The 144,179-nt window shown below is 35.6% G+C and overlaps 4 protein-coding genes and 2 long non-coding RNA genes across 6 annotated transcripts; 1 reads left to right on the top strand and 5 right to left on the bottom strand.

Annotated features, from left to right (window-relative positions):
- Nucleotides 1–46,315: 46,315 nt before the first annotated feature.
- Nucleotides 46,316–52,338, bottom strand: LOC117321947 (BTB/POZ domain-containing protein 6-like). The gene is made up of 3 exons (XM_033876581.1): nucleotides 52,284–52,338; nucleotides 50,201–50,462; nucleotides 46,316–48,479 (listed from the first exon to the last, which is right to left on the bottom strand). Exons 2-3 carry the CDS (start codon nucleotides 50,455–50,457, stop codon nucleotides 47,303–47,305), a joined length of 1,434 nt encoding a protein of 477 aa, XP_033732472.1. The 5' UTR covers nucleotides 50,458–50,462; nucleotides 52,284–52,338; the 3' UTR covers nucleotides 46,316–47,302.
- A 7,311-nt stretch (nucleotides 52,339–59,649) lies between these two features.
- LOC117321946 (vesicle-trafficking protein SEC22b-like) lies at nucleotides 59,650–67,127 on the bottom strand. Its single transcript, XM_033876579.1, has 5 exons — nucleotides 66,941–67,127; nucleotides 65,987–66,102; nucleotides 61,873–62,033; nucleotides 60,707–60,853; nucleotides 59,650–59,952 (listed from the first exon to the last, which is right to left on the bottom strand). The coding sequence occupies exons 1-5, from the start codon at nucleotides 67,013–67,015 to the stop codon at nucleotides 59,798–59,800; spliced, it is 654 nt and encodes a 217-aa protein (XP_033732470.1). The 5' UTR covers nucleotides 67,016–67,127; the 3' UTR covers nucleotides 59,650–59,797.
- LOC117321945 lies at nucleotides 67,126–111,131 on the top strand. Its single transcript, XM_033876578.1, is given in 29 exon segments — nucleotides 67,126–67,531; nucleotides 68,417–70,547; nucleotides 70,549–71,245; nucleotides 71,875–72,000; nucleotides 72,880–73,033; nucleotides 74,224–74,265; nucleotides 80,066–80,170; nucleotides 81,500–81,630; nucleotides 81,908–82,115; nucleotides 83,196–83,334; nucleotides 83,753–83,998; nucleotides 85,043–85,225; nucleotides 87,060–87,177; nucleotides 89,274–89,385; nucleotides 89,770–89,875; nucleotides 90,284–90,337; nucleotides 90,629–90,715; nucleotides 91,091–91,195; nucleotides 91,410–91,809; nucleotides 92,250–92,390; nucleotides 93,404–93,612; nucleotides 97,408–97,548; nucleotides 97,921–98,007; nucleotides 98,286–98,397; nucleotides 98,874–98,951; nucleotides 100,895–101,020; nucleotides 101,759–101,856; nucleotides 104,000–104,059; nucleotides 106,287–111,131. Coding segments are annotated over 28 exon segments (6,342 nt in total). The 5' UTR covers nucleotides 67,126–67,531; nucleotide 68,417; the 3' UTR covers nucleotides 106,434–111,131.
- A 4,962-nt stretch (nucleotides 111,132–116,093) lies between these two features.
- LOC117341432 (FMRFamide receptor-like) lies at nucleotides 116,094–118,117 on the bottom strand. Its single transcript, XM_033903285.1, has one exon. The coding sequence runs from the start codon at nucleotides 118,101–118,103 to the stop codon at nucleotides 117,066–117,068; it is 1,038 nt and encodes a 345-aa protein (XP_033759176.1). The 5' UTR covers nucleotides 118,104–118,117; the 3' UTR covers nucleotides 116,094–117,065.
- Nucleotides 118,118–122,083: 3,966 nt separating this feature from the next.
- On the bottom strand, nucleotides 122,084–123,411 carry LOC117321944. The gene is made up of 2 exons (XR_004531436.1): nucleotides 123,204–123,411; nucleotides 122,084–122,857 (listed from the first exon to the last, which is right to left on the bottom strand). It is a non-coding gene; the product is annotated as an uncharacterized LOC117321944 (long non-coding RNA).
- Nucleotides 123,412–129,215: 5,804 nt separating this feature from the next.
- Nucleotides 129,216–130,333, bottom strand: LOC117321943. The gene is made up of 2 exons (XR_004531435.1): nucleotides 130,251–130,333; nucleotides 129,216–130,030 (listed from the first exon to the last, which is right to left on the bottom strand). It is a non-coding gene; the product is annotated as an uncharacterized LOC117321943 (long non-coding RNA).
- Between the last annotated feature and the right edge of the window lie 13,846 nt (nucleotides 130,334–144,179).

The following is a 144,179-nucleotide window of genomic DNA, read 5'->3' as shown; positions in this document are numbered from 1 at the left end:
CGATAAATATATCGGAAGTCGAGATTATTTGGTCGTGTTAGACTAACCCATTGTGTGAAATTATACAATCGGGGAACAAGAGGCGGACACCACAAGAACAATGGCCGCGGTCGGTGGTGTAGGCCGAAGCCCGTGTGAATGTCTTGAGCTCGTTTTGTTGCGCAGTTATGGTGATGAGCAGGGTTTGTCTATATCCATGGGAATATAAAACAAGAGAAGTCAGCACTCCTGTGTGTTTTGTGACCAAAGTTATCTTTTGTCGCCCTGTACCCGGTTGCCATTGTTTAAAGGAGTATCTGGTGGTAATCTGACCATCTAAGTTGCCGCTACCTCGATATCCATGGCTACAGTTGAATGGACATTTAGCGTTAAACCCTGTTGGAACGTAAAGAGAAAAAAGAGAGAGATAATCTTCTATTTCGAAATCAATAATTTCTTACATTCTTACGACTATGTTATGTGTAGGCGTTTTTCGGGATAAAATCTCGAATTGTTTGCGTCTTTGTTTTATAATTGATAACGTTTCAATAGATTGACAATCTATTCATATTAAGTAAATATATTTATGTAAAAGCATTGATTATGTTTTTCATACTAACATACTTTGAAATTCGCTTATTATAATATTTTAGGTATAATAAGATATTTGTCATTTATGCGACAGAGCACGCAATTAATTTAATTTAAATCACTGTCTCCGCTAGGGATCGAACCCGAGACCTCTGGCTTACTAGTCCTACGCTGAACATCTCTCTAGCCGAGCGGTATAGTGCGGCTAGTATTTTCCAGGGTTTCAATTATTTTATAACAAATGTTAATTGTGTTTTGCATTGTTCTTGTACGTTTTGTTGTATTTTTTAATTTGAAGTTCAAATTTCAAATGTTTATTGCAATATTCTAATTGAATAAGTAATTTGATGGCGATACATATTCAAACATACGTAACGTTTCAACAATATAAGTAAAGAATTATATTATATAGGACACAAGTTCATTTTCCTCATTTCGAATGACTGTTATAAGATTAGACAAGCTGTTCGTATATTCTGAAATTTATATATTTCGGTTGCATAAATCTTTTCTTTTAATTTTCTTATTATTTAAATATACAATAAATCTTGATATTTTGTCGAAATGTATTTTTTCTGTGACGAAAACAAATGTTTTCCTTACTAATTTCAATTTCCGCATTGGCAGAAATGCTCTATTCAAACCAGTGACGAAACAGGTCTATTTAGCGCCTGGGAATGTCTGATGCTATCAATCACTATATATAACCGACTACTGGGGGTCAATGCGTTTCCACGTCCCGCCTTTTGTTCCGTGTTAAATGCCCGTAAACTTCCGTGCTGCAACTTCAGCTCAAACCGTGAAAAATTCCGTCAATTTGTCGAATTATTCAAGATTTTATTGCACACAAATGGGATTTTATTTCAGTTAAACAGTTATCAGCGTTGTCGATCTCGGCCTTAACATGAACTATTCAAGATAGTAAACTATTCGTATGAGAAAAAAATCACGGTGAGAAAATAATTTGAGGAGGTTTTTAATCCAATGTCTGTCAACATGTGTAACATGCAGGTCAACATTTTCCCATACTTAAATTATGAACATGTGAACTGTAATTTAAGATATTTTTTTACATCTTGATTAGGATTTGATTCCAAAATCGATTGTTCCAATGAGAAATATTGTGTACGCCTGTAGAATGTCTTTGATATTTGACCATTACAGCTAAGTCTGTGATAATCGGCAAAACATGATACTCTGAAATTTCAAACGATAAAATATTATTATATGAGATGTAAAACCTTCACATACTGGCAACTTGACTTATTTTATATACATATATCTGTTTTCCCTCAGGAAAGTACGCTCTGATATACAAGCCCGTGCTAAAACACAAATAGAGCGTATATTTGTATATTATGTTTCGTTCAATTTTATATAGCGCAGAACCTGTAATAGAATATTTATAGATGTCGCTGTACAGCGTAAGATAAATTGATCTAATATATCCAAATCAAAAATAAATAAATGAAATAAATAAACAAATAAATAAATAATATTTTCTTACATTAAAATTGCCTTATAATAATCATATTGCTGAATTATTGTAAAATAAATAAAATACATGAATGTACTTCTCTTACTTTTTCTTATATCTAAAATTGGCTGACAAATTGCTGAATTACTTTAAATTTGACAGGATATGAACTAGCCGTCGTTAGGAAAGGGGTGTGAATGGCGGTCAGTGGTCAGAGGAAGGACTTGATGGGGGTCCCTGAAGGCCTGGTGTAGGGTGTGACTGAATCAGTAACCGCCCTATAACCCACCACGCCAAGTGTCAGATCACGCCTGGCTGTCAGCACCTTGGTCATTCTGTGTTCGCAGGTTTCTTTGACGTGTGAACTGACCAATGGTCTGACATGGCCGGTGCCCGCGTTATCTATGACAGACTGACCATTTATTTGACCATTAAAGCGGCCACTATGAAATGCCACCGACCATATCAGTTTTTTTTAAACCTTAGTTTACTGTTATACCTTATAACTACTTATGGTAGTACAATTGGTTGATCTAAAATCTTCTAGTACATATATGTTAAAGGTTTTTACAAAATATCGTAAATAAATAAATAACTAAATCAATAAATATTTAAAAGTGGGAAAAAAAACGAAATATCGAATGAAAAACATCTGGTGAAGGGAACAACACAGATTACATGTAGGTTAAAGCTGACAGTACTTGTCAGAGCCTAGTCATTATAAACTCATAGCAAGCTGTACGTAGGCAATGTGGTCAATTCGAAATTAGTGGATAATGAGGGAAAAATGAGAAAACTGACAGGAGAAGTGACGCTGTAATTTTGAGTGGCGGTTGTTTAGTCCTACTTATGTATATTAACATTAGACATCTTTACAACACACCCTAAATAGTACCGTAGACTTATTTACTACACACCCTACATAGTAACGTAGACTTATTTACTACACACCCTACAATGTAATGTAGACTTATTTACTACACACCCTACAATGTAATGTAGACTTATTTACTACACACCCTACAATGTAATGTAGACTTATTTACTACACACCCTACAATGTAATGTAGACTTATTTACTACACACCTTACATAGTAACGTAGACTTATTTACTACACACCCTACAATGTAATGTAGACTTATTTACTACACACCCTAAATAGTAACGTAGACTTATTTACTACACACCCTAAATAGTAACGTAGACTTATTTACTACACACCCTAAATAGTAACGTAGACTTATTTACTACACACCCTAAATAGTAACGTAGACTTATTTACTACACATCCTTCAATGTAATGTAGACTTATTTACTACACACCTTACATAGTAACGTAGACTTATTTACTACACACCCTACAATGTAACGTAGACTTATTTACTACACACCTTACATAGTAACGTAGACTTATTTACTACACACCCTACAATGTAACGTAGACTTATTTACTACACACCCTACAATGCAACGTAGACATCTTTACTACACACACTACAATGTAATGTAGAATTATTTACTACACACACTACAAAGTAACGTAGACTTATTTACTACACACCCTACAATGTAATGTAGACTTATTTACTGCACACCCTACAATGTAACGTAGACTTATTTACTACACACCCTAAATAGTAACGTAGACTTATTTACTACACACCCTACAATGTAATGTAGACTTATTTACTACACACCCTACAATGTAACATAGACTTATTTATTACACACCCTACAATGCAATGTAGACTTATTTACTACACACCCTAAATAGTAACGTAGACTTATTTACTACACATCCTTCAATGTAACGTAGACTTATTTACTACACACCCTGCAATGTAATGTAGACTTATTTACTACACACCCTACAATGTAATGTAGACTTATTTACTACACACCCTACAATGTAATGTAGACTTATTTACTACACACCTTACATAGTAACGTAGACTTATTTACTACACCCTACAATGTAATGTAGACTTATTTACTACACACACTACAATGTAATGTAGACTTATTTACTACACACCCTACAATGTAACGTAGACTTATTTACTACACACCTTACATAGTAACGTAGACTTATTTACTACACCCTACAATGTCATGTAGACTTATTTACTACACACCCTACAATGTAACGTAGACTTATTTACTACACACCCTACAATGTAATGTAGACTTATTTACTACACACCCTACAATGTAACGTAGACTTATTTACTACACACACTACAATGTAACGTAGACTTATTTACTACACACCCTACAATGTAATGTAGACTTATTTACTACACACCCTAAAATGTAATGTAGACTTATTTACTACACACCTTACATAGTAACGTAGACTTATTTACTACAGCCTACAATGTAATGTAGACTTATTTACTACACACACTACAATGTAATGTAGACTTATTTACTACACACCCTACAATGTAACGTAGACTTATTTGCTACACACCCTACAATATAATGTAGACTTATTTACTACACACCCTATATAGTAACGTAGACTTATTTACTACACACCCTACAATGTAATGTAGACTTATTTACTACACACCCTACAATGTAATGTAGACTTATTTACTACACACACTACAATGTAACGTAGACTTATTTACTTCACATCCAACAAAATAACAAACTTATTTTCTATAACTCTACGAAGCATCGTAGACTTATTTACTATACTTCCTATAAAGTAACGTAGACTTATTTGCTATAAAACCTACAATGTAATGTAGACTTATTTACTATACACCATTTTCAGTAACACAGACGTATTTGCTATACACTCTGCAAAAAGGAAATATACTTTATCACTTTATCTCTTACAGAATAACGAAGATTTATTTACTTAGCCTTCACAAAGTAACGAAAACTTATTTACTCATACATAACGAAATATGATGGGATGCGAACAATTAATATATTTGATTCTTTACGTATGCGAATCTTCCACTTATCACCTGAGTATCAACATTTGAGATGATAGCTATGTATGAGATCTACAGCTATTCCCTATACAGGTGAGAAATTGCATTCGTTTATGTGTCTGCACCCGTGGCTCCCTGGCCCAGACAATGGAGATATGGATAAGTATGGGATATATGTAGGTAATTTCTACACCGGTTGCCTCAGATGAAAGTGAAATCAATGGATTTTGTGCTTTCAATAGGAGCGAATTAGTCGAATATGCCGTGATAATAATCACTGTCTGTACCGGCAAAAGCATTATCAGCTCGCGTAACGCTTCACAAAAAATAAAACGATCGCGGAATTGTACATAACATACTCGTTATTACTAATAAAGTTAAGAGAATATCACATACATTTTAATATAAGTTAAATAAGCAGTAATACTTATTTTCAAAAAATCACATTTCGGTTGGATAATTGCAATGAAAACAAAAAGTAAAATCTATAACGGACATGAAAGCTACCAGGTTGGCATTGCCTGGAATCAGGCACCAACTCCCGCTGCTTACTGCTCACTATATATTATCATTTTTGGTCTCGTTTTGTAATTTTATGACCTGATTTATCATCATGGGATTTTTTGTAGTGTATAGACACCAGATTATGTGAATGGGTTTTAGTATCGTATCAGGTAGGGTTTCTTTCATAACAAATCGGAATGCATCGTAAAAATTCGGATCAGGATCCCGCGCCACAATCGGCGTCCGACTTGTGACGTCATCAGGCGGCCATACTGAATTGATTCCCCAGACTATCAACGATTCCGGCTGCAGAAGATTTTATATAATTAAATAAAAAGAAAAAAACAAATCCTACATTAGTTGCCGATTGCCTTAAAAGTTAGACTATAACCTTTATTGGATGTTTAATCATTAAAACACTTTTGCGTTGAATTTGACGTATACATTTAGGAGGAGTTGATATAAGCCTTCAGCTTAATTGCTAATCGCAATGAAAATATTTGTAATTATGAAGTGGGGACTATTGAATAAAATACTGTTGAAACTAAATTGTTAAGTTGTGAACATATGCTGTATGTTGGATATAACATAAGTACTGCGTTTATATGCATTTACGAAATGTGTTGGTGTTCTTTTCGTCACGAACAATATCTACCTTACTTTAAACAAATTGTATTGCAAAAAATATTTGAAAGAGGGATTGGGAATAATTTATTACAATTTATCGGAGCCTTCTCCCATCATACATTTCCAATTACTTAACAATGAAATATGTATTAATATTGAGTATATATACATGTATATAAAGACAGGTACAAATAGACAACATCCAAATACTCTCAAAATCTATTTCTGGATTTCATGAAACTATACACACATCTGAACACAATGGTGTTGCGGTCTATAGAAAAGTCTTAATAATAAAACAAATGTAGTTCTGACACAATTCCTAACGGATTCAAATTTTGGAGCATAACGCGCCTCTCAACGTCGAAACCATTATGACACTCAAAGCAGAAGTCTACAGCTACATGTATGTACTGAGTCGAGAGGCATGAACGACATATGACGACGTACATTGAGAGTGCCTTGAACGACATGACTACGACCGTGGTGAGAGCCGTGAACGACATATGACGACGTACATTGAGAGTGCCTTGAACGACATGACTATGACCGTTATGAGAGCCGTGAACGACATATGACGACGTGCATTGGGAGTGCCATGAACGACATGACTACGACCGTTGTGAGAGCCATTAACGTCATATGACGACGTACATTGAGAGTGCCTTGAACGACATGACCACGGCCGTTATGAGAGCCGTGAACGACATGACCACGACCGTTGTGAGAGCCATTAACGTCATATGACGACATACATTGAGAGTGTCATGAACGACGTAACCACGACCGTTGTGAGAGCCATTAACGTCGAAACCATTATGACACTCAAAGCAGAAGTCTACAGTTACATGTATGTACTGAGTCGAGAGGCATGAACGACATATGACGACGTACATTGAGAATGCCTTGAACGACATGACTACGACCGTGGTGAGAGCCGTGAACGACATATGACGACGTACATTGAGAGTGCCTTGAACGACATGACCACGGCCGTTGTGAGGGCCGTGAACGACATATGACGACGTGCATTGGGAGTGCCATGAACGACATGACTACGACCGTTGTGAGAGCCGTGAACGACATATGACGACGTACATTGGGAGTGCCATGAACGACATGACCACGGCCGTTGTGAGGGCGGTGAACGACATATGACGACGTACATTGGGAGTGCCATGAACGACATGACCACGGCCGTTATGAGAGCCGTGAACGACATATGGCGACGTACATTGAGAGTGCCATGAACGACATGACCACGACCGTTGTGAGAGCCATTAACGTCAAATGACGACGTACATTGAGAGTGCCTTGAACGACATGACCACGGCCGTTATGAGAGCCATTAACGTCATATGACGACGTACATTGAGAGTGCCTTTGAACGACATTACCACGGCCGTTGTGAAGGCCGTGAACGACACCTGCCTGTTTGACTGCGTGTGGTGTATGTAAGCGAGTGTGTCTCTTACCAACTTCGTTCAAACAGTTTAAATTCTACACACAGAAAACTAAATTCGAAGTGAGTGGCTAATATGCTAGCTACGGTAGTTGTTGTCGCTAGGATGACCATGCATATTTAAAAAAAAAACAAAAAAAAACAGCGCCATTTTTTTTTATTTAATGATTAAAACTTTATAGTTTACCATTCCTATGAATAGTTATGATTGCAACTTGTGTTTATTTCCCCTACGGGTGCTATATTGCGCACTTAGACATTTTCTAGCAGTGACGTGTTTGGCAACGAGAGACAATGGATTTTCATGTACCATTGTGATTTGTGGTTCTCGGACGGTATAGATGTTAAGTAGTAACTACGTACATATGTCATCGTAAATGTAATACTGGAATCTTCCTTAAGCGGAAAGAAACAAATACGGTTACCAAAGGTACCACCATATTTGAACAATTGTATAATTCCACCTAGCATCACGTTATTTTTATTACTGTGACATAAACTCCATTGTGTGTCTTTTTTGTTGATATGATGAACATCTCGTGTCTATGGTTCCACGAATGACATCCACCTGTATGTGACAATTATATAATATTATGTTATGATCAACACGTGTCTGTGAAATATATTCCTGTTCGATATTTTAACTTTAAGAGAATTGGCGATGCATTAGTTGATTCAAAAGGGTAGGAACATAATTTTTAGCGTCTTTGATTTCCCGCCTTTTCCGGCTTTCGAATTCTCTCCGATGTCCCCTCCCTACTCCTATTCACATGATGATATCTACATCGTAAATCTGACCTAAAATGTGCATTTGAGAAGCAAACTGAACGTGCCACTTAAAGGCAATAATTGCTGACGTAAATAAATTAAAACATACATTAATTTATGCACATAATTACTCATTAATATGATCCAGTTACACGTAAGACTGAATACAAATTCATTGTAAACTTGAAATAATAATATGCGTTCCCAATTGGAATAGCATGTTTAAAAAGTGTAGAATTACACCGTTGTTAATTTCCAAACCCTAATCACCATATGTTTTACACACCACACAATGTAGTAGTTTCATCAATTATTCCAATATGTAAATTTATTTGTTTCCCACCCTGGGAACAAGGCCTGGAGATGGGCGATAGAGGTGTCACACGGAAGGAATCCGGACTATAGTCACACCCCGTTTATCATATGTTGTTCTACGGTCGCAGTCTGCCGTTGTTTCCCTAGATTGTGCTCGATAACAACGCACAATAAATTAATAAATAATGACCCCCCTACAAACAAATACTAGCCTTATAAACTAGGAGATATTCGTTATGGATAATTGAGCCATGAAATGTGTCAGATGTCAGGTGAACGGTGTCAGTCATGCACCACTGATCACACATGCACCGTGTTTCAGACCTTCACTTTCTACCACGGTTTAAATGAACCGTGTTCTACACCAAAAATGCCAATTAACAATTCTACATGAATCTAGTAGTTGATATCAAATCTTTCAGAAGGTTTTTTTTTCATTACATTTCTAGAATTATTTTTAATAACCAAAATAATGATAATTCTAATAATGGATTATTGGGAAAACTGGAAACATAATTAAACATAAATAGTTTGTATAGATGTGAATGATATAACTGCAATATATATATATTTTACATTTATTGCATTACGATTTTATTCAATGAATAATACTACGGATATAAAACAGCTAATTTAAATATAATTCATATTAATTTTTTTTACTGAGTTCGACAACCCCTGTGCTCAGACCAACACAGTATACAAATTCCGTTTGGAGGCCTCGGGGGTTTCCCTTATATTTCACAGGCACCTGAGAGTTCGCTACAGTCGATGTTTACTTGTGCCTATCTTAGTGTGTATAGCAGATTTATAGACGTTCTGTGGGGCCAGATTTAAATTCAGTAAAAACGACACCCTACATTGTTCATTATACAGATAAAGTCTGAAAATGTGCTAGACATGCACTTGGGTTGGTCCAGATACACACAGACTGTACCATCTATGTTAAGTCACTCTTTTACATCTTTTCGGCTTTGAGAGCTGATGGGCGCCTAAAAATATACCAAGAGATCAAATACTTTGTGAGAAACGTGGAGTTGTTGAAAATGAAGAACACTTTTTCCTTAACTGTCCTCTGTATAAAATACTTGCTGGGTAGTCGCACAGCAAACTTTAACTTGTTAACGTCAATAGTGTCTTAGGCTTATTAACATGCTTAGGTTTTTGGGTTTTTTTTTATATAAGATATCTAAAACAAAACAAAAAAGTGCCGAAAGGTAAGTACACATCTTTTTCGAATTTTCAACACTGTGATGAAATATTGACTAAAAGTCTGTTTTTAAGCATAATTAGAGACGCATATATCACCTTTACGTCTCTCTCATAATCAAGTATATCTTTTGATATTTTGATAAAATAATATGGCATCACCATCAGCTTACAATTGCTGTTCCCAGTTCAAATTGAATGACGGCATAAGAACAGCAGAGTTATCTCCCTTATATTGCAATTTATAAATGGATAGCTCTATGAATAGTTAAATACTTGTAATATCAGTTAAAACACCAGATTCTGATTTATCCATTGATTCGACTCCGTTTTAAGTGCAGTATCATCTCTCTCTCTCTCTCTCTCTCTCTCTCTCTCTCTCTCTCTCTCTCTCTCTCTCTCTCTCTCTCTCTCTCTCTCTCTCTCTCTCTCTCTCTCTCTCTCTCTCTCTCTCTCTCTCTCTCTCTCTATATATATATATATGGTAATAGTACAACAGAGATCTCGTATCAAATAACAATGACAATTGTTTCTTCTCGTAAACAGTGCAGAAAATATTAATACAAATAAATAGATAACAATAATGGATGGTAAAACATGGTAGACATCAGTATTGTGAACTTACTATCTCATTTATATCAATAATAAATTTAGCCAATGAAATAAGTTCATTTCTGTTTACATAATTGAATAATACACTGCTCTAATGGTGAATGTTTCCTTAATACAAAGTCAGATTACTGTTCATAGGCATGTCTTTCGATATTATCCTGCTAAATAGTAAGTTAGTAACTAAATCAGACGCGTTCTACGGATATTTGTCATGAAATAATTTGATTGAGTTAATGTGTTTTTAACCGTATATATCTCAAAAGTAATCATAATAATCATTATCGCAGCCAAAAACTCGCAATATTCAGAAAGGCTTGCGATAACAGGAAAAAAACCCAACAAAAACCAAAAAGCTGAACGATAACGTCGTCGAGTTCATAGACAGATTAACTGTGAATTTCTTTTATTATAGTCATGGCAAAATGGTAACCAGCATCTCCAGGGACTGTCAGTGGTAACCAACATCTCCCAGGGACTGTCAGTGGTAACCAGCATCTCCCAGGGACTTTCAGTGGTAACCAGCATCTCCCAGGGACTGTCAGTAGTAACCAACATCTCCAGGGACTGTCAGTAGTAACCAACATCTCCCAGGGACTGTCAGTGGTAACCAGCATCTCCCAGGGAGTGTCAGTGGTAACCAGCATCTCTCAGGGACTGTCAGTAGTAACCAGCATCTCTCAGGGACTGTCAGTAGTAACCAGCATCTCCAGGGATTGTCAGTAGTAACCAGCATCTCCAGGGAGTGTCAGTGGTAACCAGCATCTCAGGGACTGTCAGTAGTAACCAGCATCTCTCAGGGACTGTCAGTAGTAACCACCATCTCAGGGAATGTCAGTGGTAACCAGCATCTCCAGGGACTGTCAGTAGTAACCAACATCTCCAGGGACTGTCAGTGGTAACCAGCATCTCTCAGGGACTGTCAGTAGTAACCAACATCTCTAGGGACTGTCAGTGGTAACCAGCATCTCTCAGGGACTGTCAGTGGTAACCAACATCTCCAGGGACTGTCAGTGGTAACCAGCATCTCCAAGGGACTGTCAGTGGTAACCAACATCTCCCAGGGAGTTTCAGTGGTAACCAGCATCTCCAGGGACTGTCAGTAGTAACCAGCATATCAGGGATTGTCAGTGGTAACCAACATCTCCCAGGGACTGTCAGTAGTAACCAGCATCTCCCAGGGACTGTCAGTAGTAACCAACATCTCCCAGGGACTGTCAGTAGTAACCAGCATCTCCAGGGACTGTCAGTAGTAACCAGCATATCCAGGGACTGTCAGTGGTAACCAGCATCTCCAGGGACTGTCAGTGGTAACCAGCATCTCCAGGGACTGTCAGTAGTAACCAGCATCTCCCAGGTTGTGTCAGTGATAATCATCTTCTCCCATCTTTCACTGATTTGTCTCCCGTTTTGAGTGTACAAGATTTCTCTGTCTTTTTTAGCGCGTGCAATCTGTCATACCCTAGGGTGTGACAGATTGCACGCGCTCACTTTCTTCACCGGAAGTACTACCGGAACTACTTTTTTTGTTTACATTACGTCGTCTGCTACGTCAACAAACAAATTGTGTACACATTAATACAAAAATCCCCAGTCTCTAAACAACTACAGACAACTGAACAGTTTCCAAAAACAAAAAATGTCTGCCATTCTTTCAAATACAAATGAATCCCCCAACTGTAGGCCTACAACTGAAACTGAGAGCACAAGTGCACCTACCTGCACCGATCGCGACAAAATTGTTCAACTGTCACAAGTAAAAAGATCGCACAACAGCATTTCCTTGTGCCCAACTCCGTCCGATGTCACAAGATCGGTGTTTTATGGATCCACAATCAGTGGGGGAACATTTAACATCCATTTCCACAGCCATAATGACAACACAAAGTCGATTTCAAAGCGACCTCGTGTGATTTACTCCGGGTCGGACAGTGATGAGTGTGCATATTTCCCGCGGTTTTTTTGACATGTGTACTTGTTTACAAACAGACGGAGATCGCCGATGGGAAAACACATAAAGAAAAGAGGTGGGAGAAAAATAATCATTCCCTACCTTGAGGGTGTAACAAAGAAATCTCAACCTTCGGGGGAGATTCTTGAATGTCCAAACCCTCGGCAAGCCTCGGGTTGGACATTCAAGAATCTCCCCCTCAGGTTGAGATTTCTCTGTCACACCCTCAAGGTAGGGAAAGATTATATTAGTCTCTCAGGGACTGTCAGTGGTAACCAGCATCTCCCAGGGAGTGTCAGTGGTAACCAACATCTCCCAGGGAGTGTCAGTGGTAACCAGCATCTCAAGGGACTGTCAGTAGTAACCAGCATCTCCAGGGACTGTCAGTGGTAACCAGCATCTCCAGGGAGTGTCAGTGGTAACCAGCATCTCCCAGGGAGTGTCAGTAGTAACCAGCATCTCCAGGGACTGTCAGTGGTAACCAGCATCTCCAGGGACTGTCAGTGGTAACCAGCATCTCCAGGGAGTGTCAGTGGTAACCAGCATCTCTCAGGGACTGTCAGTAGTAACCAGCATCTCCAGGGACTGTCAGTGGTAACCAACATCTCCCACGGACTGTCAGTAGTAACCAGCATCTCCTAATGACTGTCAGTGGTAAACAGCATCTACATGGGAATGTCAGTGGTAACCAGCATCTCCAGGGAGTGTCAGTGGTAACCAGCATCTCTCAGGGACTGTCAGTAGTAACCAGCATCTCCTAATGACTGTCAGTGGTAAACAGCATCTACATGGGAATGTCAGTGGTAACCAGCATCTCCAGGGAGTGTCAGTGGTAACCAACATCTATCAGGGACTGTCAGTAGTAACCAGCATCTCCAGGGACTGTCAGTGGTAACCAACATCTCCCAGGGACTGTCAGTGGTAACCAGCATCTACATGGGAATGTCAGTAGTAACCAGTATCTCCCAGGGACTGTCAGTAGTAACCAGCATCTCCAGGGACTGTCAGTAGTAACCAGCATCCCCAGGGACTGTCAGTAGTAACCAGCATCTCCCAGGGACTGTCAGTAGTAACCAGCATCTCCAGGGACTGTCAGTAGTAACCAGCATCTCAGGGACTGTCAGTAGTAACCAGCATCTCCAGGGACTGTCAATAGTAACCAGCATCTCCAGGGACTGTCAGTGGTAACCAACATCTCCCAGGGACTGTCAGTAGTAACCAGCATCTCCTAATGACTGTCAGTGGTAACCAGCATCTACATGGGAATGTCAGTGGTAACCAGTATCTCCAGGGAGTGTCAGTGGTAACCAGCATCTCCAGGGACTGTCAGTGGTAACCAGCATCTCCAGGGACTGTCAGTGATAACCAACATCTCCCAGGGACTGTCAGTAGTAACCAGCATCTCCAGGGACTGTCAGTGGTAACCAACATCTCTCAGGGACTGTCAGTGGTAACCAGCATCTCTCAGGGACTGTCAGTAGTAACCAGCATCTCCAGGGACTGTCAGTGGTAACCAACATCTCCCAGGGACTGTCAGTGGTAACCAGCATCTCTCAGGGACTGTCTGTGGTAACCAACATTTCTCAAGGAGTGTTAGGTAGCAGTGTACAGTAAAAATGCCCAATTCTGAAAAATATGGCACATGTTTTAGATATGTAAACATTGCCAGTTAACCATACATATTACCTCTAATAACGTATATATATTTGTAATCTGTACAACATTTGCAATTTTAATACAGCTCTGAAGGATAAGTAAACTTATATTTTCTGTGATTTTTAGAGCCGTGAATACCATGGTAACAGCTTAAAAAATGCTCAAAAATTGCAAAATATTATGATATTTGACCCAAAATGACACAATTATCTACACAATTTTTTTTCTGAAACCTATTTGAAATCAAATATCTCTATCCCAAAGACAGAATTAATCTTGTTTTGACATATGTTGTAAATTAAGTTTTCCTGCTATCTTCCCTTTTCGGTGGGCTTCCATTTTTCGCTGTAGGCAAAACTTAATTTCCTGTGTAAACACACTTTCGGAAAATCCGGAAATTTTAAATCCGGAACCAATTTATAAATTTTTGCATTAATAAATGTGAAGCCTGTATGTACTACTTCATACTGAATATACCAATTATAGTGTACATTTATTTGTTCATTTTTTATGCATATCATAATACATGAGTTATTTGCTTAACGAAAAAATCGCCCTTGGCCAGCCTGTCCTACTGTAGTGTGCTACCTTAGTAGTAACAGACATCTCCCATGTAGTGTCAGTAGTAACCAGCATCTCCAGGGACTGTCAGTAGTAACCAGCATCCCCAGGGACTGTCAGTAGTAACCAGCATCTCCAGGGACTGTCAGTAGTAACCAGCATCTCAGGGACTGTCAGTAGTAACCACCATATCCAGGGACTGTCAGTGGTAACCAGCATATCAGGGACTGTCAGTGGAAACCAGCATTTCCAGGGACTGTCAGTGGTAACCACCATATCCAGGGACTGTCAGTGGTAACCAGCATATCAGGGACTGTCAGTGGTAACCAGCATCTCCAGGGACTGTCAGTGGTAACCAGCATCTCCAGGGAGTGTCAGTAGTAACCAGCATCTCCAGGCAGTGTCAGTAGTAACCAGCATCTCCAGGGACTGTCAGTGGTAACCAGCATCTCCCAGGGAGTGTCAGTAGTAACCAGCATCTCCAGGGAGTGTCAGTAGTAACCAGCATCCCCAGGGACTGTCAGTAGTAACCAGCATCTCCTATGGACTGTCAGTGGTAACCAGCATCCCCAGGGACTGTCAGTAGTAACCAGCATCTCCTATGGACTGTCAGTGGTAACCAGCATCCCCAGGGAGTGTCAGTAGTAACCAGCATCTCCAGGGAGTGTCAGTAGTAACCAGCATCTCCAGGGACTGTCAGTAGTAACCAGCATCTCCAGGGAGTGTCAGTAGTAACCAGCATCTCCAGGGACTGTCATTGGTAACCAGCATATCAGGGACTGTCAGTGGTAACCAGTATCTCCAGGGACTGTCAGTAGTAACCAGCATCCCCAGGGACTGTCAGTGGTAACCAGCATCTCCAGGGACTGTCAGTAGTAACCAGCATATCAGGGACTGTCAGTAGTAACCAGCATCTCAGGGACTGTCAGTGGAAACCAGCATCCCCAGGGACTGTCAGTGGTAACCAGCATCTCCAGGGACTGTCAGTAGTAACCAGCATCTCCAAGGGACTGTCAGTGGTAACCAGCATCTCCAGGGACTGTCAGTGGTAACCAACATCTCCTAAGGACTGTCAGTAGTAACCAGCATCTCCAGGGACTGTCAGTAGTAACCAGCAACTCCATGGACTGTCAGTAGTAACCAGCATCTCCAGGGACTGTCAGTGGTAACCACCATCTCCCAGGGACTGTCAATAGTAACCAGCATCTCCAGGGAGTGTCAGTAGTAACCAGCATCTCCAGGGACTGTCAGCGGTAACTAGCATCTCCAGGGAGTGTCAGTAGTACCAGCATCTCCAGGGACTGTCAGTAGTAACCAGCATATCAGGGACTGTCAGTGGAAACCAGCATCCCCAGGGACTGTCAGTGGTAACCAGCATCTCCAGGGACCGTCAGTAGTAACCAGCATCTCCTATGGACTGTCAGTAGTTACCAGCATCTCCTATGGACTGTCAGTAGTTACCAGCATCTCCAGGGACTGTCAGTAGTAACTAGCATCTCCAGGGACTGTCAGTAGTAACCAGCATCTCCAGGGACTGTCGGTAGTTACCACCATCTCCTATGGACTGTCAGTAATTACCAGCATCTCTCAGGGACTGGCAGTAGTAACCAGCATCTCCTAAGGACTGTCAGTAGTAAGCAGCATCTCCAGGGACTGTCAGTGGTAACCAGCATCTCCAGGGATTGTCAGTAGTAACCAGCATCTCAGGGACTGTCAGTAGTAACCAGCATCTCCAGGGACTGTCAGTGGTAACCAGCATCTTCTAAGGACTGGCAGTAGTAACCAGCATCTTCAGGGACTGTCAGTGGTAACCAGCATCTTCTAAGGACTGGCAGTAGTAACCAGCATCTTCAGGGACTGGCAGTAGTAACCAGCATCTCCAGGGACTGTCAGTGGTAACCAGCATCTCCTAAGGACTGTCAGTAGTAACCAGCATCTCCTATGGACTGTCAGTAGTAACCAGCATCTCAGGGACTGTCAGTAGTAACTAGCATCTCCAGGGACTGTCAGTAGTAACCAGTATCTCAGGGACTGTCAGTAGTAACTAGCATCTCCAGGGACTGTCAGTAGTAACCAGCATCTCCCATGGACTGTCAGTAGTAACCAGCATGTCAGGGACTGTCAGTAGTAACTAGCATCTCCATGGACTGTCAGTAGTAACCAGCATCTCAGGGACTGTCAATAGTAACCTGCATCTCCCAGGGACTGTCAGTAGTAACCAGCATCTCCAGGGAGTGTCAGTAGTAACCTGCATCTCAGGGACTGTCAGTAGTAACTAGCATCTCCAGGGACTGTCAGTAGTAACCAGTATCTCCAGGGACTGTCAGTGGTAACCAGTATCTCCAGGGACTGTCAGTAGTAACCAGCATCTTCTAAGGACTGGCAGTAGTAACCACAATCTCAGGGACTGTCAGTAGTAACCAGCATCTCAGGGAGTGTCAGTAGTAACCACCATCTCCTATGGACTGTCAGTAGTAACCAGCATCTCCAGGGACTGTCAGTAGTAACCAGCATCTCCAGGGACTGTCAGTGGTAACCACCATCTCCCAGGGACTGTCAGTAGTAACCAGCATCTCAGGGACTGTCAGTAGTAACCAGCATCTCCAGGGACTGTCAGTAGTTACCAGCATCTCCTATGGACTGTCAGTAGTTACCAGCATCTCCAGGGACTGTCAGTAGTAACTAGCATCTCCAGGGACTGTCAGTAGTAACCAGCATCTCCAGGGACTGTCAGTAGTAACCAGCATCTCAGGAGGTGTCAGTAGTAACCACCATCTCCTATGGACTGTCAGTAGTAACCAGCATCTCCAGGGACTGTCAGTAGTAACCAGCATCTCCAAGGACTGTCAGTGGTAACCACCATCTCCCAGGGACTGTCAGTAGTAACCAGCATCTCAGGGACTGTCAGTAGTAACCAGCATATCAGGGACTGTCAGTGGAAACCAGCATCCCCAGGGACTGTCAGTGGTAACCAGCATCTCCAGGGACCGTCAGTAGTAACCAGCATCTCCTATGGACTGTCAGTAGTTACCAGCATCTCCTATGGACTGTCAGTAGTTACCAGCATCTCCAGGGACTGTCAGTAGTAACTAGCATCTCCAGGGACTGTCAGTAGTAACCAGCATCTCCAGGGACTGTCGGTAGTTACCACCATCTCCTATGGACTGTCAGTAATTACCAGCATCTCTCAGGGACTGGCAGTAGTAACCAGCATCTCCTAAGGACTGTCAGTAGTAAGCAGCATCTCCAGGGACTGTCAGTGGTAACCAGCATCTCCAGGGATTGTCAGTAGTAACCAGCATCTCAGGGACTGTCAGTAGTAACCAGCATCTCCAGGGACTGTCAGTGGTAACCAGCATCTTCTAAGGACTGGCAGTAGTAACAAGCATCTTCAGGGACTGTCAGTGGTAACCAGCATCTTCTAAGGACTGGCAGTAGTAACCAGCATCTTCAGGGACTGGCAGTAGTAACCAGCATCTCCAGGGACTGTCAGTGGTAACCAACATCTCCTAAGGACTGTCAGTAGTAACCAGCATCTCCTATGGACTGTCAGTAGTAACCAGTATCTCAGGGACTGTCAGTAGTAACTAGCATCTCCAGGGACTGTCAGTAGTAACCAGTATCTCAGGGACTGTCAGTAGTAACTAGCATCTCCAGGGACTGTCAGTAGTAACCAGCATCTCCCATGGACTGTCAGTAGTAACCAGCATGTCAGGGACTGTCAGTAGTAACTAGCATCTCCATGGACTGTCAGTAGTAACCAGCATCTCAGGGACTGTCAATAGTAACCTGCATCTCCCAGGGACTGTCAGTAGTAACCAGCATCTCCAGGGAGTGTCAGTAGTAACCTGCATCTCAGGGACTGTCAGTAGTAACTAGCATCTCCAGGGACTGTCAGTAGTAACCAGTATCTCCAGGGACTGTCAGTGGTAACCAGTATCTCCAGGGACTGTCAGTAGTAACCAGCATCTTCTAAGGACTGGCAGTAGTAACCACAATCTCAGGGACTGTCAGTAGTAACCAGCATCTCAGGGAGTGTCAGTAGTAACCACCATCTCCTATGGACTGTCAGTAGTAACCAGCATCTCCAGGGACTGTCAGTAGTAACCAGCATCTCCAGGGACTGTCAGTGGTAACCACCATCTCCCAGGGACTGTCAGTAGTAACCAGCATCTCAGGGACTGTCAGTAGTAACCAGCATCTCCAGGGACTGTCAGTAGTTACCAGCATCTCCTATGGACTGTCAGTAGTTACCAGCATCTCCAGGGACTGTCAGTAGTAACTAGCATCTCCAGGGACTGTCAGTAGTAACCAGCATCTCCAGGGACTGTCAGTAGTAACCAGCATCTCAGGAGGTGTCAGTAGTAACCACCATCTCCTATGGACTGTCAGTAGTAACCAGCATCTCCAGGGACTGTCAGTAGTAACCAGCATCTCCAAGGACTGTCAGTGGTAACCACCATCTCCCAGGGACTGTCAGTAGTAACCAGCATCTCAGGGACTGTCAGTAGTAACCAGCATCTCCAGGGACTGTCAGTGGTAGCCAGCATCTTCTAAGGACTGGCAGTAGTAACCAGCATCTTCAGGGACTGTCAGTGGTAACCAGCATCTTCTAAGGACTGGCAGTAGTAACCAGCATCTTCAGGGACTGGCAGTAGTAACCAGCATCTCCTATGGACTGTCAGTAGTAACCAGTATCTCAGGGACTGTCAGTAGTAACTAGCATCTCCAGGGACTGTCAGTAGTAACCAGCATCTCAGGGACTGTCAGTAGTAACTAGCATCTCCAGCGACTGTCAGTAGTAACCAGCATCTCCCATGGACTGTCAGTAGTAACCAGCATCTCAGGGACTGTCAGTAGTAACTAGCATCTCCAGGGACTGTCAGTAGTAACCAGCATCTCAGGGACTGTCAGTAGTAACCTGCATCTCCCAGGGACTGTCAGTAGTAACCAGCATCTCCAGGGACTGTCAGTAGTAACCAGCATCTCCAGGGACTGTCAGTAGTAACCAGCATCTTCTAAGGACTGGCAGTAGTAACCACAATCTCAGGGACTGTCAGTAGTAACCAGCATCTCAGGAAGTGTCAGTAGTAACCACCATCTCCTATGGACTGTCAGTAGTAACCAGCATCTCCAGGAACTGTCAGTAGTAACCAGCATCTCCAGGGACTGTCAGTAGTAACCAGCATCTCCAGGGACTGTCAGTGGTAACCACCATCACCCAGGGACTGTCAGTAGTAACCAGCATCTCAGGGACTGTCAGTAGTAACCTGCATCTCCCAGGGACTGTCAGTAGTAACCAGCATCTCCAGGGAGTGTCAGTAGTAACCAGCATCTCCAGGGACTGTCAGTGGTAACCAGCATCTCCAGGTAGTGTCAGTAGTAACCAGCATCTCCAGGGACTGTCAGTAGTAACCAGCATATCAGGGACTGTCAGTGGAAACCAGCATCCCCAGGGACTGTCAGTGGTAAACAGCATCTCCAGGGACTGTCAGTAGTAACCAGCATACCAGGGACTGTCAGTAGTAACCAACATCTCCCAGGGACTGTCAGTAGTAACCAGCATCTCCAGGGACTGTCAGTAGTAACCAGCATCCCCAGGGACTATTAATAGTAACCAACATCTCAGGGACTGTCAGTGGTAACCAGCATCTCCAGGGACTGTCAGTGGTAAACAGCATCCCCAGGGACTGTCAGTAGTAACCAGCATCTCTCAGGGACTCCCAGTGGTAACCAGTATCTCCAGGGACTGTCAGTAGTTACCAGCATCCCCAGGGACTGTCAGAGGTAACCAGCATCTCCAGGGACTGTCAGTAGTAACCAGCATATCAGGGACTGTCAGTAGTAACCAGCATCTCAGGGACTGTCAGTGGAAACCAGCATCCCCAGGGACTGTCAGTGGTAACCAGCATCTCCAGGGACTGTCAGTAGTAACCAGCATCTCCAGGGACTGTCAGTGGTAACCAGCATCTCCAGGGACTGTCAGTGGTAACCAACATCTCCTAAGGACTGTCAGTAGTAACCAGCATCTCCAGGGACTGTCAGTAGTAACCAGCATCTCCAGGGACTGTCAGTAGTAACCACCATCTCAGGGACTGTCAGTAGTGACCAGCATCTCTCAGGGACTGTCAGTAGTAACCACCATCTCTCAGGGACTGGCAGTAGTAACCAGCATCTCCTAAGGACTGTCAGTAGTAACCAGCATCTCCAGGGACTGTCAGTGATAACCAGCATCTCCAGGGACTGTCAGTAGTAACCAGCATCTCCTATGGACTGTCAGTGGTAACCAGCATCCCCAGGGACTGTCAGTAGTAACCAACATCTCCAAGGGACTGTCAGTAGTAACCAGCATCTCAGGGACTGTCAGTAGTAACCAGCATCTCCAGGGACTGTCAGTGGTAACCAGCATATTCTAAGGACTGGCAGTAGTAACCAGCATCTTCAGGGACTGGCAGTAGTAACCAGCATCTCCTATGGACTGTCAGTAGTAACCAGCATCTCAGGGACTGTCAGTAGTAACTAGCATCTCCAGGGACTGTCAGTAGTAACCAGCATCTCAAGGACTGTCAGTAGTAACTAGCATCTCCAGGGACTGTCAGTAGTAACCAGCATCTCCTATGGACTGTCAGTAGTAACCAGCATCTTAGGGACTGTCAGTAGTAACTAGCATCTCCAGGGACTGTCAGTAGTAACCAGCATCTCAGGGACTGTCAGTAGTAACTAGCATCTCCAGGGACTGTCAGTGGTAACCAGCATCTCCAGGGACTGTCAGTGGTAACCAGCATCTCCTATGGGCTGGCAGTGGTAACCAGCATCTCCTATGGGCTGGCAGTAGTAACCAATATCTTGCAGGGAGTGTGAGAGTGTCAGTTGGTTCAACAGAGTCAGTTACATGTATAACCAATATCTCCAATATATCTCAAGGAGTGTTAGTAATAGCTAACATCTCACTGGTAACCAGCATCTTTTAGGGAGTTTCTGTGGTAACCAACGCTACATCTTGGATACTAAATTACTAATGACGCAAAACATTCATTTTATATGTCATAGATTGGTAAATCCTAAATGTTTATGGTATGACAATATATCACGCTGAATTACATTATCATATTACGGCAGTGGGTGGAGAATCAAGATGGCAGACATTGAGACTACAAGAATGACTTGGTACTCGATGTTCGCATTATTCTAGACAAAATCAGACATGGTATCATAAGGAATTTAATGTCATTTCTGTTTCATTACATTTTGTTATTTTTGGATTGCCAGGGTTTCATTAAACGAAAATAATCGTTTTGACAATATCACATGAAAAAACTCTCATAAAATCTTATGTATAATTTTAAATCCCTTTTATTACAAACCTACTGCTCTGCTTTGTTAATACGATATCTTTTCCTTTAATACTCGAAGTAATGGTCGAGATCTGATCGATAATTACTAATTCCAAAGGATAAAGTTTATTTCTAAAATACCTCGTTACACACAAATAGATATCAATAGGTTATAAATTCTACATGAAGGTGTATATCAGAATTCAAATGTCAATCAAGCTTTTAGGCCACGCCAAATTATTATTTTTCTCAGTATTTCTGTCATATCTTAAACAAATTGCCCTTAAAACATACGTCACTTGATACATTTTGAGCGCATATGCGCTACGCATGTTTATGTGGGAGGAGTATTGGATTTCAAAACGTCACAGCAATCCTTACAAGCGGCGTTTTGATACTGACTATATTATTTGGATGCGGATGTAATGAGGATAATCACCACCTGTATGGTCGTCAAATAAATGAGGATAATCAACACCTGTACGGCCTTCAAATGAAATGAGGATAATCAACACCTGTACGGATGTCAGATGAAATGAGGAAAATTAACATTGTACGGTCGTCAAATGAATGGAGGATAATCAACACTTGTACAGTCGTCAGATGAAATGAGGAAAATTAATATTTTACGGTCGTCAGATGAAATGAGGATAAACAACACCTGTACGGCCTTCAGATGAAATGAAGATAGTCAACACCTGTACGGCCGTCAGAGGAAATGAGGATAATAAAAACTGAACAGGTGTCAGATGAAATGATAAACAACACCTGTACGGCCTTCAAATGAAACGAGGGTAATCAACACTTGTACAGTCGTCAGATTATCGACACCTGTACCGTTGTCAAATGAAATGAGGATAACCAAAAACTGAACGGGTGTCAGATGAAATGATAAACAACACCTGTACGGCCTTCAGATGAAATGAGGATTATCAACACCTGCACGGTTGTCAAATGAAATGAGGATAATCAAAAACTGAATGGGTGTCGGATGAAATGATAAACAACACCTGTACCGTCGTCAGATGAAACGAGGGTAATCAACACCTATACGGGTGTCAGATGAAATGAGGATAATAGGATAATCAACACCTGTACGGTCGTCGGATGAAATGAGGATAATCAACACCTGTACGGTAGTTAGATGAAATGAGGGTAATCAACACTTGTACGGTTGTAAGATGAAATGAGGAAACTATAAATATCCAATGAGAGTGGGACGATGACGTACAACTTTATTTTTAAGAAGATGCAAAAAGACATGGTTATCATTGTGTTCATAATCAGATAATAAATTAGATTATAACACAGTAACACAAATGACGAGGAAGATATCTTTACGACTCCTGCCCGGACCTGGCCTCAAATTCACAATATATGCCACCGAATTCCCTGGCCGGAAATACCCGCAGTTTACATCTCTGCACCACATCCACATTCTTGCATATTGTATGAATTGAAATATCAAAGTGTGTTAACATTTCCATGGATCAAGACAAATCAACTCTACCTGCCTACAACCTGATGTGATTCAACAACATGATTGATTTGACAAAAAACGTTCACTTGGTAATTAACACTGATGCAAAGACGTCAGGACTTTAACTGGATAACAGATGTCCATTGTTAATGTACTTATCACGCTTATGTTACACAGTAAAGATGAGGACGCAAACATTGACGCAAGAGCATCTGTTGAGGGTGTGGAGAGGTTATTTACCTACACCAATGCAGTTGATAACAAATGTTCTGATAGGACGCGAAAAGTTGAGGAATAAACCGGGTACCCCGGTTTCCTCTCATATTTTGACTATTATGCTATAGGATTCGTACTAACATGGATGCAATTTATAATTGTTGCAGAATCAATAATGAAAGATAAACGGTGTTGTTTCACAAATCATGATGAAAGTATGATATAAGATTTGATTGAGCCCTATTTTCTGAGGTCAAATATATAGAATCCATGCGAAGGCTGATTAATATATTGTGAGCCTCTTATTGAAGGATTTGAATTTTGCCGGACATATTGCATTATATTTCAACATAACCCCCTTCAGTATCTATACAATTTTTCCAGCATCTCCAGGGACTGTCAGTAGTAACCATCATCTACATGGGAATGTCAGTAGTAACCAGCATCTCCCAGGGACTGTCAGTAGTAACCAGCATCTACATGGGAATGTCAGTGGTAACCAACATCCCCAGGGACTGTCAGTAGTAACCAGCATCTACATGGGAATGTCAATGGTAACCAACATCTACATGGGATGTCAGTGGTAACCAGCATCTCCAGGGAGTGTCAGTGGTAACCAACATATCCAGGGACTGTCAGTAGTAACCAGCATCTCCAGGGAGTGTCAGTGGTAACCAACATATCCAGGGACTGTCAGTAGTAACCAGCATATCAGGGACTGTCAGTAGTAACCAGCATCTTCAGGGACTGTCAGTGGTAACCAACATCTCCCAGGGAGTGTCAGTGGTAACCAGCATCTCCAAGGGAGTGTCAGTGGTAACCACCATCTCAAGGGACTGTCAGTGGTAACCAGTATCTCTCAGGGACTGTCAGTAGTAACCAACATCTCCCAGGGAGTGTCAGTGGTAACCAGCATCTCCAAGGGAGTGTCAGTGGTAACCACCATCTCAAGGGACTGTCAGTGGTAACCACCATCTCCCAGGTAGTGTCAGTAGTAACCAGCATCTCCAGGGACTGTCAGTAGTAACCAGCATATCAGGGACTGTCAGTGGTAACCAGCATATCAGGGACTGTCAGTAGTAACCAGCATATCAGGGACTGTCGGTAGTAACCAGCATATCAGGGACTGTCGGTAGTAACCAGCATATCAGGGACTGTCGGTAGTAACCAGTATCTCCCAGGGACTGTCAGTGGTGATCAGCGTCTCTCAGGGAGTCATCCACTGCATGCATGACGTCATCATCGGACGGAAACTGGGTGCCTGAAATAGTTGTTTTCCGTTTTGAAAGTCTGATGGAGTGAGATCAGGAGAATAAGGCGGATGCTCAATCAAGTTAATACCAAAAACGTGAATGACAGCCATGGCAATCACAGACTTGTGAACAGGAGCATTGTCCTGATGGAATAACAGACTTTAGTGAGCTTTTCGCGGCGCTTAAGTTTAATATTTTTCACGTAACTACCACAGAAGTGAAGCATAGTATGTACCATTGATTGGTTGTCCCTTTAGTCTATCAGCAGAATGCCATCTGCATCCCAGAAAACCGAGACCATAACCTTCCAAACTGATGGAACAGTCTTTGCCTTATTTGGCGGGGGAGAGCCAGGGTGCTTCCATTGTTTCAATTGTTACTTGTATCTGGGGTAAAATAATGTACACATGTTTCATCCATTTGTTGGCAGGATCTTCCTTAAAAAGGTTAAGATTAGCACGCGATAATGTGCGCCCGGTGTGCTTCTAAAATACAAAACAAATTTCACACATACTAGGTGTAAGATTATATGTATCCATAAGAAAATGAGAAAATACGGTAAAAGGACAGTAATCCAAGCGATGTACAATATTTCTCCGTGAAGGGGTATCTTATTTCCATGAACATATCATACACTGCCAGCATTAAGAGAATGTGCTTTTAATTAAGTACAAATGTTTTACAACAGTCTGCTACGTACTTAAAATGATCATTTCTTGTGAATTATCATGTAATGGGACTCGTACTTAAACCCATACATGCTGCAAGTAGTGTCCCCAAAGGCAAGTAGTGTCCCCAAAGGCAAGTAGTGTCCCCAAAGGCATGAAGTCAATCTCCAATCATAACTAAGCATGTATTGTGTTACGGCAGTGCAATCATGGTTTTCGGATTAAATCCTGAAATTTGAATTCTCTTGAGAATAGTACAGTAATTCCTATTAGGTTTTACTCTGTCTGTAGATTTCTACAGTAAGGAATATATTTTACAATTCATTTAGTGTTAATGTCGGTTCTATGATTGTATACAAAGACCACACAAGTGAAAGACATCGTTAATTGTGATAACAAAACTGTATAATTCAGTTGGTATTTTCCTTATGCGACAAGATATTGATACAAGGGGTCAAAAGTGTGGAAATTTGGGACGAAAATGAGGAAAATCAAAATGGGGTTGAACAAATGTTAATAGATAGAAAAAAAGGATTGGATTTGCATTGACCGATAATTTTACCATTTGCGTTATTTGTGGATATTTTAAAGAAACATGAATTAGTTTGTCAAGAGTAAAAGGCCAAATCGGGGAAGTTCACAATCAGAACTTGCCATCCAGCAATCTGAAATGATTATTCAACAAACACACGAGTGAACAAAGATTGGCACATATTTGAATAGTAGTATAACGTCTGATTAACATCAACAACTTCGCTTCGCTCTTAATTTTCTCAAATAGTAGACCATGTTTCTTATAATCGTGGTATTTTTATCATCAGCAAACTCAAGAACCAAGAATGAGAGATAAAAATAACCTGACGTGAAAGCTGAATGGTTTTTGCCGTTGACTAGACTATTTGACCTCAACTTGTTTTTCAACCTGCTGAGTGTTTTATATGTGAAAGTGACTGGCGATGCGATAGGCGATCGTAATACGAATTAACGCCTTCTGACTTGCGTATATCATCATCCGGTGATTTTAGTGGTGTCATGAAGAGTATATAAAGGGAACTGTTCCTTGTATGTTTCCTATGTGATATTCAAGAAGCAAAGTAATGAAAGGAGCGGTAAGTTTGTCTGATAGTTTATGTGTATATTAGTAAATATCATGTGTAAGTTTGTCTGATAGTTTATGTGTAGTAAATATCATGTGTAAGTTTGTCTGATAGTTTATGTGTAGTAAATATCATGTGTAAGTTTGTCTGATAGTTTATGTGTATATTAGTAAATATCATGTGTTAGTTTGTCTGATAGTTTATGTGTAGTAAATATCATGTGTAAGCTTGTCTGATAGTTTATGTGTAGTAAATATCATGTGTAAGTTTGTCTGATAGTTTATGTGTATATTAGTAAATATCATGTGTAAGTTTGTCTGATAGTTTATGTGTATATTAGTAAATATCATGTGTAAGTTTGTCTGATAGTTTATGTGTAGTAAATATCATGTGTAAGTTTGTCTGATAGTTTATGTGTAGTAAATATCATGTGTAAGTTTGTCTGATAGTTTATGTGTAGTAAATATCATGTGTAAGTTTGTCTGATAGTTTATGTGTATATTAGTAAATATCATGTGTAAGTTTGTCTGATAGTTTATGTGTATATTAGTAAATATCATGTGTAAGTTTGTCTGATAGTTTATGTGTAGTAAATATCATGTGTAAGTTTGTCTGATAGTTTATGTGTATATTAGTAAATATCATGTGTAAGTTTGTCTGATAGTTTATGTGTAGTAAATATCATGTGTAAGTTTGTCTGATAGTTTATGTGTAGTAAATATCATGTGTAAGTTTGTCTGATAGTTTATGTGTATATTAGTAAATATCATGTGTAAGTTTGTCTGATAGTTTATGTGTAGTAAATATCATGTGTAAGTTTGTCTGATAGTTTATGTGTAGTAAATATCATGTGTAAGTTTGTCTGATAGTTTATGTGTAGTAAATATCATGTGTAAGTTTGTCTGATAGTTTATGTGTATATTAGTAAATATCATGTGTAAGTTTGTCTGATAGTTTATGTGTATATTAGTAAATATCATGTGTAAGTTTGTCTGATAGTTTATGTGTATATTAGTAAATATCATGTGTAAGTTTGTCTGATAGTTTATGTGTAGTAAATATAATGTGTAAGTTTGTCTGATAGTTTATGTGTAGTAAATATCATGTGTAAGTTTGTCTGATAGTTTATGTGTAGTAAATATCATGTGTAAGTTTGTCTGATAGTTTATGTGTATATTAGTAAATATCATGTGTAAGTTTGTCTGATAGTTTATGTGTAGTAAATATCATGTGTAAGTTTGTCTGATAGTTTATGTGTAGTAAATATCATGTGTAAGTTTGTCTGATAGTTTATGTGTAGTAAATATCATGTGTAAGCTTGTCTGATAGTTTATGTGTAGTAAATATCATGTGTAAGTTTGTCTGATAGTTTATGTGTAGTAAATATCATGTGTAAGTGTGTCTGATAGTTTATGTGTATATTAGTAAATATCATGTGTAAGTTTGTCTGATAGTTTATGTGTAGTAAATATCATGTGTAAGTTTGTCTGATAGTTTATGTGTAGTAAATATCATGTGTAAGTTTGTCTGATAGTTTATGTGTATATTAGTAAATATCATGTGTAAGTTTGTCTGATAGTTTATGTGTATATTAGTAAATATCATGTGTAAGTTTGTCTGATAGTTTATGTGTAGTAAATATCATGTGTAAGTTTGTCTGATAGTTTATGTGTATATTAGTAAATATCATGTGTAAGTTTGTCTGATAGTTTATGTGTATATTAGTAAATATCATGTGTAAGTTTGTCTGATAGTTTATGTGTAGTAAATATCATGTGTAAGTTTGTCTGATAGTTTATGTGTATATTAGTAAATATCATGTGTAAGTTTGTCTGATAGTTTATGTGTATATTAGTAAATATCATGTGTAAGTTTGTCTGATAGTTTATGTGTAGTAAATATCATGTGTAAGTTTGTCTGATAGTTTATGTGTATATTAGTAAATATCATGTGTAAGTTTGTCTGATAGTTTATGTGTAGTAAATATCATGTGTAAGTTTGTCTGATAGTTTATGTGTATATTAGTAAATATCATGTGTAAGTTTGTCTGATAGTTTATGTGTAGTAAATATCATGTGTAAGTTTGTCTGATAGTTTATGTGTAGTAAATATCATGTGTAAGTTTGTCTGATAGTTTATGTGTATATTAGTAAATATCATGTGTAAGTTTGTCTGATAGTTTATGTGTATATTAGTAAATATCATGTGTAAGTTTGTCTGATAGTTTATGTGTATATTAGTAAATATCATGTGTTAGTTTGTCTGATAGTTTATGTGTAGTAAATATCATGTGTTAGTTTGTCTGATAGTTTATGTGTAGTAAATATCATGTGTAAGTTTGTCTGATAGTTTATGTGTAGTAAATATCATGTGTAAGTTTGTCTGATAGTTTATGTGTATATTAGTAAATATCATGTGTAAGTTTGTCTGATAGTTTATGTGTATATTAGTAAATATCATGTGTAAGTTTGTCTGATAGTTTATGTGTAGTAAATATCATGTGTAAGTTTGTCTGATAGTTTATGTGTAGTAAATATCATGTGTAAGTTTGTCTGATAGTTTATGTGTATATTAGTAAATATCATGTGTAAGTTTGTCTGATAGTTTATGTGTAGTAAATATCATGTGTAAGTTTGTCTGATAGTTTATGTGTAGTAAATATCATGTGTAAGTTTGTCTGATAGTTTATGTGTATATTAGTAAATATCATGTGTAAGTTTGTCTGATAGTTTATGTGTATATTAGTAAATATCATGTGTAAGTTTGTCTGATAGTTTATGTGTAGTAAATATCATGTGTAAGTTTGTCTGATAGTTTATGTGTATATTAGTAAATATCATGTGTAAGTTTGTCTGATAGTTTATGTGTAGTAAATATCATGTGTAAGTTTGTCTGATAGTTTATGTGTATATTAGTAAATATCATGTGTAAGTTTGTCTGATAGTTTATGTGTAGTAAATATCATGTGTAAGTTTGTCTGATAGTTTATGTGTAGTAAATATCATGTGTAAGTTTGTCTGATAGTTTATGTGTATATTAGTAAATATCATGTGTAAGTTTGTCTGATAGTTTATGTGTATATTAGTAAATATCATGTGTAAGTTTGTCTGATAGTTTATGTGTATATTAGTAAATATCATGTGTTAGTTTGTCTGATAGTTTATGTGTAGTAAATATCATGTGTTAGTTTGTCTGATAGTTTATGTGTAGTAAATATCATGTGTAAGTTTGTCTGATAGTTTATGTGTAGTAAATATCATGTGTAAGTTTGTCTGATAGTTTATGTGTATATTAGTAAATATCATGTGTAAGTTTGTCTGATAGTTTATGTGTATATTAGTAAATATCATGTGTAAGTTTGTCTGATAGTTTATGTGTAGTAAATATCATGTGTAAGTTTGTCTGATAGTTTATGTGTAGTAAATATCATGTGTAAGTTTGTCTGATAGTTTATGTGTATATTAGTAAATATCATGTGTTAGTTTGTCTGATAGTTTATGTGTAGTAAATATCATGTGTAAGTTTGTCTGATAGTTTATGTGTAGTAAATATCATGTGTAAGTTTGTCTGATAGTTTATGTGTATATTAGTAAATATCATGTGTAAGTTTGTCTGATAGTTTATGTGTATATTAGTAAATATCATGTGTAAGTTTGTCTGATAGTTTATGTGTATATTAGTAAATATCATGTGTTAGTTTGTCTGATAGTTTATGTGTAGTAAATATCATGTGTTAGTTTGTCTGATAGTTTATGTGTAGTAAATATCATGTGTAAGTTTGTCTGATAGTTTATGTGTAGTAAATATCATGTGTAAGTTTGTCTGATAGTTTATGTGTATATTAGTAAATATCATGTGTAAGTTTGTCTGATAGTTTATGTGTATATTAGTAAATATCATGTGTAAGTTTGTCTGATAGTTTATGTGTAGTAAATATCATGTGTAAGTTTGTCTGATAGTTTATGTGTAGTAAATATCATGTGTAAGTTTGTCTGATAGTTTATGTGTATATTAGTAAATATCATGTGTAAGTTTGTCTGATAGTTTATGTGTAGTAAATATCATGTGTAAGTTTGTCTGATAGTTTATGTGTAGTAAATATCATGTGTAAGTTTGTCTGATAGTTTATGTGTAGTAAATATCATGTGTAAGTTTGTCTGATAGTTTATGTGTATATTAGTAAATATCATGTGTAAGTTTGTCTGATAGTTTATGTGTATATTAGTAAATATCATGTGTAAGTTTGTCTGATAGTTTATGTGTATATTAGTAAATATCATGTGTTAGTTTGTCTGATAGTTTATGTGTAGTAAATATCATGTGTTAGTTTGTCTGATAGTTTATGTGTAGTAAATATCATGTGTAAGTTTGTCTGATAGTTTATGTGTATATTAGTAAATATCATGTGTAAGTTTGTCTGATAGTTTATGTGTATATTAGTAAATATCATGTGTAAGTTTGTCTGATAGTTTATGTGTAGTAAATATCATGTGTAAGTTTGTCTGATAGTTTATGTGTATATTAGTAAATATCATAATTGCACGAACCCATGATTACCGTTATAAATGAGTCCATTCAATGTAGATTTTGTACATTTAAAGTTAAAAATTTAAATTTTGCAGCTTGAAGTATATTACAGTTCGTATTAGCCTAACATCTGTTGAAATAATACAAGTTTGAAACAATACAAGTTTAGTGTATTTGTTATGTTTTTGGTTTTGTTCATTTAGGCCTTTAATATGAAACTCTCATCTGTATTTATCACCAAAATGTTGGATCTGATTAAAATTCTGCTGTACTATGATAAATTTTAGGAGGTAAATATTCATTCTTAAGGAAGGTAGAACTTGTTTGATCCGTGTCATCGAACATACGATGTGGTTTTTTTTTCAGAGTGTAAATATGTTTTTTGCTTTCTGTTAAAGTATGTGTTGTTCTTGTTTTTGCGTTTGTTTGTCTTCTCTCTCTTTGAAAACTATGGCATTTATTGAATTATTAGACTATTGCACCTCAAATACCATTTTTCTCTCTCTGCTAACTCCTAGGTATTAGTGGAAACAAAGCTATGAACATATAGCGACACTATCGTTTGGAGAACTTTATTACGACAAATTCTTTTGACGACGCCCAGGTCCAATGAAATTGAACAATGAATTAACATTAACCATACCGATCAAGAACAAGATGATATATGATATGGGTATTTCTTCTGACATTAAAATATCTAAAGCGTTCGATAAACTTTATGGATTTATTTATTATTTAAATCGACCAGATTTGTTCGACAGTGACATATACTATCTGGACGATAAACAAATGACATTTAATTTAAGAGATTCTGTCGGGTTTTTTTCAGAGACAATATTTTGAACGTCTTTCCCATAGCAACGAATTTTACTGAGTATTTCTACTATTACAAGTCTACATAAACATTACACTCTTCCTTAGCTGCTGAAGCTACGTCAGACTCATGTATCCAATAAAATGACGTGACGTAAATACAACGATTAAACTACCTTATGATATTCCACGTTCTCTACTTACCTGCGTCGTTGTAATATATCCTAGGTCTAGACATTTTGTTTTGAGGGACCTATCGAACCAAATTAATTATAAAATGTGATGATATACAATCGACCGGTTACGTTTACAATTGATATAAACCCAACAGTCGAGTGACCTAGGCAAATGGGCTTTTCATAGCACCGAAATGGTATTTTGTTTGATACAGATTTGAAATATGCTTTCTTCCTTCTGTTTTACAGATTGAAAATATGTTTTCTTCTTTCTTTTTTTACAGATTGGAAATATGTTTTCTTCTTTCTTTTTTTACAGATCGGGAATATGTTTTCTTCTTCTGTTTAACAGAATGGAAATATGTTTTTTGTACATGATTGTTTTAATTTTCTAATTGTATCATTTATATAATATATTTTTTACAGATGATGACAAACCGGATTACGCGACATATTTATGTTTCCATCGCCATTCTCGCTATCATCACAAGTGTACACTCGGAGCATGTTACCGGGTCATTGTGTGAAAGTAGATGCGAGACATCAATACAACAATTACAGATCCTCAGAACAGTTTGGGACAAATTATCAAAACAGGTTGGCATATCAGGTAAGCCATGTAAATAGCCAGATATATACTTATAATTGGACAACTCTTTCTGACTATTGTTAGAGTTCACAAAATGTCACTTTCCATTTAGAATCTTAGTTTGATTCTTCATTTTCCCCTAGCTGTTATAAAATTATTTCTTTTCTCATTTAGAAATGTTTTACAAAAATTGCTTTAATTGTACATTTATCGAGTTCTGCGATACTACTACTGACATACATGTATATTGTTAACATGATTATTATCGCGGGGGGTTCATTTCGCGATTTCAATATTTAAACTATTCGCAAGGGGGTAATTTTCGCGATCAATCCACCAATTTGTAGTTCGAGCTTACGCAAATTGATATCCACATATTATGTGTGGGAGAATTTTTCGCGAATAAAAATATTCTTTTTGTCAGACTCCTGTTAGAGGTAAAGACAGATAAAATGTTCATATACAATGACAAACAAACTTCGATAGAAAACATCATGGCATACAGTTATATATCAAATTACGTTGAGCCGATAGCAAATGGAGCGCGAAACTTTGATTTTCTGGAGTAAGTTATTTTAGAAATAACACAGATAAATAATTATTGTCTATTAGACATTATGCAAAACTAATTATTAAAATGTTATTAAAACCCTGCTTGTTTGAAATATGCGATAAGATCCTTAAAATATGATTATTTATTGAGGATGAATTGAAACATTTGTTTCACCTCTGGGGGGTAAGACAGGGAAATCTGAATCCGCGGAAGAAGATTCTGAAGATTTTAAACACAAGTTGTGTTGTTTTCGTTTTTGTTTCTTTGTTTTTGTTTTCATTTTATTTATTTACTTAATTATTTTTTTTGTATTTTCCCCCTCCATATCGTTGCCGTGACGTCATACAATTGTTGAGAATGTGCAAGAACCACGTGTGTCTTGCCTAAACCCTAGGTCCATGATAATAGAAAATCGTATCCTTAAATAGAGAAAACCTTATCTTAGATAAATGTTTATGTTGTTCTTTTCCAGATATGTCATTTGAAGCGTTTTTAAAATCACTGGTGATGTCCGCGGGGCGCCATCATAGGTTAATGCCAGTCCATGGTGTTGTAGTGAAAATGATTTCGAGGTACCAAGGCTGTACCAAAGCATGCGAACATCAATACAGAAAGAGGAATATTATGAAATATTTTGAGCGGGTAAGTAGGTTTTTGGATAGACTTTCGTATATCATAACCGGTAGTGGATTTGATGCGTGACAACTTGAATGAAATTAAAACATTACTACTTATGGGGTTTGAATGATTTTGTCGTAGCCATAAAACAGGCAGTAAAAACAGGCAGACCGAAAATTGAGATCCTATGTAGCACGTTGTGAGGGGGTATAGAGTTGGTGTGAGGGGTGGGGGCGGGGGGACTGTTTCGCTGGGGACAGGGGTAAGTAAAATACTAGTATACAATATATATATATATATACTACACTGCAAAAATTCATAGGTAGGGAAACCCACTGGCGTCTCGTGAATGATGTTCCCATCGATTACAAAGTATCCAGGCCATCCGGATTTTATTAACGTTTCCTTTAAACTATTTTTTTTATAGTAAACCATTATGGAATTTAAGGGATAAAATCTTAGTTAATAACCTTTCCATCAATTTTGAATTATGTATTAAACGTATGTTCTGCTTTAAATTCCTTTACTCTCAAAAATGCATGAAGTGTATTCTACTAAATAAAATATATTATATATACAAGTATATAATATTGCAAGGTAAGTCAGTTGATATAAGTATATATACAAGGTAAGTCAGTTGATATAAGTATTTATTACATTTTTACCAGTGAAATATCAAAAATTATTCATTCTATAAAAGTGTCATATTTATCCACTAGTGAAAAATATCACTTTTGCTGATTTGACCAATCAAATTAATGATTAGAAAATACCAAAATAATTGACCAATCAGAAAGCCCGACATATATCTCAGCACCTGGACAGGGGGAACTACATTTTTTGTTTACAAATTATCGCTGTAAGCCTAGTTAGCATACGGGGTTGGTTTTTCGTTGATAAAAAATGTAATAAACAGAATATCTAACAGTGTCTTCAGTAATACCAAATATATTTCACTCGTGTGGCTAATATTTAGATATTTTTCACTCGTGCTGCGCACTCGTGAAAAATATCAAAATATTAGCCCCACTCGTGAAATATATTTGGTATTACTGAAAACACTGTTAGATATCCTCTATATATACAAGGTAAGTCAGTTGATATAAGTATATATACAATATATACAAGGTAAGTCAGTTGATATAAGTATATATACAAGGTAAGTCAGTTGATATAAGTATATACACAAGGTAAGTCAGTTGATATAAGTATATATACAGTATCTCGAGAACAAAATGAAACAGACAACTCTTAATAAGGGAGATGGATACTTTAATACGTATGTAATAGATCAACTGTTAATACAACATGCTTTGTATACATTGTTTATTTATCTTTTCAGGGGCAGTTAACACTATGAATTTGAGGACTTCGGAATGGATGTGTTTAAAGTCAAGGAGACCGATAGACAATTACACAAAACAGAATTTATTAAAACTGTCATTTGATGTAAATGAAATACTTGGATAGAAGTAAGAACAATCCCATGGAAAAAAATTCCTCAATAACTTAAAGGCTGACTGATGACTTTGTGAAAAACTTTTTCAGATTGAAAGAAGGTGAAGTAAGGAAGCACTCTTCCTCTCATTCCATAGGATTGTAAACTTTATTTATTTTACAACAATTGCGAAACAAGTTATATTAACTTATATTAATCACGCTTGTTGGCCCGGATGGAAGCGCGCGAGGAGTCTTAGTGTGGGAGGAAACCGGAGTGCCCGGGAAAAACCCACGTGGTCGGGAAGTGAAACCCCATACCTTTTCACGTCCGATCGGGGAATCGAACCCCGGCCGCCTAGGTGAAAGGCAAGTGTGTTACAACTGTGCCACCCGACCACCCTCCGATTGGTTGAAAGACTTCTGCATCAGAAAATTAAACTTAGGTTATAAAAGTAGAGTTAGGGGTAGAAGAAGGAACTTATAACAAATAATATGAGACGTTAAACGATATTTGGTTTTATCATATCATTAAATAGAATTTGAAATTTGGTTAATTACCTTCGTTGTATTTTTATTGTTAGTTTTAAAACTTTTGTCTGTTGAGTAATCTCTGCATAATACAAAATGTAATACCTTTATATATATTTAGATTCTTTTAACTATTTCTATATATGTACATGTATATGTAAGATGTGATTGTATTGGTATATTGATTCGCCGTTAATTACCCTTGCATGCACTTATGAAAATTGCATTAGCATAATTTGCTTTCTAATTAGTGAATATTTTTTCTATGATTCAATGCGGATTAGTCAAGGATTAATGGCTTATAAAATTGATAATCTGAGACGTAAAATATACTTTTCGGTTGAATTATATCATTGAAGGTTAAAAACTTATACATTTTCGTTTTAGCAGAAAAAATCCAAGTTACATCGATATATTTTTATCAGAGATAACAAACAATAAACAATCAAGAGTTAACATGTGTTCAAACCATTACTCATTTGCCGATACAAAAAGCCAATAACGTGACATATCATAGCTAGATTTAGTCGTTATATTTAGCGATTGTGGACATGGCTTCGTCACCAAGACGGCACCACCCTAAATTGGGTTTGGGCCACCGCAAATAAACAGAAAATTATGTGACAAGATCGGCCAATAAGCTATACAGAAAGGACTTTGTGGTTAGCCGTCCTTTTGAATATCTGTAATTCAAGGGACGGGAAATATCAGCTAAATACTTATTATTCCTGACGGCAACTACTAACCGGTCACAAGGTTAGGGCCGTAGATAGAAATAGCAAAGTACATACAATAGATCCTTAAATCATTTTTCGGTCCTTGACAACGCAACCAGAAATAAAAGCCTTCGTGACAAATTTCAGTCTGTAAATAGACTGCTTTTTGAGGGATGTACGTATAAAGACTTTGATATTCCAAGCTTGCTGTTGCATATACAAAATGACTGTTCATAGGGGATAATTGGTCGCTATTGGTATCCCCTCCTCAAAGGTATGTTTCGCCATTTTCGTTACAAACAAAGTAAACAAATATGTATCTAACTTATGAGAAAAACAACTTATCAACCTGGAAAACTGTGAATAGTTAAATAAACAACGATGTTGATTACGCATATCTTATTTTATTTCTTTATTTTTTTTTATTTTATGTATTTTTTATTATTATTTTTTATTTATTTATTTTTCATTATTATTTTTATTGAAGTGGTTTGGCAGGGACTATGTTTTCTTCAAGTGATATCATTTTCTCCTGAAAGTTGTATTTTATGAAGTTAAGTTTAAACATCTCATGTTTTCTTATAAACTTTCTATCTGTTAGCAGTTTTACATTACGATCCGGATCTGTCTCTCTCTCTCTCTCTCCTTCTCTCTATTGAAAGGTCTTACATGTGACTTTTTTATATTACAACTGGTTATATTGCTATACAAAAATTGACCCAAGTGATGACATTTCCTTGTTATCTATAAAATGAAAGATTTCGAAATTATTTACCATTAGAAAGAATATGCATACCCTGTTTACCCCATCACTCACTCGCCGGCAAGGCTAGCAATCATCAGAAGTAGTCGTGCAGAGCTATACTTTACCTTGAACTATTCAGAAATCGTCCGTTCGTCGTCCAGAGCTACGTCAATGCAGCTAGTTTAGCTAAGTTATTTCGCATATAGGAACAAATACTACAACAACAAGAGACAACATACATATCAAAAGCAGTGGAGTACAAAACAATAATACATTATAACCCCTCCCACAAACATAACCTCATTTCTAACTGTTTAAACTTAATATTAAATCATCTTCATTGTAAAGATAATGCACCTTTCTATCAATAAACAATAAACAAACAAACAAACAAACAAACAAACAGCGTGTGATAATCTCTGTCTCGGTATCTGCGACAGCTGCATGTAGTTGTCATCAGTTACAGATAGCGAAAAGAATTGTTGCCACCGTAGTTTAGGTATAGTTAAACCGACTATAACTATAAAAATCACTGTTATAAAATGTTATCAGGCGTACTATTTTTATTTTCATAAAGTACATCTGAAAGGAATTTCGATTATCTCTGATGTAATAAAGCCATCAATATCAAAATCATTGAGAGAATAATCGGACTAGTCGTTACATGGATCATGAATATTTTGCAACGTGTGGGGTAAAAGTAACAGTTTACGATACCAAGACAGATCTTGATTCATTAGCAGTTTGTACATCAATTCACAACATTAACAAGACTGTGCCGTATCGAAGCGATTCCTGGTGTCGTCAACGAAATCACGTTACAGGAAGCCCGCGATGAAAAAAGTAGTTTGCTGCCAAGTTCAAAATCTCAACCAATCGAAAGACCGGAAGGTCATATACCTCTTGTTGTTTATCAATATCTTTATTCAATTGTTAGCACGTTTTCACAATGGTCCGAGGATGAACTAAAAAACGTATTGTGGAAATATATAAACAACAAATGAACTAAGATCGCTAAACCGAGGGTATATATGAACAAAAGTATAAATTTACATGGAAACCCTTGAAGAAGTACACAAAGTAAACGTCTTCTGCTTCATCGACGACATCCGCCATACAAATCTAGGTCACGACGACATCCACCATACAAATCTAGGTCACGACGACATCCGCCATACAAATCTAGGTCACGACATCCGCCATACAAATCTAGGTCACGACGACATCCGCCATACAAATCTAGGTCACGACGACATCCACCATACAAATCTAGGTCACGACGACATCCGCCATACAAATCAAGGTCACGACGACATCCGCCATACAAATCTAGGTCACGACGACATCCGCCATACAAATCTAGGTCACGACGACATCCGCCATACAAATCATAATCAAATCCGGGTTAATTGATATTTTCTAAATGAGAACTAGAGTAGTGACCACCACTAAGCATATCAATAAGCATAAATCACGGCTGATTTCATATCGCATACAGATTTTTTTTCTCCAAAATGTATTTTAATACTTGCTTGTGCGATGAATTCCAAATTTTGTCATGAATATTTATTTTCCAATTTGTCTAATAAAAGTAATTTCCGTAGGATCAATCATTATACACAATGTACATTTTTTATGTTTAAGAGCATGACTAAAAGATTGTACATAGCAGATAATTGGTATCCCTTCATCAAAGGTGTTTATTTTCTCTCTAGCTGCTACCCTTCTCGTTACTAAGTAAACAAATATTTATTGTAGTTTATGAGGGAAAAAAAGGTCATACTGTGAATATCAAAATTGATAACGGCATACCTTCAGTGTTGAATACGTATATTTTCCCATTTAAAAAAAATGTAAACGACCAACTTTGTTGAAGTGGTTTGGAAAGAACTATTTTTTCTTCAAATGATATCATTTTCTTCAGAGAGTTGTGTCTTTTGGAGAAAAAGTTCATGATTTCATGATAAATTCCTATCTGGTAGCATTTCCTAGTCAAAACCTGTCTTGTCTCTGGCTGAGAACATGTATTTTATCTAACTAGCGCTTCCAATCCTGATCATGTTGCAAATCTAAATTTTAGGTGCATTAAAAAAATGAAAGGAGTGTCTACGTTTTGACTTATCAGATATTTATCGTTTGTTTTTGCACCAAACATATCGTCTTCATTTTTAATGTCCCGCGTTCAACCCTCAGAATGAATATATAGGGGGATAAATAGTCACCTTGGTACCGCCCCTCGGCCTGTGCTCCAGCTGGTGAGCACTTCGTTGAGGACCCCATATATGTGGAATGTTTTCCTGGCTCCAATATTTGATGAACTATATGAATAGCCTGTATAGGATGTTCATATACAAGCAACACTATCCTATATGTAGTGTAGGGGATTTCACTGAGCTTTGCTCTGCTTTAACAGTAGAATTTTGCAATGGTTTGCTCTGTGTTTACAGTAGAACTCTGTCGTTTGAGTCCGAAACTCACCGAAAGAGTTTTGTGGGTTTCCGACGATGGGTTACAAAAGGTCCTTCAATTATTTCCTTGCATTTTTTGAGCAGCGTAGAAGCAGAAATGTCCATCATGATATAAGTTTGCTGAAACAAATTATTTTACCTATGCGACGGCATAAAACCCACCATACATACGTTATTACGTTATACGTTATACGTTAATGTAATTAAATCAATACAGTCAGTTTGATGCTTAGTGATTGTTTGATGATGTTAACTTATTGTTTTAATAATACAACCGGTATAATGCTTACTGAATAAGAATAAGTTTGATATTTACTGAATGTTTGATAATACAATCGCTTTTGATGTGTGCCACTATATTTAGACAGTCAATTTATCAAACTGATGGCATTTACTCGATGCTCAGAATTCTTCTTTAATCATGACAAATGGTACCCGCTAATCAACCACTAAAACGAAAACGGTGCTAAGCGATAGTTGCTATAACAGAGAAACTGCCTACGTAGAAATGAGTCAATAACCTCTATACCTAGCATATCTCAAATGTATCCGTTTGTCCTCATCTGTGGTAAGATTTAAGAAATGACGATAAATCCCTGATGATTTATTTATGTTGTTAATGATTAAAGGGCTGTTTCATCTTTTAGATTTACTTTTTGTCCCCAAAAAATCAAAAAATAACATTAACTTATAAAGCCAAAAATAGTCGCTTCACTTTTGACGATAAAAGAAATATCTCTAATATTTTAACCAATTACTAAGGCCGTTTGGAAGGAGAAAAAGAATAAATAAAATATGTTAATTTGGATAAATTATAAGCTCTTCGATAAACTTAATATGTAAAAGCTAAACAGATAAAGTAAAGCGAATGTAAGCTCTGCAGTATCGGGGGAGACAGTAAACGTTACCTCTGGGGTATTGGGGACAGCATTTTTTATCAGTTCCCTACCGGCGAAACCAGGGGTACTATAATTTTCCTCCTCGTCCGTCGGTATGTTCGTCCGTCCCTCGGTCAGTCCGTCCACTCAGATTTCCGCACTTTTCTCAGCCATACTTCAAGGTATGTTAGTGAAAGTTGGTATGTTACTTCAGTATGAGTAGCTAAAGATCAAGTTAGAGTTTCGGGGGTTTTGGGTCAAGGTCAAGGTCACTGTTACTATTTTCAGCGGGAGATGGTAGGAGGCATGTATTGCTTTAGCAATACCCAGCATGACTGTTTAACTCTAACATTGGTAACAACTACAAAGGCAGACTTACGAGTGTCGACTAGAATTATAAAGTCCCCTTCTTTAATCACATTATCTACAACTGATGGTCATACACGAAATGTATTCCCAGTTTATGTAACGACACAATTTCTACAAAATGAGTATCAGATTTCCCTCGTGCATTCCATTTATTACGAGCTTTCTCCAATTGTAAAAAAAATGTGAGAGGAAAAATTGTCTAACAATTAGAAGGAAATACAATTTTATACTTCATTTAAAAATTGAAAACGGTTAATTCGGCAGTTACAACAGTTCAGAAATGACGTAAGACCTGTTTTTGTGTAAGAGAGTTTGTATTTTTATTTTCAGGATATTGAAGGGATATTGCGGACAAGATGAGCTTTCTTAAGATATTTCTTTAATTGCTCAGAAGAAATTTGTTGATGTTCTGAAATTGCACGCTTTACTTCAACATGTAAACCAACCACTATATCTATCTAGATCGACTTACGAGGTTCTTATTTCGACACAATAGGCTTTTGCCTGCGCAATGCAGTCCAAACAAATAAAGAGACACCCGGAGACAATGACAAGACAGAATTAGTCAATGTTCCTTTACTACAAGCGATTTTTATGGATAAATCTAACAGAATAAAATCTTTCTCTGATTTACTTCCTCCTTGTCACAGAACTCTTTATTCATTGGCCATTATACATCTGTTACGTAGCCTGCCTTTAACACGAGGGTAAAAGTGCTAATAACAGTCTAGTGATATACATGTAATGCCCTATATTTAGGCGGTCTAATTTGATAATGCCTAAGAGGATCACCTGTATTCGTATTTCTAAGGTGACTAAAGGAAAGATATTTAATTGTTGATAATGCTTTAAAAAAATATGTGAAACGATTTTAAAAGGTACAGAACAGCTAGTGACTGGAATATTCCTTTCATATTGAAACGAACAAATGGAATGAAAAACGGAATGCAGAAAATAATTAAATCATTTAATAATCTAATTAACAGATAATCACTATTCCATATATTTCATAAACACAGTTTTTAACCAATACAATGTATAAGTGTTATTCGTGAAATCATACTATCGGACAGAATGATCCACATGGATAAATGCCAGCATCAAACATCCAGTGATGGAAGAAAGGAGGGTGCTTTCTACAACGAGCGAGGGTATGATTCGTAATATTTTCAAGCAAGGCCTAGATGGTAGTTCAGCGTACACGAGCAGTAGCCATGACATTGTCTTACTCTGTCCACAGATCAAACACGTACATATACAAATACATACTCTGACGACATTTTCCTGTTAATTGGTCTCATTTTATTCCGGAAGTCACTTATAAAGGGCCATCAATCAATGGAGTGTTATTGATTATTTTCAATGACCGATCCTGCCATGGATATTACTTTGTTATTTTATTGTTTATTGCCCCAATCGAAATTGCAATAGATATTTAGAACATATTTAAGTTGTTTATTTAATGATTCCGTCCTTGATTGAACTTAACAGGAACATCTACACAATCACAAGGTTCTCTCTGGACACAACAAGGACATGTCGTTCAATACTGATTTACCGTCTGACGTCTGGTTCATAAATAATATTTTGTCGCGATGCGTATGGTAAATCTCATCGAAGTTAATACGCTATGACTTTGGATAAGTCGCGATTGTGTCTGATTTCCTGTACCTGGAACTCGGCCACACAATTGCCATATACAGATACCAGTAGCACTGTGTTTATTTTCTGAATTATGGACCATAATGAACAAGATGGAAGGGAGATAACTCTTAATACTTTACAGGTATTATACTGTAACTTGTAAATATATATATTTTATGAAATAATAAGACTTACGGAGAGGTGGTCACTGGCCAATGAAAAGAAGGCTTTGTAATTTGTGTGGAATGTGCGCTGGTTAGATAATGATGTGTTTTGTTATGTTTGAATGACAAATACATTGAACATTCATCATCTGTCCAAGTCAGCAATCACGAAGTATTTGACATACACAGTTACATGAATAAAAAATACATGTTATATTGTAACATTGATATTAAATACATTGCAAAATGTATTTTAGATATTACAATATCATATGAATATATTAATAAATGATTAAATATATGTATATAAAAATATACAGTAATGATTATAACATGGAGTTTAATATATAGCTATATATATCACAGCAACATAGCCGTCTCAAAGCGGTTCACAAATAATTATTGGGCCTTTAACAACCAGCCAATCTCTTTCTCTCAGCTCTCAACACGACACTGCACTGCTCTACCATGTTCTCATTTACAGCTGAGTCGATTGGACCATAACGGAATTAAGTATCTAGTTCAATGCTTAGACTACCGTACCCATAATATGGTGTTTCTCGGGGAAATGCATTTCCTGGTTATGAAAGTAAAACACATTCATTTTTTAAATCTAAAATGAGGATCGGTGCTGTGTAACTCATCAAATGTTTTTAATTGGATTCGTTTATGGATTGTTTTTCGGTTACGATATATCCAACTTTTAAACGAAGTCAATTGCATTCATCTGACATTGGCAAGAGAGTGATCATGAAGCACTTGTATAAACCATTGATTATACTATATCAGTACCTAGTCATGTGTATCAATTGCACTCAGTCATATATTTACATAAATCTATACATTACTTATTGTTTACAAACCTACATACTACACAGTGATTTTTATATATACTACATGTAAGTATACTGTCAGAAATTAGACATAGCAAAATATAACAACAGCAGGGCTTTAAATGGAATACAATAAAAACAATGCAATATACAGCATACACAAATCCACAGCGCGATTTGTCGTCGAAAAAACTCTACCAATTACATACATGTTGCAAGATTTGCCATCGATACACAAAATTGCATAGTAAGATTTCCAAACAATTTACATACGATAAGATTTCTAAATGAAACACATTAAGACACCCACAAGCAATTTGATAGACATAACAATCGATAAACCAAGTAAATTGTAAATTTCAAATCCATTATGTAAATTACACAGTTAGATTAAAAAGTTAATGTATATACTAAATGCATAGTAAGAGTCAAAATATATACCTTATATAAATACCTGTTATAAGGACGGGGACCGGATTCAAATAACAATTGTATATGTACAAGGTGTGACAAGATGCAGCATACAATATAATAAGCACACTAAGATAGGTTTTCTCAAATACACAAACCTTCTTTACCAGAGGTATAAAGGTCCAGGATAAATCACAAAATGATTCTGGTCAAGGCGTTAGAAAGCACTGTCATCATTCACTTAGAAAGTGATTATTTAAGCATTGAACTGTTACCAAATGGTAGTATACAGTCGATATGAATGCTTATATTTACATTCATATTTTTTTTTATTTACTGTAGCTAAGACGCGTTTAAATTTGCCGCTTCCCCTATCACTGACGTCATCAGGTTCAAATACCGGAACAGCCGAAACTTCCAGAAGGATTAATATAGTCCCTCATGTCGTTATTAATAGCAAACACCTACAATGGTTTTGCACAAATTTGGCTTTATTTTCTATTTCATATGCGTTTGTAGATATCGTCAAATTATTCACAATTGCATAATTTCTGATTGTTTAAAATCCAAGCCGTTTTTCGGCGCAATGCTATACCGTTAACATTTAGAAGTGATGCGGCTTTGAACGGGTATTGCAAAGGACAGACTCGATTCCTCGGAAATACTGAAGTTTCTATCGACTGGATTTACGTTATTTTCAGAAGAATATCAGTTAATAAATTCTAAATGAAAGTCGTCTTGACAGTAGGTGAAAACGATTCCAAAAGATATTTCGTTCGAAACAGATTCAAGTCTAACCAGTCGCATCTTAGCAGACGATTTTCAACATCACAGGGGCTCGATTTTGTAAGATACAGTAGGCATTTAACATCAGTGAATAACCACAAAACTAAAATCCAATATACATACACAAACGGAAACCATGTCGATGCTCCCGATTTTTCACAAATTTTTTTTTTTTTTTTTTTCTATAAATACTGGACTTTTAATGTTGTCGTGTCTTACATTTCTGAAAATTCGGAAACGAGCCCCTGTGAGTGTGACGACATTGACAATTTTATCATTCTTAGATCAATAACGGCGCTTATAGTTATTTTGTGTTGACCACATTTTGTTTTAATTATAAAATATTACTCTCATAACTTGTGAAGTTGCTTTATTTTTTGTGTTGTGGATTATAAATGCTAGCATTCGAAATCTCTCCAGGCCGAAATAGCTGGCAGCCATTGTTTTGACCAGCAACACCTGGGGCTGTATTCCTACTCTGACCGAATCACTGTAAATTGTAGTATACAGTCTCATGAATACGTTTTGGTTTCTTCATCTTTCTAGTCATGTCAACTCATGCATGGAATATGTTTGAAATTTAATTGTGATGTATATTCGAAAAAAGGTAATTCATGTTCAAAATATTTTGATTTGGGATCAATTGATATTTTAACGGTAAAATGGCGTAATTACTTATTTCAGTAATAGAATAGAAATTCTATTGTTTGTTTGTTTGTTTTTTTTTTGTTTTTTGTTTTTTTTTAGTTCATTTTCATCATTGTAATATTGTGTATTTCTGTTATGAATTATTTATCTCAAAGCAAAATGATAAAAGTTTCGCTATAAATACATTTATGACAGCTTGATACTGATATAGATAACAGAAAATCCCATACATATTAATGAAAAAATGTCCTACAATAGATTATCTGGTCTTGGTTCTATCGGTGTTCCTTAATATCATCATGAAATATTCCATAGGGAAGCATTATTAGATCGATGGAAACCCTAAGCTAAGGACACTGTCTAAAATTCTGTAATGCTTTTCTATGGATTGTTTTAGTTAGTGAATTTCGTGATGAAACTAACGCCACTTGTGTCGGCGACTGACACTACTTCAAATTACCCATGGTAGAAATTACATCAAACATACATTACACTATTTTGGTATGTATCACAAAATATTTACATTATACATGTACATGTACATATATTTATATATACAATATTTGCAATATGCATTACAATGTTTCGAATGTGCGTCAGTATATATCACATTACTTCATATATATGTATATATATATAAACAAAAAAGCATAAGATTTCGATTTCAAATGTATAACACACAAGATGTACATTAGCACAATGATTGACATACCATTCCTGAGAAGTTATTTTTCATCGCAACTACCAAAGGGACATGTCTTGAAGTTTGTTAATTATCAGCATACCTGGATATTTGACTAGGTTACGGTAAAAATGGCTTAACAATATTTAAAATGCGAACGATAGAATATATTCTACTTAAAGTCACATAATCCCAAAGAAATATACATAAATATTTACATTTTGACCTCTTTACAGATTTCAGACTTAATATATACCGAACAAATTATCACGAACAAAAAAATGATGGAAAATGTGTATTTATGAAAGTATAGGGGAAATTCCCAAAAATAATAACTAGGTCCGACGGACAACGTTTCTATTAAAATTAGTCCCACGATGCAACGGGTGGGTAATCAGTCAACAATAAACAATGGCGGAACGCCGAAAGCATTTGCCTGCCAAAAGCAGACAGATTCTGCCAAAAAGAAACGTAAAGAGGACTAGAATCGGCAAAGCCCAGGATTTCTTCAGGAGAAGAATTGATTCGTTGGAACTTGGCAAGAGAAGAAAAAGGAACAGACTCGAATTCAGATTTTGCCGGACGTCTATTGGATTGCTGGTTAGCCTTTTCCGTATTCCTCGTACATTGTCAACTTTACCGATCTTATTTTAACGATGTTTTCTTGTATTGGTATTGCTATATCTTATAATAAGTATTAAGTTGTATATTTTTTTGTATTACATAATGCATTTTTCCCTGAACTATACGCATAAGGTATATTATGAACTATTACACGGCTAAAATGACTAATACACGGTCACGTGCGAACAATTGAAAGCCTGTGACGCTTCGGAACGTTTGAACTATCGAACTATTAAACAACGGCCATCCGTGTAGTTAATGTGTATTGTACGTTGTTGTAGCCTCGTTCTCGGCTCCGTGACAAATCTCGCGATAAAAATAAATGTGGCGAGTTATTTTTTATACACTGATGTCACAAGGACAGGCGTTAATCCCTTTCTTTATTTTGATAACAACAACCCCGTCACGTACCCGTTACTTTGGCTATCGGCATGATTAGTGAAGTTAATGGTTACACCATCGAAACTTAAACTATTTTCTAGCTGGTTCCTCATAATACTTGTATATCCGTTCACGCTTACATATATAACATAGACCTTATCGGGGTCGATTTCAATGATTTTCCGAAACCGTACCACTTTTGGATCATCATCGGCTCGCTGAATGCGGATATCTTCATCATTGATTTTGACATTGATTTGGTCCGGTGTGAAAGCAGTTGTGATTCCATGAAGATATACCAGAGACGAACTTTGGACATGTTCACTTATGGCAATGATTGAGCTACCGACCCTACCGCTGCGTGACTGCTGACGAAACACAGGTTTATACTTTCCCATCCGATAGCCTACACGATGCTTGCAGCTGAAGTCGCATACCCGGACGTTTAGATGATGATTTGTGGTCTCACTTGCCATGTATAACGAATCCTGATAAGCTTCATCCCTACTATCAGATCCCTCGGTACATGGTTCGTTGGCTGGTCGTATCGCGCTGCTTCTCCTAGAGAGTACAGAACCAGTATAACAGGATACTGGTTCTTCCTGTGTTGTCTGTACCATCGTTGGTGGACCATGGATCGATGGACCCTGCTTATGGATATATCTGTGTAATTCTACCAGTTCGTCGTTGCTAAGAACTGACATGTTGAAAACTGTTTTACAAAAGTAGTCAGAATTCATGACAGGAAATCTGACACAATGAAAGAGATTTCCAGCAGATGTACGTATGTTTTCATCGGTCACCGCAATATGATGTTTTCTACACTCTGCTTGTGCCCATCGAATCACCGTCTCGAAAATCAAATGTTCATCTACAGGAAGATAGTCAGAAGAAATCAACTCATGAGCGCATTCCCTGCATCGTTCTGCGAAGCCCGCTGATTTAAGAACAGCACAAGCAGATTCCTCTTCAACACGTCGACATTCTGCTAGCAACTTTTCGTTTGGGAAGCTATGGTATCGCTCTCGCATACGACAAACGTTGTCGGGATCGAGATGCTGTTCGATATAGACATGGCATTTGTGTATTAATATCTCTACCATGTATTTGTCGGCCACTTTAAGAATGTCTGCAACATTATCCATGTTGATTTCGATATTGTCCGTATACAGGTATCTGTAATTAAAGAATACTAGTAAAAGTCTAATAGCATCTACAGGCATTGACTGTTTGTACCGTCGTCTGGTCAATGTAAGCATTTTTTCCTTTCAAGAATGTCCTGTCCGTTTTTATCATTTATCTTTTTTCCCATTTTTAAGTGAACTATATATATGTATATTGCAAACTTGGGATGAACAAATAAAAAGACTTTAGAAGGAAGATTATTTCTTTGAATACATAATTAGCATGCTACAAATAACTACGATGATTTTTTTTTTCTAAAACTACCCGATGTTTTAGCATATTTCAAATACAGTCATATTTGAGCATATTTGAGAGGTTTGTTAAAGAATATATTGGACCAAGGACCAATCGCCTTCCATTTTTTTTACCATTCATAGCCTGAATATTCACATGAAAAATGACCATTTCCTATCCTCGGGTAAAAATTTTGATACTAGTTGTAGGCATTTCAATAATGATACGCTAGACGAATTCAGATACTATTTTCTCAACAACACATGTGGTTGATTGATTGGCGTAATCGTGATAATTCTAAAAATATATATATATTAGGTTGGATTGATTCAGGACATCAGTAAAGGATGCATGCCTTGTATTTCTGCCTATATATTTGTACATTGTACTTGTGGGGTTGTGGGGTTGGGTATACAAACGTGGATTTTAATGGGTTAAATTTGTACACATTTAAAAAGATCCTTCTTTTAGAATTCTGAGCTGCAGTTTCCATTACTCGCTAAAGAAAAAGAATTCAAAAAAAAATTGGATGAATTTAAAAAAACAAAAAAAAAACAAAAAAAAAACAAACAAAAAAAACTTTGCTAGTTAGGCTACATAAAACACGTACATTTAAACAAATTAATTAGATTAACAAGATAAAGTAATAGAGTAAAAATATATCAACTACTATACAATAGAAATATTGTATGCCTATGGATATAGTTGATAATGTTGATGATACCTACCATTTGGAATTTTTAAGTAAAGTCGAAATTTCCAGATAGAACAAAATTCATATGCATAGTAGGCTTTCCAAGGTTTGTAAGTTGAATAAGATATCATCAATTTTAAGTGGCAGATCCATTTACATATTAACTGTTATGTTTCTAATGGTTTCTTACAATAAATGTCGGTAAAATAAGCTACAAATCTGCTTTATTTTTTATTTATCTTTTCATCAAGTGTTACAATATCTCTGAAAATATCAAACACCTAGCAAAACGGAATACTACATCTTATGATGTTTAATGAAAAATAAATGTTAGCATACGATACATAATCGCGTATCTCTATTTTCGTATTGCTTTAAGCCTTTACTATAGGTTAAGCAGCACGAGTCTGAAGTATTACAGAAATTTACAAATTGTATAAACATTCTCAGTTTTTGCAGTGTAAAACACATTTAAGTGGTTTGACCTAGATTAACCTGACGGGTGGCACCGATGAAGCTATTGCCATTCCAGAATGCCAACAGTCTTATATTCTATTTTTTTTTCAGTGGTGTAAAATACAAATACATGTATACGAAGATATTTCATATTGTGCCCTTGATCTATCGATTATGGGTTAGTTACGCTTTGGGTTTACATGTCAGTGATCTCCGTATACTAATTAAACAAAAAATAAATGAATAGCTAATATGTCCACAGTTAGTGGAAATATGATGCGATAATATACAATTAGAAGGTTTTTTACACTATAGTACTATGAAATACCTCAGGAATACGTTGAAGGTGTCCTTAGACACATCCGTAATTTCTATATCCTTCTCGTCTTTCTCCTCCTGGTCTGACAATGGGCGAGTAAACATGGCTTCGAACACACTACTTCTGCTGATAAGGATGAACTTGTGGGCTGCCACCTTGCTGCCGTCAAAAACAAATCTAACGTCCGCGCCTAATTTAGTTAGATACATGTGCGCGATACATTCCAGGAGTGTATTCCTGCTCTGCAATGGTGTTGAGTTAGCCATTGTAACTGCAATAAATGTTCATAATTGTAGATTAATCCTAAATATGATAAATAGTCTGGTTAGATTTATTTAAAGTGCCCTAAACGTGTCACTGCATCTCTATTTTAACATCTTTTTGTTAAATTTAAAGTTATCTGAGTTTCCTTGATAATAGATATCAACACGTTTGACCCCTACCTAGCAACAATGACGACTTCTTGAAGGAAGAAACAGCTGTATATTTCAGTTTTGTATTGCTTGATCGGCATATTAATGATCGATTAATAAATAGCACTATTAGTATTCGCCTCTGTTATAAGCTACCTACTCTTAACTATATATAGACCCATTTCACAAAAATACTACAGTATTCAAAATATTTTTAATGTTGCGTCTTAACGCAAACATTTGTCTCTTAATAATAATGTTTTTGGGTTTTGAATTAATACACTATAATATTTCATCATCGCTGAGAAAATGCTTTTTATTATATCCTCGATAGGAGTTGCGCTCAATTTCGCTCTCTGTACCCATGGAAAATGTTATGGCAAACTCGAAGGCACAAAACTAGGTAGAAGTGTTTACACGACAATTGGGGTAAGGAGAAAATCCTGAACAATCGACAACCTGACGCATTTGTAAGAAGATCACAGAGAAGCGGCGACTATGTTCGAAGCCTGTCAATTTAACAGTTTTGATAACCTCGAAATTCATTTGATGTAGACAAAGGATCAATTCAGTTTTCTTGTTTAATCCACAAGAGGGCGGTGACTGACCCGTCGATTTTACCAAGGGTGAATAGTAACCCTTCGTCTGGAGTATCGAATACGAGACATTTCTTAGTTTTATTGTTTTGTAAATTATGACGTCCACTCATTACTGGTTTGACCGTTGTTACCCTGGCAGTTCGACTTTCACAAAGCTCTGGATTCGATCTAAGCTTACATGGCGGATGCCATCGCGGTGACGCTGATTCCCCTTTTGGAACCCCTGATATTATTACTCTCGTTATTTTTCCATCTCCATATTTTGCAGTTTTGTCGATGGAGATTTGAAGTTATGGTTTCATTTGCATATCACTATTATTTGTTCCAATGTGCATATATATATTTCGAATAGACGTACATTCATAATAAAAAGATATGTCTTCAATATATAGTACTCCTAATATTTGACTAGTCCTTGATGCGTACATTGTATTTATTTTATTTCAGGCACGATTCTACCTTTCAACGGGCATAAACATGTAAAAATAGAAAGACGAATGTGTAAAATCTAATACAGTAAGTTTAGTATGTCACAACATAGCACGGTCACGTTAATTAGATATATTTCCGATACACAAGGCATAAATATTTCACTAATGGGGCCCCGACCACAGGTACTTGGGGTAAGAAATTATATATTGTATATATATACTATATAGCCTCGTATTACTATATGACCATTTTATCTAGTAAAACGAGGCTATATATACAATATATAATTTCTTACCCCCAGTACCTGTGGCCCCGATAATAAGCCACAATTCGTTCCAATGATTCTGATTTACATGGGCCCCTATACACATTTCTCTAATGTGTAAATTAAAATATAACTTGAACATTACAACAACCTTCACATGTTTATGTAATGTCACACTACAGAATTAATCGTGAATATTACAAAACAAAGTTGTATACATGAATCTTGTTATAAATAATACCGCTTTTATTTCCGGTCTATGGAAGTTAGCAGCTGTCACATGATTGGTCGTCAAGCGGAATTTGACGTTAAACCTATATAATAAAGTCTTTAAATCATTTTGAATATCTTTAAGGATAAATATCCTCGTTTATTAAACTTACTTTGTGCGTCCTGTCTGGCCACGCTGCCCTGTGTGTTCGTTTTGGGAAACCCCGTTATATGTTAACAAACCGAAAGTAGGATCAAAATGGGGCCATCGAAGGGATAATATACATGTATTCTTTAAAATCATGAAAACACTCGTGACATTTTCGGAGGTATGTTTAGCAAGCTATAAATAAGCTGTCAGTAATTTATTGTTTTTACGGGGATTTTAGAGTAAAATCAACACGGGGATTTTAAAGTAAAAATCAACTCGGGGATTTTAGAGTAAAATCAACACGGGGATTTTAAAGTAAAAATCAACTCGGGGATTTTAGAGCAAAATCAACACGGGGATTTTAAAGTAAAAATCAACACGGTGATTCTAGAGTAAAAATCAACACGGGTATTTTAGAGTAAAAAACAACACGAGGTTGCTGGAGTAAAACCAACACGAGAATTTTGTAGTAGAATCAACACGGGAATTCTACATATGTGATCAATATACGACACTCTTATTTTGAAAAGGGGAGTATCCTATTGAACACCTATGAACAATATGTCGTTTATCAACAACACAAAGTGATACAGGTATAATTATGCTAGTAGATCATTCTTTGTCTTAGTAGTCATGTCAACAATCCCTTCCAATGACAACCAACGATATGTACAGTTTATTGAAAATATTATGATACATATTCCAAAAAAAGGTGTTATTCATATTAAAAAATTTGTGATTAAGAATCAATTCCTGGTTCACCTTTGGGAATAAGACGTAGTTACAAATGAATTTCCGTTGAAATCATTTTTCGTCATTGGCAATATGTCATAGTCACTTATTTATATAGCTGAAATTTCCATGAAAGTTAATTTTTACCGTTGTTAATACAAGATGGTTTCTTATATCTGTAATATAAATTCCATTGACATTTATTTCTATGACGCAGATATTTATTTTCATCTTTAGTAAAATGGCATACTAGTAGTTACTTTTTGCTGTATTTAAATTCTAATGAAAGGTGAGGTTTCAAAATGGCCGATGAAGCAAATACGATAGCTTGTATACATGCTACTGGTAGCCTCCGTGGCCCTACGTTGACAAATAGGCATTTAAGTTCAAATATGTACATAGGCAAGATAAAAGTGCCCTTTCTGTGTCAAAAAATTAACAACATTTTTTTGGGGAAAATGTTACAATATGAAATTTTCATTTTTTTGAGAAAAATTTACATGAAAATGTTACTAATGATATGTTAGATATACTATCTGCAAAGCAAGAAATTACCATTTTGAACACTTTAGATACAGGAGGTAAAATTGTGAAGGATTTTGAGTAAGAACATGCTCTTTTTACGGCTAAACTTGGCTATAACGAATTCAATGGGACCTGGATAAATAATTCGATATATCAGAAATTCGTTATAGAATTTCTGAAGGTAATGTTAAGCGAAATTTTCTAAAAGTCAAAAATACAACGTCCTATATATTGCAGTCCGTTCGTAATTATGTGCTAAAAAATCTCCAAACAATATAAAAGAAATCGCCCAAAAATAGTAATAAGGAGTTTTGTGCAAAATTATTAAAATTGATTGACAATATTGCTACTAATTTTTAAAAGAAAACGAGCACAGGGGAAAAAATCTTTTAACATTGAAATATTGTAAAGTGAACTGAAATAGAATGTTTATATTTGGTTTCATTAGTACAAATGGACTGACACCTACACTAATAACCAAATAAAGTAAAATTTCCACTTTCAAAATGGCCGCCATGTTCCCTGATAACCATAAATATTAAATGTTATTACAACTGCTTAATCAATTTTCTGACAAGAACTTTACATGATAGATTTATGTCAGTTTACATATCAAACCACCTAATCTGGAATAGAATATGGCTTCCTCGTCCTAAAATCTTATTGTCCATGTCAGTGTTAGTCTATATCGTAGTTCTAATTGTACAAGTAAACTACATACATAAAACCTGGAAGATGACGGTTGGAAGCGAAATATACGTTACTTGAGATTTGTCTTAAATGTTTTGACTTTTGGGTGCAACTTGGTTTACTGGTTTCCAAATGCAAGTAGTATCTTAAATAATATACATGTATGATACTGGCTACGTGCACAGGGGCTCGGTTTTGGGTTTTTGAGTAACATATGACATCAGTAAACAACCACAACACTATAAATTAAGCATTCATATACATTCTAAAACCTTATACAAAAATCGGGGTTATCGATGTACCATATACAGGCGACGGTAAGTCAAAAGAGCATGGATATGGTAAGTTTAATACAAAGTTTAAACCGAGCCCCTGTGGTTGGACACGGGCAATAATAATCCTTTATGGGATTAATGGTGTCGGAGCCGTCATGCTGGATCAAAGCATTGTGCTTTACACCTTATGCCTCGAGTGGATCTGACGTCGTACAATGTCTGCGAGTGCCGATAGATCCAGATCTTCATAGTCACAAACATGTCTGAGATACTCACTGATGTAGCAAGTTGACACTAACTTTTGGTATCTGCCACAGGAAATATCTAACTTTGGAAAGTCACAATTATCCACAGTTGCATCTAGTTTGACAAATAGTGACTTTGCCCTTCTGGTAAGATCTGACATGTATGGGTCCTCGGATTCCATTCAGACAGGATGTTACTATTCTAACTAGTGCCTCGATGACATCAATGAAATAGCTGGAGACATTGCGTCATCTTTCTCCAGCCAAGAGAGACATGATGGCTTTTGTAATATTCCCATCATTATTGCTTCCCTCAACTATAACTCCTTGGCCCAACAATTGTTTCGGTGAACACTGTGCTGTGTTCAAGAATGTTTTCTCTTGTAAGATTTCACGTCCAAGGAACAATAGTTATGTTTAATGCTTTCACTATGGACTGAAAGGTTTTCGATCTACTGAAAACAGACATGTTAAAAAGTGAGCACTGTTTCCAGGACATGTTCGTTTTCACTCAGAACAACAGTAGTTCAGCCTTGTTGTTTGGAGTGTAAATAACAGTGTCAATAGAGATTAACTGCGAAACAGTTCACAAAATTTATCTCAAGACCTATTGAGGTTCATTATTCAATCCTTAAATGAACAATGTGAAAGAATTTCTAGAAACTGTGTTCTTGGCCAGCCTGTCCATGCTTTACAATGTACATCATCCAGAGAGGAGAAGCACAGAGTATACATAAAGAACAACCCTTACATTAATAGCATATACAAATGTATATCTAAAAGGTTATTGATGATTTCCTTTGATCTGGAAGGTAGCTGGGAAGTTATCAGAGCGAATGTCAATGTTAGGCTGAAGATCATTCCCTGCGAGATGATGTGAACAAATAAGACCTGAAGGATGGGTTGGTGTTATGCGCGCTTAGGCAAAATGGACGATGAGTTGTGATTGAAGCTATTCACACATAGTGTGCATCCTCTACTGATCACAGGGGAAGATCCATCAACACATCATCTTTCGTCAGGTTTTGTATTACACTTCATATACCCCAACCTCTTTGCTCTGTTCAATGAAGTATACAGCGTAACCGATATGCATTTCCCAGCATGTGGAAATTGCGTATGTTGCAAAATGTTCAAAAAAGGAGGAATCTTAACTAGTTGAAAACTACAGGCCAATGTCTTTACTTAATTGTGTTGGTGAAATTTTAGAACGAGTTATCTTCAAACGCATCTTCTAATATAAACTTCAATTAGATATATCTTGAAGCATTTCTATCTCAAACCAATATGACTCCCATCAGTAAAACATCCCCGTGTAGCAGTCACATTATTGTCAACACATTTCTATGGAATAGATGAACTGTGGAATTTCAAGAATTCCATTGACATTTTTATCAATCTTGGAACAGTTTTTTCACAGCATTTGACTTTTTTCAGTCTAAAATAAATATATCTCAAAGTTGAAAGAAGTTCCTCTCTTAGTTTTATCGGGAAAGACAAGCTGCACAAGATTCCTCAAGGAATCAGATATGCTACAATGTAGTGCAACCTAGCCAGAGTTTCCTCTGACCCGACACCATTGTCTGGTGCACAGGGGGTAGGCGCGGATCAACGTCACAAAAAAATAATTGTCAGATAAAAAAATCAATATTTGAGAAAAAAAATATATAATTTTTTTTTTTTATGTGACGTATGTCCACGCCTACCTCTGTGATCTAGTGTGGGCCCTACACCAGACAATGGTGTCAGGGCAAAAGGAAACATGGCTAAGTACAATCCAGCAATGGAATTCTAATGATCTTGACATTGAGATATATAATATATCACATTCGTGTTTGATGAACATTTGTATTAAGTTGCAGATATTTACTAAAAAATAAACAAAGTTATCATGAACAATGGACAAAATGAAAACATCAAATTCTGAGACAGGTTTTGTAATGCATCTTTATTGTTTGCAATAAATATATATATTTTTTCATAAACATACAGTCATACAGTTATATTCATGCATGGCAGTGACAATAATTTGTCTATATGTGATCCGATAAAATGTTCCAAGGTCGGATCAATTATCAATTATTATTCAATGCTTCCATGTATTTCTTTACACTCTGGATAACATCATTCAAATTAACGCAGATTTTAGTTTCAAAATTACAGTTACATACATTTATAAGTGAATTTAGCTGAAAACATATCTTGGATAAGCACACTTTCCATAATTAACACAATAACGATAAGTTGACATAAATGACAACAGGTGTAATTTTAAGTACATAGGTACACTTTTCAGATTTGAAAAAAAGAATTAAAGCATGAACAGAATCGAGACACCTAGAAAAAACATGTTCACTGAACATGTCCCTAAACAGATAGATATAGGAATACTGATACAATCTCTGTTCAATATCACGAAAGGGATAAGGTGACATCTTTTTTTTACACGTTAATACTTTCAATACTAAAATAACTGTGACTCGGAGTTAAGATTTTTAACTATTCGTTCAGCTACATACATAAATGTACGTAAGTCACAATGTATACCAATGTTTGCAAGGTTATGACAAACAGGAAAAACATTAACAAGCAATTATATAACTTGATAGAACATAATATATATGAACTCGGTCTGCTATATATGCATTATTAAATGCAGCATGACATTCTATCAAATGAATATTCCCATCTAGTAATTATAATGTGTCGGGAGTTGTGAGACAAAAGATCAGAATATTTAGTACTCACAATCATTGTGGACAACATACAGAAACAGTGGACGTTGTACATTTAATACCGTGTCTAATGATCACTGGACGTTGTACATTTAATACCGTGTCTAATGATCACTGGACGTTGTACATTTAATACCGTGTCTAATGATCACTGGACATTGTACACTTAATACCGTGTGTAATGATCACTGGACATTGTACATTTAATATGGTGTCTAATGATCACTGGACATTGTACACTTAATACCGACGTTGTACATTAATACCGTGTCTAATGATCACTGGACATTGTACACTTAATACCGTGTCTAATGATCACTGGACATTGTACATTTAATACCGTGTCTAATGATCACTGGACATTGTACACTTAATACCGTGTGTAATGATCACTGGACATTGTACACTTAATACCGTGTGTAATGATCACTGGACATTGTACATTTAATACCGTGTCTAATGATCACTGGACATTGTACACTTAATACCGTGTGTAATGATCACTGGACGTTGTACATTTAATACCATGTCTAATGATAGATAATCACTTTTTAATATTATGCTTACAATTCAAATGAAAGAATACAAGATAAAGAGTTATCATAAACACACCACAATTACTGAAGTGTCTCAAGATAAAAATGTTTAAGTCAATGTACTTAAGACTGCCAGTAAATTATTTGGCTATATACCTTAATATCTTTAGAGGAATTTCAAATCTTAAAACTGCTTGGGTGCCTGTTACAAATAAAACTCCTCAAAATCTACAACCCAAGATTACTAAATTTATCTTAATGTACTAACTGCAGAACATGATAGTGTGTGTCATATAACTTAGTGATAAAAAGAAATGATTATATCTAAGTTGGAATAATACTATTAATCATGTTACCTTAGGGATGTTTGGAGATTTGCTGTTGTACATATTATAATAGTCATGGTATAATACTTGTAGCTTAATATAAAGCAGAGCTCAAAACATAGTAGGGCCATCTGCATTCTCATTACAGCCAAAAATCGCAGTCGGTCAGAAGAAAACCCACCTGTCTGGAGCTATTTTAGAACATATAGATATCATATTCAGAGATGAAAATAGCACAAAATGCACAAAAATGATTCAGGCAACTGGAGATTATAATTAAGACTAGATTATAATAACTGCACACCATTTTTTTTTTTTTACTTAAAAATGGCCGTTATACATATTTGATAATCAAATTAGCAAAACCAAACACAACCAAAGTAATACTTTCAATACAAACATTATACAGATTTTTTTATGTAATGCAATCTAATAACTTATATATGTTATTCAGACAGGAACAATGTTAAAAACAATATTCCATATATCTTTAAAAGGCAAATAGTTTAAAAATAAAATTTCCTTTCAATTGTTCTGGAATGCACTCCTTGTACCAAATGTTAACATACATTTAAGTATCATGCAACATATACTATTTTTCAAAATATACATCGTGGTGTAATCCAGCAGAATTACTCTTTACTGTGAATGTCTGATTTTTAACTAATTTCTCATTATAACCTCCAACCTACATGTTGCACTAGCTATATTCTTTAAATTGGATCAGTGACTAGCAATGACTACATATATCCAATGACTATATTCATCCTTTATAAATATGCTTAATGTATCAACATGGATTCATCTCAAAGTGACATAAGATTGGGCACAGCAGGTTTTTATACAATATTTCTCTATACATTCTAATGGTAAATTACTATAATAAGATGATTAAAATAACTTAATGAAGAAAAGAGATAATAGCAGTAACTAGATTTCCACATCATGTGATACTGGAGGTACAGTACATGAGGGATCTTGGTATCCTACTTACTATCCAACAGGATTAGCTTCATAAGTTCTACAGCATAAGGAGAGACAGAAGGACCACACAATGAACATTGAATAGCCCATCATTTGATGATGTCAGTGAAAAATTAAGAAAATTCTGCTTGATACCTCACTGGCCTACATTATTGAAATGTCTCCATAATACAAAGGTCATGGATACCCTCTGACATTTATGTTTCCCATTTAAGTAATCTTCATTTGCCTGTCCGCTCAAGTAAAGATATCAGACAGACTGGGTTAGCAGTTGATTGGCATTATTTTCTCACTGATGTGGAAATCGGGATCCTATATATCCCAATATCCCAACTACGTGACCACACATCTTATTTTGGGCTGGCATACTTCAAAACGAAAGAGAGTCTTGGTATCCAATAATCTTGTAGTATCAATTTTCTGTGAGAGAAAGAAGATCCTACAACAGTTAAAGAAGTGTTTTTCACATTGCACTGGCCATTCATTCCTCACCACCACCAATACCGCAAGAATAGTAAGAACACAATTACTATAATTAGCACCGCTCCTATCTTCGCATATGATGACCGCAAATTCAGATTATGTGCATCTTTTCTGTAGGTCTTTGACATATCTGATAAATTGCTTGCTTTAAAATCCAATTCTGAAAGATAAAGTTAAGTCAGATAAACACAAACATGCAATCATTTACAATCAGTGTAAAGTCAATCATAAACAAATGATAACAGTTATACTATAACAGTATATTTCAAAATTACTGTTTTCATTTTTAATAATTATGCAATGAATGCATATACATGTAATGATAGAGACTGACTTGTGAAGCCATTGTAAATATTTCATTATATCTTTTAAACACTACACAATCAAAAGTAAACTAATACATTAAAATGCATTCAATGCACTAATTCTTACCATAATTTAATATTCTAAAATGTATAGACATTGCTTGTCATGTTTCAAAAGAGTGCAAGATATGTTACCCTGTTGGACCAAGGGGAAGTAATTCATAATCAATCTATTTTTAGAAACACCTACTTAACTACCTGGTAACCTTTTTGCACTCTCAGTCAATATGACTTTTTATCGGGAATCACATGACACTATTTTAGCCAATCAGAAATTGTTTAAAATATGATTATATTGCTTTACTTCAATTAAAAGAAACATGACCCAGCTCATTTTGATATTAATAGCTGATTTTATGGCAAAAATTTAAATGAAACTTATCAATTATTATTATTATCATCAGAGAATATCTTGACTGATAAATTTTACCAGTCATTCTGTTCTTTTATGTTTCCATATAAGATTTTCTAAACAAGCATACATCCATCTTGAACTTGTTATTAAATTGGTTACAATAAGCATACGGTACTCTTATAAATATTCATTACCTGATAATTTCTCTCCACGATCAAGGACATCATCAATATTTTGGACCATAATTCTGTGTACATCTTGTAATTCAGTGTTAATTGAAGACAAGTTTTTCCTTGCTCTTGAGTCCATGTATGATTTTCTAGCTTTCTGTATGTAAGTATCTGTTCAAGAAAAGAATTTTAGAAGATTTACATACATGTTGGCATGCTCACATATTAAATGCATCAAGCTGTTGGACATACTTGGATGAAATACATATGCTGCAACAAATGACTTGGTACAAATTTCCAATCTGTGGTCCATATACCAGTTACAGACTGAGGGTTGCCAACTCTTGTGTCTTTGTAATTACAAAGTATTCTTCCTACACGACGTCATACTGTACCAAGTCACAGAACCTCCAAAGTCTAATATCAACAATCATGATCTGATCATTGATTGTGCCTGGCTCTTCCCCCTACTGGGTCACTGGGTTGATTATTAGGGCTGTGTATCGCAAGGTGGATAGCGCCCTTTTTGTGTGATAAGATTTGTATCTTGATACTGGGGTCGCGATACGATTTGTATCATGATATATGAGAAGCTGCATGATGACCTATCAGATATCTGGTATTCCATCGTACTGTAATCATGTTTTTTTTGGTGGTATTTCCAGAATATTAGAGTCTATGTCTACATTTGTTACAAAAAGCATTCGTTTTGTCCGTTTCCAACAAAGCGTTCTAGAATTTGAATAGTTTGGATTTGAAAGAACTCCAACAGGCAGCTTTATATGCGGAGCAGCCTTGTCAGCCATGCTCTTTACCAGAAAACGTGAGCTAACTTTGGTCAAGGGAGATAACTACCAATTTTCAAGTATCGTGATACAAATCAAGGATAGATGATGCATCAATACACAACTCTGCGAGTCCAATACATCGATGCATCTGGTGAATCGTTACACCACTATTGATTATATATTATGTATATATTATATGTTACAATAAAAACAAGACAACTCAGTGAATTACATTCCCTCACCAAATGTGAATTATTTGCCAAGAACAAACAGATGACATGATCACATAGTAACCTAGTCAAAGAATGTTTGACTGATCCATCATATTCAGTAAGGAATTATGTCAACATACTGAGAATAGTATAGTATTTTTGTCACCAACATCAAGCTGCAATTACTTACCAAACTCAATAAAGCTGTAAGGCCTGGAAACTGTTTCTACTTTTTTACCATACTGTGAATAAAACTCTGATTGTAGGTCTTCTAAGTAAGAAAATGCAAGTCTTTTTGAAAAGGATTTTTCACATAAAATGAGAAAGCACACTCCTCTTTCAATCAGGTAGCTACAAAAGACAAAAGATAGTAAACTCAAATCATGCTTCACCATTATATAACAATGCAACAATTTTCTTTAAAATCGAAAGTATGCCAGTCATAATTTGAGTTAACATAAATCTTAATATGTTTTATCTGGTTATTTTTCCAGCAATTAAGAAATATAAATATTGTTCTGCAGTGTGTGCCAAGCTGTTTTATCATGTTACATGTTTTAGTAAAAAGGTATTCTATACGGTAAAAAAAAAAGGAATATCTCTTTCCTTTTTTCTCTGGTCATTCATTAAAAAGTTTAAATGGCACAATATTCTGCTCATAATGCATATGCTATACATTACATATATATACAGTTGAGTGTAAGCTAACCTTTACACCTAGTGCACTACGTTTAAACTAATAGTGCACTACATTTAAACTACAGGTAAACTAGTAGTGCACTACACCCTAAGAGGTGATGAACACAGCAAAACCCCCATACAGGTAATGGGCAGTACCCAAGGCTACCTGTGATTTTTACCTGTACTGTATACATTGTGTATATAAGACTATCTATAGCTAGTAGGGGTTATATTCAAAGAGTTATTAAAAAGGTTTTGGTAGTTTAGTTTGATGTTATATAAACACTGTAACTAAGTTAAGACAGATTTACTTTATAAATCCTTTAACTAAGTTAAACTGTTCAAGCCAAGTTTCATTTATCTTTTGGTACTTTATATTTTGTATTGATTAATCAGTTATATATTTCACATGTTTAATTCCAGTAACTTTGTTTTCATTATATGAAAGTATATAATAAAATATTTGAAAACAATTATCATTACTTGAACATTTTCAATTTGATACTTTTAATTCATATTGCAGTTTATTCATAATTTCATTTTTGATGTGATATTATGCTTATTAAAACCTTATTCAGCCCATAATGTATGTTGTACATTCTATGTGTATACATCCAATGCTTAAAGTTAGAAACCTGAACACATAAAGAAATTAATTAAACATTGATTTAACATGAAAAGAAAGAGATTCTTTGAATGTACTGGTCATTAACTGATCTTAACAGATCTACATTTCGAAATTTTATGTTTATAAAAGGTATATGTTACTTTTAATACACCTTCCATCTTCCTTTACTGAAATAGTTAAAATTTCTGTACATGTACCCGTGTACAGGTATCTAATACTTTGAAGATCTAACATATGGATCTGATTCCAGGTACATGTATCAGTTACAGGTAACACAGAATGAGATAATGGCCTGAGGGAACAATTAATGTCGCTGTTGTTATGAAATACGTATACGTGCAAACTAGCAGAGGGGGAGGGCAACAGTTTTAAGCTTATAAAACACACATACATGTTCATGTATCTGGAGCTCTACTTAATTGTCATACAACACTTGAATTATACAGCACTTTTATTTTTAATTTCATAATTTTCTTGTTTGAAGTTACATGCTAACAAATATATACTGAAACGAAAAAGAAACGCAACATGGAAAATTGTGATTAATTTTGTATTAAATATACATATCTGTATAAAAATCGCGGAAATAAACATGCACCCTGCCTAACACCCATACCAATCTTCAAAATCACCCAAGTGTGACTAGAGACCTATGCACTTCCGGCGCGGTAAAAACATCAAAAACCGTGCCTGTACAAACATATGCGTTCTTTTTTCATTCAAACCAGTATCAATTCATCACTAACATTGAGCCACATCATCGCCAATACTTTTGCAAACAATAATTCCTTTTACAATTATGCCACGGTTATCAAAGGTTGATAGAGGACGTGCTATAGCGATGCTTCTGGCAGGGAACACGCAACTTCACGTCGCTCGACAATTCAGAGTTCACAAATCGACTATTAGTCGATTAGTTTCACGTCTTAACGCAACAGGAAGAGTCGATGACCAGCCGAGATCAGGACGTCCACGCGTATAACGTCGCGACGTCAAGACCGGGTTCTTAGGTTGGCACACCTGCGTAACAGGAGATTAACGGCCGCTGAAACGGCAAGGAATACGATTGGTAATCATAACCGTCGAATTCATCCCCAAACAGTGATCAACAGACTGCGTGAGGCTAATTTGCGTGCAAGGCGACAGTACGTTGGTTTACCACTAACACCGCAACGTCGAGCACGTCGTATGTAATGGGCAACGGCACATATGCCCAGACGTTTTCCTATGAGACGTTGGAGGTCTATGCTCTTCACCGATGAATCTCGATTCACGTTATTTCGAGCAGATGGCCGTCAACGTGTGTACCGGCGTCGAGGCGAACGTTTTGCTGACGCCTGTGTTTTGGAACACGACCGATTTGGGGGTGGATCAGTTATGGTTTGGGCGGGAATCTCCCATGGTTTGAAGACGCCTTTGGTGATAGTCAATGGGAATTTAACGGCCGTACGCTATCGGGATGAGATCCTTAGGCCCCATGTTGTGCCGTTTGTTAGGCAGCATCATCTAACCTTTCAGCAAGATAACGCGAGACCACACGTTGCAAGAGTCTGTAGAGACTTTCTTGCGACACAGAACATTGTTCCTATAGATTGGCCTCCATATAGCCTCGACCTGTCCCCAATCGAGCATTTGTGGGATGAATTAGACAGAAGAATTCGAAATCGCCGTAACCCCCCAAATACCCTCCCTCAGTTAGCAAATGCACTCGTCCAAGAATGGAATAACATTCCAATACGGAAAGTCAATGCCCTGATGAACTCAATGCAACAAAGAATTAGAGATGTGATAACTGTTCGAGGAGGACACACACGATATTAGGGCACGGTTTCAAAACTGCTGCCATTTCAACTTGGATTCACGTAGGGTACTACCAATCATGACCTTCTAGCAAAGTGACCTGTTCTTAAAAATCTCTAAACATTTAAAGGATGTTACATCAATATTCAATATTAACTATTACATATGAAATTTAAACATAATGCTCACAAGTATTATTTTATTAAACCTACAATTTGAAGTTGCGTTTCTTTTTCGTTTCAGTATATTATATATTTTTGCAATTGTTTAAAAACAAAATTTTGGGATACATTTTGATCAGCATTTAAGTGTTCCCTATTGCATTAAGAAAATGATTAATTGTTCTTTACCTTAAATGTATAACTGATGGGGATTTTACCTCTTGTTGTGATTAAAGAAAATCAGCATATAAACTATAATTATTAGATACTTTATTGTGAAAAAAAATGTATATAGAAATAAATTATTTTTTGATGATTCAAAAAAAAGGTGGGTTTTGGGCCCTGTGGCCCAGGAAGGCCATGGCAACAGGCATGTCCTGAAAGTACCAATTATACATACAGGTACATGTACATAACTTGTTGTGTAGATATATATATATGTCTCTTACAGAACATAAATGTACAATGAAATGATTTCATGGTTGAATTAACAGATATATTAACAGTATACGTGAGAATTTTTTTTACAATCAGTCATCAAGGCCTAAGGTAAAATTAATCATAAATATAAAATGTATATTAATTACATCTAAAAAATATAAATGAAAATCACCAAAATTTGGAAATCAGGAAGATAAACCTTAATTTTACACTATAATGAATTGCAGCCAGTTTTATTTTGAGTTAATATTAGATAAGATTTTATCTACATTTAAATATACCTTTAGGATGACAGATATAAAGCAGTCAATTTACACAGGTCTGTATATGTAACAACTACAGGTATCTAACACAGATGTCCATCCCCAGTGGCACTGTCCATTACCTGTATAGGGGGATTTGTGGTCACACCTGACTGGACGTAGTGCACTACTAGTTTACCAGTAGCTTAAATGTAGTGCACTACTAGTTTAAATGTAGTGCACTAGGAGTGCACTAGGGTGTAAAGGTTAGCTTACACTCAACTGTATATGTGTGTGTGTGTGTGTGTGAGCGACATATTCACATCAGCTGTTTACAGCCAAACAACCTACTGGAATATGTATGGTCCTGTCTCCAGACTGCATCTAGCTGGAGGTTGAGGGTCCGACATTATTTTCTTAAACAATTGTTTTGACTGTGTCTGGAAATCCATTAAACTTCTTCCGGCCTGCAGAAATAAAAGCATATATACTGCTGAAATTTTCAGAAATCTCCAGCATGTTGCATGATTACAAATTCTGAACAATTATATGTATATTTAATAGAAAATGAAAGTTGCAATTTTAAAAGTTAAGAATAAAGAAAAGAAAATCTTATACTTCGCTAATGACTGTTATGTAGTTTGTACGGGTATTCTCTGTCTTTGCAAAAGTAAATATTGTATTCTTTTGACACAATTAAGTAATTCAAATTATATGAACATGACAAGTAATATAATAATAAAAGCAAAGTTAATAAATACTTTTGACTAAAAGTTGTCAAAAGTGACAAATGCTTTTCTTCTACAACAGTAGCTACAGTAGCTTGTGAAAAGTGAGGCATGTGTAAAAAAAAACTTTAATGCACTGACACTGCCAGAAAAATGTTTTTTTTATTATAAATTTACAATTGGATAGAGAAAAGAATATATGAAATTCAATGTCGGTCTGGTAATATCCCTGACGTATGTGTGTACACAAATTTAACTGACCCTTTTTCTGAACCAACTAAATAGTTTATTTAAAGTGGAGATAACTCTTTTAATTACTTTCAGCCGTTCAGTGTAATTATATGACAGGTGTACATGTCTTGTCATTTTTTTTTTATCTTTAATACGTTAATCAATTACAAAACTAAGCCACAAATCACGTAAACGTTACTTTAAATCGTCACTCAAATACATTCGATGTAAGGTCATACCGGCAGAATATTCTAATTGACAGAACTGGACGATTGTGAAAGTAAAACATGCATGTGGCAACAGACTTGTCACAACAAAATCTTGCTGGAAGTTGCTGTCTATTTACCGTTTCATCTTCTTGCATAGACGCAGCCAGGGGCAACGCATCTGCCACTCTCGCTATTGTTGTCATCAGTACCATCTTCGCGTGTGTTGTGTTTGTCTTCTATAAAGAGCATAAAAGGCACATTTATTAACTAAAACGTACCTACACGTATTGCAATGACGTGTACCGTAACATGTGTGAGCATGACCGGAAACAGTAAAATACCACTTCCGGCCGGTTTTCTGTTTTTGACTCGTATATTGGTGGGGTAAATATCAAGTTATATTGGGAAACACAATTATTCATTGTCAATTGATACAACAGAGTCCTATGTATGTATTTAAGCGGTTATACTAAACTATCCTGAAACGTTAAAGAAGTGTCAAAATATTTTATAATATGCGGACGTTCTAGTGTGCGCAACGTCACACGTAACCATTACAAGCAATATGGCGGCGCTCTCTGGAGTCCTTGTGGCCGCTAGTTTCTGATGTTTATCCTCTTTTTCCCACGTAATTATTTACTGAAAACGCTTAACAGGCTTGCCGAAGATATCACCTGGTCATAGTGGACAAATTAAGCAGACTCTGCATCCTGGGGTCATATCATCAGGTAAGTTATGGGTAACATGTCTTTGACAGACCCGGTTTGATTTAAAGTATTTCATGAATCACCAGGGCATATGTCAGAAAGAAAAGAAGGAAATGGTGTAGGTTCATTATTTAATATTATCCCTCAAAATGAACGTGGAATCAGACGGGAATTATTATAAAGAACAAAATATTACCGGTTGTGAACTTGCAAATGTTTGTGAAAGGTGACAACATTTGGCCACATTTTTATATGCATAAAACTTGATTATGAACATTTTTGAAGTGGTAACTCCATTTCTGTCCTTCTGAAATATGAATGTAGTGTGTAAGTATCAAGAAAATTGCAAGAAAATTTTCAGGTGTCCAGAATGAGGACTGATGCACATAACTTTCCATTTGTTATGTCCATACAAATTCTTAAGCTGACAAGGCTAAGTGACAGTCCCAAGACTGAATATCTAAGTTTTATATATATACATAGATTACTTTTCTTGCATCTGGGTTGAAATAGTTTTCATTTATAAATATCATCATGCATCCAACACTTACACATACATGTATATTTATATATCAATCAGCTAAAGGTAGCTAGAACATGTCCTGTATTTCAAAAATATTTGATTATATCATAGCAATCCTTGAAGTATGTGTGTGCATAATGATGAGTAGACAATATGTTATTATAAATTATGCTTGTAATTAACTTTATTGACTCCAAATTTGTTATCAAATGTGTTAAATGACCCTTACTTTTAATAGGACATCAAACAAAATAAACTAAACCAAATGTTATATATTAACAATTAAACATCAGGTGTTGCTATTGCAATATCATTCAAATTTATAGTTATGATTCAAATTATGCTACAACATAAAAATATCATCATATTCTGTAACATTTCAGTATGAGCAATTCCGCTCCCTGGCAGTATCAGCAGGGAGCACAGACAGGGACAGGCACTGGGGGAGTGAAGCTATTTAATCCTGCAGAGTTTGGATCAGTTACTTCTCAAGCTAGTAACTATGTCAACAATTCTGACCAGGGTGGCCAGTTACAAGACAGTGGCCAAAAGCCAGATGATGGCTTGAATAGTTCATGGGACTGGAACCCATCACAGTGGAACTCTGGAGGAAAAGATGGTCATGTTCCAGACACTAACCAACAAGTTGATACAAATCAAGGCCATAATGTACCGGGTAATGTTGATGCATCAGCCTACCAAGGTCAGTTCTATGACCATAATCAACAAGCACATCAACATTATTACAACCAGCAGCAATACCAAGATCCTGGTCAACAAACTCAGGGACAGGAAGTTCATGGTCAACAAAACTGGGGTCATCAACAATATGGCTATAATCAAACATGGAACAATACTGAGTTAAATCAGCAACACCAACCGATTAATAATAATTACAACGGTCAGCAAATCTTTCAACCTAACCAGGAGCATGGTCAACCTTACAATGTTGTCAATCAAGAGCAAGTACATGGACACTTTAATTTAGAGCAAAGCCAGGATCATTTTAACAACCAGGGGTATAACCAAGAACATGTTTTTAATCAACAAAAAGGAGAAAATGATGGTCTTAATTCATCTGCAGCTTCCAACTACAGTGGAAGCCTTACTCAGTCTAGTGTTCATGAGGATCAAGGATCTACTTCAGGTTTCTACCAAAATGCAGATCCAGAAGATGTAGGTTTTATGGGACAAAATCATTCAGTTCAGGAGCCCATTGTAAATAGTGGGAATACAAATCCTCCAAATATTGTACATTCCAGTGCCAATGATGGTGCACAATTACACATGGGTGTGATGGGTGGTGAACAGTTAGAACATTCACAAGATAAATCAGACATGAATACTGTGATATCACAAGTCAATCATATGACAATACAAGACAATGGAAGTTCTATCGGATCAGTAAATAGTCCACAGGAACAAGGGTTTGGTATTGCTCCACCAGTTTCTTCAATTGACCCACACATTGACCCTGTGCAAGCTAACAGTGGTATGATGACCACTTCTGATGACCAGCAGAGTTTAGGGGACTGGGAGGTGGTACCACCTCAAAATCTGGTTGTACCAGGAAATCACAGTAGGCAGAGTTCCACTGACAACAATGTCCAGTTTTTCATTGGCTCCAGCAGGAACTCTCCAGGTAGTGGGCGTGGCACAGGATCACCCTGCTCAGTTACACAGGGACAAGTGGAGGATAAAGCAAACCCATCTCTACTCATACCACAGTCCTCAAGTCAGCCTCCCAAACCATTCCAACCTGAATCCATGATGCCAAAATACACATCCTCCCCTAATGTAACGCCGGAGATGACTGACAATACAGAATTAGGAAAGTCGTCTTCATCAAACACAGGTCCGCCGCCACCTATGGCTACTCCAACATCAGGCAGAGGGGGAGATAACCCTTTTAGGAAAACAGGTCATCAGCTTACATCTTCTGAACCTCAACAGGAAGTGAACTCACACGGACGTGATTATTCTGAAAATAAGTCTGCATTCGAAGGTAGTACCTTTTCTGAGGGTGTGCTGAGCAGCAATGAAAACTCCATAGAGCCTCCTAGTCCAATTATGAATGCTGAAGACCAATCACGTACACTTAACAACCGTTTTGGCCAGAAGATGAAGTCACAGAGTCCAATTATGCCTAGAAAGGAGAGCCCATTTCAACCTCCAGCAAGACGCAGGAATATATCAGGATCTAGTGAAACTATAGAGGAAAATACACGTATGGAGGAGGTATCTCGACAAGACAGCCGAGATAGCTTAACAAGAGGTATAGAACACAGTAAGTCATTGGGTTCAGATAGGTCATCGGGTGCAGACAGTAGTAGGAGATCTTCTGGCAGTGATTCACAAGGTCAATCAGACCGTGACTCTATTCACAGTCAGGACCCTCATTGGAAGACACGAACAAATCGTGACAGGAGAAGCAGACCCCCTCCTGGTCCTAGTGGAAGCTCTAGAGCACGTGCAGTAATGTCCCCTAGAAGAATGGAAAAACATCTCCAGCATAATCAAGGAGAGAAGAGTAAAACACAACATGTCCCCAGCAACAACACTCTGGGCAGACAGTGAACTGCAGCTGCCTGCAACAAACATTCTGCTGGCTCCTGCTGGCCCAATGCCTTCACTGATGTCACCTGTCCAAGCCTCTCAGCCACCAAAGGCAAGGGATAATAAGGAGACTGAACAAGTTCTTTCTCCTGTAGAGAACTTGATAACATCCCTAACAGAACATATATCAAAGGAGAACACACCAGAACCTGAGAATGTGACTAATAGTGAACCTGTTAAATCTGATCCACCCAGCAGAAGTCAGGGGGAAAGAAAAAGGGAGGAGGTGAGTAAAGAAAGAGATAGACATGAACGAAACTCCTCTATAGACCGCGAGATAGAGATAGTGCGTAGACAGGAAGAGGAGGAAAAAAGAGAGTTCCAGAAAAGACAAAGTAGTGACAACAACCATGGAGAACATTACAGTGTAAAGGACCAGTACAATGATAGCCAGGGTCGTGACCCCAGGGATTATAGAGAACGTGAACCTAGAGATCCTCGTGATTCTAGAGATCGCAGAGATGATGGTTACGACAACTATTACGATAGAAAGTCAAAGCACAGCAATAAAGGAGCGCCACCTCTTAGAGACCCTTACAAAGATCAATACTATGGTGATGAGCGATACGACAGGCCAAGGTCACGGACCTCACAATGTGAGTATGATGTTGAAATGAATGAAATAAAGACAAGGAGCTTTTATAGTTATCTAAGTGTTATCGCTCTACTACTACCTTAGTTTATAAAGTGGGAAATTATATATTGTTTTTGGAGCTTATTGGTATTTTAAGAGGGGTTCGTTCTGTACTACAATTCAAAATAACTTTGCTTTTTGGAATTCTTACCCTGAATTTGACTTCTTCTATAGTTAAATCATTGTCCTGTTGAAGTATGATAAATGAATTTGAGATACAATTGTACCAGTAAAGATTTTCATCTCTGTTTATTGATCTATTCAGCTACAAACAGCTGTCTGTAATTATTCTGGACGTCTACAATGAAACAAATGAACATTTATATATAATTAATAACCAATGGTAATTGTTAATAATCTCATCAGACCTATACCAGTTCTTGTATCCATTGTTATTGTGCAAGAGAGCTCTATGTTTCTGTATAATATATCCCCCATTATGTGATTTTCCTAAACTCTTTTGATCAAATTATGCAGTAATTATAAGAATGTTGAATATATGTTTTTATACTAACTAGCTATTGTGATAATTATGGTTTATGATATCCATTGACTTAAAGTATATACATTGTATTTTAATTTATGAAATAGATGATGATCAACGACCTTCATCTAGACAAAGTCGTGCTGGTGCAGATTCTGACCGACCACGTTCTCGTCAGGATTACAAAGATCCTTCATACAAGGATGGACGGTATAGCTCTGCATCTAGAGGAGGTATATATGCATATATATTTTTTTCAAATATAGTGTTAGGTTTATTAAATTTATCAAGTAACCTGAACTTCATTTCAAGTTCACTTGGGCCATTTATATTTGAAAAATCAAATGTAAGATGATTTAGAATTCACAAGATTTTACCGTCAAATAAAGATATGTCTTTGACCATGGCCAGTAGCTATAGCTTGATGGATTGAATGGAAATCAAATATTTTTGGTAATGGCCTGATACTTTCTAATTGATTGATAAATTATTGAATTAATTTCTATCTGAACTATATGATTTCGGTTTATTTGATTGCCATGTATTTTGTTGAATTGGGATAACCCATGTATTTTGTTGAATTGGGATAACGGACCATTAAATATAAATCCATGACCAATTGGTTTGTAAGTACACCAGATTGAAATATGTTACACTGAACTCTTGACCTTGATTTAGCTCGAAGCATGCTGATGATATTACAGCTGTCCATCAAATTTGTCATAAATTAACCTTTAACTCTATCCATAGCTGCTTCAAAGGTCACATTATCACCATAAATAATATTTGATCAAAATCCAGCAAAAAATCTATAAGAGGTTTTGTTGTTTGATACCTGTTGTCAGTTTGTATACAGTTAATTAAATTTGATTGTGACCCTATAGCTAGCTCTTTGCGGATAAGAAATACAGTTAATTAAATTTGATTGTGACCCTAGCTCTTTACGGATAAAAAAATTTGATACCTTTCTGATTTTTCTTTTCCAAAGAATAGTAAATTTTATAAACTTAGTATAGAAACTATTTTATTGTAAATTCCATAATTTATATGCATGTATATTCGTACACAGTAAAACTCCTTACGTATTGACTTATAACTTTTTAACCTTGCAGGATACGACTATGATTATTACAATCATCCTGGCTACTACGACAGTCGGTACTACCATCAGGGCTACTATGACAGTCGCTATAATTCGGCCTACTATGACGAGTACTACCGGCAAGGTCAAGGCCAGGGTCAGGAGTCAGGACAGTACAATGAAAGGTAAGATATATAATAGCTCTCACTGTTCGAGTTTCATTGAGAGCAAGTGGGAGATTTTCTAATATTTCAAAAAATGCATGGGGTAACTCAAAACGGAGGAGCATGTTTTCTACCACTGTAATTAATCTTGAGGGAGACTACCATGTGTTGATGACATTTGTCTGATCTTGAAGCCTCCAGGTTTTCCCCCAAGTCGTTTTAACAGTATATTGTTAACTTGTGTTTTGTGCTGCTACTTCTTCAAACTATGTAGTATATATACAGCAATTGTCCTTTTATGCTAAAGTTTGACAATATGCTATCATTTTCTCTTGACATGAAAAAGAACAACAGATAACATGGTCAATAATTTTAATAACTGAGAAAACTTAAGGACCATATAGTGTATCTGAATAGCCCAGAGAAAATTGATGTATTATATATACAGATTGCTAAGATAAGGCGTCAGTTTGGTATGTTGATGTTAGAACAGTGTTTGTAATTGAGGATATATTTTCAGTTAGATAAAACTCCATGCCTAGAGTGTAGGTGAATTTGATTCATGATGTGGTTAAATTAATTGATAAGAATAACTCATTTGATGATTTGAACATGTATGATAATTTTGTTATATATTTGTTCACAAATATTTTTGGTGTATGTTGCATGCTTTTTAAAATGATTTATAACATACCTATTTACTCGGAAAAATATTTTAATCAGATCACAAAATTTCTGTTTAACAGGAACTACTGCCATGTCATATTAACATATAACTAATTTATCACAAGTATATATTACTGTTGTCAATATATGTATACATGCAATATTTCATTGAATTAAGAACTCTTTGATCAGACGTTTATATGTAGATTTGATAGCTTATTTAACACTGAACACATTGATTTCTCTAAGATATCTATTTACCAGCTGTTAATTACAAAAGAAATGATAATAAAAAATCATTGAGTTGTTTTTGATTATGCTATTATTTCAATATCATGAAGTAATAACAAGAAAAAAAAATGAAAAGTTGCATGATGCATCCATGTTGACCATAGATTTAAGAAAAATAATTATACATTTGATAACATTGAGTATTAATTATTAAGTATAATGCATTCCTTAGCAATATAAAAATATATGAATCCAGCCTTAAAATGCCACTATGCCACATGCTCAGTGTATTGTATTTCACTGATGATTTTCAGCTATGATAGAATGATGGACCGGCACTACCACCCATACTACGGGTAAGGGAGATAACTCTGCTTACTATCTGATGATCATCTTTTGTTTTGTTTGCTGACTTCAGAATTTTTACCCTACAGCTTTTACTTTCCTTTGTTGCTGTTTTGCATTGTTCCTGTTTAACTGTATAGTCAATCGATTACCAAATTTTATACAAGTCTTCCAATATTTTTTTTTTGAAATTTTCCACAAAGATTTAATAAAGTGTGTTCATAACGTGTGTTCTCCAAAAAGTACATTCATTGACATTGATTCTTGTCTTAATAAATCATATATACATATATATATAGATTATGTGTTAAATTTGCCGGTTCTGAATTGAATTCTAAAAATTTTAAATAATAAAAAAAAGTTAAATATGTACCTAAAATTTAAGTCTAAAATTTGTGTAAAAATTGATGAGCTTTCCTCCAGAATAGGGAGTGTAGTATGTGTCTTTCATTGAATTGGATGATTCTTTACAAAATTTGGTGATAGAGCAATTGGTGTTTTCATGAGTAGAAATGAACACTAAAATGTAATTAAAATGTATCAAGCAGCAGTTTGGTTATATAGTTGTTTGAAGATCATTATTAATAAGGATATATGCTGTTTGAAAATCCAATAGAAAACTATTTTGTTAATCTCTTTATTGTAAAATATAGTGTGTTAAAGACACAAAGAATAATTCTCTGGGAAACACCAATTTAGTTTTTTGATGTTGTTGAATTAAAAGTTAGTCTTTTTGATTTTACTGATCTAAATATCTCTTTTTTTATAAGCAGATATTATTTAAAGAATTTCATGCACCTTGCTTCATAATGGAATTAAACCATAACTTTTGAAATGATTAATTAATGCATCATTAAATTATTTTGATTTTGGTATCTTGAACGATTGAAAGCTGTATCATGAGAATCTGCATGATAACAATATAATGAATATTATCAGAGTTATCGGTTGAACTCGGGAATGTTTAAGTCCAGAAAAGACTTATAATTTGTATCATATCATGTCAGTGTTGGGGATGGAGGGATTCTAAATTAGGGTGAAACAATTTGATTTAAGGTGAAATTTTGATTCAAATTTTATGCACAAGAGCAGAATTCAGATTACTGATTTAGTATTGATCTATTTCTTCTCCCACCTCTTGTTGTGTTATTTGTGATGTTAACATTTTGCAAGTTTAACATTTGTTTGTGTTCACATTTGAATCTCTCCAGAATTAAAAAAAAAAAAACAAAAAAAAAACATTTGTAATTCACAAACAATGATGTCAAGACAGTTTTCTGTGTTACCTCATTCCCAGTTATATGGTGTGTATGTTTTCTGTGTTACATCATTCCCAGTCATATGGTGTGTATGTTTTCTGTGTTACATCATTCCCAGTTATATGGTGTGTATGTTTTCTGTGTTACATCATTCCCAGTTATATGGTGTGTATGTTTTGTGTGTTACATCATTCCCAGTTATATGGTGTGTATGTTTTCTGTGTTACATCATTCCCAGTTATATGGTGTGTATGTTTTCTGTGTTACATCATTCCCAGTTATATGGTGTGTATGTTTTCTGTGTTACATCATTCCCAGTTATATGGTGTGTATGTTTTCTGTGTTACATCATTCCCAGTCATATGGTGTGTATGTTTTCTGTGTTACATCATTCCCAGTTATATGGTGTGTATGTTTTCTGTGTTATATCATTCCCAGTCATATGGTGTGTATGTTTTCTGTGTTACATCATTCCCAGTTATATGGTGTGTATGTTTTCTGTGTTACATCATTCCCAGTCATATGGTGTGTATGTTTTCTGTGTTACATCATTCCCAGTTATATGGTGTGTATGTTTTCTGTGTTACATCATTCCCAGTTATATGGTGTGTATGTTTTCTGTGTTACATCATTCCCAGTCATATGGTGTGTATGTTTTCTGTGTTACATCATTCCCAGTTATATGGTGTGTATGTTTTCTGTGTTACATCATTCCCAGTTATATGGTGTGTATGTTTTCTGTGTTATATCATTCCCAGTCATATGGTGTGTATGTTTTGTGTGTTACATCATTCCCAGTCATATGGTGTGTATGTTTTCTGTGTTACATCATTCCCAGTTATATGGTGTGTATGTTTTCTGTGTTACATCATTCCCAGTTATATGGTGTGTATGTTTTCTGTGTTATATCATTCCCAGTCATATGGTGTGTATGTTTTCTGTGTTACATCATTCCCAGTTATATGGTGTGTATGTTTTCTGTGTTACATCATTCCCAGTTATATGGTGTGTATGTTTTCTGTGTTACATCATTCCCAGTCATATGGTGTGTATGTTTTCTGTGTTACATCATTCCCAGTGATATGGTGTGTATGTTTTCTGTGTTACATCATTCCCAGTCATATGGTGTGTATGTTTTCTGTGTTACATCATTCCCAGTTATATGGTGTGTATGTTTTCTGTGTTACATCATTCCCAGTTATATGGTGTGTATGTTTTCTGTGTTACATCATTCCCAGTTATATGGTGTGTATGTTTTCTGTGTTACATCATTCCCAGTCATATGGTGTGTATGTTTTCTGTGTTACATCATTCCCAGTGATATGGTGTGTATGTTTTCTGTGTTACATCATTCCCAGTTATATGGTGTGTATGTTTTCTGTGTTACATCATTCCCAGTCATATGGTGTGTATGTTTTCTGTGTTACATCATTCCCAGTTATATGGTGTGTATGTTTTCTGTGTTACATCATTCCCAGTTATATGGTGTGTATGTTTTCTGTGTTACATCATTCCCAGTTATATGTTTTCTGTGTTACATCATTCCCAGTTATATGGTGTGTATGTTTTCTGTGTTACATCATTCCCAGTCATATGGTGTGTATGTTTTCTGTGTTACATCATTCCCAGTCATATGGTGTGTATGTTTTCTGTGTTACATCATTCCCAGTTATATGGTGTGTATGTTTTCTGTGTTACATCATTCCCAGTTATATGGTGTGTATGTTTTCTGTGTTACATCATTCCCAGTCATATGGTGTGTATGTTTTCTGTGTTACATCATTCCCAGTGATATGGTTTGTACCCAGTTATATGGTGTGTATGTTTTCTGTGTTAAATCATTCCCAGTTATATGGTGTGTATGTTTTCTGTGTTACATCATTCCCAGTTATATGGTGTGTATGTTTTCTGTGTTACATCATTCCCAGTTATATGGTGTGTATGTTTTCTGTGTTACATCATTCCCAGTCATATGGTGTGTATGTTTTCTGTGTTACATCATTCCCAGTTATATGGTGTGTATGTTTTCTGTGTTACATCATTCCCAGTTATATGGTGTGTATGTTTTCTGTGTTACATCATTCCCAGTTATATGGTGTGTATGTTTTCTGTGTTACATCATTCCCAGTCATATGGTGTGTATGTTTTCTGTGTTACATCATTCCCAGTTATATGGTGTGTATGTTTTCTGTGTTACATCATTCCCAGTTATATGGTGTGTATGTTTTCTGTGTTACATCATTCCCAGTCATATGGTGTGTATGTTTTCTGTGTTACATCATTCCCAGTGATATGGTTTGTACCCAGTTATATGGTGTGTATGTTTTCTGTGTTAAATCATTCCCAGTTATATGGTGTGTATGTTTTCTGTGTTACATCATTCCCAGTCATATGGTGTGAATCTAATTAAAATAAAATCTCTCATTACACTCTGCCTCATAACGTAGTGTGTAATGATAATCTGTATTTTAACCAGATTGTTTCCTGGCTCAATGGTAAAACTGGATTCTTCCTGAGAAAAGATTTTTGATGGTTTAACCCGATGGCTTTGTCAAGGTACCTCGTTAGACTAAAAATATTTCCTCAAATGGGAAAGTCTCTTATCTCCTCTTCCCAAATAAGAAATTCTTGGATTTTGAACAAAAGACTTTGAAGTTAAACTGTCAAATCTTTCTTCAAAACCACAAGGGTCAGGTGTCCCACTACCTAGGAGAAGATTGTTAACTGTCTAAACTGATGAGGGTGGAGATTTCTCTTTCCTTCACCATCAAGGAATTACTCTTTTTGATGATACTTTGTCCCTTTTATTCTACGTATTAAATCAGATATTTGAGAATGCTAAGGTTAATTATGTACAAAACAGAAACCAATGACCACTGACCATGTAAATCTTACATATAACAGAGGTGGGAGAAACTCGTATTTGTTTGACCTGTCCTATTCCTTATTGTTTGAATGTTTGTTCATGCCTTATCTATCCTTTATTTTCGCACACTTACCTAAAGAACTAAAAGACAACTCATTGTTTCACTGTCATTATTATAAAGCAACGTTGCGTTTTGTCTTATATGATACATTTGTATATATATTTCCTCTTCTGTTTGGTTCAGATGAATCTGTTTACTCAGATTATTTAGATTAGGACAGCTGATTTTTCCCCTTTTAACTGCACATTGCTCAGTCTTGTTGATTGATTTGTATGTTTTTCACAGTGTTTGAATTTTAGAATTAGTGCATTATGCTTTATCATTTCTGAAAAGATTTCCAGAAGTTTTTGTCACTTTTTAGCTTGTTTCGAACTCCTTCTATTAATAGAAATTTTAATGCACTGTTAACTTTTTTGATATTTTTAGTATGATCAGTCAAATTTGCCACCCAAACAAATAAATTTGATGAGGTCACCAGTGGCATTCTAGGATATACATATTTTTGTGTTAATGCCCAAATTATTTCCGTACAGTAACTATTGATGTAAAATTTGTATGGACATGATGAAAGTTCTTACAAATTAAATGTAATGTCATTTACACCTTTATAAATCTTGAGCTGAAACCAAAATTCCATGATTATTATGGTCACCATCAACCATTTAAGATTTTATCCTAAATGGTTTCTTCTTAACGTTTATATCTAATTCTCCATGAGTAATTCTTGAATTGTGCCTAAGTTATGCATTTTATGTTTTATCTGAAATAAGATGTACATAATTATATTATACTGACCATCTTCACCTTTTGTCTTTTTTGATAAACATAATCAATAGGATTGATGAAAATCCTGGTTTAAGATTATAATCACAAAACACTTAACAGGGGTACTTTCAACTTTAGAAAAAAAAATTGTTTTGTTATGATTTTGTTATGCACACAACAATTGTCCACTTCTACTAAAAACATGTGTGGTTATTATCAACACATATATACAGATACATATATCCTAAATATTTGATATCTGTACTTTTGGGCCATATATTGATACAAAAAAGTGGATTTTTGTTAACCAAACATTTCCCTGTTTACCAAAAATGATTACCACATACCCTTGGCTATTTCTAAGACCAGTGTTTGTTATAACTACATTTATATCATGAAATAGGGAAAAGAAAATATTCAAAGCAATTTGATAAAGTACTTCACAGCTTTATATATTATATATGATATTGAGTCTGCAATATCCTGCTGAAATCCTATTAAATGATTAATAGCAGTTGAAACTTAACATTTAATATATATATATACATTTGTATATATTCAGCATAAGCTTTGTATAAAACTGTACCAAGTGTTTTTATCTTACCTACTTCATCACATTTACCAGGTCCGTAATAATCCCACTCCAATATAATTATATGTAACATATTTACATCACCCTACAATGTTTACTGTAGGCCTGTGTGATAATCCTACAATATGATCACTATAGTGGACTGTGAGATACATTTAGTAGGAGTGTAAGAATGCAGTAGTAACTATAGGAAGGACTGTGTACTGTATCATCACACCTGTCCGCTGTTCAGCATGCGTTTATCATGATGCATCATGGCCTGTTCCAGCTATCCATCTGATTACTACACCCAGGGGTATGAGGACGATGGGTACAGTCAACGCAGTCAGTCACGGGGAGCTCACACCCCAGCCTCCATACCGGAGGACCAGTCGTAAGTGTGCAACATTCTGCCCGAACAGTTGTGTTGAATAATGATAAAATCTGTTGCAGTGATTTATCATAAAGGTTTACAGATTTAACTGAACGCTGCCATTGTTATATTCCAGGGGACTGCTAACTATACACCTCACTATGATGTCAGAACCCTATTATAATACTGTTACACATACCTGGTACTTGATTTAGAACCGTTTGTCAGCTACTCAATATAAAATGTACCATGAAGAAGACTCTTAAACTGAAAAGAAAATGAAATTAAATTATAAATATATCAACTACCAGTTATGATTATGATATAAGATTATGTTTGTGCTGCTTTGATGACTGGGCTTTTAGCAGCTGGGGATTTGGATTTTGAATTCACAAATGCCAATAATATGTTTAGATTTGCACTTGGTTATATTATAATGCAATAACATGCTTTTCATTACATATGTATATCTTATTTAAAGTCATTATACATACTGCACATCCATGTAAATGATACCATGGCCAGGTATTGTTATATCAGGTGTACTTTTGCATTTTGGTAATTTAAAAGTACCGTATATCATTATATGTATAATATATTCATTATATGTATAATATATAAACAAAAATTACTATTGAATCTACAGTGTATTTCGTTTGATATCCTTACTAACAACAATGATATAAGAAACCTGATATTGATAGACCTGGGACTGTATAACAAATGGGTATCAAATCAATATTAATGCATATGTGCATGAGGACTGCATGGGGAGTATGGATCAATTTTGTATCCTGATTACTACATGTTGACAATAATTTACTAAATTCTTGTTTCCAGCATTTCTTTGTATCGTTTTTCTCGGTAAATAATCATATCAAGTTGAAGGTACTTGTAAAAAATAAAACACAATGTACATACATACATATATGATACAGAAGGTACATAAAGTATTCCAAAGTACTGTACATAAGTTAGATTCAAACTACCATTGGACAAGAAGAAGATGTTTTTTGTCACAAGACTGTATCCAAATCAGAACTTAATGATCAATGAATTTAGGTTATAACAAGTTGATGATACAACGATTAAGTTTCACCACAAAATCATAATATAAATTGGTAGACTATTTCCAGCAGGATCCATGTAGTGTTACTTTATTGGCTAGTCTCTAAAATTGGGAATATTTGAATATAAATTTAAAAAGTATGAATTGCCATTGGATTATAATTCTTCAGTTGTGACTGGTACTGTACTCTTTTAAAACATTGGCTGAGTATATATACAGGTGATGTAGAGGGGTACTCCTTTATAACTTACAAAAAATACTTTATATTTATCTATATATAGCGATGCCTATGGTTATGGAGCAAGGACATCGAGTCGTGCTGGATATGATGACTACCACAGGGCCCATTATGATAATTACTATGGATACAGACAGAGTGGCTACCACTACCAGGATCAAGGGGTCACGGAAGGTGAGGCTAGTGTTGCTAGAGAACTTACAGGGAGCTACAAGTGTTGCTCTTAAGTAAATTTTGTTGTATTCAAAATTTAACTACATTGCCTTGACCACTAGGGAACAGAATGAAAAGTAACTCAAGAGGGTCATAGTTCATACATGTATATAGAGCTAGAGGTCAAAAACAGAAAGTACTACTAGCAAGACTTACGACTTTAAAATCTTATTAAATGGTCAAATTTCTGAATAGGTTAATGAATAATAATTGTTGTAACTTTTTGTTTGTCAAACAGAGATAAAACCAGGCAGGATAACACCAAAGAAATACACGATTCCTCACATGAGGGTTTGCTTTGGCCCTGGCGGTCAGATGGTTAAGGTGCTTCCAAATAATCCAAAGTATGGTCAACCTGCAACAGTGGAAATTCATGAAGTGGATGAATTGTTACAAGAGAACATGGAGACTGAAGAGCTCAAATCCTTCCCAGGTCCTGTGATCAGGTTAGTACTCCTTCCCAGGTCCTGTGATCAGGTTAGTACTCCTTCCCAGGGCCTGTGATCAGGTTAGTACTCCTTCCCAGGCCCTGTGATCAGGCGAGTACTCCTTCCCAGGTCCTGTGATCAGGTTAGTACTCCTTCCCATGTCCTGTGATCAGGTTAGTACTCCTTCCCAGGGCCTGTGATCAGGGGAGTACTCCTTCCCAGGTCCTGTGATCAGGTGAGTACTCCTTCCCAGGTCCTGTGATCAGGGGAGTAATCCTTCCCAGGTCCTGTGATCAGGTTAGTACTCCTTCCCAGGTCCTGTGATTAGGTTAGTATTCCTTCCCAGGTCATGTGATCAGGTTAGTACTCCTTCCCAGGCCCTGTGATCAGGTTAGTACTCCTTCCCAGGTCCTGTGATCAGGTTAGTACTCCTTCCCAGGTCCTGTTATCAGGTGAGTACTCCTTCTCTGGTCCTGTGATCAGGTTATTACTCCTTCCCAGGTCCTGTGACCAGGTTAGTACTCCTTCCCAGATCCTGTTATCAGGTGAATACTCGTTCCCAGGTCCTGTGATCAGGTGAGTACTTCTTCTTACGTCCTGTGATCAGGTCAGTATTCCTTCCCAGGTCCCGTTATGAGGTGATTACACCTTCCCAGGTCCTGTGATCAGGTCAGTAATCCTTCCCAGGTCCAGTTATGAGGTGATAACACCTTCCGAGGTCCTGTGATCAGGTCAGTAATCCTTCCCAGGTCCCGTTATGAGGTGATTACACCTTCCCAGGTCCTGTGATCAGGTCAGTAATCCTTCCCAGGTCCCGTTATGAGGTGATTACACCTTCCCAGGTCCTGTGATCAGGTGAACACATCTTCCCAGTCCTGGGATCTGGTTAACTTGATCATAACATTTCCTAAAAATCTGCCCTTGGTGCCATTTTTGTCACCTTATTGAATTGGCTAGGGTCAAGTTTTCATGAAGCAAATTTATTAGAGATATTACCATTAATACCTCATGATATATCTGTATTATTGGTGAAAATACATGTAAGATACATCCTGAAAATGCACATTATCTGTCATCTGTTAAAATGTTCATCAACAGAGGGGACACCCACAAGAACGATGTTCTATCATTTTGCCAACGGAAGGCGAGGGCCTGTGCCGAGAATATCAACATGATTGACCGCGAGTCTGCTGAACTAATCTGGAAACTTTTAGAATTACTTATCAAGCAAAATGGGGTAAGGATAAGCCTTCTGGCCTCAGCTTATGGTATCTATAGCAAGATTTATTTTTAAGAACAGATTTTGTCAATTTGATACTGAAACCAGTTTTGTCATTATAAAATTGTGTATAAAATTGAGTGTTCACTTTACCTGTATGAAAGGTGAAACAGTAAAGGGTGTAAAATGATAATCTACACACAATAAAAAGATTATTTCTGGAGTCTCTGCATATTCATTTAAAAAATTTGCATATTATCACTTTGTGACCACATAGCCTTTCTATGATATAACAGTTTTATGGACCGTTATGTTTATAGCATAGTTCTTGTCATTATTGATGCATTCATGTATCAATGACTGCATTTAAACACTGTTTATAGAAAAGTGAATTTGTTGTACAGACTGTTTATAGAAAAGTGAATTTGTTGTACAGACTGTGATGGGAACAGATATTGCGGAACTGTTGTTGGATGGACACGAACCTACCACAGCTGAATACAGTATGATCGGACTCAAGATTTCACAGAGTATGGACAATCTCGACCAGGAGTTGGACGACACCACTGAGGTCAACGCTTCCACCGTCTCTGTGACTGACCGCTCCGTCATCAACAGGGGTCGGTCTCGAGAGGAGGCTACTGACCGCTTCAGACATCTGTTGCTTTATGGACGTAAAAAGGTAAGAGTTTATGGTCTGTCTCATCTTATTAATAATCCATATCCTGATACACATAGGTAAATTGTATCACAGATCGATGTTGTCATGGGTAGTCAATTAGAATCATTCTCCATAAAGAATAATTTAACAAAGGCAGGTGTCTGAATGTAAAGCAATGCAATATGCTTTTTACATTGAAATTTCAAATTGATAAGAAAAATGTTATGTAATAATATTCTCTATGTTCTGGTGGTATTTGTCATGAAATCTTTTGTTTTCTATAAAAAAAATTGTATATATTGTTGATGATACTATGCATTACATGTCGATCCTCCAAAGTATGATTACACACATGTATACTATTTCTATATAATGTAGAATCTCCAATTAAGAAATATTAATGATTATCATAGTGTAATTCAAGATATTTTAACTCAATACTCCTCAATTGATTGCTTGATTAGGAATTACTACTACGGTTCATAGCTTGAATTTCATGAGGAAACTTTCTCTGAGGAAGTCCAACCGCAAATTAATTGTTTGTGACTTTGAACCTGTTGTCAGGACATATTAAGGGTGTATATTATCTCTTGTGAGGATATACAGTGTATTTGACTTGACTTTTAACCTGTTGTCAGGACGAATTAAAGGTGAATATTACCTCTTGCTTTGAGGATATACAGTTTATTTTACTTGACTTTTAATCTGTTGTCAGGATGAATTAAGGGTGTATATTACCTTTAATGAGGATGTAGAGTGCATAGTGAAAAATATCACTTTTGCTGATTTGACCAATCAAATTAATGATTAGAAAATACCAAAATAATTGATCAATCAGAAAGCCCGACATATATGTCAGCACCTGGACAGGGGGAACTACTTTTTTTGTTTACAAATTATCGCTGTAGGCCTAGTTAGCATACGGGGTAGGTTTTTCGTTGATAAAAAAATGTAATAAACAGAATATCTAACAGTGTCTTCAGTAATACCAAATATATTTCACTCGTGTGGCTAATATTTTGATATTTTTCACTCGTATACACGTGACTTTGAACCTGTTTTCAGGATGCATTAGAATGTGCTATGAAGAGAAACCTTTGGGGCCATGCACTGTTTTTGGCCAGTAAGATGGACAGCCGGACACATGCTAACGTGATGATCAGGTTTGCCAACACTGCAATGAAAATGAACGATCCACTTCAGACTTTATACCAGTCGATGTCGGGGAGACAACCAGCCGCTGTAACTGTAAGTGTGCCCAGAGTACCAGAAATATTAGCCCGGAAATTCAGTTTATAAACCAGAACTTGAAGCCTTCCCTAATTATTAGTATTGCCTTTTTGAAAATTCAGAAATTATATATTCAATTTGAATTTGAAAATTTAATTTGAAAAAGACACCATATATAAAATACCCAGTGCTAATCGTGAATTTCTATTGTCAGGCCACACCAAATTAATCAGTTGTTCTTCGGGAAACTGGTAAAAAAAATTGGGGCGAGCGAGCGAAATTTTTTTTTCTAGCAAAAAATTTCCATTTAGAGATTTGAAGAGGCGAAGCGTTCAAATGATGTGCGAGCGATATTTTTTTCCATTATTTTTTTTTCATTAAATGTTGGAAATAAACTGAATACCATATTGAACAGATGTTTGTGTCTATTTGTGATCAATTCAAGTACATGTATATCATGAAGTGATTTCATACACAAATAACTAAACAATTGTATGTAAAATCCAACAACAATTTAATACCTGATCTACTTGATCAAATCAAACTTAACACAGTTCTCTCATTTGTATGGAACAAATACCGGTATAATAGAAAATAATGTATAAAACAAAAGAAAATTGGCACAGAAAAAACAAAATCACTATATCATATATAATTATCTGGAACAAAAATAATAATACCATATAAAACAACAGAAAATTGGCATATTAGAAACACAATCATTAAAATGTATATGGCTGGGAATTCAGCATCTATCAAATATAATTGACTTGTATTTAACAGTAAAACTAAGGGCTTTTCCAGTAAAACATCTACCCTACCCCAGGAGTCCAGTTTGTTTTAGGGGTACCACCCAAAGAATTTATTTAATTAATTTTAATACACAGAAGTAATTGGAGCGAAATCTAACCATGGACAGAGGTGAATTGTTTTGGAATCCTGGGGTCATTTAGATATTTTAATGGAATAGCCCTAATACTAAGTCAAGAGGACAACTGTGAAATGATGAAATTGGAATAAAATAATTCCACATTTTCTGATTATTATTATGGAATACAAATAAAAAAAATATCACATAGGTACTGACCTTATTTAACAAAAAATATCATTCTTCAAAATAAAATAAATACTTTGATTGTTACCACATTACAAAAAATTTCCAAGGTGGTAGTTTCCAATTATTGTATATAATGACCCATGTATTGTATATACCATTGATAATAAAATACAGTTTAAACCAAGGTGGTAGTTAATACTGCGGATAAAAAGGTCATAAAACGTTTCATTGTTCTCCGCTTCGATCGCTGTATTTACATTAGTGCACCCGACCCCCTCTGTACACTTACTATAAAAATACCCATACTATTCCAAGAATTTACAGCAGACTATCCTCTACTCCTATACGTATATGAGGTCTTATTCCACCTGATTACATTGGTGGATATCGTTACATGACAGCCTGTCAAAAGTTTCCTGTCGTGAAAAACCTCTAATGTTATTGGAGTAACTATCCTCCTGCTAGGCCGGGGCCTTTCCGCCATTTTTTTTCATCTCTGCATCAGGTATCAACGAAACGCTTGTTTGGGTCGGCGTTTCAAGCGTCGAAATGTGTTGTAATAACCGGAAAAAGAAGTCGGAAAACAGAAAAAAAATCCGGATTTGACGATTTTTCCGGAGGTGCGGGAAAAAATTATTTTTATTTTTTTCTCGACTTTGATATTTTTGGAGCGGGATTCCCGACGAACAACTGATTAATTTGGTGTGGCCTCAGCTAAATTTATTCTGCCAATATGGCAACCATGCATATCATGATCATAATCTTGTATTGAAGTATGATCTTTATTTTGGACAGAGTATAGCTAATGACCGCTGGGGAGACTGGAGGCCTCATCTGGCTATGATTTTGTCTAACCAGGGTAGTAAACCTGACCTAGATAAAAAGAGTATCCTGTCCATGGGAGATACACTAGGTATGGCTATATGAACAATGATTTCAGTTTCACAGATCAGTAAGACGTTTTGTCAGTTTAGGAGATACACTAGGTATGGCTATAGGAACAATGATTTCAGTTTCACAGATCAGTAAGACGTTTTGTCAGTTTAGGAGATACACTAGGTATGGCTATAGGAACAATGATTTCAGTTTCACAGATCAGTAAGACGTTTTGTCAGTTTAGGAGATACACTAGGTATGGCTATATGAACAATGATTTCAGTTTCACAGATCAGTAAGACGTTTTGTCAGTTTAGGAGATACACTAGGTATGGCTATATGAACAATGATTTCAGTTTCACAGATCAGTAAGACGTTTTGTCAGTTTAGGAGATACACTAGGTATGGCTATATGAACAATGATTTCAGTTTCACAGATCAGTAAGACGTTTTGTCAGTTTAGGAGATACACTAGGTATGGCTATAGGAACAATGATTTCAGTTTCACAGATCAGTAAGACGTTTTGTCAGTTTAGGAGATACACTAGGTATGGCTATATGAACAATGATTTCAGTTTCACAGATCAGTAAGACGTTTTGTCAGTTTAGGAGATACACTAGGTATGGCTATATGAACAATGATTTCAGTTTCACAGATCAGTAAGACGTTTTGTCAGTTTAGGAGATACACTAGGTATGGCTATATGAACAATGATTTCAGTTTCACAGATCAGTAAGACGTTTTGTCAGTTTAGGAGATACATTAGGTATGGCTATATGAACAATGATTTCAGTTTCACAGATCAGTAAGACGTTTTGTCAGTTTAGGAGATACACTAGGTATGGCTATATGAACAATGATTTCAGTTTCACAGATCAGTAAGACGTTTTGTCAGTTTAGGAGATACACTAGGTATGGCTATATGAACAATGATTTCAGTTTCACAGATCAGTAAGACGTTTTGTCAGTTTAGGAGATACACTAGGTATGGCTATATGAACAATGATTTCAGTTTCACAGATCAGTAAGACGTTTTGTCAGTTTAGGAGATACACTAGGTATGGCTATAGGAACAATGATTTCAGTTTCACAGATCAGTAAGACGTTTTGTCAGTTTAGGAGATACACTAGGTATGACTATATGAACAATGATTTCAGTTTCACAGATCAGTAAGACGTTTTGTCAGTTTAGGAGATACATTAGGTATGGCTATAGGAACAATGATTTCAGTTTCACAGATCAGTAAGACGTTTTGTCAGTTTAGGAGATACACTAGGTATGACTATATGAACAATGATTTCAGTTTCACAGATCAGTAAGACGTTTTGTCAGTTTAGGAGATACATTAGGTATGGCTATAGGAACAATGATTTCAGTTTCACAGATCAGTAAGACATTTTGTCAGTTTAGGAGATACACTAGGTATGGCTATATGAACAATGATTTCAGTTTCACAGATCAGTAAGACGTTTTGTCAGTTTAGGAGATACACTAGGTATGGCTATAGGAACAATGATTTCAGTTTCACAGATCAGTAAGACGTTTTGTCAGTTTAGGAGATACACTAGGTATGGCTATAGGAACAATGATTTCAGTTTCACAGATCAGTAAGACGTTTTGTCAGTTTAGGAGATACACTAGGTATGGCTATAGGAACAATGATTTCAGTTTCACAGATCAGTAAGACGTTTTGTCAGTTTAGGAGATACACTAGGTATGACTATAGGAACAATGATTTCAGTTTCACAGATCAGTAAGACATTTTGTGTGGGAGATCTTTTAAATATTGCATGTAGTCTGATTTTGTATGTTATCAGTACAATTTTGTTAAAATGAAATTAAAAACAATGATTGTGTCAGTCCATTCCCTTTATTTTATTTAATATGTTTCCTCTGAATAAATATTCATTTATTATTGGCAATAGACTTAAAGTGTTCTAACACTGAGAAAACAGATTTTGTTACCAATCGTTATAAAATCCATTCGTTACTGTGTTTTGGTTTTACATTATTAAGAAAAACTTCATTATTTGTTTACATTATATGAATGATTTTAGAAACTATAAGATGACTACAAAATAATGTCAGCTATTAAATGAAAAGGAAGTAAATATATTTTATTTCATTTCAGCATCCAAGGGCTTTTTATATGCTAGCCACTTCTGCTATATGATGGCCCATGCTTCATTTGGCTCTTATTACAAAAAGACTGCCAAATTGGTTTTAATAGGAAACAATCACAGGTATGTAGAATCAGTCGAGGGTTGTAATATTTGTCCTGTGTAAAGTGTGAATATTTGATCTACACACAGTAGGAGGTAGCTTGCAATAATTTTCTAAGATGGGAGACGCATGAATAGAGTTACTTGCAAATAAGCCACTCCCTTCTTGAAGTCTATCTGTTTTTCTCTGGGTGATGGGCTTATTTGTGGTCAAGTACTTGCCAGTAAGTCTTTGGCAAAATCCTCTTTAATGTTTATTTACTAAGACCAGTCATGTAAATGTGTATTAAAATGTTGTTTTTTTTTGTTTTCTTTAATTTTGGAGTAGTTTTCAATTATAGAACAGGAGAATGAATTGCATTACAGAAACGGTTATCAGATATTTATTTGTTTATTTTATGACAGTCTGCCTTTGGAGGAATTCACTACAAATGAAGCCATCCAGTGCACAGAGATCTACGAGTATGCCATGTCACTAGGAAATTCCACCTTTTTTCTTAGTAATTTCCAGGTAAAATAATTATCTCTTCTAATAACACACTACAAATGGAAAAAGTTATTTAAAGGATAATACTAAGGATATTTTTAAACAATTTCAGTTAATTCAAGTTAATCTTTTATTGAAGAAATTAAAGAATTTCTTGTGTGAATATTCTGGACAGTAAATATTTTATGGAATAATGATTTTATGAATTTTAATTTACAGTTATAAAACGACTATTAGTTGAATTTCCAGACATTTACTCTTGGTTTCATATCTTGTAGTTCACTGTTTGGTAAAATCATAGATGAAGTTATCATTCCTAGAGATGTTCAATTGAATAATACAAATTTATAAATTTTACTATTATAAAATTAATAAATAATGGTGTAGATGATTGTGTATAAAGCAATATTCATGATTCTTTTTACATTGCAGTACTTCAAGTTTTTATATGCCTGTAGATTAGCTGAAAACGGATTTCCACAAGAGGTAAACAACTTGGTTCTATGATAATTATTTTGTACAAAATGTATTTAGCACTAACTATGATTTCGAAATATCAACTGTTTAAAAATTCTCATATTGTTGCAGAAACAGTGAGAATATAGATTTATATGAGCAGATTTTTTGCTGTATACTACTGTAATGTAGGAATCAGGCAAGGAAATATATTGCCATTCCTAATAACTAAAACAATATATCAAGATTTATTAAATATTGTTAATACCTGAAATTGAGTCAACCTAGCAATACAATGATGAAAATTTCTTTCTTTTGCAGGCTCTGCAATATTTGGAAGTAATTTCACGATATATCCAGCGTGCTCCAATATTCTTCCAGTCAACTCTAGTCAAATTGGTTTACGATGTAAGTAATCTTAGTTCCTATTTTAGAGAAAATTAAAAAAAAATAAAAACAGTTATATCTGTCAACTTTATGGTAAAAATAAGTATCTCAAAGTAGGCTACTTTGTCAGACATCAATTTATTAATATAATAATGAAATAACTTAAAATGCAAAAGTTTAAGAATTTAAGAATGAATGATACTGGTAAGTACAAAATAGGGGACTTGAATAATATCACAGACTATTTATTTATTTGAACATATCTTCTCTATGTTGGAGATGAACTTAATTGAAACAAATAAAACTTTGAATATTTAAAAAGTACTTCTTTTCAAAAGAATGTACTGGATATTGTATTATATATTAGTAGGATAATATTTTTGTGTATAATGACAGATGGCAGACCGATTGAAGCACTTTGACCCCCAAAGAATGCATACATCTGAAGACCAGGACCAGGCCTGGCTGTTACAATTACAGAAGATCTCACAAAGTTTCTTGGTATGTAGATATTTTATATACAGTAGTACTTTCATTGATCCTAGATCTTCGACTTACAATTTTGTATTGACTTTCCATTTCTCGATATATATATATATAGTTCAGTGACTATAATTACATCTACAACAAGAAAAAGTCAAGAAGGTACATAATTAAAGTGTGAAATCAAATCTGGTTATAAACTTCAATTTAAACTGATGTTCGTTGTTTTCAGGATGGCACAATTCGGCCCCTGTCAGGCAATGAAACCCCAATGGGTTATGGAAGTACGCGGGCCAGTAGTGAAAGTGCAGAGGTTGCCGGGCTGACTCATACAGGGTCTGACCTAGTTGGACAGAGTCAGATGGATTTCAACTACCAGACCGGGTATACACAGCAGCAAGGGTACGGTGATCAACCAGACCAGTCACATAGCGAGGTGGATGGTGGTCAGTCTGCTGGACAGACTGGACATCAACAGTACAACTACAGCTACCCTCAACTAGGGCAGCCAATACAGGAGACAACACATGGAGAACAGCAGGCCCCGCAACAGTATACGGAACAACAGTACAAAGACCAACAACAGTACAGCCAGGAACAACACAACCTCTACAACAATTACTATCAGCAAGGTACACACTTGTCCATCTGTTCTAAATCCTTCTTTTTCCATAGTGATGTTTCCCATTATAACACCGAATTGGCACACTCATATTTTAGTAGATAACCAAATTTAAATAGTCATCAGATTAGAACAAGGAGAATTGGTGAGTTCAAAATACCAGCCAGACATCAATACTGCAATTTGATAATTTGAAGGAATAGTTTCAAAGCAAAAAGTGCTAAGTGTTTATTTGGGTGTAAGTGCAAACACTGGCCATGTGTTTATTAGGATGTTAATGCAAACATTGGGCCATGTGTTTATTTGGATGTACAAACCTTGGCCATAAAGTAAAGAACATATGGCCAACATTAACATAAGTTTTATAATTTGCAATATTAGTACTCTTGTTTGAAATAAGAGATTATCTGATTATTTGCTTAAAAAATTGTTTTTTTAAAAAACTTACAGGTTATAATGTTCCAAACAATACAGAAGCTCAACAAGGTGATTCAGGAAATCAAACGCTGTCAACTGACCTCAACAATCAGTACCAAGGCTACACTGGTGTCTCGGACAATAGCATGCAACAGACAGAGGGTACTTATGTGGGTAAGTTTTACGCTGGTAAGCCTAGAGCTGGTTTGGTTTGCTTCATTTGTTTAACGTCCTATTAACAGCCAGGGTCATTAAAGGATATGCCAGGTTTTGGAGGTGGAGGAAAGCCGGCATACCCGGAGAAAAATCACCGGCCTATGGTCAGTACCTGGCAACTGCCCCTTGTAGGTTTTGAAATTTTTCGCAACCCAGAATTGGAGAGCTAGTGATAAAGTGTCGGGACACCTTAACCTAAAGCCTAGAGCTGTACTCATAGATGATTGCCAGTGTAAATGAAAAATAGGAAACTGTCTCAATAGGACAACTGTAATGGTGGGACAACGCTGAGCCTGTTAGAAGTAGCTGGATTAGATATGACTGAACTGTATTTTGTAATGGTACTAGACCGAAATACATGAAATATGCACTATGTGTACTGTATAGTGAATATATTAATTTTATATAATTGAATAAAGTTTATAAATGCAAAACAGAGAAATTATCCAAGAACATTTCCTGTTGAGCAGTTTTAAGATCACTACTAGTGAAAGTAGGGGGACTAAGGTTTTCTGTCTGTCCATCTTGTACGTAATGCCAGGTTGTCAGCACTGTAACAGCTTCGTTTCTTGATGGATTTTTATCAAACTACACGTAATGATAAAGAACCATAATAAATAATATGTCGGGTTCGAGTTTCAGTGGGGTTTTTTTTTCAGTCAAGATCACCTTTACTATTTCAATTTTTACATGCATTGCTTTAGGTGATAGTGCAATACCCAGTATGCTTGTTGAATGTTTTTTATATTGTAAAGATGACTTGAGGCATAAGATTATACATATATGTATTAATGAGGAGTTGGTTTTCTGTGAAAACAAATTATTTTAGCACATTAAATAAAATCACTGCTTTGTATATTACAATAATTGTTTATCAAGATTCCTAGATAATGGCAGTATTATATATAACAATTTTTTTTATGCAAAATATGACTTTAATATTGTGTATTAAATGTTTTCCTATTGTGTAGGTGGAAGCGTACAGGAGCAAAATTCTATGAATCAGACATACACCCACAACACAGTATCACATCACTACGACCCCAACACCTACTCCCAGACAGGTGAAACTTCACAGCGACAGAGCATCACGTCCGACAGCAGTCTGGATACTGAGGAGGATGCAAACCACGAACAACAGACAAACTTTGATTACTTTGGGGCTGCCACAAATCAAAAAGTAGGTTACAGTGCTGCATGTGATGCTCCTCATTGAATCTATTAGAAAAACATTCCGTGATCAACAATGTTCTTACAAGATATTGTAATTTGATATAAAGGACAGTTTTAAAAAGAAACATTTTGTAGGAATAGGAGAAGGAAGACACATGCACAACATATTAATCAGTTTTAGTATTTGTAAATCAGAAAAAATCCAAAGGCCAATTTAAAAAAATCCCAAGACCGATTCTAATTTCTATAAATAAGCTCAGAAAAAATCTGATGTTTTGAATAGCATACTATATGCCATATGCAGTTGACCTGAAAGTATATTCCTGTAAAATATTAGCCTTATCACTGGCTGCAGAAAGACTTTAATTGGCACCCCTCCTTTAGGGGATGTTGGAGGTTCGTGTTGGTTCCAGAAAAAAATTCCCTCCAAGTCACCTAATCCACCACCATCTCCTTTAAATATTTCTTACTCAAAAGGACAAAAAAAACCCATAAATAAACAAGGCAATTCAAAATATGTTCACCTATCAAATGCTACCAATGTATATAGCTTTATGGTTGTGATTTGTAATCATATAAAAGGATTGTTTCTAAATCTCTTTGGTATTTTATCATAGCATCACAACATGTAATGATAACACTGCTGGTGTCCTTCATCGTCGCTTGTGTTGTGACCTGTGGGATTTGTCAGCAGATAGCTTGATACCATTTGGCCTTATGTTATTCATACTATATACAGTGCTTCATTGTTAGCTCACCTGGACCGAAGGTCCGGTGAGCTTATGCCATGGTGCAGCGTCCGGCGTCCGTCGTCCGTCCGTCAACAATCGCTACTAGTCAAAAAGTTCTTATTGGATTTTGACCAAATTTGGTCAGAAACATCCTTGGCAGAAGGGGATCAGATTTTGCATAAATGGTGACTCTGACCCCCAAGGGGCCTGAGGGGCGGGGCCCAATAGGGGAAATTGAGGCAGTTCCTTTAAATCGCTACTAGTCATAAAGTTATGAATGGATTTGAACCCAATTTGGTCAGAAACATCCTTTGGGGAAGGGGAACAGATTTTGCATAAATGGTTACTCTGACCCCCAAGGGGCCAAAGGGGCGGGGCCTAATGGGGAAATAGAGGTAATTCCTTTAAATCGCTACTAGTCATAAAGTTATGAATGGATTTGAACCCAATTTGGTCAGAAACATTCTTTGGGGAAGGGGAACAGATTTTGCATAAATGGTGACTCTGACCCCCAAGGGGCCAAAAGGGCGGGGCCTAATGGGGAAATAGAGGTGATTCCTTCAAATCGCTACTAGTCATAAAGTTATGAATGGATTTGAACCCAATTTGGTCAGAAACATCCTTTAGGAAAGGGGAACAGATTTTGCATAAATGGTGACTCTGACCCCCAAGGGGCCTGAGGGGCGGGGCCCAATAGGGGAAATTGAGGCAATTCCTTTAAATCGCTTTAGGAAAGGGGAACAGATTTTGCATAAATGGTGACTCTGACCCCCAAGGGGCCTGAGGGGCGGGGCCCAATAGGGGAAATTGAGGCAATTCCTTTAAATCGCTACTAGTCATAAAGTTATGAATGGATTTGAACCCAATTTGGTCAGAAACATCCTTTGGGGATGGGGAATAGATTTTGCATAAATGGTGACACTGACCCCCAAGGGGCCAAAGGGGCGGGGCCTAATCGGGAAATAGAGGTAATTCCTTCAAATCGCAACTAGTCATAAAGGTATAAATGGATTTGAACCCAATTTGGTCAGAAACATTCTTATGTGAAGGGGAACAGATTTTGCATAAATGGTGACTCTGACCCCCAAAGGACCAAAGGGGCGGGGCCTAATGGGGAAACAGAGGTAATATCTTTAAATCGCTACTAGTCATAAAATTATGAAAAGATTTGAACCGAATTTGGTCAAAAACATAATTGGGGGAAGGGGAACAGATTTTGCCTAAATGGTGACACTGACCCCCAAGGGGCCAAAGGGGCGGGGCCCCAAATGGGAAATAGAGGTAATTCCTTTAAATCGCTACTAGTCATAAAGTTATGAATGGTTTTTAACGCAATTTAGTAAGAAACATCCTTGGGGGAAAGGGAAACAGATTTTGCATAAATGGTTACTCTGACCCCCAAGGGGCCAAAGGGGCGGGGCCTAATGGGGAAATAGAGGTAATTCCTTTAAATCGCTACTAGTCATAAAGTTATGAATGGATTTGAACCCAATTTGGTCAGAAACATTCTTTGGGGAAGGGGAACAGATTTTGCATAAATGGTGACTCTGACCCCCAAGGGGCCAAAAGGGCGGGGGCCTAATGGGGAAATAGAGGTGATTCCTTCAAATCGCTACTAGTCATAAAGTTATGAATGGATTTGAACCCAATTTGGTCAGAAACATCCTTTAGGAAAGGGGAACAGATTTTGCATAAATGGTGACTCTGACCCCCAAGGGGCCTGAGGGGCGGGGCCCAATAGGGGAAATTGAGGCAATTCCTTTAAATCGCTACTAGTCATAAAGTTATGAATGGATTTGAACCCAATTTGGTCAGAAACATCCTTTGGGGATGGGGAATAGATTTTGCATAAATGGTGACACTGACCCCCAAGGGGCCAAAGGGGCGGGGCCTAATCGGGAAATAGAGGTAATTCCTTCAAATCGCAACTAGTCATAAAGGTATAAATGGATTTGAACCCAATTTGGTCAGAAACATTCTTATGTGAAGGGGAACAGATTTTGCATAAATGGTGACTCTGACCCCCAAAGGACCAAAGGGGCGGGGCCTAATGGGGAAACAGAGGTAATATCTTTAAATCGCTACTAGTCATAAAATTATGAAAAGATTTGAACCGAATTTGGTCAAAAACATAATTGGGGGAAGGGGAACAGATTTTGCCTAAATGGTGACACTGACCCCCAAGGGGCCAAAGGGGCGGGGCCCCAAATGGGAAATAGAGGTAATTCCTTTAAATCGCTACTAGTCATAAAGTTATGAATGGTTTTTAACGCAATTTAGTAAGAAACATCCTTTGGGGAAAGGGAAACAGATTTTGCATAAATGGTGACTATGACCCCCAAGGGGCCAAATGGGCGAGGCCCAACAGGGGAGATAGAGGTAATGCATTTAAATCGCTACTTATCATAAAGTTATGAATGGATTTTAACCCAATTTGGTCAGAAACATCCATGGGGGAAGGAGAACAGATTTTGCATAAATGGTGACTCTGACCCCCTAGGGGCCAAAGGGGCGGGGCCCAATAGGGGAAATAGAGGTAATTCCTTTAAATCGCTACAGTCATAAAGTGATGAATGCATGTCTAAAAACAATTCTTGAGGTCTTTCAGACCTTAGAGAGTCTGGACTTCATTAATCTTTAAAGCAGTTCGGATTCCAATACTATAACCATATATAGCATTGTTAGAGATTTACAAATAAAACAAATTGAATATGAACATTATTTTGACATTTAGTCTAATCCAACCAGGTGAGCGATACAGGCCCCATGGGCCTCTTGTTGTAAATTACATGGGAAAGTCCTTTAGATGTGAGAATCAAAGTTATTGCCAAATGTCAAAGTCAAAATGAAATATGTTTCTACACACGAAGTTAATTTCCCTTAGGACTATCAAATTCAACATAAAATTTCCTTACAGAGCTAATTTTCAGGTTTAATGTCAGAGGTCAAGGTCACTAATATCTCTTCAGTTAAAAAATGCAGCGGTCTCTTTATAAGCTCTCTACATTTTCGGCCCGCTTGTGGCATTTCTGTGAAATTTCTGTCTGTACATATTGTTTATTTCCACACAGATTGTGGCCCCACGGCTAAGGAAACGCACTACATCAGAAACTAGTCAAGGCAGTTTGAAGAAATCAACATACCCCGGAGATAATGCTGCAGAGGACAAAGAGAAAATGCCTCCTCCTGCCAAAACGGATTCATCCAAAAAGGTGTTTTTTTCTTTTTCTTTTGGTTTTAAATGTCTACCCTGCTGTAGGTAGAATTCTTGTTCGATAAAGTCAAACTTTTGTATTCTGATTTGTATAGAGCTTTCTGTATTGTATGTGTGGACTGTCATAATTCACAATAAACAAATAATTTTCATGTTATGTAACACGAGTAACAGATTTTACGTTAAATCCTATTTAAATTTTACATTATCATTAATTTGTAGTTGGAAACTAAATCCGTACATGATATTGATATTATGCTCATATCAAGTATATATATATTTTTCAATCTTGATTTATTTTTACTGCCAGTATAATTATTTTCGCCACATTTCAAACACTAAATTCTGTGTATTGTGTTTTGTTTATCAGCAGGGAAGTCGTTTAGGAGGCTGGTTCAGTAAACTGTTACCGAAGCCTAAGAATGAGATGAAGCTGCCTAATGATGATAAACCAAGTGTGAGTACATCAGATTTATACTGTCATGTTGGTATTGTATATAGGTAGTGAATTGATCTTCAGAATAGTGTTAACTTACTGGCTATTTCATTATTACCGCCGCAGTGCCATAGTCTGTGCTTGCACCTGCAGCAAAGAGTTTGTAAACAAAACATCTCCTGAACCACTGGACAGATTGAACATCACAGTACCATTGTATCGCATACAGGTAGTTGATTTTGGAATGTGTTTTGTATACTGCTTAAATCTAGTCTGTAATTGAAGTATGGTTTTAACAGATTGTGTGGGACAAGGATAATGAGAAGTGGGTGAACTTGGATAAAACAGAGGAAGAGAATAAGCCAGTGATGGAGCCACCCAAGGACTCAGACATCTTTAAAACACCAGCAGGTACCTCCTTAGTACTGGGTACCCGTAAATAATCTATTGTTTACTTACCAGTTAATTAGTACAGGTTGTAGTTGGCATCCTTCAGATCTCAGTTCCAAGATTAAAAACAAGACCAGCAGATACCTATAGAATCATACAGAAATAACCTATTGTTTACTTACCAGTTTATTAGGGTTCTGTGTGACATTTCATCAGAACTAAGATAATTGAATTGCTATTGGACATAAAGTACAGGTTTAAGTTGGCATCCCTCAGATCTCGGTTCCAAGATTAAACACAAGACCAGCAGATACCTATAGAATCATACAGAAATAACCCCCACCATACTGCATAGATGAATTAAAAAATTGTCCTACAGCTTGTAGCGACTAAAATCAAAAATGTTCCTGCATCTTATTTTGTAATATAATATAATAATATGATATAAAATGTGGAACAGATGTTTCACATGTCACAATCTATTGCTTTTGTTGTAGTACCAGCCACCCCCAACACAGCCATGCCATCAGGGGCACCACCCTCAAGTAACAAGTTCTCACGTCCTAAAGGTAGAGGTATGTGTCATCAGCCTAAATTGAAAATTAAGTAAAAGCCTTTGCTTTGCAGGGCTTGATTAAATTACTTCATATTTAAGCTATATTCTCAACATTTGCAATATACAAGACCTGAATTTTTCCTTCCCAATTCACATTCGCCAATTTTATTCCCAAAATGAAATCGAGACCCCATCCTAGCTAAATGACAGAGAGAAAAAAAAACCTTGAAAAACTATTTTTGAAGTGGATGTTTTGTATGGTTGCCATTCAATCCTTGACATATGTTTGTATAAATATGACCTTTGATGTCAATGTTAAATTTGGTAGAGATTTTACAATCTAGGAATTGGTTGTTTTGAAGTTGTCGAGTTGCTTGAAGAAGAAAATATCTTGCTTGAAAAATTATTGAATATATACAATAATGTATAATCCTGCAGAGATACTTATTTGCTGATGGAATTTAATTCACGTGTTTATAGTGTTCTCATTAATACAAGAAAGTCACCCTAGGTAATTACAAATCTGGGTTAAATTGTACTATCAGATTTACTGGGATTGTCAATTTTATATGTTAAATGGATGTTTTCTATTTTTCTTTGTTTCCAGTTTCTACTGGTATATATAATTATTCTTATTGTTTATTCAGAGAAAGCATGTTTAATGAACATACTAGAAAGTTGATGTAGCAAATTCATGGATTGGTATTTAGTAAAATAGGACTACATTAATTCTATGATTCCCCCTATTAATCCTGGGTCCTGTTAATTTGTGTGGTTCTATTTTTTTCCCACACACAATTTGATATGTTAAATTTGTCACAGGACTTGTTCACAAAACCAACGTTGGTATGAATTCATATTTGGACATTTTAGGGTTAAAAACAAAGTGACTACCTCTATAAATTTGATTTTAGCAGCCATCACCTTGTAACCAAAATTGATTGTCACAAAACTTATTATATAGACTGATGTCCATAGTTGGGTTGCTTTTTGCATGATCATGTTTCCTTATTTGACCAATATCCCTACAAATAGATTATTGAAATTAATCATGTGCACTTGGCATTTCTGAACATTTTTTAGTCAATTCTTGAAGGCTGTACTACTTATCATTTTCGAATTGTGAAGGTGGCATTTCTAAGGAATTTTACGTCAATACTAGAAGGTGGCATTCGTGATCATTTCTAATCATTATGGTAGCATTGCTTATCATTTCTAATCATTATGGTAGCATTGCTGATCATTTCTAATCATTATGGTAGCATTGCTTATCATTTCTAATCATTATGGTAGCATTGCTGATCATTTCTAATCACTATGGTAGCATTGCTGATCATTTCTAATCATTATGGTAGCATTGCTGATCATTTCTTATCATGGTAGCATTGCTGATCATTTCAAATCATAAAGGTGGCATTTCTAATCATTGTTTATCCTAAACGTATCACTTTTGTCCAAAATCTACATTCACTGATTGTAATCAATAAAACTTGCTGCAGAATTAAATTGAGACCTTGAGCATCTCATTTGACATCTAAAGATATCATTTGGTGTGGGAAAGTGATGTTTAGAGAACTATTACAGTAGATTTCCATATGTGTGTACAATACCTTAAATACGTAGAAAAGATGGTGACTGGGACTGTATGTTGTACAATCATGTATATGTCATTTGTTTTGGTGGTAGGTAGCTACTTTCTAAAACATTTCTGAAAGTTTTCTTAAAGGTAATTTTGTTTCATTAATTCATCTATTTTGTAAATTTTGATGTTATTTGTACATAATGGTATTGATAAAAACAATTCTTAGCTTTAATTGTTGATTTTTATAATGCTTTTGGAGTATATTTCCGATTTCCTCAAAAATGACCAAAATGAAAAATACTTATTTCAGATGATTTTATCAGTATAATGAAAATTATATATATATACTATAAATAGACTTTTAATGACTTGATTAACAGGTGCTCGCACCCAATATGTCGATGTGATGAATACAAGTGGAAGCAGTACTAGCAGCTCAACAGTGCCCAAAAGTTTGTTCAATGTGATGCCAACCTCAGCATCCTCGCCAGCCATATTTAATCCACGTACGTATTTATTACTTCTCTGAACTCAGTAATGATTAACTAATTTATAATTTGCTTTGATTTGTAATTTACGTCCGCTATATTGGCATTATGGCCTTTCAGCTGACGCGGAAAGAGATGAAAGTGAGTAGAAGGGGTAGTATGGAGTATAGTTCCACAAACAGTGTAGTGTACATAGGTTTTAACTTCCTCTAGAAGATTTAGACAGCTAAGTAATGCTATTGGTTGACATTACTACTTCAGAATATTGGTATTGTAAAGAAAATAAATAATGGTCTCATATTGATACATTGCACATAAATTAATCTTATCACATTAAACTATTTAATAAATATGTTTTGTAATCTAAATTAGATATCAAAAAATTTAATTAATTATAAAATTTACAAATTACAAAAAAGTTATGCAGTAAATACAGTTATAGCTCAATCATGATTTAGAGCTGAAACGCTTTCAATACTACCTCTAAAATATATACATTCACAGTAAGATATCTTTTCTCATTTGCTTGATAGGGAAAGTCAGTGATAAAATATTTAATTGAAAATAGACAGGTGTTACTTTCTTGGCTTCATTCAATTAATTGCCACAAAGGAATTTGTGATAGATATGAAAATTAGAATTTCAAATATTAGTAAGTATTCATGGTACAGTATTTTGAATGTTTAGATGTCTTTCATGAATAACATAATTTAGAACAATTTAATGTTGTCAATGAGGATTCTTTTTAAATTTTAGTTGGTGGAAATGATCAGTCAGATACAAAACCAGAACCTCAGCAGTCACTAGCTCCACCTGCTGAACAAAACATGAACCAGTCTCTCACATCAGGGGAGGTAAGTGATCTATAACACAGTATTGGATCTATTATGTGTGTCTGGAGCTTGAATTTCAACAGGCAGTGTTTTGGATGTTTTAGTTTTAACCGAGACAGCTAATAATAATAGTTTTTGCTACATTTGAATGTTTAGTGGAATGTAACGTAAACAAAATTAATTAGCATATTTTTATGGGTTACAACGTTTATTGATCCTGGTGTTGTCCATGTCTGTCACACTCCCTCCAATTCATTCGCTTCCCCATTCGTTGCCATTCATCTGTAAGTGCTTAATATATGAATTGATATTTGCTATTGCTTTAAATTGGTTTATGGAAATGCCAAGTTGAGTTTCTATTTCACAATGTGGAGGTCATAAGTCGCAATTGATTATTTATTGTAAAAAGAAATTCCAAAGATTTTAACAAATTTTACATGGCCATGCAGATATCTTCCAGTTTATACAGAAAATGCCATTTGAAAAACTTGATAACCCAATTTTCTGTTATAGCAACACAGAAAAATAATCATTATACTTTTACACTATGATTTAAGGAAAGGAGTGTATTGTAAATAGACACTCATTTGTTTTGTTGATCACAATACTATCCTGAAGTTGTTTTGGAAAAACGCTGCTCTTTATTAATTGAAATGAATAAATGTTACACACATTACTACTCATTAGTTAGGATGAAACTGGACAAATGCAATGAACATTAATTTTGTAGGGATATGTTATAGAAGACTTGTAGTTATATAGTAAAATAGTTCAGATAATATCCTCATGGGAGAACACAGAGTAATATGAAAGTTACTGAATTTCTTCTGAATTAATTCTGATATATAAGTTGAAATTTAATTTCTTTAGAGATCTCAATGTATAGTGAACTACTGATACCGGAAATTAATGCAACATTGGGTAATATTTTTAGTCATTATGTTAAAACAAGAAAATGAGGTTTATTGAAAAAACTAATCTGTAAAAAGATGTCAATCATCGTCATGAAAAAAAAAGAAAGGTGAAAATATTTTATTTCACTCTAAATATATTGTAGTTTTTTAACTTGACACAGAAACACTCTGTAATTGCCTCTTTTTGAATGTATTAAGAAAAAGAAAACATCATTTAGCCACTTCTCTCCATTTTGTCATTGCATTCATGCAGGGAGACTGTTACAGTGAGTTGGTGTGATCCCATAGTAAGACACCCACCAGTACTTTTTTTTTCACTGTAGTGTATATGACAGATTTAATTTATTCCTTTATGTGTCGACACTTAAAATGAACATAAGTCACAATAGTTTACATGTATATAGGTTTGACACAAAATATTTATCTCTAAATCTTTTTGGTTTGTTGTTTAGAAAATATTATAATAATATCAAATTTATGCTTAGTTTTTGTGGTTTTGTAATTGAAATATGTTATTTTTAAGGCAGGAGAAATCATTTGAATGGTAACAAATCATTTTATCATGTAAAAAAGATATTAAACATTCACTGTACCTTTTTTACCAATATCAAACATACCCATATTTATGTACCTGGTGTATACATTGATTAATAAGTGGTATTATAACATTTAATTCAGCTCTGTATTACATTATTTATGTTGGACATCCTACCATAACCAATATATTAAATAAAAATATTTATTTTTAACACTTTCTGACCCCATATTGACCTCGAATTAAATTTAACACCCTCATAATGATATTTGATCAACACAATTTAGGGGGGGGGGGGATTATTTTGATGTTTCCAGATTGAAGATGATACATGTATTTCTCAGATGCAATCATCAATTCACGAAAGACAAAAAATATTAATATTAACACAGATATTCTCTAAATTAAAAGCACAAGTTGAAAATTGTGAAAAATAATGAATTTTAGATTATTTTTGTTACTACTGACTCCTACAAAACATGTTTGTCACTACAAAAATAACTTTTTGCTGCTCAGCTCTCCCCCAGCCGTCTGCCCCTAGAAAAAATATGATCTGCTTCTTATAATCAGTCCTCAGACTCTCTCTTGAAGATAATTTTTAGCAGACTGGAAAAAAATATATGCATTAAAAGAATTGTCAAAAGTTTTTAAGATCAATCAAAAGTTCAATTAGCTTCAGTGATTAAACTGATAGGTACTGATTTGCCATTTACAGTTGTCTAGGACGAGCTCTATGAGCTCTGTATCATACGAGGTCCAACAACTAACTCGTCAGGTAACGGAGGATGTTGGCTTTAGCCTGTTACTATTAACTGCATGCCAGACACACAACACATTCATACAGTGTTAACAGAAAACTCTAATGTCAAAGTTTTTAATTATAATTATTTATTTATTTTTCTTTTTTTTTCACAAATATAACTTACAAAAATGTATTATTAAATAATATGTTGCTGTAAAAGAATGTAGCCTAAATTTTCTTTGATTTGCACAGATTTTTATGGAAGTAAGATGTAAAGGATTGGCTCCAACATTGTAGTAGTTATTTTGAAATTGAATGTGTTTATCTATGGTAAGATAACTACTACAATATACATGTAGTTACTTTACATAAAACATGGTGACAGGCCTAAGAATCTTAATTATCATGTATGTTTGTTAGAACTACAAACAAACGTCATGAAAGATAACAATTGATAATTAAGAAGCACACACAAATGCCAATATTATTAATCTCATATTTATTTGCTTTGGGCACCAAACCACTAATATATGGTTAAAAACTCTTCAATCTGTGAAAAAAAATTTCAAAATTTATCTACAGTACCTGGTACTTGCTTAATAAAATATTAACGATTTGGACAAGTTTTCCTCTATGAATGCTGTTCTGGTTCCTTAATGATGTAATGCTTTTTATTTTTTTTCATCTGTGGGCTTTGATGTTCTTTATGATACATGATCTTGATAAGTAAACTCGAAAATTTAATTGAGAAGAAAAAATAACTCTTTGATGAAAATATTCTTAATTAACATACTTCTCAACAGTTTTACACTAATTTTGCTTTTGTTTCTTGTTGCTTTAGTTTTGTTAATTGTTGCTTCAGAATTTCACAATCTGAATTATTTTATTTAGTCTCACAAAGATTTTTTCTTGATTTATTGTTTTGAAATTGTTAAACTGTGACTATATTTGCTGATCACTTACTGTTTTTAAAACACTTACCATTTCCTCTGTGACTTTTCAAAAATTAGTTTATTTATTGTTGTTCTAGCATAGCTCTTCCAAGCTGAAGAAATTTTAGAATACATGTACACAAATTCAGTATATTTTTACCACACAAGCCAGACATGAGTGAATAATAATGTAGAAAATGTCTCTTCAAGCTGCCATCTGGACTTGATGTCTGTGGTCTCAAATTTAAGTGAAAATGTGACAATGTCATACATTATTTATAATTCATTATATAAAAGGCCAGTTGAATGTTAACCATATTTGTTAAAAAATGAAGGATTCTCTTACTGACCAGACAATTTAACAATAAACAATATATTTGCTAAATGCTACAGGTCTCTTGTAGGTTTAAGATATTTTAAGTACATGACATTGTTATGACATGTAATATAAGCTTTTAGATTTTTTCTCACTTAAATTTGTCTTGATGGCATTGTTCTTTTAATTAAAACTATTAAATATCATTGTTTTCTTCTTGTTATTGTGACACACATTCTTCACTGCTTCTCCCGCTCTTGGGAAATGTATTCAGTAAACATAAGGACATCGAACATGAATATAGACTGCACCACCTCTTTAACTTTACAAATAACATTAAATGATGGTGGCAAATCTGTCTTTATACTGTCAATATCCTATGGAGCTGTCTTTATACTGTCAGTATCCTATGGAGCTGTCTTTATACTGTCAGTATCCTATGGAGCTGTCTTTATACTGTCAGTATCTTATGGAGCTGTCTTTATACTGTCAGTATCCTATGGAGCTGTCTTTATACTGTCAGTATCCTATGGAGCTGTCTTTATACTGTCAGTATCCTATGGAGCTGTCTTTATACTGTCAGTATCCTATGGAGCTGTCTTTATACTGTCAGTATCCTATGGAGCTGTCTTTATACTGTCAGTATCCTATGGAGCTGTCTTTATACTGTCAGTATCCTATGGAGCTAATATGAGACGGTACACTGCAGCTTTGATAGGATTTGTTTTAATATTTTCAAATCTAACTTTAGCTTTATAAATATATTATTCTGTGCATATGATACAAATACTGGCTCATGAAATCAAGGATGGTTTAATTTGAAGATCTGTGTGAATTCTTATAGATTTGTCTTTTGAGTAATGATTGTAATGTAAACAAAATGTCCTAGGGCATGTGGTTCATTTTGTGTTCTACTGTAAATAAAGTACAAAAATTAGAAGCTTCAGTGTTTTAAGTATATCTGCCTCATACTTCTCTTTTGTGGTATTATAATGTTGCCTTTGTCTTGCAGGATCAGAACCCAGCCCAGGCACCAAATATGACCCCAGGGGCACCACCCACATTGTTTAACCCTTCACAGTTTAAAACTGGTCAGCAAAATGTGGCACATGCCAGTGGACCAAAGCTCTACAACCAACGAAGGGTGTATCCCAAGTGATGAGGCAACACCGAAAAATACATTATAAGAATACAGGAGTATCTTAACTATTGATATCTATCTTACACACCTGGAACGTATTTTAACTTCGTAATCAAAGGCTAATAGCCTAATATCGACAAATTAGGATTTATTGTGAGAAAGGTCTGATTTTATTTATCATTTAATAGTAAACTTAGATCGGGGTCAAGTCTTTCACAAGCTGTGCTTTGAGAATAATGGACTGTAACTCCAATGAGACAGGGCTGTGGACACCGCCAGATACATAGTTTTGTTGATGTGGTTTTGGTGATTATTTATTGTTAGAAAGAATTATGATAACATACCTTCCTGTCTAACAGGGAAACTAGAGAAGTACATGTATTTGGTTTAATGTGTTGGTTTGATTTTGTGATGACAATGTCTCCATCAGACTCCATACATTTAGTCATGTTAGATAGTGTCATTTCTTCATCCTCCATGTGTTCTGGAAGGCCTATATGATTTGTACTTTAATTAGATATTCTGTGCTTCATTCACCTTTCACATTTACAATGTATTTACCGATCTTGCAACTTAAACTTTGTCCAGTTTTTTTAAGTCATCTCAAAAACATATTGACGAAAATTTTGTTCCGTTTTTAGATGTTTCTTGGCAAATTTTGTTCAAAGTTCTGCTGTATGATAGACATTTGTAATAACTTAAAATTGGTTTGGTTTCGGTTAAATTGCGGATTGAAATTTTATTGATTTTTTTTTTTTTGAGATATAAGGCCTTTTAGAACTGGACCTTTACATTTTTTATTGTCTAAGTCAGAATTTTTATTGTGAAAAGATAATTACACAACCTCAAATCATTGTCATTAGTTCGTTTTTCATTATTATTGACATGTGATCTGTAATTGGGTGATCAAGTTTATGATTTAAGGTGCTAGCTAATATCTTAGAGAATATGTATGTTTTGCTGTGGAATATTTGTGGAACTTAAAATCCTACTACTATAACTAGGTACTCGGGCTATTCTCTTTGTTTGATCACCCTACGTTTGATATTCTTTCCCCTTCATATTACCAATGGAATACAGAAAGCTGAAAACCAATAGGAAAATATCTAATACAGAAGTTAGACAAGATTGAATTAAAATAGGCAATTAGAAGTCCTGATTGTTTCTATGTACTACATGTAAGTAATATAACTACATAACTAATGTTTCGGTGGGAACATGGAATCAAAGCTGCAAGATATGATTCTCTTGACCATTTTTATGATACAAAAATATATAATGAAAAATTAGTAATATATTGTAGAGGTCAGAAAATAATGGTTTTCACAGAATTTGCAATGATACAGAGATAGAAATCAATGATTTCAAAATCGTTAGTATGGTGTTAGGATAATTAGTAATTGTAATGTCTGTGATATAATGTATTTCAAAAATATACCAATACATGTTTATCATATGTGTACAGACTTTTCTATTTTGTCAATTTTTTCGACAAGTCCACTAAAATCACAGCACGCTTATTCAATACGAAACCTGTTTTTTTTTTATGGTATCTAGACTTTCTTTGTGTGCCATGAAGGTGTCTGCATGACTGAATGGTAGATGAATGTATGAAATGGGATTGTATGGGATAAAAATGTGTGCAGAAGTGCTACTGGAAAGCTGACTGTGAATACCAGTCAGGTTAATGTATGGATTTATGTTTGAATTTTGTTGAATGCTAAGTGATGATATGTATATTTATGGAACAGTAATGGCCAGGAGTACTTTTGGTGTTAAACCAGCCAAATGTTTCGCGAAGTGCATCTTTTTATTGGTATTAGCTGTAATACATAACTGTATACCGGGAAATTTTCATATAACAGTTTATTTTTCACCCTTGGATAAACTATCGTATTTTGCCCCGTATTAGATCATCATAAATGTCGACCAGTATCTGTTTTGCCCGGTGAAAGCCAACACAGTCTTATGTTTGCTCACTATTATAAAATTCTTGAAATATAGATGAAATTGTAAATTTTAATTGAAGTTCTTATTTTGGCATACCTGAAAACTTTGATGTATTAATTGTGCAATATCAATGATTTGCCTTTTATATTTGCTCTAAACAGCCTATATCTGTGATAATTTATTAGATCCTTAACAGCATACTTTAGCCCTACCATCATTGTTCTCTTCAACTTTTGGAAAGAATGTGAAATGGGTGTAAGTTAAATTGTGGCTAAAATTTCCTCATATACAGTATAATTATACAAATTACCTCATTAAAAGTTCTTACTTTGTCAGAAAAGTCGCTAATTACTATATATTTGTTAGTGAAAATATAAAAACACCACAATTCTGATTTTAAATAAATACGAATACAGGGTATTCAGAGTGTACAGGCAAATATTTGGGCCAGCACGGAGTCATTTAGTTAGAAAGTGGTAGTTAGTAAAATCAAGATTAATTGATATCGGGCCAAAGGCTACAAGATAGTTTCAGAGCACATTGTTACTTTATTACTCGGCTTCAAACGTAGTGTATACATAATCTGAAACGGTATCTGTGCTTTAGTCATGTTTTATATTATACAGAAATGTATATCTATTATCTGGAGTAAATGTGCAAAAAATATTTCTTGATATTAAAATTTTATCTCTTTTTAAGTAAAATTATTATTACATTTTTATTGCCTTATTGTGTACATCAACATGCCAAATTAGTGTACTGTTTCAACACCATTTGATTTTCTGTAAAAGAAGATATTGATGGGATTAATATTGAAATAGATGTACGGTTAGATTAATTGAATTAAAATACAATTATTAAATATAATTGTCACATATGACATTTGATGTTTTATTTCTTAATATTTTATTGTTTGATGATGGAGAAGATTTATTGTGAACGTCAAAAGAAGGCAAGAAACCCTATAAAATGTTGAAATGTCTTGACCATTTAGAGTATAATTAATATAGATTGTATAATATTCAGAAAGAAAATGAGATATTCAAACCTTATTTATTTATTTGTTTTATGTTGTTTAATTGATATGAGAGAAAAAATGCATGTACATATATTTCATTCTGATCAAATACTAAATGGATAAGAAAAAATATTTGTTAGATTGACACGTATGAGCTATAAATTAGGATACAATGATATTGTGATTTGTTAGTCATGAAATGATAATAATAAGAATATAAGAAAAGAAAAAGAGAATTGGCATTATAAAGGTATAATGTCACATCATTGGTTTGAATGTGGTTATACATGTTAGCAGAATGTTGAAAGATGACAGATGGATTTTTTTTTTTGATGCCTTGAATTGATAGAAAGATGAAGTATCATTAAGTTCAGATTGTTTATAATGGATGTTTTCACATGAAGAATTGCATTTGAAATTTTGTCGTGCATTTGTGAGCGAGAGTGAGCTCTATTTTCTGAAGGTAAATAAAGGTCATTTAAAGTAAACCTTTCTGTTTTTGACCTACTTTGTAGAGTGGAAACCATAATCGGTTTGTTCATCAGTCATCATGCTACAGAGTATACAGAAAAAAATGATAATTGAATTATAATGCATTTCAATGTGTAGTTTCATATAATACTATATTCATACACAGACTAAAAGTTATATATCAGAAGCATGTCTTTAAGTTAGCGTCCCAACAGTATCATATCCCCAACAAAGTAAAATTGCAGTTTGACACATTTACTATATATGATAGCAAAGTGTTCAATACAACAAATATTTTATTTTCCCCAAACCATTAAAATTCAGCCTTTAGATTTCTTGCACATTTTTTTATTATATAGATATAATATAGATTATGAAATAGATGGGGAACTCATCCACTGCACTAGTATTCGCGATATTTGTCATATATACTTTTTGCAAAATTATAGAAACCATGTTTTTTTGGTTTTTTTTTTTTTTCTCACAAAAGGTGATTCTGCGTATGGCCATTACAGAAGAAATACATTTAACAAGCATTGTTTTTGATGCCTTATACAGCAGAAAAGTGGAGGGGCGTTCTACCTTAAATATCATTTTAAGAGTCAAACGTTTAGTAGATTCATTGTCAAGGTAAAAAGTGCAATGCTACAATTTATTGTCACTTTTGAATACATATTCATGCTGTATTTATCGTCACAAGATTTTATCTAAATCGTATATCATCCCCGATTTCAAGTGATAACTATATTTATCGCTTGCACATGGCATTATATCAGTAGAGGACAGCTTACTAAATGGAATTAAACATTGAATTAAATCACAACTAAATTGGTGATTGGTTGATCTCAAATTTCACTGCCATTCGATCCTATCACTCGCAATTTATGAATGAGCTTGTAATTACATTACAATTCTAATATCTGTTACCCCATCAAAAATCTTGTTGGGTTCACTTTGTACATTACAATGTGTTTTTAACTACTAAACTAAATTGACCACACTATGTGTTCATCGTCTCTCAAATTTCTGCTTTTGTATATAAAACGTAATTATAAAGAATGACAGTCACCTGGTAACGGTTCCATTGTCATCTGTTCATCAGTCATTTGTCACACCTACCTAATATAATCTTACCAAACCATACCGCAATTCTTACTTGGGTATCTCAGACGATTTTCGTTGTTTTATTTGCCAATTGTTATGAGAGGAATGTCGTTAAAACAGAAATTGAATTGAGTGTCAACCAAATTATTGAAATAAATTATATTTGAAATCTTTTCATTTCGTTGATTTTATCACTGTAATTGACAATTATTAGCTCACCTGGACCGTCCGTCCGTCAACGTTTGCTTCAAATCGCTACTAGTCGAAAAGTTCTTGTTGGATTTTTACCAAATTGGTCAGAAACATCCTTGGCAGAAGGGGATCAGATTTTGCATAAATGGTGACTCTGACCCTCAAGGGGCCGGAGGGATGGGGCCCAATAGAGGAAATAGAGGTAATTCTTTAAATCGCTACTTGTCATAAAGTTATGAATGGATTTTAACCTAATTAAGTCAGAAACATCCTTGGGGGAAGGGGAAGAGATTTGGCATAAATGGTGACTCTGACCCCCAAGGAGCCTGAGGGGCTGGGCCCAAAAGGGGAAATTGAGGCAATTCCTTTAAATTGCTACTAGTCATTAAGTTATGAATGGATTTGAACCCAATTTGGCGGGAAACATCCTTTGGGGAAAGGGAACAGATTTTGCATAAATGGTGACTGACCCCCGAGGGGCCAAAGGGGCGGGGCACAATAGAGGAAATAGGGGTAATTCCTTTAAATCGCTACTAGTCATAAAGTTATAAGTGGATTTGAACCCAATTTGGTCAGAAACATCTTTGGGGGGGGAAGCAAAACAGATTTTGCATTAATGATGACTTTGACCCCCAAGGGGCCAAATGGGCAGGGCCACATAGGGAAATAAACGTAATTCATTTAAATCGCTACTAGTCATAAAGTGATGAATGCATGTTCTAAAAAACAATTCTTGAGGTCTTTCAGACCCTTTAGAGAGTCTGGACTTCGTTATTTCTTTAAAGCAGTTGGGATCCCCACACCATAACCATATATAGCATTGTTTGAGATTGACAAATAAAACAAATTGAACATGAACATTATTTTGACATTTGGTCTAATCCAACCAGGTGAGCGATACAGGCCCCACGGGCCTCTTGTTTTATAAGGTTTTTATGGTACGATGGCTGATTGATATGTTGTGAGCCTCATATTGAAGGATTTGAATTTTGGCGGACATATTGTATTATTTTGCAACATAATCCCCTTCAGTATTTATACACTTTTGCCAATGGTGTTTAAGGGCCTCAATGCCACTTTTACAGAACTCCTTTTCTTGGCTGTTCAGAAAGTCATCCACTGAGAGTTGGTGCCTGAAATAGCTGTTTTCAGTTTTTGAAATAGATGAAAGTGATGGAGCGAGATCAGGTTAATGCTCAGTCAATTTAAAGTCACAATCGTGAATGGCAACCATGCCAATGACAGACTTGTGGACAGGAGCATTGTCCTGATGGAATAGCACACCTTAAGTGAGCTTTTCGCGGCGCTTAAGTTTAATATTTTCCCGTAACTGCCTCAGGAGTGAAGCATAGTATGTGCCATTGATTGCTTGTTTTTTTGGAGATAATCTATTAGCAGAACACCATCTGCATCCCAGAAAACCGAGTCCATAACCTTCCCAGCTGATGGAACAGTCTTTGGCGGGGGAGAGCCAGTGTGCTTCCATTGTTTCGATTGTTGTTTGGCCTCTGGGGTAAAATAATGGTCCCATGTTTCATCCATAGTAACAAATCTCTGAAGAATGTTGGCAGGATCTTTCTCAAAAAGGTTAAGATTAGCACGCAATAATGTGCGCCTGGTGTGTATCTGATCAACTGTCAGAAGTCTTTGTAGCTATCGTGCCGAAAACTTTCTCATTGCAAGATCCTTGGTCAAAATGGAATGTACTCACTCTGTGAAATACCAACTCTTCTGGCTATATATCTTTCTGTTTCTCTTCTGTCAGTCCTAACAATATCATGAACTTTATTGACCATTTCTGGGCTTGCAACACTGACAGGCCTTCCAGGACAGGGGTCATCCTCAAGGCTCTGTCGGCCGCGCTTAAATTCCGCCACCCATCTTTTCACTATAGCATATGAAAGGAGCATCTGTCTATAGTATTGCTACCATATCATAGATATCCTGAGGTGTTATAACTTTTTATTCAAATATTGGATCACTGCTCTTTCACCGATTTTGTTCATTTTGCGAAAGCCGCTTGTCTTATTTACTTTAGAGTGCTACCTCGTCGATATCAACTAACCAAATGAGATCAGTTCTTGGGCACACGGCAGATAATTGTAGCACTTCAAAAGAACATACTTGAGTACATCCTTCAATACGAGACTCACAACATATCAATCATACCGGGTATTTCATTCGACATTGGATATATCACCTGTTCTGTAGGCTGAGCGCTCAAGCTAAATTCTTATTTCCTGTCCTGTTATGCCTGTATGTATATTTAGTGCATCTGTATTTCATGCTTTTACCATCAGTCAATCTCGTCGGCTTCTTACTCGCAAGGAATCTATTCAAACAACACTCCGTCATTCAGGACACTTGGAATATCGCACTGTTGTATGACAGCTGCACGTGTGTATTCATTCCCCAGTCCGGAGATAGGAAGGGAACATTGTAATCTCCTCCATTCGTCCGTTCCGATACAACAAGTTCTCCTGGGCCATTTTCTCAGGCTTAACCTTCTTGCGTCCTCGCTGAAGTGTTTACTTGGGATTGTTTTTCAAGTCTAGAGGTCAAAGACCAAGGTTCATGTTAATATAAAATAATAAAAACTTGTTTCAACACCTATCAAATACTTTAACCATTTCGATGGAAACGAAATAACCAAAGGTAAACAGGTAACGTGTAGAAAGATTATATAAAAAAGATACCAGTCTTGGACATTTCAAGCAGTCTAAGCTTTTGATTCTGTAGTTGTAATAGTATTTTGCCTTATCGAATGTTTAAATGATCTCCTTACAAATCTTTATTTTGTAAGTATGTTGTCTTTATTTTATGAATGGAGACTGGAATGTTATTATGTTGGTATGCTCTCTTGTTTTGGAATAGACTGCTCAATTACAAGCGCAATATTTATTAATGCTTGCAAACGCAAAAGAGTTCAACTCATTAGAGGAATACAAAATCATTTTGGAACGTCAGGTTTAGCAGGTACTACCTGAAACGCACAAGAAATTATATGAACGAGCAAAATCGGCTTTACGCTACTTAGTGAAAACAAATTGCGAGACATAAGCAAGCTGAAAAGTATGTGATAGATCACATCACCTTCATTGAGGCAAAGGGTGAGATAGGGAAATCCAGCTACATCCATAAACAACGACCAGTTCAAAGGTATTGATTGCAACGATGAGCTCTTAGAGTTTGTTCAGGAGATCTGCATGAATTGTAACACATATCACTTGTACTACCAGGTTGCGCGATATTTGGGTTCTGATGGAGCATCTGCTGATGTTGACACGAGAAGCCAAGCCGATATTCTGCACCCGAGTGTATGAGGTAAGAGAAAGAGTAAGTCACCGTGTTGGTAAAGGGGGTAAAGAGTTATGTCTCGGAGTCAACATTTTTGTCAAAAGCAAGGTTCTGAGACCAAATCCTACCGCCGCGTATTGAAGTATTTTGGACAGAGCAGATGCTTTGCCAATATTCTAGTCTAAAATGTTTCCTCTGAAGGTAGACTTCCTTTGCACTCCCTATCAATATTAGTCACTGACTATTTCTCTTTACTCTAACCCGGAAATTAAGTAAAAGTGATTATATTTCTGATACTGCAGGAAATGCAGACGAGTTTTTGAAATTAATAAGTTAATAATTTGCAACGATCCCCTGGTCATTAATTTTGGTGAAATTAGATTCCATGTCTGTGCTCACAGATTGTCTAACCAGCATTCGACATTGACAAACTTGCTAATTTCATGTCTGGAATAGATTTGTAATGACATCATTTTATACCATCGAAAAGTTTATTTTATTCCTGAGAACTTGGAAGTCCAGTGTAATGGTTCATGGAGCAATATGTTGATCCATTGCTTAACCGAATTAGATCAGATATCCTGTATACTTTTTAGATACATGTACTTTTATAATAAATAAGATATTTAATAAATCACGTGCATACATCTTATGTAATTTTCTTTATAAGATATATCTTTATGCTTTTCTTGTCTGCATGTGTTAAATACTTTTTAAGATATCCTATATACCGGGCTGGTAATTTATAAGATGTATAGTCTTATATATATATCATAAAGGTTAAGTAAGGTATGATAGATAAGACATTCAACATATTGCTCTATAAATACATCACAACTTCGCTTGCCATACCGATGGAGCATGTATGTATGAATCCCCTCAGTGAGCGGATCACATATTAGCATACAGTCTTAATTAATTGTGAACCACTTTGAGACGGCTATATTACACTCGTCACATCTCGGCCGATTCCGTACCTACATATGAAGGGTACCGGAATCGGCCGAGGTTAGCCGAATTTGTTACTGTGATAATGCGGTATATGACATAGCAAATGCCGCTCGGATTGCAAATGTAGTAAAATACCACATAAAGTTAGACTGTTATATATGTCATCATTTGGCATGATTGGTCCAATAACATATCTGATCCATGGTGTTAGCAAAAGGTTTTGAATGTCAAATACATCCCGGTAACATGTTAAAAGATATTTTTCAATATAAACAGTTTCACCAAATAGATTGATCTCTTGCTTTGGATCCAGAATATATCATTAAAAGGGGATGAGGGCCTGGAAGTACCTTTCCTCATGTCACGTGCCAGGTATCATGGGCCATGTAATCACAACAACTACTGACCATCAGTTGGCTGACGAAGACCATGAGAGATATTCTTGGTAATTAAATGTTGCTTTCAGTTTTGAATTTAATAATGTAATAAAAAGTCTGTTAAGATATCTATTAACCGAAAATAAGGGGTCAGCTATTTGTTTCATAAGTAGAAAAACCTGCATTTTAATATATAAGACACCAAATGTAATTTCTTCAATGATTCTCACGTAACCCGTTTTCCTGATCTTTGATTCAAGCTTTTTATAAATTGTGTATTTCCATATGTATTGATTAATTGAACAACAATGAGACATATTGAACAGATATGGTTTATTTCAACAAACACTCGAATTGTCTTTAAACGCAAGTGATCTTCGATAATTCCCCACAAAAACATCGTCTATTTTAATTGATATATATATATCTAAATTATGTGTAATGGCAAAAACGTATGAAACTTTCTATTTCCTTGAATATTACACGAAAATGCGATGTTTGAATGTAGAAAATCGGAGGTTATTATTATCGGTACGATAATAACAAAACGTATTTTTCATTTTCATTTATTCAACTTGCCATGTATTTCCACGTGGATATCGTAGACCATATGGCTTTAAACCAACGTAAAATAGTAAAACACTACGTGCGCAGAGCTCGCCCTACCTGTACTTGCTGCACATTTTGATCGATATTTATACCTAAATTAACTTACAGTCTTAAATTATTCAAATAAAGTTGCTCCAGGTAATGAATAGAACCATGGACGGGATATTATCACTAGACACCTTATTAATTACGATATTACTCTAATTGAAAGTACCATCCCGGTAATGGAATATTAATAATAAATGATTGGAGGAACAATCCCTTTAGTTCTCGTCATAGATAGGAATTTTGAATTACTGAGTGCTATCTGTACTTTTACAGCAATACACATGCATGTTCTTTTTAAAGATATATCATCCTTGCATACGCTAGTGTAAATTTTTATTTATTCCATTTTATTTTTTATCTTTTTTTTTAATTATCACATTTAAGCAAGAATAAGAACATCTACACATGTAGTTGCACAAATATAATTTCCTCAGGAAATCTTCCAGAAATGTTGAAAAGGAAGGATGTATGATATTTGGAATGTATTGGTGTCTGATAGTCCACAGAATGACAGAAATGTCTCAAACACTACACATCGAAGACAAATCATTCAATGAAGTTAAATGTGTCAATGATGGAATGAACATAATTAAAATCGAGGCACAAAAGTTCACGGCGCCAACTGGGACGGATTTAATGTCTGTATGAAACACCGATACATTTAGATTTAACGAGTTGTGAGAAAGTCCCTCGAAACTTTTCTCCTATGACAATATAAATAATGAAATTGATGCTTGAATTAATAACGTATAAAACATTCACAATATCAACTAAATACGTTCTTGTATGACTATCCTCAAACGTGTACATATAGTAGACCTGGTTGATAAATCCGAGAGTCTGTATCAGGGTGAATATTGTCATGATCAGTATGAGCACAAGTGTGACATGGTCCTTGGCGGAATTCCTTCTTAGTCCTAGTCGTTTGCGCTTGAGACGTTTTCTCATCAATTTTCTCACAATGAAAATGTTAAGGTTTAACAAAACCATAATAGGAATCACAAAATTGATCCCGGCATATATCCACACAGCATATACTTTCTGATAAAAGAAACTCTCTCCAAACTCTGTGAGATAAACAGAGTAGCAAGTTACAGTGCTGCTACTGTTGTAGCACGGCGATTCTTCTATCTTCACCGCCAGTATTCGTGGGATATTGTAAAGCGCCGAGAAAAACAGTACCCCAAAAATGGACACACGAACTTTGAACCTTGAGAAGATTCGGGCGTGCATTTGTGAATGACACACACATACATATCTGTCAATAGATACCAGAACTAAAATGTACTCGTTACATAACTGTGACGTCATAAGGAAGAAGTTGATCACGATGTATCCGCGGGTGTTGAAGACATTAAGACCAATATCAGGATTCAGGCACACTGCTAGTAGTATTGGCACAGATAAAGCAACGAATGCACAGGTTATAAAGGCAATGTCGGACAACACCAATGCCTGTAGATAAATACTTGTGATGGGCTTCATTGTCTTCTTCTTTAAAACCACTGCCGTCAAAATATTCCCCACGTAACCGAAAGCTACCACAAGTGGCACTACTACTCCGTACATTATGAAAATTATGTCGTCATATAATGAGGGTCTCCCCACCGATTCCTCCCGGAAGCTGTTGTTGAAAAGATGATATTCGCTGGAGTTAAGATGAAACCCCATCCTGTCGGTTGAACTCAGACTCGCCTTAGTGTTGTATTCTGTCGATAACTTGGGCGGGATGGACGCTGGTTCTAATAAACAAAGATAATCAATATGAATAATTGAATATACTTATTATGTGACTCGGGGCATATTAAGGTGAATGCGTTCAAGTGTTTATGTAATGCGTTCGAGTTATATTGATTGGTATATATCAATATTTAACCATCTTTTAATACAGATTATAATATTGTATTATACAACTTACAACTATAATATTTTAGAAATATCTTCACAAATTTGACAATGAATTAACAAACAGATAATGCAAATTAAGTGAATAACACGTTTGGACGGCGCCCAAACTCTCGTTTACCGATAATGAGGTCTTGCAGAGTCCATAACCCTGAAAGCTCATGCGCGAATTGAAAGTCTTTTCTAGATCAGCGTTCGCGAAATGTGCTATTTACGAATGTGTATGAAATGGTAAGCTCGCGAAATAATTTGATTACAGTTACAATTATTTTGAATAAATTCTGTCACTACACGTCCCCGTAGAAACTGACGATATTTGTAAAGAACTTATCTTCAAGACAATTTCTTAACTAGGGTTTTCATATACAATGGAACTTCGTTAACTCGAGTTATCCGATTGTTCGAATTAACAGGTCAATACATGTAAATATATATGTAATGTTTCGTTCTGTAACTTGTAGTTTGGTGTAGTTTTGCCGATATACAGTCACGATACAGTTTCTTTCACTTAGTCACTTCAATACATCAGTACTTTTCATCGCCAAGAGTTGTTGTTATAAGATTCCACCGACAATTTCTTTAATGAATTTATGAAACACTTATAATAGCATGTATGTTTGTAGTGCCGATATATTCAGTATTACAAACGGAATTTCGCTGTTAAAAATGTCGGCGTTTACCACCGATCGTTGTTGGACACGAAAATTATACTCCGTGTTATTCGATCATTTCAAATAGGATTTTTATTGTTGGGACCAAATTTTCACTTCGTATTATCCGAGTTTTTCGAGTTTTCCGAGTTCGAGTTTTCTTTACTAAGATAAAGAGAGAATTCGGCCGGGACTGACGAGGTACTTCGAGTTAAGCGGGTATTCGAGTTTTCCGAGTTCGAGTTAACGAAGTTCCACTGTATTGTATATATATGCTGATGAAACAAATACCCTATGAATGACAAGTAACCATTAATTTCCATTAAAGATGTTGAATATTTATCCCTCTAATGTATATTCTATGCATAACTTTTACTTCAAAACAGAATATACCACATAGGCGACATCAATCGCGATTTCAACAAACGTGTTAAGATATGTACGGTCACAGACGACTTATGGAAATAAGTTACACTGATCATATATTCCCTATTGGAAGACGAGATAAACATTTCAATATTTGTTAAATTCTTGTGATGAATTTTAGGAAAGTTTACATACCGTTTTTCACCTGATCGTGATGTAAAACATTCTTCAAAATGATTAACGTATAAAATTGAATTCATCCCAGGATCAAATGTACATGTCAACACATCCAAAGACTGTATCTATTCCTGCTTGAAACAAGTACGACACCACGGGATGAGAGTAAGTGGTCGATATACCAAACGTCAATTACAGACGCTAGAATCATCGAGTACACCGCAAAGCAAGGGATTATTGTTATATAACTGGACATACGGGCACGACTTCGAGGTGACACGGTTCAGTCAGAAGTGAACAATTATGATTTCAGTTGTTCTAAATTGTACCATTTTCACCAAACCTTTATCATACGGAATGATGGGGGGTATCAAAGATGTCTCTAAATGTACAGAATATAAATCGATTCTGAGTTGATTTCTTAAACACTTTGGCACCAGGGCTCAGTTGTTCAGGCGGAGATTGGACTAATTGCAGTTTAACAACAGTTTCAAAATCACAATGAACTTATTTCTGTTTAAACTAGCTGAACAAATTGATTTGAAACTCTATAGCACTCCTACCTGCTTAGTTTTAGGACTATACACACTCAGCATTTGAAGTAGAGGAGAAATATGACAGATCAAGTAATTTCAAATAAAAGCTAATCACCTTTTGAACAACTGGAAAATGTTGATTAATCTTGTAAACTTTCCTTGCGACATGTAACAAAATTGTACACCAACTATAACTTTGCGGCTTTAACATTAAAGTGTTGGTCAGTAGCCAACAGCTGACAATGGCTTGATTCCTTCATATGACTAAACTTTAAAACTAAGGTCATTGGATTAGACACAATGTCTTGTTGGATATCTCAGAAGTAAAACAGACGAACACTATATATCTATTGTAGATTTTAGAGAAGATTAAGTATGATAACATCTGTTTGTTATGAACTAAGACATTACGGTACCTGTTATTTCATCCAATGACATTAACTCTTCATTCACCTAAATACGTATACCTAAGATTGGTCCTGTTTCTCCCTTATCTACGCCGGCAAACGTTTTTAAAGTGATTCAATAGCATTGAGTATATAAAGTATAATCACGTTTATTACGGGGCTGAACTTCAGCTGATCTACAAATTCGGCTGCTTGACTGTCTTTCACAGATGAATATACATTTGGTACCAATAGTATTAAAGTGTTATGTTCGAGATGTGGCTTGCTATATGTTATACCTTAGCAATTGAAGACACTACGATCAGAGTCATGCTCAGGCGACCTTGGAGTTGACAGCGTCGTCATGGAAAGTGTCGGTGTGATTTCTTTAATCGGAACTATATTAGCTTAAAACAGATCCAGAAGTAATCTCGGGCCGACAACAAAAGCATTACGGCTGCACCAATACATCACCAAAAATGTCTCGAAGAGTTTATAGTTGGACTTGAGCGGATTTCCCTAAGTTATGCAGAGTAAAGAAATTATTCAAATTAAAATTGGAACTCGTTGATCGAATGACCACATTAACTCCCGCCAACTTTGTTACAAACCTGAACGCGTTTTGAGCGCTCTAATATGTATTTTATAAGAATTGGGTGTTCCATTAAAATTATATCAGCTATACATTATAAACAAATGAGTCCGTGGTGAAGTTTAATGTTCCTTTTATTTGTGGCATCGTCATCGGTCACTTTATCATGAGAAAAGCTTCTATACATATGCACATTAGTTTTTATGGGAAAAAAATGCCATTCATTTATTCATTTACTGCAAACGATCTTTACTAGCTAGCAGGGACAACCTGTAGCAAAGCTGTGTGATAAGCGTGACAATTTGAGTTTCCCAATTGTTAGTTTTCCATTCTAAACAGTAGCATCCGTGCTTCACCTACCTACAGGGTTTGCATGTCCAAGTTTATGCAATTGGAAGTCAGACGTGTTCGATGTTTATTGTTATGCCTAGTGGCTTCGTTGTCAACGCCCTAGTATTTATTTTTAGAATGTGAATCAACTCGGTGTTGACAAAATTCTGTATAGTGGGTGTTGTCGATGAAACACAAGACGCTTACCTTCAGGAACGCATGGTCTTATTCTCCATGTAAATTTTCAATGGCCTCCATACAAATTTATCTTATTGTTTCTAATTTGTGCTTGTTTTATTGATTTTTAGTTAAATAGGAAAGCACAATAATTATCAAACATGCAATACAAATTTACTAGGCGAGTATAGAGGAAATGCATTACGGGGCAAACATGATTTTATGGAATGTGTTTTTCAGTGCAAAAATCACTAAAACGTACCGTTATACTTATAAAGATGCACACAAATAACAACAGAAAGGTTAAAGCTGATGTTTGCAGTGTGGGGGAAAACGTACACTTGATATTATAACTTACTCGTGCTGTTGTATGGATTAAAACATAGCTAGAGGCAATTATTTGCAACAGCATGCCATATCATATATTTCCATACATTGTCATCTGGCTCCATATTTATATCAGAATATCTGTTAGTTATAGAGCCACGCGGTTTCTCCAGTAATCGCTTAAGGAATGAAAATGATATATAACTACAATTGGAATAATTTATTTTCATAGATTTTATTCGCTAATCGCACTACCGAAAGAACTACTGTGTAATATGTTCCCTCAGGATCGGCTTAAAATAAAGCAATATATATTGTAATTGACGAATACATGCCATTTGAAACACAGTCAAACAACATCAAATACTTCCCAAGAAAAAGAGGACATAGAATGAATGTAACGGTTTTGTCCCAAATGTATTGTATCATTGTCTCCTCAATCAAGTAGTAGGTAATTATCAAGACATTGGAAACGATCACACAAATGTCTCCTTTTCCTTATAAGAAAGTCAATGCATGCAAAAGTTCCTAGACTACATGGTTCATTATCTGAACTGGCGTGAAGGTTCTTCGTTGTCTATGTGATGTAAGGAGACGACTCGCAACGACGTTCATAGGTAGTTCTTCATTTTCCTCAACATTTGTTAAATAGCGTAAGCTGTATTGCAGATATGTTGGAATGACGAGTACCTCTGTTGTATTGTTTATATACATGATACGGAGTTCACTGTGTCCCATTTTCAGCAGGCCCTTGCCGATGAACATCTTCTGTATCTGGAAACACAGGAGAAGAAACACCAACGACTTCTCTGACAGGTCCGTCTGCAGCTGTAGTAAGATCTCAAGCACTTCACTTCACAGGGTCTTCGGACGTGTCTCAGTGCCATTAGTCTGGCTGACAGTCGGGCTTCACTTTCCGGGAAAAGAAGGGAAATACACATCACCATCCCAAACACCATCAAAAACGTCAGCTTCATATCTGAAATGTAGAAAACGATATTTTTTTTGTTATTTACTGTTCAACAAAGAACATGTAGTTATGCAGAAGAGAAAAAACAATGCCGTGTTTAATGATATTTAGATCTAAATATTTGGATGATACAAATCTGTTCTAAATATGAAAATTGAAACATTTCAAACGTTATTTTGATGTTTGAAATGAATAAGAATCAAACAAGACAAGATAAGAATCAAACAAGACAAAATGTTTAAAATATTTGAAAAAATAGCTACATGTATTTAGTTTCCATTAAGAATGTAACGGTAGGTTTAGAAACACACTTGTATAGGTTGTATATCTCTGTAACAAAAAGAACACAGCTTACCTGCTTTGTGTGTGAATATCCCTGTATTAATGTCTTGATAGCTGGTGTTGTTTACTCTTATATGGTAAATAATGTCAGCAGTGTCACGATAAATATGTATATTAAGACCTTATACGTAATAAATAAAATATTTATGATACCAATTGTACGGTATAACAATAAATATATGTCTCTAGGAAATCAACTTAACTATCGCAACCAAGTGAACAATTTACGTAATAGAGTGGGTTTATATATCTCATTTTGTAAATGACCGTATACGTCACCACCTAGCTATGAGATCCGTCAGTCTGATTAATGATACGAAAGGAAAATGCAACCATTGGTTGGACATGGTCCAAATAGCGCCATACCTATCAATTGTCTTAACTTACGACCATCCCATTAGTTGACAGATAGGAACACCAAATATTATGTACATTTTAAAGCATAAACAACATAACAGTATGCTTACAATTAATTTCGACAAATGAATTTAATGAGGAAAATATAATAAAACATGTCCTTTTTCTGAAAAAAGTAGGAATAATTTGTGAACGTCTTGTAAACAAACAAAAACCATAGCCTGGTAGTACAACTCTAAATGTTTTTTGTCGGGAAGTGTGGTTTGCGAAAGAAGAAATAAACAAATCGCTCTGGGGCAGGAATTTAATTGCGGGATTATTGTAACATATAGATATGTCTCTGCAGGTAATAAACTTGTATAGGGGGCGGGGGGGGGGGGGGGGGGGGGGGGGAGCGGTTGTGGGAAATACTTTCAGGATGTAAATGAAATAATCAAGTAACGATATCTGATGACATTTATTTGTTTACAAAATTTACTTTTTATGTCAATATACCAGGTTTACAAGTTTGGCTATTAAACAAAAACATTAACATTGAATCATGACGTCATTAAATAATTGTAAATACACAACGATTTAAACCTAATGATATACAGCCTAATATATAGACGCCCCTACGAAGCTGTTTGAATCTGCACAGAATACGAAATTGCATACGGCAGTCTATTAGATCGAACAAGTGCATATTTTGTTTAATAGATTGCTTTGTGATCGAGTAGTTGTCAAACTGTTGAAAGAATAAAGAAGCAGCCAACAGCGGTGTATGCATGGGTGAACAGACGGTAACATCTTGCATTTGCGTCGAAAACAGAAAAAAAGCTTTGCCATCAATCCTTGCTATAGATCAATCAAACCTTATTCAAAAGGTCACAGTAGGTAAGAATGTATTTGTGATTTGATTTTGTTTTCATTAAATACCTTTGACATTGCATAACAATATGATTCATATTATATTATGTATAATGATATCGGTTCCTATGTTGTTAATCAGATTTCATATTTTCAGCAGCGCTGTACATTACTACATTTTCATTACAGTTGCAGAATAAATTCATGATTTCATCACCTTTTTTCATAATTTCAGCAAATGCGACATTTTAAAAGTAAGTCAGTTTCAATAGAATTTCTTACTTTGAATGGCATGCCACTATCCTGGTTTGTTATTGTAATACAGTGAATAACTACTATTTGATTACCATGTTTGTTATTTTCTACATTGTTTTGATACCTAACAAAATAACCATGTATATATTTCTTAATGACATTACTATAACGTAAATTAATAGTTTCCTATCTATAAACGTGGGAATGCTGGAGGAATTTACCTGTTCTATATATTGCCCCGTACACTCATGACAGATATACAAATTTTAGAGCCACATCATATTGAATCTAAACAATGACACCTACACGTCATAAAATTTCTTGGAATGTCTGACCTACCTATTTAGTTATATACAAACGACATTTTAACAACCATCCCACTAGATTTGTTGAAGGGTTTTACTATGGACATATTTTATGAATGAAAAACGATGTATAACAATCAATTTCGCTTTCGTTGCAACCCAACTGTTTTTTATTTATATCTATAATGGTATATTACTACATGTACTATAAATCATCCGTATTAGTATGCAATACATTCTATGAATAATTTTTGTGAATGAGTTCCTAGGAATATGTTTTCATCGCAATTTTAGATTCACAGTAATGTATATGTCAACATAAAACAATATGCATGGAGAAATGTAAGATAGGCCTTAATAGTAATTAAAAGTATTTCTGCTGTTTACGGCGTTCTAATTGGATGTGTATGGCCATTTTATGCAAATTAATCATTATTATCATAATTCTTTCACGCCAGAACTACCAATTTATATGTCTCAACACTGTATCTTCTCTGTGTATCAATTAAGGTACTGTAAAAGTTATATGATAAGATATATAGATATATTAAATGGTTTCCCGAGTTTCACGAATATCGATATGTTCGAAGCCGAAGTCCGAAGCACGAGTGAAATATATCGATATATTCTGTCATACAAGTGAAATTATATGTTATATTCAACGGGAAACCATTCATTTGTCTTTTTATTGTATTTCATGTTAAAAACAAAATTAAATACATCGGGAAATTCATAGTGTCAAAAAGTGCAGGAATCAGTAACATAATTCATGACGTCGTCGTTACTCCACGTCAACTTGATTTTAAAAGGACTGATTAGCGCAATTTTAGCGTTATTGCTGTCATCGGATAATCTGTGAATGAAAAGCTAACGTCAAGTGAGTATTTTGTCAAAACTAGTCTGAATATTTTAGAATTTATACAGGAAAATAACCCATCTATCTCTCTTCGCTTCGATTAGAAAAAGTTTCAATGAGATGCTTACAAAGGTTCGCTCTGAATGGTAAAAAACAACTTATATTTTCACGTCAAAATCTTATCACATTTTTAAAGCGACAGTGATGTTTCTTTGAGATGGCTCTAGTGCACATTTATACATACAATATTAGCAACAAATAGTTACCTTACAAAACTTAATATACTTGGTGATCCTATTTGTACCTTTTGTAAACAAGAAGTTGAAACACTTTTGCATATACTTTATGACTGTTAACATGTTGAGATGTTGTGGATATTGCTTGAAAATTGGATATTTGAAAAAAAACACGATATAATTAAATCTGTCAAAAATAAATCCTGTTTGGGAAGACAGTAAACAATATGGCAAAATAATCTTAATATACAATATATATATACACAACGTGTTAAAGGTGAACAATTCCTGTTGGAAAATGATAAAAGAAATATTGTGAACCATTACAATATGGTATATCTCAAAAGTATACCTCAAGCATAAATGGTAAACAAACTTTTTTCTTTCATAAATGGAGGCTTTTTCAAAATATAGTTAATCAATAGACTGCATAGAAATACATGTATTCCTTTATCTCGAGTTTTTAATATACTGTATATGCTGATATCCTTTTAACACAACTACTTGTTATATTGTATTCAAGCTTCAACACACCCCTGGTATACAGCTTGTGTATACAAGTGTGTATGAAAGTTGTCTTTGTTTTTTATATCATGTGAGTTATCATATGTTAAATGTTAAATAAGAAAAATCATTTTCTCGTATTCGAAATTACCTTGACAATATGTGTACCAGACTCGAACAAACAACTATCTGTTTGACACGACAACATGTCGTGGCATTAAATCCACCACAATCCCTTTCTGGGATATATCATCCCTTTTTTGGGAGATTTACGTAGTCCGAGATAACGACGAAATTGATTTCTCAAGGCCAATGAAACAATTATATAACATAATCACCGTGTGGTATACGCTAACTGTATTGGTCTGTTTAAGATGTAGCCACATTTATCTGTGTCATTGATTTTTCGGTTGAGGGTAATATACATGACACATAATCAAAGTGAATAGCACCCTTTAGATTTGGATATAGTAATACAAGTTAAAGCTGCTTTGTCCCAGAGGTGAAAAATATGTAAAACATATATTCAATCACTTTTTGATATAACCGAACAAATATATATAAACATCTTCCAGCTGACCGAAGTATATACTTATTGCATCAAAACTACAGCTGTAGTCATCGAGACATTGCACAGTAAAATATCTTGGCCAGTTGATTTCGTGCAGGAGAGTTGAAATCTCGAGACAAAACGTAATTTCCGTCTTTGCTTGTGTTTTATGTGTTCCAGTTGATAAATACAATACATTGTATGTACAGAATGTACCATTACATATTGAGCCGAAGATTTACATATAAACTTTACATATAGTATCTACGTATACCCTATATTTACCATGATGATATAGATTTAAAATTGTCGTAAGAATGTATTGCGATAAAATAGAATTAATAAGTCTTCTGTGCGAAAAGGTTGAAATCAGTACATCTTACTGGACACGATTAACGACGCTTTGGAATTCATTGAAGTGTGTCTTGTAATAGACTATAGGCTGAACGGTATTTAATGTCTTGTTAGACAGGCGTAACCGATATACACACATGGGGGCAGCGACAGGATTCTTTATGGGCTAAAACACCACGTTAGGACATACGTAATTGATAACTTTTGATCTATCACAAATTAACCTTGCTAAATAGTTATTGTAAGACTGATGATGGTATTTACTTTATTCGTGTGCTGAGTAAATGCGTTTGACTATTTTTTATTCACAGGTTCTGAATTTATGATTAGCAAATTCACTTTGGCGATATACTATTAAGTTATTTTGGTATGAGACTTTCTATATCCCCGCAACACATTTAAAAAAGCAAAATAAATCTTTAATCGAAACAGGAAAAAGAATTTCTACATCGACGATTGTTTCGGTGTACATTATCATAAATTCAATGCGATGATTAGATTGAATTACACTTTAAAGATATATATGGTAAGTTGTTTGAAGAATTTAAAAGAAAACATGTTTTTTCTTCATCGAGAAAATTACATAAACATTCACGATATTTCGGGTTATTTCATGACGAATGAAACAACTTGTAATGTTGATGATAACATAATCATCCACACACAGACACAGTTTTCACCATAACAAACTGCGGTAAACACTCGCCTAATATCAGTGGAGTAGACCCTCATTGAGCATTAATTTTAAAGAGAGCTAGATGCAAATACCCTTAATAACGAAAGAATATGCCCGAGGGTATGACAATCATGTCTTGTTGTAGACAAATATCGTAACATTAGTAAGTAACATGTACTTCTGATAGTAGCAGCCTGCATGTCTTAACATTATACCATAGTCCAGAATTGATAATGATAATTACAAGCAGTCATTCATCACTGTTTGACGATGTTATTAAATGAATTACATTTAACTTGTTTTTCACCACTTTTTTTAAATTAGCGAAATAATGTGCTGAGATAAAACCAAAACATACAAAATCTCTACTCTTCTTAACGAAATTTGAAACAAAAAAAGTAATTCTCAACAGTAAAAACACGTTTCTGGAACACAGAGCTACGGTGTCTAACTGAAAGGATTCTATCAGTGTAAAAGCAAAGGTAAAAGTTTGCAAGCAAAAACATGTATGTCCCTACATTTCTATCAGCTCTCAATCACTGTTAGGTTAGGCACAGTGTCAAGTAACATCTTGAACTATTAGGATAAGCGCACTTTCTGATCTTCTGTGTAAAAATAAGGGAATCGAACTCATTTACACCAACGTTCCATAACTTAAGAATTTTCCGTAAATCAAAGTTTTCCATAAATCAAAATCAACTTTCTGTAATGAAATCCCTATGTACAATTTAAGTTAAGAAATCTTACAACTTCCACAGCATTTTCTATACAGGTCATATTCAGATGTACCAACTACAATAGAGTACCACATCTGTCCGAAACCCACAAATCACGTGATAATTATATAAATGATTAATGAAGTGTTGGGCTTATCGAATCACATACTGCGCTGCGTAATGGATAGTGATGTATTTTGTTTACCACAAAATCCAGCAGACGTCGCCATGATGTACGATGTCAATTTGTGTGCAGACACATACGTCATCATCTCTTCGGTTTTCGTTTTTACATAAAGGAAAATATACCCATAGGTGTAGTAAATTAGCATTGCAAATTCATTATAATCATAACGATAACGTTGCATTAAAATTTCTAGTTTTATTGTGGTATTTTACAGCACATGTTTGAACATTTGATTTGTATTGCACAAAAAAGGAGTATGGATTTCAAATCGAACAAATATCAAATAATAAATAGCACAAATTTACATAACATAGAACTATCACATGAACATATGAAAAGATATATCATAACTAGCAATGTATGTGTTCTGAATATGCTAGAAATGTATGCTTGATACCTCAGATCTTTCGGATAATTCCTTATAGACTACATATCATATATTCCCATTCTATCAATGTAAACCTTGTTTTAGCAAATTACAAAATCACAGTTTGTCAGTTTTACAAATTATGAAACATCAGGTATAACATTCACGACCTCTTTGAGTTGTTGATCACTGTCGTTAAACTCTTTCATCCAAAACAATGGTGTGTCTTCATTCAGCCTTCGGTATATATCCGTAGTTGACAAATGAGATCTTTCATTGATATTGATTATTAACTTGGGTAGCTTGGCATAATCCGCTCATCAAAGTCAGAGTAATTCCTCCGAATCAGTTATCAGCATCTATTCGATTGTCAGAGCTGTATTTTGGACAACCACGCCTACACCTTATGAACATCCCAATGCATATCCTCCTACAGTATTTTATTTCGTCTGTTTTCAGGCATGCGTCTACGCAGTCGTAATAGGAATACGCGCACGTGCGTGGACATGGCACCTTATGTTTGGCGGGAAGACTTGAAACTGTCGTAGTTAACATTAGAAGTGTTGTAAAAAGAACAAACATCACAACAGCGGTCTTCATCTTGTCAAACAATCGGCACTATTCTGGTCTGAAAATAAAAGGTAAATACAATAAGATAATAAAACGGCGTAAATTGCAATGTGTTTATAAAAATCATACATTATTCGCGTAAAACTTTATATACAGGAAGAAACTCAAATACACTGTACAGGTTTGAAGTCCAAATACAAATGCATATGTGCTTTGCACGCGCCCAAGAAGTAAACAGATATACTTTTTAGAATAAATCACAGGTTATGAATACTTACCGTTAAAAGTCGCTCTTGGAAAGTGTTTGTCTATGGAACTAGAAAATCGAAATATATATATAAATCTGTCGGTGTATTTCCCACACGTCACGTGCGCGTCAGCTGGCAGTGCGTGCATTGATTACGTATATATTTATCATAAGCTGGTGCCTACCACATCCGGAGCCCTACCATACAAGGAAACTAATTAACATTAATATTGGTTAAACCTATCAGGTAATACGTAAGTATAGCTTATTTATAAACGTTCCTTGTCAGAAATATGATATTTGAAACCAAATAGAAACGTCAAGATAGATACTGTTATGATTATGTGTAATAATTAGTCAGCTATTAAAGGAAACCCCTACAAGGTAGAATGACTAATTACATTGTATCATTATACTAGCAATGAATCAATCTCGCTGATCAATACGTATGCAAAATGCAAATTGTATATGGATCACGCATGTGAATTATGGATAAGTTACCAGGTTGACGAATATACTCCTATAAATAGATATTCTGATTTTGAATGTCATCTTTGCTATGACGTCAAAATAGTCATATAATAAACCTCTAAAATGTTTGCTAAAATTTTGTTTAGCACAAATCGTTAAAGGTCTTTTATTCGAAGTTATTGGGTGGCTTGGTTGGGTTTTGTTTGATAACTTAACGTTCAATCAACAGCTGTTGTCTTTTAAAGATGGTCCACCTTGGGACAGCGCTAACTGATGTCGACGTTCAGTAAACTACAGAAAGCATCAAGCAGGAAACCTAACCTAGTCACATCATACTGAAAACGGGTATATTGGCTCTGGTATGTCTCGTCCAAAGAATAGAACACAAGCCCTTCCTCACAGGTAAGGACACTCTTCATGCGAAAAGTGAGGCAGTGCCAAGGGAGACATCAGTAAAAAGAAAGGGTTTCCACAGAAATATACGAAGATTAAGTGCAGACTTAAGAGTATACATATCAAAATTAGATTTTTTTTTTTCCAGAAACATATACATTAAACCACTATCAAATACAAATCACGCATCATCGATGTCATGTGACCAGACGATCGGTGATCGCAGAAGTTTCTTTAATGATTCAAGTCTTCAGATTGAGAAAACCGCAAAATGTTTATACACAACGAACAGCTAATCTTACAAAGTAACATAATCTTACACAGTAATATAATTTTACACAGTAACATAATTTTACACAGTAATATAATTTTACACAGTAACATAATCTTACACAGTAATATAATTTTACACAGTAACATAATCTTACACAGTAATATAATTTTACACAGTAATATAATTTTACACAGTAACATAATTTTACACAGTAACATAATCCTACATAGTAACATAATCTTACACAGTAACATAATCTTACACAGTAGTATTGTATTACACAAGGACACAAACAAAACCAACACAGCAAAGTAAAACCGAAGTAATTGTACCACATCGTCAAGGACAAAACCTAAACCAGCACATCGTCAAGTATACAAACAAAACCAACATAGCAAAGTAGAATCGATAGTTACAACATCGTCAAGGACACAAACAAAACCAACACAGCAAAGTAAAATCGAAGTAATTGCACCACATCGTCAAGTATACAAACAAAATCAGCACATCAAAGTAAAATCGATAGTTACCACACCGTCAAATATACAAACAAAATCAGCACAGCAAAGTAATATCGATAGTTACCACACCGTCAAGTATACAATCGAAGCAATTGTACCACATCGTCAAGGACAAAACCTAAACCAGCACATCGTCAAGTATACAAACAAAACCATCACAGCAAAGTAAAATCGAAGCAATTGTACCACATCGTCATGGACAAAAACAAAACCAGCACATCAAAGTAAAATCGAAGTTATTGTACCACTTCGTCAAGTATACAAACAAAACCAACACATCAAAGTAAAATCGATAGTTACCACACCGTCAAATATACAAACAAAATCAGCGCATCAAAGTAAAATCGAAGTTATTGTACCACTTCGTCAAGTATACAAACAAAACTAGAGGTCATTAGAGGACACAACAACAGAAAAAGAGCCGTGATTCCAAAGTAACATTATCCTTGCCTGTATGCCACGAGACATATACATGTGGTGATCCCAAAGAGATTATAGGGCATCGACCACTGAGGACATTGAGAACAAATCTATAAAAGACACTGAATGTCCTCTCCTGAAAAGCCAGTGTATCAGTGTATCAGTGTACCAGTGTATGATTTCGTCATTACAATTTAGAGTGAGGAACCTGCCATATTGTTTTTTCCATTGGGAACTGGAAATTATATCAAAATCACGTTCTCATTAAACATATTGCTATATATCTTGTGGAAATATTTATTGACTAACGTACTTCTTAATTGATATACCAGTTCAAATAACCACAATATCTCTGTGATTTTATTCGAAATTATTTTATTAAACAAGGCGTATCAAATGTGTTTTTGTTGTTTTTTAAACATGGTGTAACTTGTCATGGTGTCGTCGATAAAGGCAAAGAGGTTCCTATTTGTTCATATTTTGCCCAAGTTTAATCGATTTTAATTCAATACTACTGTTTTCTTAGAATTTTGGTAAATTTTCTTGACTTTTTTTTTACATCTAAGTATACTCGAACTTCATGCAGCATTTTGGATTATAAGATAAAGCCCTCTCCCATATAGGTGCACCTGTTCACCTCTTATTCGGAACTACATTTTATCAATCATAATAACGTAATGACATGCGTCATATTAAGCTACACAAGCCAATCAAAGTGTAGTGGGCGGTATAAGATATTCCATATTAGGATAGTTGACATTATAGACACTCCGTCAAAATATCCATTCATCAATGAACATCATTACAGTCGTAACAATGGACATGGTAATAAATCTTATTCAATTTTCTACTCCGGTAACAAAACAATTATACTTGAAATAATCCGGAGAATATTGTGACGACAACAATTCTGTAGTTTAGTTTCCTCTTTGTTTCTCTATTGCTCTGGTGTTATAGTCAACCATCATAAGGTTGTGCAGCACACACGTTCTATTAAGTTTAACCCACTGAGCTTGCCTGATAGTTAGTGGAACACTAAAGTCAAACACAATGGAAAACCAGGGTGTTTACAGTTCTTAGGACAGAAAGAACAGACAATCGACCCAGAATTATTTGAATCAATGCAATGGAGACTACATGTCTAACGCCCAATTTTCAGGAAACCGGACTTTTCCTGAAACTGCTTAAACTCTAAGCTAACTGATGGTTACCACCTTTTCCTTATCCGTGGTTTTTAGTATTTCCTCAAGGGAGAGGTTAATAAAAAAAAATGGTTATGTAAGGTGTGAGGTATATGGAGACTTTCAATAATTCAGTTAGAGGAACCCTCTCTCGGGTACTCTTGGGTACCCTCGGGTATTCTCGGATACTCTCGGTTACTTTCGGGTATTTCCGGGGAGAATATCCTTGATAATTGAAGAAATAAAAAATAGTGTATGAATAGAAACTGGCAGATTTTACATTCTAAGTCAAACCCTGGGAACAGTTACGTTTAAAATTAGTAATTCACCAAACTATATCATATGCGATCGAAATAATCATTACGAAATAATATACATTAATAATACGCCTGTATGTCTGTTAACAGTTTAGGTGACAAATGATTTGACATGAAGTTATAAATCTTTTTAGGTGCCCCGAGGGCTTTACCTGTCAGACACTGCTGTGACGCCCACGTTGTTTAACCTATCTTCATGAATAGCCTCAACAACAAAAATTACTACAACTCGGTAGATCACTATCGTATTTGGGTCATAAAAAGGATTCCATCTAAAGGAGGAGTGCCAATTTCGGCCCACTGGTGGCTATCACTGATAAGGTTTTTTTTTGTTTTTTTTTAATATGAATACCTTGAGGTTGTGTGGTCATGATATTGATATGACATAAAATTAAGGTCAGGTCAGAGGCCATTCCTAGTTCTGAGGGGTAAAGTGGGGGTATATTTCCTAAACTTACAATATATATTTGACATCATTAGGATTAATGAAATAGGGTCATTGTGACATACTTTTGACTGAGTTTTTTTTCAATTGGTTGTATTTTCAACGTACCAATGCATCATGATAAAGATTTTTAAAATATCAATGTGTTCGTCAAAATTGAGCCGGTCAGGAAATTGAGATAAAATTAGAGCAAATTATAAATGTTTATCAAAACGACAATTCATTTCCACCAAGCTGTAATTTCTTATAAACAATTATTCCAATACCTGAAACAAACTACCCAATGAAAGATAGTCCATTCCATGTCAGACCAGTATGGAAGACAGCTTTAATGCTTTGTCATGACTTATACATCCCTTAATCAGAACTGTAACACAGGAATAGTAACTAGATAATATTTTAAGAAGATAGCTTTCCTATAAGCCGAGGAATTAACGTATTCGCTAGTCAAGGCTTCTGATTGCGTTTCACTCCACGAACCTTCCGCAGATATAGTAGTCAGCTCTGGCCCTCTAGCGGAAATCCGTAATGCAATCAGAAGCCTTGGGTAGCGACGAAGTGGAATTGATTCATTGTATCAATATACATGTTATGATAATTAACTGGACAAGTCATCGAGTGTAGTGTGGACCTACACCTAGACTGCAACAAGTTACCGAGTGTGGTGTGGACCCACACCTAGACTGTAACAGGTTACCGAGTGTGGTGTGGACCTACACCTAGACTGTAACAGGTTACCGAGTGAGGTGTGGACCTACACCTAGACTGTAACAAGTTACCGAGTGAGGTGTGGACCTACACCTAGACTGTATCAAGTTACCGAGTGAGGTGCGGACCTACACCTAGACTGTATCAAGTTACCGAGTGAGGTGTGGACTTACACTTAGACTGTAACAAGTTACCGAGTGTGGTGTGGACCTACACCCAGACTGTAACAAGTTACCGAGTGTGGTGTGGACTTACACTTAGACTGTAACAAGTTAACGAGTGTGGTGTGGACTTACACTTAGACTGTAATAAGTTACCGAGTGTGGTGTGGACCTACACCCAGACTGTAACAAGTTACCGAGTGTGGTGTGGACCTACACCTAGACTGTAACAAGTTACCGAGTGTGGTGTGGACTTACACTTAGACTGTAACAAGTTATCGAGTGAGATGTGGACCTACACCTAGACTGTAACAAGTTACCGAGTGTGGTATGGACCTACACCTAGACTGTATCAAGTTACCGAGTGTGGTGTGGACCTAGACTGTAACAAGTTACCGAGTGTGGTGTGGACCTAGACTGTAACAAGTTACCGAGTGTTGTTGACCTAGACTGTAACAGGCTACCGAGTGTGGTATGGACCCACACCTAGACTGTAACAGGTTACCGAGTGTGGTGTGGACCTACACCTGTAATGTAACAAGTTACCGAGTGTGGTGTGGACCTTCACCTATACTGTAATAAGTTACCGAGTGTAGTGTGGACCTACACCTAGACTGTTACAAGTTACCGAGTGAGGTGTGGACTTACACTTAGACTGTAACAAGTTACCGAGTGTGGTGTGGACCTACACCTAGACTTTAATAAGTTACCGAGGGTAGTGTGGACCTTCACCTATACTATAATAAGTTACCGAGTGTGGTGTGGACCTACACCTAGACTGTAACAGGTTACCGAGTGTGGTGTGGACTTACACCTAGACTGTAACAGGTTACCGAGTGTGGTGTTGACCTACGCCTAGACTGTAACAGGTTACCGAGTGTGGTGTTGACCTACACCTAGACTGTAACAGGTTACCGAGTGTGGTGTTGACCTACGCCTAGACTGTAGTAAGTTACCGAGTGTAGTGTGGACCTACACCTATACTGTAATAAGTTACCGAGTGTAGTGTGGACTTACACTTAGACTGTAACAGGTTACCGAGTGTAGTGTGGACCTACACCTAGACTGTATCAAGTTATCGAGTGTGGTATGAACCTACACCTAGACTGTAATAAGTTACCGAGAGTGGTGTGGACCTACACCTAGACTGTAACAAGTTACCGAGTGTGGTGTGGACCTACACCTAGACTGTAACAGGTTACCGAGTGTGGTGTGGACCTACACCTAGACTGTAATAAGTTACCGAGAGTGGTGTGGACCTACACCTAGACTGTAATAAGTTACCGAGTGTGGTGTGGACCTACACCTAGACTGTAATAAGTTACCGAGAGTGGTGTGGACCTACACCTAGACTGTAACAGGTTACCGAGTGTGGTGTGGACCTACACCTAGACTGTAATAAGTTACCGAGAGTGGTGTGGACCTACACCTAGACTGTAACAGGTTACCGAGTGTGGTGTTGACCTACGCCTAGACTGTAGTAAGTTACCGAGTGTAGTGTGGACCTACACCTAGACTGTAACAAGTTACCGAGTGTGGTGTGGACTTACACCTAGACTGTAACAGTTTACCGAGTGTGGTGTGGACCTACATCTAGACTGTAACAGGTTACCGAGTGTGGTGTGGACTTACACCTAGACTGTAACAGTTTACCGAGTGTGGTGTGGACCTACACCTAGACTGTAACAAGTTACCGAGTGTGGTGTGGACTTACACTTAGACTGTAACAAGTTACCGAGTGTGGTGTGGACCTACACCTAGACTGTAACAAGTTACCGAGTGTGGTGTGGACTTACACCTAGACTGTAATAAGTTACTGAGTGTGGTGTGGACCTACACCTAGACTGTAATAAGTTACCGAGTGTGGTGTGGACCTAGACTGTAACAAGTTACCGAGTGTGGTGTGGACCTACACCTAGACTGTAACAGGTTACCGAGTGTGGTGTGGACCTACACCTAGACTGTAACAAGATACGGAGTGTGGTGTGATCATATTACATAACAAACCCAATGATAGACAACAAACATGTAAACGAAATCGTTATTCCCACTCAAAGTCGACAAAATAATAACTTTTAAACCAGATCGGGATATCTCGACTTTAAACCTGCCCCGTGGTCTTCATCCTAACGAACCTCTCGAAAACATATGTCGCGAATCATGTTATTGAGGATAATTATTTTGTGTTTGTTTGTTTGTTTGTTTGCTGGGTTTATTATCGCCCCGTGAACATCCATAGTCATTTTAGATGGGGTCCCCTTGTAGTAGTTGGTGATTACCTCACTGAACAACATATGGGAGGCACGTCGCTGCTATCCAGTGCAACTAGGGTAAAGTTTCTTGCTAAAGGACACGACCACGACAGCACAGACTGGTCCGTTTCTTGGTTTCAACCGTTTTTATTGTGTTAACAAAAAAGGTCAATTTCTCAGCTTGTTAAGACACACAAACCGACACGGGTATGGATCCCCGGAACGTCGACCCACGGACCTCGAATCTTCACCTGATGTCACGTGGCAGGCTCTCTAACCGACTGATCGAGTTATCGTGGGCCCCCAATAACGAATCAACTAAGGCATTTAATACTTTCGGTTGGGAAAACAGGGATATCAAGAAATGAAAATTTACAACATATTAAATTTAAATATATTTTATTTGCAAATATACAAATGGGATCAGACACAAGATTAAAACTTTTATTACGTCGTATAACGATATCACCATCCCCACGTTTACCATACAGCTTAAACATCGAGGAATGCGGCTGATATGGAAAAGTCCATGGAGTGATTGTATATGAGAAAGTCGATCGATCAGGTCAATAAAAACATTTTGTTACATGTTCTAATAACCTTTTCAATTCAGCCTCACATAAAATACTGTCAAATTGGCCCTTGGCCTGCGGCCTCGGGCCAATATGACAGACCGAGGCCTAATTGGCCTGCGGCCTCGGGCCAATATGACAAATCTTGGCCTAATAACAGGGCCAATATGGAATTGGCCGATTAATAACCCTATATTATTTTCTGCAAAGAACATCAGCCCCACGATATGTAACTGTTTTCGGCATTATTTATTTCCAATATAGCTGTCTTTTCACACGTCCTAATGTACTACGAACAATCTAACGATATAGCAGACATGATATTGAATGTGTTCTACGTATTTCCATTCTTAACGTCACTCTCTCGGCGGGGCAGTAGTATAAAATAAAAAAACAAACAAACATAAGATTTGGCTATTATAGGTGAGTATGTCACTGTGTCATTACTATACCGTTTTATCTAGCTTGATATATAATTTTAATTGTTAAACATGACATATGTCTACAAATGTATTTAATTCTAAGTGCCGCTCTAAGCTATTATTACGCCATTATGTCAGGAATTAATTATTATACCAGGAAACAACCCTAAATTGTGTCACCTCTTAAATAGGATGTGACAAATTGAAGGTTGTCCCTTTTGACACAATTAATTAATAATAGCTTAATGCAGCACTTAGAAATGCATACCTTTGTAGACAGGTATGTCATGAGTTACTATCAACTTAACAACACTAAAGCATTTCCTTCATTCTAATTTACATTAAGAATTTGAATCATCGGGTCAGTATATACAAAAAAAGTGATATATGCACAAAAACTGTCAAACACCACTAAATCAAAATTTAACAAACAAGTGCAAAATATGTACAAAAGAGAACTTGAATGGAACCTACAGATAATTACAATCAAGGAGAATCAAACCATGCGGTCCGGAAGAGAAAGCGTCCTCGTTAATCAGAAGTATTCTCATGGAATTGTCTAATTGTCTTTGGTACATTTAAGCAGGTACAGACTGACGTTTTGAGAAACTGACCAATGGAAAGAAATATATCATCACTGATGACAGAGAGACAGAAATACTTTTCTATAATTAATAATTTGAAAGACAAGCACAACAACACGCAGATACACCAATTTATTTTGATTGCAGATGTGTTACGAGGCTTACATTTTCTGAAAATATAGTTGATTCTTTGTTCTTCTTTTTTTCCCATATTTTCACCGAACTTTGCCATTTATCAGAAATTCGAAACCATTTATTTTTATGTATTTACAGAACAAAGCAGTGTAGCCATATAGCTAAGTGAAATATTTTCATGAACATTTCTTTTTTATTATTATTTCGACAACTCTATGAAATGCAAATAAGATACAATTCTGGATAATGGTGTCGGTAACACAATATAAATTCAGACCATATTATACATGTACAATGTACTGTACTCGACGCTACATATTCTTAGCTTTGACGAAGTTGGAAGTATACAAATGATCCGGAAACACTTTTTTTCACTCGAGAATTGAAAATAAAGTAAAAGGAATAAAAAAAATTGCGAACATGAAAACAATTCCCGACTTCCTTTTACTTCTGATGTAGAAAAAAAAACTTTGTATGACGCAGATCATGTAAATAGGTCAGGAGAACAGTAAAACGGGCGTAAAGCTAAATGATGTAAATAAAATACATAAGAGAAAAGAGACGGACGTTTTTCACATGAGATAGTCTTAAACGTTGAACAATTGGGTGCGAATGTTTTACTATGAAATTAACAAAATATAAAACTGGAATATTATTCAAATCAGTCTTTAACACGAGGGTCTGGGATTATTTTGCGAAGAAAAGATGTCACCAACTGTTGCACAACTTGTTTATTAAATCTTTAGACAGACATGTGTGTTTAAAGGCATCAATCGCAAATCTGAGTTTTATCGTCATAATCACAACACCGTCGTCCCGGCGGTAACTATTAAATATGACGTGTATTGTGTTAAATATGACGTGTATTGTGTTAAATATGACGTGTATTGTGTTAAATATGACGTAAAAGTATGGGGCGCCGTTTTACTATTTATTCCCATTTGGTGATATCACCAATTCATTTTTCAAATAAGGGATATCACCTATTCGAATAGGTGATATCACCCATTCGAATATGTGATATCACTTAATGAAACGAATAGGTGATATCACTCAGTTGAATAGGTGATATCACTCATTTGAATAGGTGATATCACCAAATGGGAATAAATAGTAAAACGGCGCCCTTTATAAAAGTACCTTGACCAACCAGACCAGTCGGTAAACCTACATATATATAACAAATATAGCTTATATAAAATGGAAGGTGTGATGGCGGTTTGTAGTCGACGGTGACTTGATGCGTGTGCTCAAGGTTTGTTAATGAATTCGAAATTTCGAAAATTCAATTAAGCAGCATTATAATTTTCAGATTTTAAAATAAAGATGGCGCAGTAGATGTCTACATAATATGAGACGCAAATAACACTATTTTGTTGAAAAATTAAAAGAAAATGTGATAAAAAATGATCTCCGCTCCCTTCCATATTTTTTCCATTTACAAATTATTTTAAATGTGTACCACGAATTACAAAACACAAACTACGAGAAAAGTAAGCTACCAATACATACAATGTACAGGGGCGGTAGATGAAGGCTATAAATCAAATCATCTTTTGATAAGATATGACATAGCCCCGTCGCTTTCTGATTGGTGGTGTCTGGAGATACGTCATGCTCTCGTAAGCAAGGCGACTGTACATGTGAATTTGACGTAACTGCCTTTCCTACATACCATTATGTTATATAGATTTTACACAGGGAAACTGTTTAGAGGTTTGTTTTACATGTATTGTTAGAGTAATATCAGGTTTTGTCCGTTGTCTATTTTTATTGGACACTTCGAACGATCAATTTCGATATTAACATGTATCACGGTTAACAAACGCTTCCGTTCCAATATATGTATTTGTACACAATCATGCGAGTATTTGATACAAGTCTGTCCATCGATTCCCGTACAATTATATACATATATATATATATATTTTTATTTTTTTTTTGTTTTTTTTTGTAATAATAGAATATATACTACTTAGTTTTACTCACTATAGCAACTGCTGTAAACCAATAAGTTTATTATACAATTTAGATTGTGTAATTTTTGTTTGTTTTTTGTTTATCTGAGTAATGTTATCTGAAATTCTAGCAAGCCAGCTTTTAAGTTCGATGTTATTTATCTATGTTATGTTAAGATACATTAAATACGTCTCTAAACAACTATCAGATAATACCTTTTAGGGGAGAAGCTATAATCAGTATATACAGGGACCGAATTGAGATATTTAATTTAGAACTTTTAAATGTGAATTTCACAGTGTTCCTATAAGTTGACTATACTAAGACGTAATACTTATTAAAGTACACAATATGGACATGTTTGTTGTTTGGTTTATTTGTTAGTAATCTTTCCAACTTTATTTTGAAAGCAGATTCGAGTCTTACTAATTTTTAACTTGAGAGAGAGAGAGAGAGAGAGAGAGAGAGAGAGAGAGAGAGAGAGAGAGAGAGAGAGAGAGAGAGAGAGAGTTCTTAGAATTTAAATGTAATTAAATGTAATATACATTGTGACGTTGATTTTAAAATTTAAAAAAAAATTAAAGCATGCTACATAGCTTACACAAAAGCGATTGGAGGATTTTACGGTTCTCGTACACTTTTCTTCTTCTTTTTTCTGAAACTATAATTACTAACAATATTATTAACGACGCTTTTATATATTTGTTGAATGATACCTTACTTACATAAGTTGTTTCCCTTGCAAAATGTCTGATTAATGTTGCGAAGCGCAACACTTTGAATGTCTCAAAAGATGGCGTATTCGACCGGGATGACGAGGATATTTGAACATGCAATGGGTCTGTTTTGTAAGTCGTGCATTTATTTTGTCCAAGCCAACTCACTTATTCAATTAAGTAAAAATAGCGATCGATGTATTGGCTTAATGTCTGATAAAACCATGCTTCCGTAGACATTTAACTTAGTTGAAAAGGTCCTGACCTTCATTTTCAATTTTCAACCTCCCTATACCTTAAACCACGGACCGTCCTCCAAGCGAAATTTATTTGAGGTAATTAATACTAGGTAGTTTGACCAGTTAGTGAAGGTCCATCCATAAATACTAGGTAGTTTGACCAGTTAGTGAAGTTCCATCCATTAATACTAGGTAGTTTGACCAGTTAGTTTAGGTCCACCCATTAATACTAGGTAGTTTGACCAGTTAGTTTAGGTCCACCTATTAATACTAGGTAGTTTGACCAGTTAGTTTAGGTCCATCCATTAATACTAGGTAGTTTGACCAGTTAGTGAAGTTCCACCCATTAATACTAGGTAGTTTGACCAGTTAGTGAAGGTCCACCCATTAATACTAGGTAGTTTGACCAGTTAGTGAAGTTCCACCCATTAATACTAGGTAGTTTGACCAGTTAGTGAAGTTCCACCCATTAATACTAGGTAGTTTGACCAGTTAGTGAAGGTCCACCCTAGTACTCGTCTAAAGTTCTAGTCAATCAAATAAAAATTTAGTTTAAATTGAAAAGATAACTTGTATAATTCAAATTCAAGAAAAGAATGGCAAAATGTGTTTATGAAACAAACACATTTGGAGATGATTAACCTAAAGTTTTCAAAATCGGAAAGGCTGCTTTCATTTCAACTCAATGATTCTTCATTTTAAGTTATTTTAAAGTTGTGGACAACTTCAAATACGTGCTAAATTGGGTTTTTTTCAGTGCAAAAAACACAGAATTTGACAAGATATGGGACGCCGTTTTACTATTTATTCCCATTTGGTGATAACATCTATTCGAATAAGTGATATCACCTATTCGTTTCATTAAGTGATATCACCCATTCGAAAAGGTGATATCACTTATCGAAACGAATTCGAATAGGTGATATCACCAATTCATTTTTCAAATAAGTGATATTACCTATTCAAAAAGGTGATATTACCCATTCGAATAGGTGATACCACTAAATGAAACGAATAGGTGATATCACTTATTCAAATAGGTGATATCATTCATTCGAATAGGTGATATCACCTATTCGAATAGGTGATATCACTTTAAAAAGTTCTTAAGTGATATCACTCATTTGAATAGGTGATATCACTCATTCGAATAAGTGATATCACTTAAGAATATTTTAAAGTAATATCACCTAATTGGTGATATTACCTATTCGAATGAGTGATATCACCTATTCGTTTCATTTAGTGGTATCACCTATTCGAATGGGGGAAACCACCTATTTGAATAGGTAATATCACTTATTTGAAAAATGAATTGGTGATATCATCTATTCGAATAGGCGATATCACTGATTGAATAGGTGTTATGACCTATTCGAATAGGTGATATCACCAAATGGGAATAAATAGTAAAACGGCGCCCCATAGATCTAGAGCTAGATTCGGTTGAAAATTTATTAAATTTCACAAAAAAGGGATTGTCTCCGCTCACTTGTTCCTTCTTAACACTAGACATGCAGAAATAAGAATTAATAGAAAAGCTTTAGATTATCTTGAAAAAGACTTAAACAAAAATTTAAACACATCGTCTAACAAATATTTCTTACCAGACTTCCTTTGAATTGCTGTGACCTTGATGAGAAGATAAAGTCCGTCTTCTTTCCACGCGCGATTTTAAGCAGGGACGTACGTACATCTATGTAAATCCCTGCTATATGCTATGGAAGAAATTGTCAAAATCCTGCATTCTCAGACTGTGACTGTATATGTGACTATGAATTTCGATCGCATATGACTGGATAAAACAATAGAAAGATGATATATAATGGTTTCTTTGTAGCGATATCCTCACAAAACACAGAAGTTATCGAAATTGAGTTTTCAATATGACAGTTCTAAAAGAGAAAATGATAGAATTTACAGTAAAGTGCTTTTATTTTTTGAAAGTGTGAATTTAAGAAGAGTAGAGATATGTTAAATATGTGAGAAGCAGGACAGTTTTTTTTTTAACATTGTTATTTTACACATCTTTCGCGTACGCCGGATAACAAGTTAGATTTAGATTTAGATTTGAAGATGTTCTATTCTCAGGTAAACACGACTTGCCGAATGCAGACAATGGAAACAATAACAGTCTATATGAAACAACGAATAGTAAAATTTTGGGAACCTGGAGCCTTTTTTTAAATG

This window comes from Pecten maximus, chromosome 2, assembly GCF_902652985.1.
Source record: "Pecten maximus chromosome 2, xPecMax1.1, whole genome shotgun sequence".
Taxonomy (NCBI): Eukaryota; Metazoa; Mollusca; class Bivalvia; order Pectinida; family Pectinidae; genus Pecten; species Pecten maximus.
The sequence above is the reverse complement of the archived record's forward strand: the minus strand, read 5'-3'. Positions and strand labels throughout refer to the sequence as shown.

Excerpts from the sequence above, each read along its gene's own strand:
- LOC117321947 (XM_033876581.1), bottom strand. The coding sequence starts at position 50,457 with ATGGCTAACTCAACACCATTGCAGAGCAGGAATACACTCCTGGAATGT. Across the intron at positions 48,480-50,200 it reads ACCTTCAACGTATTCCTGAG|ATACCTGTATACGGACAATA; the intron begins GTATTTCATAGT and ends CTTTAATTACAG.
- LOC117321946 (XM_033876579.1), bottom strand. The coding sequence starts at position 67,015 with ATGGTACTGATGACAACAATAGCGAGAGTGGCAGATGCGTTGCCCCTG. Across the intron at positions 62,034-65,986 it reads ACAGGACCATACATATTCCA|CTACCTGATTGAAAGAGGAG; the intron begins GTAGGTTGTTTG and ends TGTCTTTTGTAG. Across the intron at positions 60,854-61,872 it reads TTACAGCTTTATTGAGTTTG|ATACTTACATACAGAAAGCT; the intron begins GTAAGTAATTGC and ends TTTCTTGAACAG.
- LOC117341432 (XM_033903285.1), bottom strand. The coding sequence starts at position 118,103 with ATGGGGTTTCATCTTAACTCCAGCGAATATCATCTTTTCAACAACAGC.